The 144179-nt window shown below is 38.1% G+C and overlaps 1 protein-coding gene across 16 annotated transcripts; it reads left to right on the forward strand.

Moving 5' to 3' along the window:
• Positions 1-6434: 6434 nt before the first annotated feature.
• Positions 6435-109918, forward strand: MPDZ (multiple PDZ domain crumbs cell polarity complex component). 16 transcript variants are annotated; one of them, XM_058826113.1, is made up of 48 exons: positions 7180-7696; positions 7832-7956; positions 14658-14728; positions 15312-15478; positions 32875-33096; positions 34050-34189; positions 36165-36378; positions 38293-38421; positions 39361-39564; positions 42278-42392; positions 44733-44821; positions 46463-46658; positions 47900-47998; positions 49961-50040; positions 50746-50892; positions 52080-52247; positions 53242-53427; positions 56261-56470; positions 58973-59089; positions 61596-61754; positions 64583-64867; positions 65762-65885; positions 68343-68541; positions 71419-71460; positions 75630-75734; positions 76522-76614; positions 77088-77265; positions 79392-79502; positions 86855-87017; positions 87614-87810; positions 92876-92967; positions 93232-93322; positions 93666-93746; positions 94304-94396; positions 94488-94562; positions 95887-96064; positions 96826-96971; positions 97285-97368; positions 97474-97667; positions 97923-98070; positions 101334-101420; positions 102727-102823; positions 103469-103512; positions 104571-104693; positions 105479-105583; positions 105701-105813; positions 106795-106918; positions 107675-109918. In XM_058826113.1, exons 3-48 carry the CDS (start codon positions 14713-14715, stop codon positions 107819-107821), a joined length of 6177 nt encoding a protein of 2058 aa, XP_058682096.1. In that variant the 5' UTR covers positions 7180-7696; positions 7832-7956; positions 14658-14712; the 3' UTR covers positions 107822-109918. The 16 variants fall into 16 exon arrangements, with proteins under 16 accessions (XP_058682095.1, XP_058682094.1, XP_058682099.1 ...); XM_058826112.1 differs by lacking the exons at positions 7180-7696; positions 7832-7956 and adding an exon at positions 6435-6821; XM_058826111.1 differs by lacking the exons at positions 7180-7696; positions 7832-7956 and adding an exon at positions 6846-6977.
• Positions 109919-144179: the final 34261 nt, after the last annotated feature.

The raw sequence follows: 144179 nt of genomic DNA on the forward strand, positions 1-144179 counted from the left end.
ATTCATCTTATTACTGTTGGGAGGTTTGGATGGAGTATTGATTCTTATTTTTACTTGCCAATTTCTGGCACTCAATGACCAGATGTGGGCAAATTTGCTCATTTCATATCAAAATTTTCAAGAATTCCTTATGACAATATCACTATGAGAAGGATGCTTTATCTGTAAGAGAAGCAGATGACCTAAACCTAAATGGATTTTAACAGAAAAAAGGGCATTTTCTGAATTAGTTTCCTGCTCTAACAGAGATTTTTAATGTTGCAGCTGGACTAAATCTAAATTTGCTTCATCTGCTAAAATTATTTTAACTTAGTGCTAAATTCCCTTTTAAGAACAAACTAAAATGAAACTTCTATCTGTCAGATACTTGTATAAATGAGCTTATTTCAGAAATGCCAACTTTTTACATCTCCTGGTCTGCTGAAAGCTCTCTTCTCTGTGTTTTTTCATTGTTTTTGTAATAATTTCTGTGTGGCTTGTAGGAACGGTGAACTCCTTTACAGCACTTGGGTATGCACAGTGGAAGAATTTGTCAGAGCAAATTGTAAGGAATTTACATCATTGAACCTGACTTAAACTCCAAAAACTTGGCCTACAGACGGGCTCACTCATATCTGGGCCAATAGTCTGTGGCACAATGCATCAGAAGTTTTCTCCTTACATCCAGCTGGCTGATTAGGAGATATTTTTAATAATGGAAAGGTTCCCCCACTCACCTTATTTTACAGGTGCTAATCTTGCTAGACAAAATAGCTTTGGTATAGAAGGATAGGTATAACAGCTAATAAAGCCTTTTCCCTGGGGAGCTTCTTCAAAGGAGCAAAGTGGTCTTCTTTGAACATGTCACCTGCAATCCATAAATGACTGTGCTGATGAGAGTGAACAATATTTAGTTTTCAAGTGCATAGGCAGATGGATAGCTTCTTAGTGTGTTTGGATTTTGGACTCTCCATAGCTAGAGTCCAAAACATTAAAACACTGGTGTTTAACGCTGGTAATTCCTAGACTGTAATAATCACATTTCCAATGCAACTAACAGTATGAATAGTAGTTAATAATAGTGGTAAATACTAATATCTTTAGTCCTGATCCAAAATTCACCTACACCATAAACAAGATGAAAGGACACAGATGTACATTGCTGCCTCTTCTCTACATAGAAATTCAAACTAAGAACATGCAGAGCCATGTGGAATCAGCTCCCTCAGAAAAGCAATGGAGCAGGGTAGTTTACATAGTCTCTGTATGCACAATGTACAACTTGGCAAAGCTATCTGTAAAACTTTAGTGTCCTCTCAGACTAAAGTTCTTATACTGGTCCATATCTGGGATAGTGAAGCGAGTTCATACCACTTCAATGGTCTAACAGATAGGGAACTATTTATCCGAAATGAGTAACATCATGAATGTTTCTGGGAACAAAAGACCTAAGACTGCAAATTCAGAGATGTACTTTTTCCTAAGATTTTAGTTCTGAAAATTACTGAAAGCAAAACATTTTTCCAATTTCACATTTGGATCAGAAGCAGAAACTTGAAGATAACATGTACTCTTAAATGCAATCTGCATCATACACTGCACAGGGCAAGACATCAGATACTTCATTTGGCTAAATAGTGCATACAGAGATAAATACTATTTGGACAGTGATAAATTGCAGAGCCATACAGCAAATCACTCTGTACATATTGTTGTGCTTTACTTTAGTTTCACCAAATCATCTGTGCAAAAACTCCTGAACTAGTCAAGTCAGGTTCCTTCCATTCTGAAGTTTTTAGATCTAAAGGAAATGTCATGCAGGACCTCTCAATTTCTCTAGCACAAGAATCAGAGATCTTGCCTTGTCTTTTCAAATATTGGAACAACTGTTGCATTGACAAGTATACCAGATCACATATTGCTCTGGACAATGTCCCTTCAGAGATTTCTGAAAAACTAATTTTAAATTTAAAATTAAAACCTAATTTGAAAATTAGGTTGTCTGAGAGTAGGGTCTGTCAAATATGTGGCAATCTCTGGCAAAATACAACATTTTGGAAAAAAAACAAAAAAGCCATAATCTGACAAAAACAGACACTCCTTGTTGGCATTATGTGTCTGAAGAATTTTTGATAAAGTTAATATGTTTTGTCACTTATTTGGCTTCACTTCTCTGCTATGGGCAAGACCTGTAGCTTTAAACAATCCTGTTTGTGTATAAATAAATGCCCTTTTAATTTGTCATAATTGCAAGTATATTGTTTTGTAGTTATAAATAATTAACATACCTTTTATGATTTTTTTACTCTGTTTTACTTTACAGGGCATACTTTCCCTTCTATGCGTATGTGGCCTCCAACAGCAGTATTACGAGTAATGAAGTACGTCCCCAGGGAAGAAAATTTCCTGAAGAATCTTTAAAATGTAAATCTATGCACAATTCTTGCCAACATGCATGGTTCAGTAAGTGAAACTAATATTCGTTACTTGCCAGGATAATAATCCAAAAACTGTATAAATTTCAAACATAAAAGTGATGCCTTGAGAAGGCTGACCTAGAACAGATGCTGGAGACAGAGTTAAGAATAAAGTAGGTATTTATTGAAAAGCCTTGAAGGATACACCTTGGGCAGTACAAGAGCCTGGCCAGGGCTACACCCAAGATGGACCTAAAAATGGTCACAAAATGGACAACTGGTCACAATATCTCCCATTTTCATAAGTTTTGCTCCATCTGTGTATTTGGATTAAGTGTCCAATTACAGCTTCAGATTACGAAGTCACATCCTTCTTGTTTTCTCTCTTCAGCCCACCGTTGTTTATGCTTTTAGGCCTGAAACGATTGTCCTTATCAAGCTGGAAAAGGAATAGTTTTGTCTACCTACCCTGTGTAGAGAGCTCACTAACACTTAATATGAAACTCAGAACTACACACCTAGGCAGCACAGAATCTGGAACATATGAAAACTAAAACTTATTTCCAAGTTAAGAGAAAGTTCCCAATTTTAACTCTGTGTAACAACATACATGATGTTACTTCCAGTAACAGAAGTAACTGTGTAGCTATACCATCTGACTTTTGAAGTGTAATTTTTATGCTGAAATGAAGGAGGAGTGTTACATTTAATACCGTATGCTTAAACTAGTATAACTTATTCCACTCTAAAGAGCTCCATGAAAAAAGATGATGATCCATCCTTATTTGAGTAAGGACAACATGCATAACCACATACTTAATATACTTAGATTAGCAGCTATAGCAATTAGGATCATAGTTACCTTTGATCTCAGATTGGTTTTCTACAGCTTAATTCCACTTAATGCAATTAATTACTCTTGCTTTACACAGCCAGGAATAAAATTTGATCTATAATAAATTATTACCATTATATATATATAATATATATTGAATATATAAAATAAAGCCACCTTTTAATCAAGGTAGTACTTATGAGAAGTGTTAATTGGTCTCTTTTCATGTTTTATTCTAAGTTCAGGGATTAAATACTTCAAACATAAATATAAAATATATAAATATTCCTGAGTCCTTTCTCACAGGATATTTCTAGGTCCCTAAAATATACATTCTACCCATTCTGCAGTGGGCCATGCAATAACATTGCCCATACCAAATATGATACCCACAGTGATGAAACTAAACAATTACTGTTATGAACATATTTTGTTTTCTTAGGGGATAAATAGACCTGTGTCATAAATGTAATCAAATGTGTTTCGTAGGCAACATCTTCTCACAGGGAAGTCAGTACTTATGGGTCAGATAGAGCAGAATCAGACTCTCATTTCACTGGTTAGATCCTGTTCCCATTACTATTTTAAAAGGCTGCATCCCCAACAGCAGCCTGATGAATGATTTAATGGACACTTGTTTCTGGTGCCCCTGTTATTCCTGTAAAGACTTTTTTTCCTCAGTTTATTTCTCCTTCATATTTTCCAATAAATCTAAGCAGTAGATCATTAATACTAATATTTAATTTATTTAACTAAATCAGCAAGGCAGACATCTCATCCAATATTGATACATTGACCTTGAATATATTGTAAATTGACCTGAGAAATGTAATATATCAGAATGATAATACTGGAGAACTTAAAATGAGGCTTTCTTCAGATCCCCTTCATCTTCTCCTTAAGAGTCTTTTATGACAGAATATTTTTTATAGGTTTTGTAGTCATAGTAGTTATTTGAGGAAAGCTTATCATATAAAAAAACTGCTTGCAATTTTTATTTACAATCACTTGAATTAATATGTGGAGACAAATCACTATTTGTAATTTGTTAAAACATCTTGCCTTGAAATACAAAGTAGATTCTCTTTTCGCACATTTTAAGGATCTCTCAAGATTATACAACAGTAATGTATAATCCAGTACAATATATTTAATACCAATCCACCAACTCCTTACACTAACAAAGCCACACCATAACTTAAAACACTGTGTGTTACTGTACATGATGTAACCCACAGTAAGGAAATCTTTGATATGTTGTGACCCTCTTTTTCTAGGGAGGGGCTGGAGAGGTCCTATTTTATAACAAAAGGAAGAAATAAGTAAATACAAATTGCTGATGTCTTTTGACTTAACTTTCTAAAGCTAGTAGCAAACATACCTACAAGACAAATTTTGTACTCTGAACCCTAACAATTTGTTTTGCTATTCGCTAGAAGTGTGCCTGTATGGCTCTTCATCATCAGTGTCATCAGCTACTGTGCTCAAGAGCTCATTAGATTACTGTGATGCAAATTCCCATTACAGTTTTATGTTTACTGTATATACAGTTGTATGTTTACTGAGAGGGCTCAGTTTTCATGTACAGCTATGTTGGCATAATTATACTCATGCAAATATTTTTAATACAGGCATGGCCTAAGGTAGTACAATGTTCTGAACTTCAGTAACTACCATCTACTTTATATATTCTCCAAGGATTTGACAAAATCTGAATGGAATTTATAATGTATTTCTACTTTAGAATAGCAGTCTGTATGTTAAAAAAGCTTTCTGAAAGGTATATCTCACACGAAGACAAATTGCACTGGGAAGAATTATCACACAAAGGACAGACACTGTTGTACATTAGGACTGTTGCACCTAATTTTGACCATTTTTTTGTTCAAATATACTTAATAGAATCACTGCATTTTATTTCAGTCATATGTCATAGTTAAAGCCTGAGCAACAGGAAAAAATAATAATAAGTCTCATTTTGTACTTATCTAATCAACTCTGGCTTATTCATTGAACAAAGATACATGGAAAGAAACTAACTTATTTTTTAAATTTTATTCTGGATTTAATTAAGGCTCATGTAACACACAAAGTTGGTGGAACAGTTACAGAGCATTCAATATCCTAGCTACAGTAGAGCATCTGTGTTTGATTAAAAAAGCAATATGCTTATGAGGCCAGACTGAACAATGGAACCTGTGAATAAAATCTTGAAAATTACTTTTCTTAGTTAAAAAGTGGAAGAACTTAACAATTAAGTTCTTAAAAAGGTGTAATTATATACATATTTTAGTATTCAGCAAAGGAAAAGACAGCTAATAATTTGGAGTTTTTCAGTCCACCATTTGTAATAAAAGTAAGCAAGAAAAATATTGTTTAGTGATTCAACTTTTTTTTCAGAATTTAATCTTCCAAATATTTTTTTTTTTTAAAAACCCCAAACCATGCAACATACAAAGACCTGTGCTTCCTAAAGTTTACTCATTAAGTGTTCTGCTAAAGAAAGTGTTTGTACTGGGATTGCATTTATTGATACTCTTGGAAATAGATAGGGCAGTATTCCATTCTAGATTCAGAACACTAGATTTCTTTAAAATTTTTGTGTGTCAGAAAAAAAAAGCACCAAACACCCAAAGAAGCCCAGCAACCAAACAAACATTCTGTCCCACCCCCCAAAAAAAACTATTAGAACTTATGATGACACTTAAGGTTAAGATCTGTTTGTAAAAGGAACCAAACCAAGCCAGAAGGCAAGCAGATAAAAAGCTCACAGCCTCTGCAGAGCCGCAGCCAACATGCCTAGTGGAGCAGCTGGGGTCCATCTGCAGGGGGTTTACTCAGTTGAGCTGCCTGAGAGCATGCACACCAAAAAATTATCTTATGTAAAGGAAAAGAGGAAACTGTGACCCTGATAACATTTGCTAGGAGAAGCAGAGTTAACAAATAGCAAAATAATTCCACCTTTAGCTGAACTTATGTTTTCGGGTATTTTGTGGTCACTGCAAACTTTTCTGCATTATGTGCTTTATTCTTAGATATATATGTATGAAACACACAGCGTCTTCCCTACTTTTAGTTAACACACTAACCAGCTGCTGCATCGAGGGAAAAGTCATCTTTTCATTAACTCTACGATCTTATAAACCATTTTGTCTAACTTCAACACGTGTTGTTTGTTGATCTTGGCATTTTAATTTTTATTTTTAACATTTCCAAACATTTGCCATTTTCCTCTCTTCCAGGCCAGGCTCATCTTGTTGCACCAGGAGGGGTACGGCCGGTGGCTGGGCTACCAGCAAGCGGGGCCAGGCCCGGCCGCAGGCGGCACCGCATCACTGGAAGAGAGGCAGGGGCCAGCCTGCCGCCGCCTTCACTTCACGGGCGAAGCGGGAGGTAAACCGGAGCAGCCCGGCTCCCCGCTGTCATCCCGGCAAGGCGTGTGCTCCGGCAGCCGCGGGGAGACAAACTTCGCGGGAAGGGCCGCGACAACACGGGCCGCCAGGGACGGGGCCGGGCAGCAGCAGCGTGCCCCGCTATCCCCTGGATACCCCCGCCTACCGCCGCTGCGGGCGGCGGCCCAGCCCACCGCGGTGAGACCCGCGGGCGGGGGGTGCAGGATTAGTTTTCAGGCCGCCGGGGCGTGCCCGAGCGCGCTGCCCTCGCGGCGCGGCTCGCTCGGCGCCGCTACTCGGGGGCGGGAAGGGCGGAGAGCGGGGCCGGGCGGCGGGGCCCGCCGAGCCGCTGGGGTAAGCAGGGTGCTGGGCCGGGCGGCGGGGAGCGGGGCGAGCCCGCCCGAGTCGTCCTGCGGGGGTGCGGGCCGGGAAGGGCGGGGAGGGTCCGCCACATCACTGGAGTTTGAGCAACCTTTTAAAACGCATTTGACTCTCGAAGTTTTATTTATTGCTATTAATTTTATCCGAAGGGTTTTCCCGGCGGGGGCGGGGGGGCTGGAGGGGAGAGAGGCCGTGGCGCTGCGGGCTGAGCCTGTTGCTGTGTCCCGGCACATCCTCCCTTCCTCCCCCCGGCCGAGCGGAGCGACTGTGGGGCTGGGCCGGGGCTCCGGCCTGCGGCGGGCGGGCGGTCCACAGGCACGGGCGGCCTGGCGGGGCGTCGTCCTCGCGTAAACAAAAGCCGAACCTCCCCTGACATCTGCAGGGAGCCCTGCTGCCCGTTCACGCATTCCTTTTTTACCCCCTGCGGGCGTTTCGTGACGGGAGGACATCTCCTCTGCCGCCGCTACCATAGACCTTGCTGGCGGCCGCGGCCCTCGGCCGGTAGTTGTGGGCGGCGGCGTTGGCTCTCGCTCGGAGCCAGAGCCGGACAGGAGGCCCCGGCGACACTGGCGGTGTCCTCGGGCTCCAGGCGGGGCGGCGGCCGCGGCTCCTCTGGACCGGTACCTGTTGCCGTGCTGGTGTCAACGCTCCCCGCAGGTCCGACCCCGCTGTAGCGCTGCAGCAGCTCCCCGGTGCGCGTTTAAACGTAACGGGTTTGGCTGGGTGGAAGCGGAGGGCGAGGGGCCGCCCGCAGTTGTGCTCTTTGATGAGTCTGGGTGCGCGAAGAAGAAGGATGGTTCATTTCTCGTGTCCCCCCTGCCTGCCAGCACCTCCCTGTGTTACTGGAAAGAGCTTTAGGAGGAAAGAAAGAAAAAGAAGATCTCACGAAGCCGACCTTTTGAACTCCGTGTACAGCATTTAACAGATTTGATTTGCCGTTTGGCTGGAAAAGGTTGTGGTTTTAGGTTTTTTTTTTTCCTTTTCCTTGTATTTTGCTTTTATAAACACTGCGTCGTCCAGCTCTATTTTTGTGTCTTATTTTATATGACATATATATATGTCATATATGACATACTTTATAAATACAATTTTTTTTTTCTTTTTTTTTTTTTACTGTGAACCGTTTGTGGGAAACGTCCTTAGTGGTTTTGGTGCCAGAAAGGGTGTCAGGAGTCTGTCGTCATAGGAGAGTAGTGATGTACTGAAATCAAGTGGAAGTGTCCGAGTTTTGCAGCTGCGGAAGTTCTGTTGTATGATGCTCTGTGGTTTCCATATCACTACAGCGTTTCACAAGCAGCAACTCCTTGGTAGGAAAGAATCTAAACTGGAAAAGGGGAAAGTGGTCAAATAGTTTTTGGGAGTATTACTTGGGGATTCTGTGGAAATTGAAGTAATTGTAACACTAAGAGAAAAAAATGCAAGTGGAAAATACATACGGATATACCCACTTTAGCAAGCAGCATTTTTTAGACAGAGACCATAATTTTTTTTTTTTAAATTGTTACCAGTTTGTAGTTGCTTGTTTTTATCTCTCCTATCTTGTTAACAGTAAAATGCATGTAACATAACTGATTCACTCTGGTGTTTCAAATGGTTCCCTTAGTGCTTTGAAGCAGCTTTTCACTAGGAGCTGGATACATTCTCCCCGTCTTCTCGCAAAAGTGCGCTAGGAAAATTAGATCACTATCAGCACTAGGGAAAGAGAACTGCACTACTTACATACTAATGGATCTTTTTATTCCACCTGGCCCTGGTGGGGCTCTGGTCTGTGAATTCTTCAGAGGGGAATGCCTCCTGTCTTCTCAGTCATGCAGATAGCTGTAGATGGTTTTGTTTTAACAAGTAGCACTTTATTCAGTGCATTGAGAACCGTTTTAAAGACCTTTTAAATCTCCTCTCCATGTCTCACATAAAAAAAAATAAAATAAAAATTTGTGACATATGTTCAGTCCATTTTCTAATTGGCTTTATATTTGAGCATCCTGGTGAAGCAGTTTTGGCCAATACAATGCCATGCTGGCAGGATGCTACCTTATCATTGATAAGGACAGTTTTGTTTCACTGCTGGTATTCCAGACAAGTCAATACAAAAATGTGCTATTTTTGCCTAGGCAATAATAGCATATTTCTTATGTAGGCTTTTCTGACCCTGTCCTTACCTCTGAGACCCCAATGGTCTTGTTATACAGTGTTATGATTTTCTGTATAAGTCACTTGTTGTCGCAATACAAAGAGAAATTTGTTTTTTCAGTTTGTAAGGAAAATGATGACTCTTTGTTGATGTTTACTGGCAGCTGTTCGGAGAGGCTTTGTATTTATTCATTTATGTATGCTGTTGTCACCTCTGTGAAGAATCCAGTGTAGACTGAGGTGCAACTGCTGTAAAATCTTTGCTTCATCAGGTTTAATATATTGCTGTTTTTAGAATGCTCTTTTTAAATCAATTTGGAATACACTATGTCACACACAATTTATCAGTAGGTGAAATCATTATGATGGCTTAGATCCATTTTCCAGCTGTAATTATTAGCATGTCAGTTAACATGGATATTATATATTATGCTGACATGCTGACATAGGGCTACTTACAGTGTTACAGAACACTGTTAATTACATATAGTGAACAGATTTCCAGTCCATGGAAAAGCATTTTAAGTTTCCTTAATACATTAGTGTGATGTGTACAGAAGGTTAAAAGTAGTTGAAGGCTCAAAATTCTGTTTTCATAATTGATTCAAAGTACATGGTGCTATCAGTTCTATCACAGAACTTTTCTTCAACATACAGAACCACTACCTCTCTAAGTATTTTTGATGCATTCCGCATTTTGTTAGATTTCAAGAGGCTAGTAATGTCTTTTCAAAGTGCTTAGAGTCTTAATGTAGGATGTGCAACACTGCTTTTTTATTTTTGCTTTGAATGTTTCAGAACAATTTTCATTAGCATAACTTTTAAATGTAGATGTCAGGCACCTCTTGCTTGCTTGTTACATTCCAGGTAGTCAGTGGAAATCTATTTTGTTCCTTGTAGAACAGTGCACATTAATTTTGCTTTTTCTTTTTGTTTGTTCTCTTCTCCCTGATGGTCATTGCTGTTTATTTTCACATCCTTTATGTGCTTAAGAAAGTGCTGTATGCAGCAGCAAAATTGTATTTGTGACAGTGGAAAGGTAGCTAGGAAAATACACTTAGAAAAGCATGAGATCTTTCAATTTACTGTGAATAGTTTCCACTGCTTTAATTTTGACAAGGCTTGTAGGAGTCTGGGATCCACCTTAGTTCTCCTCCCGCGTTTAGTAGCCAGCTTTTGGGAGGTAACTGGGAAAAATGGAAGAGCTCTTAGAATCTTCAGGCAAAGCAGAAAGTTTAGCAATAATGAGTATCTCCCACTTTCTGCATGCTTTGGTTTCTGTTCCTGCACCACACGGTGCTAACACAATATGCCTGTATTTGAATGACAGCCAGAAAATTGGGGAAGAAGATGACATGGGATAAAAATCATGTACTAAAGGATATCTCTAGCCCAGAGAAATCCAGGCCAGTGTTAGATTAGAAGTTTCAAAATACTCTTTTTAGCAGCTATAAAATGCATGTTGTGGTTACCTTGCTGCTTAATTGAAATAGATTTAATTTTAATCTCATGCAACTCAAAGCCAAAGTTTGGGCCTAGAGATCACTCTGTGTCCTCAGAGCACTTCAAGTAATGCAGGAGCTATGAGACAAAGCCTATTACTATGTTTTCTATCTTTGGCGTTGCATGTTTCCTAATCCATGCTATGAGCATTAGTTTCCAAGGTATTATCTAAAATGGCTTTGTAAAATATTAGATGGAGTATCCATCAATGAAACAGAGTAGGTTTTCTTGTAGAAACTAAGTGATTGGGTGTGAAGGAATGATCAATGCTAATGGGTCATCTTTCTATTTTCATTAATCTTTTGTCTGTTTAGCTAAATGCCTTCTGCAATTGTAGTGGAAAGTGATCAAATAAATTTGGGATGTTAAAAAAATTCTGCCACCTGTGTATTTTAGTGTTTCAGAAGTGGACAGAAGAAATAGTTGCAACATGCCACATGTTTTCTGGCAGTGTTATCAAAGAAGGATAGCATAAGAGTAGCAGAATGTGTATATAACGGGGTTTTGTTCATTAGCATCAGAAGAATCAAATTTTGGTAGTGAAAACTTGAAAGGGATCATCTTGAACTTTCGTTTGTTCTTAGAGAGAATATTGCATGTTTGTCGCCATATATCTGTCTAAAATTCCTTGTGTTTTCTCTTCTAATGTTCTAAAACAGAAAGAAAAAGAGAGGATGATGAGGTTTGGGGTTTTTCCTTTTTTTTCTTTTTGGTTTGTTTGGCTGTTTGGTTTTTTTTTTGGTTCAAATCACAACTTTCAGCTGTGTCTTTGGAACTTGAAAATAGATTTAACTTGCTATTTGCTTAATAGTATTTCTTCAATTTGCCAATAAAGTCTTAAGTCATACAGTCTATGTTCTCATTACTGTGAAGAGATTAATGAACTTCAGCACTGAAATACAAAAATAGTTAAATCTGCTTTGAGCTAAGCTAGTAAGCTCTTTGAGGTGTGAAGATTGTTGTATCATATATAGAAGAGCTGGTTTTTGTCTTCAGAGTCCTATGACACAGACTGCCAGGAGATTGCAAAATGAGAAAATCAGAACTAAACTTCCCACAGAAGTTTTTTCCCCCCTCTAGAAATCTATGATGCCATTATAAAAATATTCACTATAGCAGAATTCGGCCTTTCAACAAGTAATCATGCATGCCACTCTACTTCTCACTAGCACATTATTTCTTAAATACCTGGAAGCAAGCTGATTTAAAGACCAGTGTGTTCTGTAGTGGGTGGTGGTGTTTATGATATGTCTCTGTAGTGCATTTTGGACAGATGTGTGGTGGCTTCTTCAGTACTTCCACTATGTTAATGTGCCACTAAGCTGGTGCTGACAGATCCCACTTGTTAGCATGGATGTGGCACAGCAGGAGCAGTCACGCGGCTTTTTGCTGTTCCAGAGTGCAGGCAGAGCGAACAGAGGTCATCTTGGCCTGCAACATGTAGAGGCAAACACTGGTGTGCCTCAGTGCGTTGTGTCTACCTCAGAGGGGGTGTCTGAGGGAAAATATTCTGACGACAGTTTTGGCCTTGCTCATGCTTATTGCTGCAGTCAACAAAAGTGTTAAGATGGCCAGCTGGAGAGGGACTTCTTGCTGCTATAAACCCAGATAAGGAGAATAAACTGAGAGTTCAGAATAGATTTGCTGATGCTAGCATGGCGCTAGAGCGGTATTCACTCCTCTCTCTAAAGCATGAGGTAAATAGAAAGTAGGTAATGAGTGTTTTAACAGAGCTAAGGACTTCTTTTCATTGCAAATTAAGTGGCATAATCTCAACCTATGGGTATGTTTAGGACTTGTGTCTGCTTTTAGAATCTCCTGCAGTAATTTATTAAGAGTTCATACCTTCAGGATTGCATTGATGACCTTGGGTGCTGTCACTTGTAAAATTTCCTTTCATTTGTCTTTCACAGCACAAGAAGAATGAGATTTTAGTCAAACTGAGTCATAAGATAAAGCAATATCCAGCTATTCCAAAAGACAGAGACATTTTTCAGTTGCATCTCTTGTTGAGGTTCTTGCAGAGCTAAAGCAGAACAGTAAGCCTCTATTTTTCCTGAGTAGTTTCATCTGTTGAACATACGGTGTTATGTGCTTGTGTGTGTAGTGCTGTGATAAATGAAATGACTGAAAAATGCTCAATTTCTAAGTTTTTGCACAGTTCGCTGGTTCCATCCATTACACAGCTCCAAGAATAAGTATTGAGAAGGAAAGAACTGCTTTCATTGCCTTTGCCACTAAGGAAAACATCTACGAGCATGACATAAATACCTATGTTTTTAAGTAGGAGCTCTGAATAGAAGTGATAGTAGTTTTAATCTAGAAAGAAAAGCTATGGGTGATTAAGGTTTGTGGAAGTCAGCTTCCTTCATACTGTTTAAATAACCTCATTCAGCCCTTCCTATGTAAAATAGACTTAATTTTGTCCTGTTTTGTGGAGTGACAGGGTGGAAATACAAGATATTTGGGTTGTTTTTCAGATATGGTAATTTCTCATGCTGGGATTTTCCTTGCTAAGTAAGGAAAAAAAATATAAATGCTTATTTTTATTTAAAGGCATAATTTGTATCATGGAGTAACATTACTTTGACGAAGTCATGTTTAAGGGGTCTGAAAATTGTACCTTGTCCTAAAAAGGGTTATCAGTGATTCTGTATCAATTATCAAATTGAAATGCAATCTTCAGAGAGGTTGTGGACTCCCCATTCTTTTAGTGTCCTGGATCGGGCTCTGAGTAACCAGGTCTAGTAGAAAGTTCTCCGCCCTTGGCAGTAGGGCTGGAACTAGATGATCTGTAAGCTCTCTTCCAACATAAACCATTCTGTGATTCTGTGAATAAAACTGATAGGAAGCTCCAGGTGCATTGAAACTAGGGAAGTCATATTTTTATGGAACTAGGGAAGTTCCATAAGATGGAACTTGAGACCATTTTAAACCCATTTGGTGTGCTTTTTCTGCACAAACTGCAAATAGTATAGGCTGGACAGAATGATCAGGTTCTATAACTAATGATCCTGTTTGGCTGTCTTATCCAGTGATCTGTCAACATCATTCCTTTTCCTCTTTTTATCTGAAGTCTCAAGAAAAAAAATCACTTGAGTGTTTAGAGATCACTGCTCTGCATATTTTTAAATTCTATAGATTCAGTTGGGGATGCTGTACTGGAATATTTTCCTACTACAAAGAAAACAAAGGCATCATTATGAAAGATAAGATCATATTCTTATGATAAGTTCATATACCTTCAATGATATTTGTAACTGCAAATTTTAGAGCAATTGCAAGGGTACATTTTTAATTGCAATTGTACCCTTGCAATTTTTAAAATTTAAAAATTTTACATTTTCAAAAAGCCTCAAACAACCCCAAAGCAGCAAAAAAGAATAAGCAAAGCAGTTTCAGATTTTTTTCCTCCCAGTCTAGGATTTCCTTCCTGGAAACCCACACTGATGAAAACTCAGCTATCATCCACATCTCAGTCTCAGTTCATTGGAATTGTTGTCAGTAGCAGAGGCTCTAATGTGAGAGTCCTGCAAGCCTGTAGCCTTGTGGTTTATATGACTTTTCTTTTAAAGGTGACTGTAAAAAATGTGCTGTGGCTCATGCACCTGAAATTGTCAACATAGAACTTGAAAACTGATCCCGCAGGGAATGTCTTTTGTGAATCACTGAAAAGGAAAGCAATGAAACACTGTAAAATATCATTGGCAGCTATGATTCATAGTGTCTGATTAAAGCAGTGCAGGACATGTTGTGCAACACTATGCAGACAGCTGCTTTGATATGGAAATACAAATATATTACAAAGTATATTTCTAAAGCAATATTCAGAAAGGTTGTGAGCACCAAAGGGAGTCAGAATATGGTCACTTTGAGGTTATTTTAATTATCTGTGGAGATATTTTTTTTGTGGATTGTTATTTTGCTGTTTATTGCTTTCAATAGTCAAGCTTCTTTCTTTCCCTTCAGAGCTTAGTATTTCTATAAATGTGACCTTTTTTTCTTTCTGTTACTTTTCAGGAAAATATTTACTGTCTCTTTCCAGTGTTGAAATTGAAGCTGAGAAGCAGAAAAGATGTTGGAAACAATTGGTAATTTTTTTTTTCATTTGAATCACAGTCTTTTTGTGGCCAAATAGAGTGAGTGTGATAGATTTGGGATATGGGTGTATACTGCTGAGAGAGGTTTTGAAAAAACATAGTCTACTGTGCTTAGAAATGCATATTGTGTTTGGGTTTTTGTATTTGAAAACGGAAGTTGTACAATTATATGTTTAATGTATTTAAATTTTAGCCTTCTTGTCTTGATTTCTTTGTTTTTATTTTTCTTGAATTAAAGGTTTGCATGGAAAAGACAAATGTTTTCTATTATGACTATTTATGCCACTATTTATTTACAGTGGACTGTAGCCATGGTTCATGTAACTGAATTTCAATGAAGGCTCTTTCATTTTTGTAACCCACTTCTTGATGGAGAAAAATATGATTTTCATTGGCTTCTGATTTATGCTTTGCCTCTGAGTTCGTGCTTCATTAGACAGGCTCTTTCTTTTTGTTCGAAATGGAGCCATTCAAGTTCTCCGTAGTTTGAACAACAAAAAAGCTTATATTTAAACTTGTTACCTTGTGTGGCTGTTTTTATTCTGATACTGACTAGGAATGATTATTGCTACAGATACACATCGGGCCCTCCAGGCCATGGAGCGCTTACAGGCAAAACTTCGGGATCGAGGTGACATTGCAAATGAGGAGAAACTGAGCCTATTAAAATCAGTGCTTCAGAGTCCTCTCTTTAATCAAATTCTGAGCCTTCAGACTTCTGTTCAACAACTGAGAGATCAGGTAGGAAAAGCAGTCTTGCAACTGCAAGGGGAAACTTGCGAAGGTAATCCAAAAAGATGTGTGTTTCTGCTTGTTGAATAGTGAAATAGCTTAAACTGAACATCTGATCCAAATGTTCGGGGACATATCCCATTAACTTTTTGGGGCTTTTTGAGGCTGTATTTTTTATATGTGATTTTTGTGTATATGTTTGTTGTTTAAAATGTGCAGGGTATGGAAATGGTGATATGGGTGGGGGTTAATATAAAGCTTTCTTTCTCTGCCCTTCAAAAGAAGGTTGTTTCCTATAAGGTCTAGGACCTTTTTCCCTGGAGCCTTTTATTGCTCTTTTGTGTCTTACCCTGCTAAAATGAGGATGTAGAGGGAAGCTGTGGAGTGGTTGACTTCAGAAAGATATGAAGAACTATTTCGTACTAGGAATAAAAGATCAAAGTGAAGCCAGAGCTCCTGCCTCCTTTTTGCTTGCTCAGGGTATTAAGTATTAATTTTCCACATATTTTCAATGAGCTTGAGAAAAGGGTCAGCAACTTGGCTGTATGACTTTATTTGTTGCTATAATTTTCTTGTCAGCAGAATAAGAATTTGAAAAATACAGAAATTCAGTTCAGTATCTGAATTAGGACTACACTATGTATCTGGCTTTACAAATCATTCTTCCTGTTGACTCCTGCAAGATGGCCAGCTCTGTCTGGTATGCAGAATTGCTGAAATGGGAGCCAGCAGACTCTGTACATGAACGTTATGGTCAGTGTGGAGCCCCATCTGGTCTCTGACCAGACTGTGATGAGGAGGATTCCTCACAATCCTCACAGCACTTCAGCTGTGTGGCAGAAGAATGCCTTGTGGCCCTTTATTGATTCTTGCGGTTTTGCACAGACAGGAAGTAAGTTAGGATTCTGTCTATGCTGTATTTATCACAATGTTTTTCAGATTTAGTCTGTTTAGTATTTAGAGACTTGATGACATTGGAGTAATTTAAAAATATCGCAGGGAAAAAAAAAACTGTCCTGAGGGTTTGTTTGCGCTGCTATTTGAAAATGAGGATTTATCAGTGACACCCAGAAATTGTATGAATTATATGGTGAAGACCCTGGGATCCTTTCTCACCCTGTAGTGAGAAATAAAAGCATGCCTGAAACATTAATAAAACTTTGGTAAAATGGCAAATTAAATTTTCACTTCTGGACATTAACTGTGAAGTTAAAGGATGGCTATCTTTTTAAATACACTTGTCTAAACTAGAGAATGAACTAGGAGATAATAGGATGGGTAATTTAAGGCATATATTTTTTGAAAAGCAAGCAGTAACTTCACTTCTTGTCCTGACTCTGCAGATTTATCTGTGAAGTAATTTTAGTGATCTGTACATGTTGCTTAGTAGGTACCCTGTGTAGTTGACAGGGGAGCTATTCGAATGTGAATTCCCATTTTTTTTTGTGTGTGCTTATATGAATACTTATGCATCTAAATATATGTTTCCAGCATTCTTGGATTTGTGTCAGTTCTTTATCCTGTTTTCTTTTCTGTAGAATTTCTTCCCTGCAATATAACATGAGGTTATTTGTTTTTATTTTGTGCTATTTAAATATTTACAAGGCATACTGGAACAGGACAAAGAATAAAAGCATGAAATAGGCAATTATGTTAAAAATACTTGTATTTTCTAAAGTTCACTTTTGAGGACACCATTCAGGGACACCCCCTTTTTACAACTGGTAGGGTACTGTGCTTTTGAAGCTCTTAAGCTATAGGCTGATGAAAACTGCAAGGCATGTGAGTAGTGACCAGGGTTTTTGGCCAAGCTGTGCCTGACTGAGGAGGCAAGTTGTGTCCTAACAGTTGCAATCAGAGCCATGTTCAAGACAGGATGACAAGTGGTGCTGAGTTCTGCAATGACGAGATGTTGCAGCCTCTACCCGCTGGAGACTAAGACGGTTACATTTTTTTATGTTTAATGATGAGCTGCAGTAACAGTTGAATAAGGATTTGATTCTTTTCAAGGTGAAGTGTGACAATCTGTTTAACTGCTCCTATGTTTTCTATAAGCTCTTAAAGTGCTACAAGACTACTGCAAAATTCTCGGGGAGGTCATCTTTTAGGACAGTGTAATTTGAAAGAGGGAGTGGGAGAAGAGAAGCCAGAATGGCAGATTACTTTACAAGTCAAACAGATTCCTTGCAAGTGTCCCACCAGAAGCAAGTCAGCCAGTGAGACTTCATCATGGGCCTCTAGGGTCATCAATCAGTTTAAAGGTAAGGATGTATTCCTGGCTTGAGGCACTGTGTCTGGAAGGCATAGAGATGATAGTGAAAGTCCTGCCCTCTATTTGTGCAGTGTGTGGACTGAGTGGTATGCTGCTTTATCTTGAGGCATGGTGCTAAAGTCAGCAAATCTGATGCCTTGGTTCCTATTGGTAGACTTTAAAGTTGTGGGGTATTTTTCTTTTCCTTAAATGAGCAAGCAGGATTTGTTTGTACTGCAAAACTGTCATATTGAAGTTAACCAAAGAGGAAAAGTCTAGGCACAACAAAGAGATGTTTTTTTGTGAATTACTGTCCTGACTTCGCAAGTCTTTTGAGCTGGGGAGCACTGAAGGAAGCAGTTTTTTTCCTGTCTCTTTCTGCCCTTGTTCTTCAGTTAATGCTTGTTTTCTCATGTTGAAGAGCAGTCTTGTTGTTTGAAGATAATGCAGAGACAGAGAAGAAAAACAGAGATTGTGATGTTTTAAATATTTAAATAGTATTTTTGTTTCTTTATGAAATATTTTAAAGAAAATATTGTCAGACCATGCTAACATTCCTGTCCTGCTTCCCTTCTATTCCTTTTGTCTCTCAGTTGTTCATCTCCTCCTCCCCACCTCCTCCTGCCTCCTTTCCACTCAGAGTCCTGCTAGAACAAAATATCTGGTGGTGGGCTCAGATGGGAGGGCTGCATTTCTCAGTTTTGAGGTTTTTTTGTTTGGTGGTTTGTTTTGTTTGTTTGGGGCTTTTTGGTGGGGTTGTTTTTGTTTGGTTTGTTTAGTTGTTTGCTTGTTTGGGTTTTTTTCTGTTCTGTTTTTTGGTTTTGTTGTTTGGTTTTCAGTTGTGAGTTTGACCATAGTTTTTCCTTTACAATGTAGTGGTGGGTAGTAGCTGGGTGTCAGTGCGAGAGAAGATTTAGGGAAGAAGTAGAAACTGGCTTTTCATATTGCTTATCAACAGTGTTAACTCTGTATTTTGCACAACTAGAGATGTTTAGTTCATGTTTTTGAATCCCTTTTGGCAACAATAATATTTGCTTTTTTAAGTGAAGTGATCACAAGAAATGCTAATTTGGGATGATCTTCATCTGCTCTGAGGATGGAGTCATAAAGGCGCAGCCAGCAGAGTGGTCCTGGTGCCAGTTCCTGTTCCTGGGAGCTCAGGGCCTTTCCCTGCTATTGTTGCATGTTCTCTGGCTTGTGCTTCCTCACTTCCAGTGTGATTGCTGTTGCAGCTAGCCTTTTTGCTACTCGGGAATCTTACAATCAGTCTTGTGCTTCTTGGTGTGTCCAGGGCTGATGCTCAGTGGCTGGAGTGCAGAAATACTGAAAATTTCTTTTTGTCTAATGTTGAGGACATTGCTTTAAGTGTTGTTTTTTTGTTAAAAAAGTGTTTTGAGCTACTTCATGTAAACACTTAAAATTTGATTGTATTTAGTGTCTATCTGTGTGACTAAAACGTAAATTTTGTCATACTAAGTGGTATTTATGAATTTTTCTTTTTATCATATACAAGTTATGTCTGCATTGGAGATATTGATGCCATAAGTAGAAAGCCAATTAAGGAAAAATAGCATAAGAAAGCTTATAAAACAAAGCAGTAATGTTTCATTCTGTAATTAAACAATCATAGTGCTATAAAGCTACATTTTAATGGAATTATGGTGATTGTATTACTGCAAAGTAGTGCAATTCATAAATTATGAAAAATATTTCATTTTAAGATTTCCACTTGTGGTTTATTGCTCCCCCTGGAATGACCTATACTTCTGTGGTTAGCAAGAATATATAGCAATTATTCTCTACTTTTTCATGCTCATGCTATAAGCCTGGATTTTGGGGGTCACATGGAAGAGAGTGGTCATCATATTTCTGTTTATAATTTGTCTCAGAATTCTGAACTTCTGCCTTAAGTACTACTGTAAATGTCACTATAAATGTTGTTATAGCTTTTAAGGTGTAACCGTGTCTGTTTCAGAAGAGATGTGGAATGTGAGGTTTTTGCACACACATACACAAAACTTTACTCTGTTAACAGTTTAACATTTTTAAATTTTTTTTCTAGGAATTTCAGATATCAGATGATATTTTATGTGAGGTTTGCTTCATGTGCTAATCACATCCTCCATTAAACATGAGCTGTGTTTTGTTGCAGTTGGGTCTGGGTGTCTGTCCGACCCCCAGCTCTGCCAGCAACAATCCCAGATAGACATCCCGGGAAGGAGCCGCTGTCTGGGGAGTTCCAGGCAGTTTCCAGCCAGGGGTAACCCTTAGGACCTTGGCCTGAGGCTTCAAGTGATCAGCTGTTTTAGAAGTGATTTCTGATCTTGCCATGATCAGCTCAGATCAGCCCAGCCAGCTCCATTCATGGGTTACACCAGCTACACATAGACAAGAGACAGGAGACCATGTGGTGTTCCACAGTGTCCTTTATTGCAGGTTTCAGTGAAGGGGCCAGTGATGATTTGGGCAAAAGCCGGGGTTTTTATCGGGAAGGGAAGAATTGGAAAAGGGGCCAGTGGTCTGAGACCAGGATAAGATGCCCAGTAGTTAACAGGGAGATAACATGGGGTCCTGAATCAGGAAAGGGTCCACAGCTGAGTCACTGTGACTAAGTGGTTTTGTCTTATCTTGGGGCAGATCTCCAGGGAGGGAGCCTGTCAGAGGGCTGTGCTTCCTCCACGACTCCTCTCTCTGTATTTAGTAAAAAGGCATCTCCTATAGCTCTTTTGAAGCAACAGAGAAAGCGTGAGAACATAGCTAATACAATAATAATCACAGTAAAAATCCACAAAATTCCCTTAACTAAAGATGACACCCATCCTGTTAGTCCCCATTGACTGAAAAGGTAATTTTCATCTTTGGACAAGGATGGGGCTTCTGAAAGGGAATATAAGCAAAATTTGTTGTCTTTATTGGGGGGAGGCTTAAGGTTTTCTCCCTCATCCCTTTCCCCCATTCCTTCTCCCCTTTTTCTATTTACTAAAAACTGAGGACGGGGAAGGTAGGTAGGTTCTGGAGGGGTTCTGGCAAGGGTTGAGGGAGAGGTTCTGGCAAGGGTTGAGGGAAGGAGACATGAGGGTTTTTAGGGAAAGAGGGGTAACAATATATAAACTAGGGAGCAATTTGTGGCCAGATTGCATCTGGCCTATGGCTTGGCTGATGCAGCAGCACCTTGTTCAGTTCTCGGTTTTGTCTGCTGTCGTGTGGTGGGATGGTCTTCTGTCTGGTTTGTGGACGCTTGGCGACGTCTTCTTCTCCAGGCTGAATTGGTCTGGTTTTGTGGAGGTCTTGTGTTTGACTCAGGAGAATTCTGGTTAGTGTCCATGGGGGCACTGTTTGCAGTGCCTAGATACGGCTTTATGTTTTTTCCTGGGAACCATATTGAGCTCCGGGGGTAATCTTCCCCAGGTAATCAGTTGGAATGGCCAAGAAACATGACATGTCTCTGGTCCTTTACTGGTGGCTTCTCAGTGAGCTTAGCTTGGGCTGAATTTGAGAAGTGACAAAGGATTGGAGGGTCAGGCTCAGATGCTGTACAATTTAGGAAGTTAATGACATAGAGAGCCTTACAAAGTCCTTTGACAGGGGATGTAATTTATGCTTCTTTCCTTTATTGATGGAGGACTCTTTTGAGGGTTTGATGAGTCCTTTCTTTGATGGATTGTCCTGTGGGATTTGCAGGTATGCCTTTATTGTGTTCTATTCGCCACTCACTGAAGAACTCTTTTAGCCTATGAGAGGCATAGGCAGGTCCGTTGTCTGTTTTGATGTTTTTTAAGACTCCTGGAGTGGTAAATGCAAGAAGAAAATACTTGATAGTGTGAGTGGCATTCTACGTGAGCTGATGCAAATACTGCTCCAGAAAATGTGTCAACGGACACATGCACATGTTTAGACCTTCCAAAAGGTGGGAAGTGAGTCACATCAGTCTGCCTCAACTGACAGCTGTTCAGGCCTCAGGGACTGACCCCATAGATGGTATCTGGTAATTCTGGCAGTTTGGGCATGTTGCTATAATAGCTTTTGCCTGGTCTTTTGAGAGCTTGAACATTCTGATGAGGGCAGGTACATTTTGATGATAAAATGCATGTGACAACTTTGCCTGAGCAAAGATGTCAGGGACATTAGCAGTTTCTACTGGCATGGCCAATGCATCTGCCTTCTTGTTCCCTTCTGTGATGGCACCTGGTAAATCAGTGTGTAACCTCACGTGCATAATATGGTAAGGTTGTTTTCTGTGGGATATTAAACTAGTTAATTTGGAGATCAATTGGTGTAATTTTGGATTGGAAACGTCTTTGAGAAAAATGTGTTCTGCCCTCATAGCTATACCAGCAACACAAGCTGAATCTGTGACCAAATTAAAGGATTTGTCTTTGAATTTCTCAAAGGCTCTGACAACAGCTCCTAACTCAGCTGTATGTGGAGATCCTTGCACTGTTTGGACATCAGATTCCCACTTTCGAGTCTTGGGGTCCTTCCAGGTTATTACAGACCTGTGGGACAACCCTGAACCATCTGTAAAAATGGTTAGAGCTTTGAGAGGTGTCCTGCTTTGGACTAATTTTGGGGTCAGATTAAAGGCCACATTAAAAAGTTAGTGTTTTAGTATGTGGATGGAAATTTGTCCTGTGTAGCTATCCAGGGCAAACTGGAGTTTTTCATTGGTATGGAGCAAATGCTCTAGGTCTCCAGTGGGAGGTATATGCATGTGAACTCACACCCTGCAAGACAGCGGAGGCGAGTCCTATTTTTTTAATTAGATGTGCCATGATTTCTTGAAAGGTGGTAGTTGTTTTTGTAGGCTGGTAGTTTGTAAAGATCCTTTCAAGTATCAATAGAGGGTCTCTGAGTTGAGGGTCCCATTGGAAAATCAATCCATGAAAATGGGGGGCCTTTCCCAAAATGACAAACTGGAAAGGCAGGCTGGGCTTGAACCGATGAGCTTGGCATGAAGACAGAGATTCTTGGATTTTGGTGATGGTATCTCAGGCTTCTGGTGTGAGGGCACATGGAGAGTCCAGGTCTCCACTGCCACGGAGAAATGGAACAGGGGGATGAGGTCCTCTGATGTAATTCCAGTTAGGAGACAGATCCTGTTGGTGGACCAACATAAACTGTGCAAGTCTCTCAGGGTCTTTGGGTCATCTTGGATGGTGAACTTCTGGGGTACGATGGTTTTTTCATGAATTTGGAGTCCGAGATAAGTCCGTGGGCTAGTGTACTGCACTTTGTCCTCATGAATCTCAAATCCCACTTTCTCTATGGTTTCAATGGTCTTTTTAACTGCTTTGTCCACGTAAGTCTTTTCTGATGCACAGACCAGGATATCATCCATATAGTGGTGGATAACTGCATCTGGGAATAGCTTCTGGACAGGGGTCAGAATGTGAGCAACGTACCACTGGCATAGTTGGACTGTTCTTGAGGCCTTGAGGTAGATAAAGCCAATGATATCTTTTGAGTGGAGCCTCTCTGTTAAGAGAGGAGATGGAGAAGGCAAAGCAAGGGGCATTTTGGAGGTGCAGCAGAATGCTGAAGAAACAGTCTTTGATGTCTATGATGGCAAGAGTCCAGTCTTGAGGCAGCATCGATTGTCAGGGCAGGCCAGGCTGAAGGGGACCCATGTCCTCAATGATCTCATTGATCTTGCAAAGATCGTGTAAAAGTCTCCATCTGTCCTTTCCAGGCTTTTTCAGCACAAAGACTGGGGAGTTCCAGGGGCTGGTGGTCTTGATGATGTCACCTTTGGCAAGCTGCTCTTCAACTAGGTCTTGTAATATGTGCAATTTTACCTTTAAGAGGGGCCATTGCTCGATGCAGATGGGGTCCTCATGTTTCCAGGTCAGCCCAGGGGTAGATGGTAGCATGCAGTCCTCAGTGCCCCCAATCAGAAATTCCAGCTGGGAAGGAAGCCCCACACTGGGATAGAAGGTCCCATAGGGTGATGGCAGCCCTTACCACGAATGGCCAGATGGTTGCCAGCTTGCCTTCAGGTCCTTTGATGATGACATTCTGCTTGCTGCGCATAGACACTGTGACTCCACCAATCCCTGAAATCATGGCTGCCACAGGCTGCAGTTCTCAGTTTGCTGGCCACTCTGAGCAGGCAGTGATGGTCACGTCTGCTGCAGTGTCAAGCATCCCTGGTTGGTAGATTTCTCTCCCTTGCAGAATAAGCCACACTCGATGGTAGGCGTATTTGAGCCCACAGTCTGTGCCCACATTATTGTGGGGTTGAGTCATTCCATGCAGTTCAGTGGGAATAGAAAGGCTTGTGCAATCGGGATTCCCTGTGAAAGGTAAAAGGGCATGTCCATGCAGCATAGCTGGACAGAGATTTCTTGTCCAGGGTACACTGTTCATACTTCTGGAAAAACAAAAATTTCATTTGGACCATGGAAAGTGGTCCTATAATTAGGATGTCCCAGGGACCATCTTTTGGTCCATGCTTTCCTGTGGGAACATGGTAAACACGTTCATCTGTAAAGTCAATGAACAGTGCAGTTACTAGCTGGCACCCGGTTCCCATCGGTATATTTCCGTGTGTTGGATCCTCCTCATGTGGCTTGGGATCTCCTGGGATGATGTGCTGTGCTGCTTCCCACCTTCCTGGTCCTGGCTGTCTGATGTAAATCTCACAGTTGGGACAGAACGAGATGGCTTTTGATTTGTTGTCTGCGCATGGGGCCTTTCCATGCTGCACTGGAAGTTTCCTGAGTGCTGCTGGTATTGCTGTGGTCTCTGGGGCCTTTAGAAGCCAGTGCAGAGGTCTTGGGTGGGTGACCTCTCTGGGCAGTCCTTTATAAAGTGTCCGAATTCCCCACAATTGAAACAGCAAACACTATCTTTGGAAGTTACCACTGCAAATGCTCCAAAACCCCTTCAGCGATGCCTTTAGCACCCACCTGTAACTTCGCTCTCTCTTTGCCTTCTTTGGGCTGAATTCTTTGTGGATATAACTTTTCTCTAGTCTCTCAGCCTCCTTTGGGCTGAATTCCCCTGGGATCCTCCCTCGTGGGGAGTCCCACTTATCTCAGTCCTTATTATTTGAGGAAAACTCCCGGGCTCATTAGATTCTGGTTTCTCGTGTTTATTGAAGGATCCTTAAAAAACTTGGCAGGTCCATCCAGACTAGCTGCACAAGCTTAAATCGCCACAGCCTGCCTCATCTCGTACTAATGATACAAAATGGCCCTGAACCACGCGGTCTTTTCACCTTTATACCAATTTTTACTCTATTAACTTCAGACATGTGTATTGTTATTATATCTCAACATATAAGTTTTCTATATCTACTCACGTAATTAAAAGTGCAACTAATTCTAAACCAATCATATTTTGTGCTTCTAAAAACTGCAGAAGCATGGAGAAGAAGGAAGAAGGATTAAAAGCTACACCTTTTTTCCTCCATCTTTACTCCACGTGTGAAACCCTCTTAAAATCTATATTTTCACCTCAGTGTTAAAAGAAACATTTTTCTACTTTCTGTTTAATTTCTTACAAATTCTGGCTTGCTCAGGGATATTTGGAAGCCTTTCTGTCAATATTATATATGATTGATGTATTTATTAGAGAATTGTATAGACAGAGAAATGTCCCTGCATTTCTAGACTCCTACACCCACCTGGACAACTATGTTTTCAGTGGACAAATGGTGTGTACAGCTTTCCACCAGTAGGTTCTGTGTCCAAGGGTAAAGTCCTCAGAATAGTTTCACATTGTTCATTAGCATTCTTTATAGCTAGTTTACTCAGATGTTCCTCTTTATTCTCTATGTGGTTTTCCAAGGCATCCTTTAATCTATCCACAAATTTAATAAAACTCTCACCCACCCCTTGTTTGATATTAGGAAAATGTAGGGTGGGAGTAGAGTCGTCTGGAGTGAGGAACAATGATGTTTTTGCTGCAATATGTCTTGCAGTGTTTCCTCAGGTAAAGTGTTAGCTTGTTCCGAGGGTTTTTATAGGTAATTTTCTCCGGCTAGCTGTTCAACAGTAAAATTTGCATATTTGCATCTTTAGAATATTTGTTAGATAATGTTTTTAAATGTTTTTTCTAATGCCTTTCCCATAGCACATATTCATCAGGGGAAAGAAGGCATTGCACAATATTTTTTACATAGTGTGGTACTAAGATGTGTGCAGAGAAGATGGCCTCTAGGCAATTACTAAAAAGATGTGTTCCTCGTCCATGTTCTTTGGCTGTTTCGCGAAGGTCTCTAAGTTCTTTCTTAGTAATGGGCTGCCTCACCGTTCTGTTTGTTGCACCATTCCTACTTTTTGTAAGTTACTGGGAACGCAGGTATCTTTTGAGCTAACTGCCATTCACCTGCCTGAGTGGCTTGAACGCAGTTTATTGCCCAAGGGTCAGTTTCATCTGAATCAGTCAGTTGCGTTGCTGTCGCCGTCGTCCTGAGTAGAGAATGCAGGGCGTGCATCTGTGCGATGCCTCATTGAGTGCACCAAGGGCGCCTGGAGCGGGGCGTTGTGGGGAAGCTGCGGTGGGGCTGGCAGGACGCAGCCTGGCCACAGGGAAGCTGTGGTGGGGTGGCAGTCCCGGTGCTGCCAGCTGTGTGTGGCAGCTGCAGGTCTCAGCAGTGCCGGGTGCCGGGTTTTGCAGCGGTATAGCGGCAGAAGCTGTGGTTGTGGCGGCAGAAGCCGCAGCAGGAGGAAAAGCCGTGTGGGGGGCGGGTGGAAGGAACTGTGGGTGGGGAGAAAGCAGCGGGAGGGGCAGGGGGAGCCACAGGAGGGACAGGGGTAGCCACGGGCGGCGCGAGTGTCGGCGGCAGAGCCAGACGCATGCTGGGCGCCATACGCTCACCGAGCGGGGGTGGTGTCCCACTCCACTCCCACTGTGCAGCTGCCGGGAGTGGTGGGATGGCTGCCTGTGGGGGCCCCGGGAGAGGCGGGGAACAGCCAGGGCTGTACGGCAGCGTGGGCTAGGGGTAGAGACAGGATGTGGTGGGGTGTTGGGGAGCGGGATGCACAGCGGGGCTGGGGGGAGGGAGCACGGTAGAGGGCAATAGGAATAGGCAGAAGTGGGAGGGGAGGGTGCAAAGAATCAGTGCAGCGCATGGTGGGTTGTGCCAGGGGAGGGAGGTTGGCTAGGGTTAGAGCAGGTCCCACACTCCCTGCCTCAGCAAGCGGGGAAGGAGAGGAGGGGACGTCTCTGTGCGGAAGCAGGGCGGATCCCCTGCTCCCTGGTCCAGCAAGCGGGGTGGGCGTTGCCCCCAGGGAGAGTGCCTGGAGGGGGAGGCGGGGGGGGGCGGGGCAGAGGCTGGCCCTGGAGGGAGTGGGGAGACAGACTGGAGGGGGTCGAGGTGGAAAAACTGGTTTTGCAGGTTGTAGGTCAGCGTCAGGGTCATTTGCAATTGTATGGGGGAAGAGAAGATACATGAGAGCAATGGGGGTTGGAAGAAGAGGTTTAAAAGTGAGAAGGGTTTTTATTCTACAGTTTTAGTTATAATGTGAAATAAGGGTATAAAACCCTTAAGTGTAACTGAAAGATCTCCGTTAGCTTGACAGACATAGATTTTGATCCCTACACTGTCCCAGGAAGAGTTGAGACAGACAGACTGTCTGTTAGAGTTAACAAAATGCTTAGAAATCCAGTAAATAAATGCTTTTAGGTTCGTTTTAGAGATTTCCTTTAGAGAAAGAGAAACTGTTAGCAGATATGATTTGTAGAATTTGGGAGTATAGGTCTCTCTCAGTTGGGATCACTGAAACTTCTGTAGTTTTAACACCATACTGGTAGTCCAGGTCCCAGCCCAGCAGAAAAAAGAGGAAAAGAAACCCAAAAAGGCCCAGGGAAATAAAGTAGTGTGCAGAAAAAGGCTGGGTTAACTTACAGCTCTCAGCTGGTTGGGTCAAAATAAAACTGCTGAGTGGGCGCTCGGCTTTTATTCCAGTCCTTGGGGTTTCTTCTCCCAGGTGGTGACTGCAAAGGTGTTGGAACTGCCTCGTCGGATACTCTATGACAGAGAAGGTGTCTTCAGAGGGGTGAGGATCTGAACGGTGCTTCAGTTCTGAGGCTGTGCTCTGCGGGATGATGCTCTGTCCCAGGACCCGGGTGGTTTCAAGGTTACAACGTGCCAAGAGTTCAGGCACCACTCTGTTGAGACTGGGTCTAAGGGTCTGTCCAACCCTCAGCTCTGCCAGCAACAATCCCAGATAGACATCCCGGGAAGGAGCCGCTGTCTGGGGAGTTCCAGGCAGTTTCCAGCCAGGGGTAACCCTTAGGACCTTGGCCTGAGGCTTCAAGTGATCAGCTGTTTTAGAAGTGATTTCTGATCTTGCCATGATCAGCTCAGATCAGCCCAGCCAGCTCCATTCATGGGTTACACCAGCTACACATAGACAAGAGACAGGAGACCATGTGGTGTTCCACAGGAGTTCTTTAATGCAGGCTTCAGGGAAGGGGGAGCAATGACGATCTACTCCTGATCTGGGCAAAAGCCGGGGTTTTTATCGGGAAGGGAAGAATTGAAAAAGGGGCCAGTGGTCTGAGACCAGGATAAGATGACCAATAGTTAACAGGGAGATAACATGGGGGGCAGAAGCAGGAAGGGGTCCACAGCTTAGTCACCATGACTAGTGTTAAAAACGAGATTCACTTAATAAATTATAAAAAGTTTAATATAAACAAAAAGACAATTAGGAGACAAAGGAAATAAAGCAAAGGGTTAAAACGTCCGGGTGCCCTGGCGGGTTGCCAGGCACACACCTGGTATCTTGGGAACATCCTTTTTATCAGCTCCTCCTGTGAGGATTTGATGCATATTCAAACTTTTTTCAAGAAGTATTTAACATGTCCCCACCCTGGTTCCGCCTATTTAGAACATGCTCTGTTTGATTTTTATTTCTGGTGTTCAGCACTATTTTTGCTGGTCATCATTATTCTTGCTGATGAGCATTATTTTGAGTTTGGTTTCCTTTCTTCTGCAAATGGTCAGTGTTGATAACAGTCTGGGCCCCTCATCCTTCCTTTGAGGGCAGCTGGGCTTCATATCTTTTCCTGATAACAGCTTGGGCTCTATTGTTCTTCTCTTGATAACAGCTTGGGCCCCACTGTCTTTGCCCTCTGGGGTTTCCTTGCTTTTTTCCTAGGAGATTCCTTTAAGCTTAAAACTTGTTAGCAAGAAAAAAAAGTACATACATAGCTAAAAAGTATTTAACATATAATATTCATCTTAATACTTGCGAAAGCCAATATCACAATACAGATTTATAACACTAGGCAGTTTTGTCTTATCTTGGGGCAGATCTCCAGGGAGGGAGCCTGTCAGAGGCTTCCTCCACAGTGTTTAAAAGAGTGTGATGAAAATGAGATGTTGCTGTCAGGTGCTCTTGATGTGACTGTGTTCAGTCCCGTGTTGTAGCTGTGCTGTTGTACAGCTACAAAAAATTTTGAAATTTTGAGGAGAAGCTTTTAAAGTTCTAGTTAATCTAGTGTGAATTGGACGGTTATTTTTTCCTTTTCCTGCAATATATGTAGTATGCAATATTTATTTTCAGTGGTATTTTAACCATCATGCAAATAAATACAGTGTTTTCAGAAGAGTGGAATAGTTACTATGTTATGTGTATTAGAAGAACATTAATATGAACATGAAAAAATTCCATCTTTTGCTCTGAAAGGCAGAAGAAATGAGAGAGGTCATGCCCCAGCTCACAAAAATATGGAGAAAGGATGAAGCAAACAGAGAAAGTGATCACTATATTGCCAGTTTGAACAGGACTTGGTCAGTGAAAACACAATGTGAAAACATGAGAATGTGCAAATTCTCTACCAGGGAGAAAACCATAATTCCCTAAGGACATTGCCTTATCTTTTTTGAAGAAGTCCTTCAAACTTGAGTACAGAAAAGCATGGTGACACTGGGCAGATGTTCAGGGGGAAGTTAAAGCAGCCATTATAACTTCTCTGCTCGTAGAACATTGCAAACAGTGCAATGACCTGCCTAAAGCAGTCAATCCACTGTTCAGTAGTACTAGGAGAACACACTTAAGTCATAGTACAAGATTGAGTGGTACAAGAAGTATTTTGGGTTCAGATTAGGCATGTAATACTATCCATAAGGGAAATGTGTCATACTTTTATTTTTGATGTGTAGTTCCATTTTTTCTTTGGTGATTACGTATACAGAAAGTCTTTTATTGTTATTAGAGAAAAAAAGTATCATAATGCAAACATACTGTGAACAGTAATATATATTCTACTATAATAGTAGAGTAACATTCATGCTATTCTAAAATTGCCATAATTTTAATAACTGTAGCTTGACATCAATTTTTGTGCACAACTTTTCTAGTACAACTTGCTCCCTACACATTTGTGTGTAAAGAAGTGTTACATGAAAGTTACATGAAAGACTCTCTGCTTTTTATGCAGAGAGAGTTTCCACAAACTGGGATTGTCTCTGTGTTAGCAGTCTGAAACACTGTGTGATGACATGGAATAAATTTAATGCAATGGATTACAGTCAGTTTCTGTAATATAAAATTCTGTTTCTCTCCTTTTTTGCCTGTATGGCTCATTCTTTGTAAATGAAAAGGTGTTCTAGCTTTCTGTACATGGTTTCAAATTTTGCTTTTAGCATTATTATAGAATTTTCCTTCTTTTGTCTTTTTTTTTTTTTTGTCTTAGAAAATGACTACTCAAAGTGGGGAATTCACACACAGTTGGGTTTTGTAAGACTATCAGTAATACCAATGACTCTCCCCTTCTGCCACCCTGAAACATGCAATGTCCAGAAACTCCTACCACAGTAAAAGACCCCCAGGGCAGAATAATACAGTTAGAATGGTGGTAAATGAAATTGGAGGCATTTAATGTATTTTTCTTGAGGTGTAATCATACTCATTGATGTCATTACCATGCTCAGCTGCTGAGCCCGTCTCGCTTAGTTTGAAGTTACCACTCCAAAAGCTCCATCAAAGTAGTTTAGTGAGTTCTCAGTGATTGACATTGGGTAGAATTGGTAGGTTTTATTTGTACTATTCTGCTCTTTGTTTAGGCTAACTTTGCCTGGCTTTGCCAGAGCAGGTGATTAATTCTCTAGGGACTGCTTTGACCAAGAGTGCTCTGAGGATAGTAACCTTCAGCAGAAAGAGTAGCTCAGTGCTGTTTTCTGCAGTGAGCGCTGCAATTTAGAAAATGAGCTTGAATTTATGACTTACTAACATTTGTGACATTGTACCTGTATACTGTGGTCTTTTGGTGCTCATGAAACCTAGTTCAGGTATGCATCTCATATTCTCAGGCTGCTTTATATTGCTTGTAGAAATGTAAAAATATTTTTAGTATAACCAGTTAAGAATGGTTAATTGCAGTAATGTTAGATACTCCTAGGGTTAATGATTTCACCAATGACCATTTTTTGTGAGAAGAAGCAGAACAGGCTCTATAAGAAGATTTGAAGGTGGAGGAGAATAAGAAATAAAACACATAATTGAGTAAATTCAGTTTTAGAGTTTTTAAATGGACAGTATTATGAAGGTGGAAGTGAATTAGCCTGTTATATTACCTTAGGTAGGTAGCATGTCACAGACCTTACTAGTTTCAAATCCATTCATATAATGTAAGGGGGAGTCTTAAATTCTCAGAAGGGCAGAATTCGATTATGTCTCTGGGTGTTGTTCTATGAAATGAACTGTGAAATAAAGCTTGTCTTCCTTTGCCTTACCAGCTTGCCAACACAAATGTATGTGGTTAAAGCAAGTGCATATGTGCGCATTTTAGGTGTTGCAATTTGTTTGAAACATAACCCAAATGATTCCTCACAAGTACAGATAAAGAACATTATCAGTGTGATATAAAAATCACTGAGTTCCAGACATCCATATTTTCTTCTTTACAGTTTTTTTATGTCAGAACAGGCTTGGAAATGCTGTTGAGAACTCTTTTTTTCTAATGCTGCCTTGTGGTATTTTTTCTTTAACTTGAGGACCTCCCAGCCACATAAGTTGTTCAACAAATTATGTTTGTTTTATTGCATTTTTCTAAAACACTCAGATGAGATGGAATTGTATGATGGAGTTGTATTGTATAACTGGACTGTTGGAGGACTGATATGATAAACCTAATAGATGTAACATGCTTGAACAATTGAGACTGGTGCAGTAGACATTTTAGGATATATCTACTGTTTTGAAATTTTTATTGGTACTTGAAGTTTAAAATATGACTTTAAGGAAGGGGAGCCTTAGGTTTCTGTATTGTGATGCAGAATGTTAGAAAGTGTGCATTGTAAAAAAGGGAAAAGTGTTTGAAATTGCAATATAATAGTGTACAAGGCAAGTGGGAAGCAAATTTGTCTGGAGTAAAGCGGTACCAATTAACAGTCAGCAGGCAAGTGGGACAGAAGATAAATTAAGGTTTCTGCTTTACCTGAGCTTTATATCACCAGCAGCCATTCGTTAGATTGGTTGGCACAGATCTGCTTGAAAAGAGGTGATCTATTGTGGCTGTGCAAAACAGAGGATTTTCTTACTTTCTTTTCTGTTCTAAGAAAAGTGGATTGTAAAGTCTGGCTGTGTAAACGTATTCAGATCAGCCTAGTGGTTTTAGACTTGTTCAGTAATCTTGTATTTAATCCTAGCTCATGCAGATAGTCACATTGCTTGCTGTAGTACACAGTTATGCAGAAACCATAACCAGTGAAATTCTCTGTGTAGCTGTGAGATTTACTTATTTTTTCATCAATATGTGCATACTTTTCTTTTTATTGTAAAATAACTGATAACATTTTTTTTCGTTTTGGTTGGTTTTTTTTGTTTCTTTGCTTTTTGTATTTGTTTTTTTTTCCTTAATTACTGGTCCTGTAGAAAAAAATTGTTCTTTTTTACCTCTAACATAGTGATGGAATACTTCAAGATGTTGTGGTGATAGGAAAAGTGAATTTTAGAGAGAGTATGGAAAATAATTTTAGGTTGTTTTAATCAATTTATTTAGTGTTTTATACTTGTAGTTCACAATTTTACATTGGGTATAAATATTGAAGGTTAATTTTCATCTTAAAATGTGTGTTTAAAATTGCAAATTGGAATTTCAGATACTTATAATGATCAGCTGGCATATGATAATGTTCTTACCTAATGAGAAGTTTTCTGCTGTATCTATAAATCCATGTTCCTTCAATCTTTTACAGGTAAATATTACACCTTCCATACATTCCAGTGGTGAATTCCCTCAGCTTCTCCATCATGGTGTGAACATGGGGTCCTTGCCACTTAATGAGTCATATTTGTTGGCTCAGCAGAATGGTAGCCCAGCTGATGTGTTAGAGGCATCAATGAGATCCATTACTCCTCAGATTAATGGGAAATTTTCTAGTGATGACTTTGAGCAGCTGATCAGAAACATGTCCCAGGTAACCCTGTCATACAATAACCACAAAATATGCATTACTGATTATATGAAGACTAAGATATATTTATATTTAAAAGCAATTGAGTTGCTACACAAACTACAATTCCACTTACTGTATAAAAGAAAAGCAACCTTTCATTTTGAGAAACAATTAGTAAATGAGAAGGCAGTTGAAAAACTAGCCCTGACATAGTCACTCATTAGCTGCTGTTCCTTAGCTGGCCATTGTCCGTGTATTATAGATCAGTATGCTGTTATTTTTCCATGCTCATTGTGCCTAGCTACTGCTCTATGCATGAGGGAGATACTTTGTTAGAGCATGCTTTTGTATGCATAATTAATGAAAGCTAGTTCTACAACTTTCTTGGAAAAAAAATGGAATGACCTTGCTGTGCACTGTTCTGTAATTTTACTGCTTTCCTGTAGTAGGCAGAAATGGTGCATGAGTCCCTTCAGTGGCTGTACCTGGGAATGCCCAGGCATATATTCTAGAATATGATCTATTTAATCTGTAATAGAGCAGGGTAGGAGAAGTCTAATGGTATTCAGGAGAGCCTTTTTGCATAATCCAACTTTTTTTCCATCTTTCTGAAATTCACCCTTTTTCTGGATTTGCTTGAAAGTTGTCCTGTACCCTCTAAAATAGATATACATCCTACTTCAGTCACTACTAAACCAAAATTCCGTATATTTAACTTTTGTTCCCTGATTTCCTCTTCTTGGCTGTAATAATATTTATTTCTTAATATTTTCTGTATGATAGCAAGAAATTGGAAATGAGCAACTATGTTTCAGTTAGTAGCTTATATAGTCTTGTCCAGCTATAGTTGTCATTACAGATTAATTTTCAAGTTGTTTGCCAAATTTATTATTACTGCTTTTCAACATTTTTAACCTTTGTTCATTTTAAACCTTTTAACATTTGTACCCTTTTTTTTAACTTCTGCTGAACAGGGTCGTCTTGTTGAGACAATTGACCTTATCAAACCTCTAAGTGGTGGTCTGGGCTTCAGTGTTGTGGGACTCAAGAGTGAAAACAGGGGAGAACTAGGAATATTTGTGCAAGAAATCCAGGAGGGAAGTGTGGCACACAGGTAATATTACTACTGAATATTTTACTATACCAAGTGTTAATGTGACTCAGTAACACAGTTATGTTGCTGCTGTTATTTTTGTGGTACAAGGGCATGTTTCTCTCTTCATATTCTGAGTGTCATTGCAGATGTAAAATTGCTTGCCACAACTTACATAATGTTAGAACAGGTATGGTATGAACTGTTCTTAATTCATAGAAACTACAAATGACATTTCCCTTGGGTTTTTAAATAGGAAAAAAGACAAAGCTACTGTTCTGTGTCATGTCTTTTAAAACTGAAATATTTTGTCATTGTTGAATGCTCTGAAGAACCATTTGCTGAAAAAAAGTCATCTGTATCTAGCAGTCTTATTTATTAGGTAGAGTTCTATTGAGCAGCTGTGAAAACAAGATTTGAAGTCAGGCAAGTCTTGATCTAAAGTCAGGGATATTCACAGAAATACTCAGCTGGTATTACATAAGTTTAGCAATAATAATGGCTTGCTGAAAGTATGCTTTAGACTTATACTTGGATTCCACAGGTAATGTTGAGAAAAGTGCCTGAGGAAGCACACAAACTCAGTGGTAAATGGCTGCAGCAGTGTTTCGCTGCAGGCTGGTAAGGTGTGTCGCTACTCAGGACCCTGGCCCAAACTGCTTTGTGAAGTACTCCGTATGTTGTATGGAGAGACTGAGTTGCACTGGTGCTGTTTCACACTGTGTTTTAGGGAGCTATTTTTGGATTGTTTGTGATCTGAACACTCTAAGTCTAATAAGAACATGGGCAAAAGAGACAAGAACGTGGTATACAGAGTAAATTGTAGTTAACCACTTAGAAAATGTGGCATGATTTATATCTCTACAGCATTTTTTAATTTGCCTAATTTCCACTTCTATTTTCGTTTGGGTTTGGTTTGGTTTAGGTGAGTTTTGTTTTGTTTCTTTTCTGTTTGTTTGTTTCCTTCCCATTTGACACTTACTGCTTGGAGATGAGACCTATCTACTGAATCAAGCCCTGCCTGATTTACTGTCAAGAAAAACAACGTTCAGCAACTGTTACAGGGCTTATAAATGAGAAAGGCTCTGGCAGTATTAAGTCTTTGAGAGCACTCTGAAAAACAGTTCAAATTCACAAATTAAATACAATAAGTTGAAGCAAAATAGATTTTTTCCTGAGTGTTCTACCTGGGTTTCTACAGTGTAGGTGCTTACAAAGGTTGCTGTAATAGAGATCCTTGCTGCTCTTTGTTATCGAAGCATTGTCACTTTGGGATGCAGAGAAATGGTGGAGAAAAGAGAGGGTAATTCAACTGTGTAGACTTCATACATTTGCTTTGGAGCAAATCTGAGGAAGGACTCAGTATGTAATTTTACAGTAACGTTTCCTTTGTCAGAAAGTGAAGAGGTTTTTTTAATTTGTTCAGAGCTTTTTTTCCCTCTTGTATAAAAGAGTCTGTTTTACCATTTTTGTTTGATTTCTTTATTTCTTTGTCCTCTTTTTTATTTATTATTTATATTTCAGCAAAACAAAGTTTGTTTCTGTAACATATTGGTGAAAGTGTGTTCCACCCCATGGTTTGATGAATATTCAGAATGATTGCATTGAACAAAGTGGAGCATTTAGTCTGTAAAGCAAGAGGCTCAAATTCAAGGATAAACATAAGTTCCCAGGCTGTGGTTGGGAGCAACTGAGATTAATATGCTTAGTCTCGCATGGGGGTTCAGGGAGAAAAACACTGGATAGGGGGTAGTAGCCAGGGGAAAATAGCAGTGGAATTAGCTTCAAAGGGAGCGATCACCAGGATTCCACATCAGCTCCTTTCAGCAAGACTGCAGGGGGGAATTAAAAAAGGAGGAGGGGGTGGGGAATAGAGGCCAGGTTATTAAAAATCCTGGAGAGTTGTCAAAATATTGCGCTTTCAGTGGCAATGTTTCCTTGATTTTTCTTATTTGTTTATTTTTTATCTCCCTTCCTGTTTACACCTATGTGACAGAGATGGAAAGCTGAAGGAAGCAGATCAAATCCTTGCTATTAACGGACAAGCCCTTGATCAGACAATTACACATCAACAGGCTATCAGCATTTTGCAGAAAGCAAAAGATAATGTCCAGCTAGTTGTGGCTAGAGGCACTTTTCCTCAGCTCATCAGTCCTGTGGTTTCCCGGTCTCCATCTGCTGCTAGCACTGTTTCAGCCCATTCCAACCCGGTGAGTACAGCCCAAACATCTGTGTATTCAGTTCTGGACATACATGTACTTACTGCATACACTCTTTTGAGTAATTTTTTTGTATGTACATTTTTTCACAGTTCTTGAGGTTTTTCTTCAATTTATCTTCATTGTACCTTTCCCCTACAAAGAGTAGAAGATATTCAGGCTTGCTGGGGAAAAAATCTTCATCTTGGATGCATTCCTTGCTCCCATCTGCCAAATTATCTGTATCCACAAGTGCAAATACAGCATGTTTACCTTACTTGATGAAGGTTTATTTTGAAGTTGCAGTAAACAGGATAGTTTTTTCTTTGCCTTTTGCTTCAGCAAGCAATTTCTTGAGGCATTGTAATCTGACCTGCATCACCAGCTGGATGAGTGTTTTTGTGTTTGTTTCTCTGTTGTCTGTTAGTGTGGGAGCTCCAGTAAAGTTAAAAGATGCACTTAAGGAGTCCCCAAAAAGCAGCTCTGCTACAATTCCTTTCTTATGAGAGCTTTTGCACATCTAGGTGTAGACAACACAGTTCATAAAGATGGTGATACTAACTGTAATTTCTCTTCCCCTTATCTTACTCATGTAATGACTGCGATGAAACTGTATATTTGGTTTCTGGAGGTTTTACTGTTGAGTCATCTATAGCCCTTCTTTAAGGGAATCAACCACCAGAAATATAGAGAGCAATCAGTCTCAAAAAAGGAACTGTTTTAGAGGTTTTTTAATCATTAGCATAAAACCTTTACTGAAGGAATGTCAGAATTATTCCTTTTATCTGTGTGCAGGAATGCAGCTGACTAACCTGACTTCTCCCGCCAGCACACAGGAGAAGCTTGCTCTCTTACACTATTGCTGTGACAAACTTATTTTTCTATGTGATTGCCTCTGTGTTAACTGAACAGCTTCCCTTGCTTGAAAAGATGGTCCTTACAAACATTCCATAGCGTCTTTTGTTTTTTTTAATGTTCCTTTCCCAATTCTCTTGTTCTCTCTGCTTTCAAATGCAACATACTAGGAGCCGTTCTTTTTCTTTCAGGCTTTTCTTTGTCATACTGATTTTATTTTAAAACTGGATTTCCAAACATGTACCACAGGGCTTTGAGTTTGCAATACCTTGATTATTTAAAAAAAAAAAAGTTTATTTCAAGATTATACCTGGTGTTTTAAATTTCGGATGAGTTTTCTGTGTGAGTTCTTTAGGAGAAAGAATACCATCGGCTTCCAGCTGTCCCTTCGAGTAGTGCTCCATGCGAGTGAGCTAGGATTTGTCTTTCTTTCAGAAAAGTTTTGGTCCTGTCAGAACACAAAGTGTGTCATAATGGTGACTTCATTCTAGTGCTGTTGCCATCAGAAAACTTTATTACAGGGGTAATTCTGCTACTACCTGCCTCACAGTATTTGGGTTTGCTTTCAGCCTTAAAAATACTGAATTGGGATTTTTCCTTCTACTGTGTTTTGTTATAATGGCTGATGCAAACGTGTACTTATCTGAAAATTTTAATTTCCAGTTCTGTGTGGTTTTCTAGCAGCAGTATTTACTGACTGGAAAGGGGCATGAAGGTGGGCAGCCCTAGGCTGCTGCCTAAATTCATTTGACAAGTCCTTGAAAAGTCTGACCCATTACCCCACTCTGGTTTGTACCAGAGAAGTACTTAGAATTAGTAATTTTCTGATTAAATATTATGTAATATCACACCTAATAGTAATTGTTAAAGAGGTACTATATGTCTGTCTTCCTCAAATTACATTATTAAAAACACACTCAACCACACTCAAGAAATAAGAGAAAATAACTTGAAAATTCTTATTCATATATTAGTAGTTTGACTTGATAATCTTAAAGGTCTTTTTACACCTGAACAGTTCTATGATTCTATGTTTTTCATAATTTGCAAGCTTATATTTATTCCTTTTAGGTTCACTGGCAGCATGTGGAGACCATAGAGCTGGTGAACGATGGCTCAGGTCTGGGATTTGGGATAGTGGGAGGAAAGTCAACTGGAGTGATTGTTAAAACCATCCTTCCAGGAGGAGTGGCTGATCAGGTAAATTCAACCTATTTCTCTGTTACTGTTCACTAAGGTGTGAAGTTACTCTTTACTTTTATTAGCAGACCAAATAGTGGTAGCTTTAATCGGAATAAATCTGAAAAATTAAATAGTGATTACTGAAATTTTTCCTCTCTGTGTTTAAACATGTGTTTAGTGCAGAAGTCTCTGCATTTGGATGGTCAAGATGGATTAGGCTCTAAATCACATTTTCAAATCTATAACATTTTATATGTTTTGTGCATTTAGAGTCTTAATTCTTTCACGAATGTACTGGTTGTAATCAGGGGTGATGGGGACTCCAAAGATTGACTTGCTGTGTCTAAAAGCTAAGAGCATCTGCTTTTCTCTGCTGAGCTTACTGAAGCTTGAAGCAAGTATGTGGCTTCACGTCTGCTTCAAGACACAAGCTCTGCTCTTGCCTGAAGGGCTCATGTGAATTGAATTTGGTTATCACAGCTCATTTCAAGCTTGTTCATTGGACAGGTACCTAGTGCTGCATTAATGATGGTCAAGGATTGAATAGACACAGAGACTGGTCAGTCTTCCAACAATAGCAGTAGTGGCCTGATAACAGGGCCTGGAGGTGAATGGACAGAATTTACTGCTGTCCTCTTTTCCCTGAACACGTAGATCCTTTTACAAACCTGTCTCTGTAACACTCATCATATAGCCTAAATTACCGTGAAGCTTTTATATTAATCAAAGGTAAATCAGTAAGAGATTAAACCAGTGTAAAGCAATTTAGATAGCTGGATCACAGGAAGAGAGAAATTAATTTCCTTCTTTTTTTCTCCATGTTATTAGGATATTGACTTGATATCCAAAAAATGCTACCTGATTCATATGTCTTAGAAGTGACTAAAGCTATGTGGTTTTTTTTCTAATTGTGTGGTACATGGGACAAATGCCATTTTTTCATTATTTTTCCATCAGCATGGAAGACTGTGTAGTGGAGATCACATCTTGAAAATTGGTGATACAGACCTAGCTGGAATGAGCAGTGAGCAGGTGGCACAAGTTCTAAGGCAGTGTGGAAATAGAGTGAAACTGGTAATTGCAAGAGGTCCTGTTGAGGAGTCACTTCTACCAGCAGTTCCTCCAGGTACACCAGTACCCACCTCTACACCAGAGAAACAGGTAAGCAACAGTGAACATATGTAACTCATTGCAAACTTCTTTTCTTTTTAACTGCTATTTGAATGTCTTCTGTATTTAGGTTCTCAAAAGCATGGGTTTTCTTTCCCAGTAGCACTATTCTCATCTGACAGTCTGGGAGAATTTGAATCTAATGAGTCCATGGTGCAAGGGACTGTGTTCTTGAAGACTTTTGGGATTAAGGTTTAGGACTTCCATAAATATAATCTGATTAACAACTTGTTCTGGGTTACTTATAGGGGTATGTTATTATATTGGGAAACCTGAAACAATGCAGTCTTTTCTTCAGGACAGAACTATTACTAATGACTCTTCAGCTTTTCTCTGTCTGCCTGCCCTTTTTCTTTCCGAATAATTTCATCTGCTCATCAGAACTTTTCTCCCTGCACCAGCACACAGATGCTAATCGTTTCTTACATCACCTGTCATTGCTCATTTGCTAGATGTTTTCTAAAAAAAGTAAGCCAACTGCTGCCCTTACTCCCCTGCTGATGATCGTACTTTGTATTGTTACTTCTCTATAACTGTCAGCCACTTAAAAAATGCTGTAAATATTATCATGACTTGTCAACTCAAAATCTCTATAAAACAGATAATTTGCATCTTTGTAACAGTCTGGTTTCATGTGAGTCAGAATCAATACTGTTTTGCCAGACGTGGCTATGGCTAGGTACATTTAAATGTTAATATATGAAGTAAATTAATGAGAGAAGAAAAGGAGAAGAAAAGGAGAAGAAAAGGTTGGGGCCTACCCCTGGATAGAATTTTTTGTTTTACTTTTCCCTGTTGTTTTTCTAGACATTTTCTTCATTTGCAATGTAGATTTGAGACAAGTCACATCAGAAGAGGTCTTTGCCGTTGATGTTATGTAACAATTTATGATGGTGATACCATCATTTTGTCTCTGTCCACTGTAGTGATATCTGTGAAAGCCTAACATATATTCATCCCTTGTTTAGTGGCTATAAAGCAAAGAAAGCTAATCTTGACACAGAGGCTTCTGAGCATTGAAGATGAGAGACAAACTGGTACATTTGTGTCTTTACAGCACTCAGAGATGTAAAACCTTTCTGCATTTTAGATAGAGAGATTGATGTTTAGCCCTAGTATTGCTTGTCTGAAATGCATCTCTCAAAATAAAAGCTGAATTTGATAATTTAATATGTGTATATTTCTGCAGTATTCACCTTTTTGAGGTTATGTGATGCAATGTTAAAAGATGTATCTGCAGCTACAGAATATATATGGTTTCTAGTACTTACAAAATAGCTCAAAGCAGCAAAGGGGTGCAATTTAAGGTTTTTGCCACCTTCCCAATTTCCATACTTCTCAATACCTCTTTCCCGGTGCTTCTTCCCTGGCAGGAGGCAGGCTATTTTTAAACTGCTCCTGTCTCCACAAAGTCACATTCTTGGAAAAAGCACCCTGTTAACAGTCATGTAAAACTCATTGATTTGGGTCTGAAGTGAAGATGATGATTCAAACAGTTTAATTTTTTTGTTTCTTCCTATCTGATACAGTGTGGATAAATGCTCTTAAACTTCATGATGCTTTTAAAACTAGACCAGAATGGCTTTGCAAAATGGCAGTTCTTGTCCTGTTACCTGCAGATGCCTATTCTGTAAAAATTCATGAGGCTATAGGAATTGGATCTTTTTTTAATGGCATTACCTGTAGCCAAAATAATCCTGTATTTTCAATCAGAGAGATGGTGAATGTATTAAACATTTATTTTTCTTGTGTTTAATTTGGTTTCTGGTGGAGTTGCTTGGATAAAGAGCTCAAGTCTGATTCTCTTCTGGCAAGTAGCATGATAACTCTCTTGAAGTCCTTTTTGGCACATACTTACCTATTTAAACTGGGTTTAGTTAGTATCTGCCTGGTTGCCATATTGGCTCTTAAAAAAAAAAAAATAGTCTCCATTGGCATGCAGAAGGGACAGAATAAAAACTTTTAATACAAACACTTTATTGTTAAAATAGGATTTTAATATGTGTTCCACTTTCATTAATAACAAGTAATTAAATAGCGCCAAAATCTGTTGTTACTGAAGTTCCCAGAGTTATAGCAGGTATTAATGAAGATTGTAATTATTTAGCTAGCTGGAAGTATAATTGCTATGTGCTAAAACAAAAATTTTAAGCATTTCAAGTGTAAGAAATATAATTACCTAAGTGATAGCTTTTAGCATATTTTAAACTTGCAAGTTTTAAAAGGATACCTGTAGTTAATGAGCCGAAATTTAGACTTAGAAATTTAGAAATAGAATGAAAAATACAATTTGGGGGTTCTTTTTCTTGTTTTTGATAACACACCAATCTAAAGTTAGTTCTGAAGAAGTTCCAGAAAGGCAGCAAGCTACATATTCATGTATATATATATGTATATATATATATGTATGTATATAACTTACTGTACACGAATTTCGTTGTTCAATTTGTACAACTTTCACCAGTCATTTTGGTCTTTAAATAATGATTTGATATGTTAGAGTAGTGGGGTGAGGACATGACCTGCCCTGCATTTGTTTACCGTGAGGAATGCTGTTTCTTGCTTCTCTGATGAACAGAACAGAAGCAAATTTCATGCTTCCTTTTTTGTGTTTGTATCTAATTTTATGTGTTACTGACATTAAAGAATGTTGTGAATCTTTAGAAAAGGAAAGCTTCATTTCTAATCCCCCTTTTCTTTTTAGGATAATGCTTCTGTTGATAGCTGTGAAGATGGGGAGAAATTCAATGTTGAACTCACTAAAAACAACCAGGGTTTAGGAATAACTATTGCAGGTTACATTGGAGACAAGACATCAGGTAATTGTTGATTCCTGCACTTTATTATGCAGTCTATTGCATACTATGGTATATATGCATCAAAGACTTAATCTTGGTATAGCTTCTCTTAAAAGAATCCTTAACCATATAAAATCTGTTTGAAATATGTAAAGAGAAAATAATTGGTTTCCTTTTGTAAGAAGGATTTTCAGAGTAAAATTGATATTATAAAATCCTACCTCAGTATTTTTAAATCAGTTTTTATCTTTGCTTTTGGCTAAACTTGTGTTTACGTGTTTTTGAAAATCAATGGCAAAATAGGTTGATCCCTTTTTCTTAGAAGTAGCCTTCTTACAAGGCAACACAGTAGCATTCTGAGTAGTCTTAAGAGATTGTTATTAATTTTTAAACAATGTGTATAATGCTGCTTTCATGACTTCTTTGATGACTTCTGGATATAATAAATGTTTCTTCACCTGTGGGCTGTGGCAGACAGTAAATGAGTTTATTTAAATAAATAAATCCAGAAATGTTAATGAACAGTTACTTATTTTTACTTTGTAATTTCCACTATATTTTTCACAAGAGTAATTCAGAACTCCTCTTTAGGGGAAATTTGGCAAATTGAATATTGCGAGGAAGGGATGTCTCTTGAATGTGTCATAAAGCTTCTCAAAGAGCTGTTTGTTTGACTTGTATCCATGTGTATGTTGTTCAAAAAAAGTACAGATAGATACTTTCCATGTTTTTTGGCAGTTTACAGCTATTAGTTTTTGGATGAGAAAAAACTGGACTTCCACAGGACCAGACAGGCACAGTTTGTGCAAGTCCACTTTTTAGCAGCTTCCAGTTGAATCTTCAAAACTAAGATGTAGAACATGTATAAATCTGAGAGCATATTTTAACTGATTTAGTGTTTGGGTATCACTAGTCTTCAGTTTGAAATTACTGTGCTTCCTGTAACTATGTTAGAGAATATTCTTGCCTCAGGAACTAATTAGGTAACTCAATTTTGTGACATAACAGTTATAGAACAACTTTCCTGTCAAAGAAGCAGCAATAAAACTACTTGGACAACAAATACCATGCTTTGAAGTTAGGAGGACCAGCTATTTAATTATGCACAAAACCTGGGCAAATAAAAAAAACCCAGTTCACCCTTCTCCCTACCCCCCGCCACCCCCAAAAAAATAATATATATATATATAGAGAGAGAGATATAGATAGATAGATAGATATAGATATAGGAAAAGAGGGAGTTTTTGATAAGGTGACTGGAATATATATGTAATCTTATTTTTCCTAAGCTGAATTGAGTCATTAACCCTCCTTCCTCACAATTTTTGTCATATTGAGGGCCAGTACAAAATTAGCTTGAAATCTTCAAAGACTGTGATAGCTTTCAAAATGCATTTTGTAGTGGATTACCTTCAATCAAACATATTCATTTAACAGAGTGAGAACATTTGTTGAGAGAAAGTAGATGTTGTTAAGATTTCTGACACCAGTGTTACAGGCCTGAGACCATCAGAGTTGTTTCATGCCAATTTATGCTATTATTTTTCCTGATTTCATGTAAGCTGTACAAAATGTGCATGTAGGAACTCCATATATTTTCACTTTATTGAGCTGTTGAATTTATTTCAAAGGCAAGTGTGTTTTTCCTGAAATGTTTTTTTAGTAAAATATCCTTCTGTAGGTGTTTCCTCTATATTTCCTTCTGATTCAAAGATAGTAACTAGTAACTAGTGAGTAACTAAAATGTTTGTTTGATGGGAGGTTATTTTGTTTAATTTAGTTTTTTTTGTTGGGGTTTTTAAAACTTTGTTACCTTTTTATCAAATACTGAATACTGCAGTTAAAAACTGGTTAAAACGTAAGTTGTAGTTTTTAAGTTTGCTTCTCATTTTCTCAATTTAGCAATCCAAACATGGATTTTCTTAAGTTGTTATTAAGTACATAGACAATTCAGAAATTACCAGATTAGTGTACTCAAGCTGAATTTTCTGTCCAGGTCTGGCAAAAGTCAGACCTATGTTTTTGTCTATGTTGGTTTCAACATTTAGATAAAAATAAGTTAGACTATTTCTTGTTTTTCATCAAGAATTGTGAATTTGGCATTTTAAGGTTTTGAATGAAATTGATCCAATGCAAGCAGACATTAATCTTGCTCATTCTTTAAGATGATAATAATAGATACATTTTTCTTACATTATTGCTTTCTTTATGATTATCTTTATTATTATCTTACTTAGAGATTGTGTTATTTTGGTTGTTTTTGGGGTTTTTTTTCCCTGCTTTGACTGGTGCCTTTAGTTGCATTGCAAATAGTTTCTTAAGAAATCAGTTAAATTAATTTTCCCCTTTTTTTCATCCCAGAACCTTCTGGTATCTTTGTGAAAAGCATTACAAAAGGCAGTGCTGTTGAACATGACGGCAGAATCCATGTGGGAGATCAAATTATAGTTGTAAGTAAACACAGGAAGAAGGGAGATTGCTTGTCTACAAGACTGCTTCTTATGTCGCGAAGAAATGCTCATGTAGTACTAGTTTAAAATACTTGGGATCAGTGTTGAAGTTCTGAGTCCTTTTCTGACAGAGTATCTCATCACATGCTTTTTGATTATGCTACCAGCATGTAACTTATTATTATATTTCTTAAAAAAAAACTATTGTATGTGAGAGTATATCATTATTTATCTGTAGGAGGTTAGTAAGTGTGAAATTTCAAAATTTGATTCAAATTGGGCAACTGTTTTCAAAATGATTTTAAAAATGTGTCAATAAAATTTTAGGTGTTCAGAGAAAGAAGACCATAGTTTCATCCATAAACTGTTGGTTTGTGGTGGAAATCAGATCCTGAATGCAGGGAGTGCATTTTTGTGTTGCTCACAGATCTGTCCTTGCATTTGTGTGAAGATAGCACTAAGAACAGGTTATGATCTCTCTCCAGAAGTGCCTGCACGTTTGTTTGTGGAAATACATATCTCGCTTTTAATGATTTACATTCTGAGTACAAACAGCTCAAACAGATTTTTCCAGTTTTCTTTTTCTACTGCAGATGCAGAAAGAGAAAATTATTTGAGTGATCTCAGACACAGAAGAAAAAAAAAAACATTTTTAAAATATGGTTTAAGTGTGGAGGAAAAATTAAATAGCCCTACCTGATTTTTAGTTATTTTACGTTTAGAATAATTTCATAGAAGGACAACAAATGACTGAGGATCCAGGGGATTCAGTCTTCATTTAGGAGGACTTAAAATAATGAAGTATGTGTTTTGTGTAGATAGGCAGAAACAAATACAGGAGTCAAAGAGCATAGTATTGTAAGAAGTATTTGAGAAATTTAAGGCACTGTGGGGTAGATGGAGAAATAATAGGATATTATGGAGTTTGCAGGGAGAACAAGAATAATATGTGGCGGGTGCTAGGGATAATGGGATAGAATTGAGAAATGCCAAAGTTTTGAATTTCAGAAAAAAAACTAAGTTAATTAGATAATCAAGTATTTTCGAACAGAAGAGACCAAAATTTTATAGTTTAAACTATTAAAATTATGAACCAGCAATAACATATGATTGGTTGCAAAAGTGTTCTGTTTGGAAATTGGACTTCACAGTGTTCATTAGTTGATTTCTCTGTATCTAAGTTTATTTGACCTCAGAATGACTGTAGGTCTTTCTGCCACAGTGGATTGATGTGCCTCTCCTTAACTCTACTCTCTCCAGAACTCCTAGCCATGGCTGTGTTGGTTTATTCACCCAGTATATTCTCCTCAGAGGTAGGAATGGCTGAAGTGGTTGAGCAGACAGGCTGCACAATATGGCCTTCACAGCACATGTTGTATCCTCTCCCACCTTGCAGAGCAAATCTGCCTGGCCGCACCATGATGGGCACTCCTCCCGTTTGCTGTGGTGTTGGTTGTCACCTAGCTCTGGAGTACTCCAGCGGGAGTGCCTAGCATATCCAATTACATAAAAGTTACACAGGTTTTGTTCTTGCTCCTCCACTTGCTTTTTGCTTAGGCTAACAGATGTGAGAACTCACTGCCTTGTTTTGCCCTGAGCTTTTTCTCCCTGAGTGAACTGAAAAGCTGCTTAATCCTGCAGGTGGATGGAACAAATCTTCAGGGTTTTACTAACCAGCAAGCAGTTGACGTTTTGCGGCACACGGGACAAACGGTTCGGCTCACTTTGATCAGAAGAGGTCTTAAGCAGGAAAATCGTATTCCACCCCAGGAGGACTTAAGTGCTCCTGTTGAAAAAGACTTACTATTCCAAACAATGGATGGTACCACAGCCAAAGGTAATTAAAACTGGCTTTACTGTAAAGTTGGCTTGAAACATTTTTCTTCTCAAATGCAAACTGGAAATAAAATGGGCCTGTTTCATTCTGGATAGCTGTTACAGATGGCAGAGCTGCTGCACATGAGGGTGGAATTTCCTCTGCTATGGTTTGATTAATCTTTTAGACACAGTGGTATTATTTGCTACATTTTCAAAGTGAGTGTTGAAAGTTCTTTTCTTCATTCTGGCTGAATTGCTTCAAGACTTTGATCCTGCAAGTCTTGAATGGTAAGAAGGTAGCAAATGTTTTATTCATGTTCGAGAGTTAGAGCTGTATTCAAAAGCAAGCTGAGAAAGACCCTCCTTGATGAGCATAATCAATCTCATCCCCTTTTACTCTTGCTTGTTACAAGCTACAGGTATGAGAGGAGTAGTCTGTATTTAGGGGCTGATAGGGTGTTGACAGTGCTTGTGTAAAATGCTCAGAAGCCAAAGACCAGTAGTAATTTTACTGCTGATGACATGAAATTAGTGCAGCTTTATCTTACATACTCTGCACATATTTAGGTATATGTGCCACGTCTTGAAAATCAGGTTGAATGCTGGAAGTGCAAAACAGCTACTGTGTTATAGTTTGATGTCAGTGACAGTATGTCATAAGTAATCAACGGAGGCCTAATCCCCATCTCACACAAGTGCCAGTAGCATGTTACTGTATGTTGTCCTCTTACTCCTGCCTTTAACAAGAAGCATAGACCAAGTGTTCAGAATGCTGTTTCTCCAGCCAATAGGTATTCAAGACATCTGACAGGAAGCAACATACATAGCAGAGCTTGGTGGTTGGAGAGGTTTTCTATGTATGAAGAGTGTGCCACGTATGCAGGTCTCCCAGGCTGAAGCATTTTTTGTTTTCAGCTTTCTGAATTGCATAAAGAGGGAAAAAAAAAATCACACAAGAATGTTAAAGAATGTTGAATTTAGATGTATTTTCATTCAGTCACAGAAATGCAAGTAGTGTGCTGGGTTTTTCATTGGTTTTTTTTCATTGGAAACTCATTGGAGAAGGCAAAGCATTAGCAGAAGACAACGTCTTTGAAATGTGGTGTTTCTTCACCCATGCCAGATTCCATATGCCAAATATGGGTACTCTGAAGTCCAGTGAAGGAGGGAGTTGGTGCCCCAGAGCATACCTGTGAATTTGATGAGTATTATGACATATAAAATAGCTAAACAGCTGAAAAGACTTCTTCTATTTTTCAGATAACAATGAAACAGAACAGGGATCCCCATCACTGCCATGCAGTGCCAGTGTGGTAAATATTGGAGATGACATGAAACAACAGGAAACAGGTTCTCAAGGTTTAATATTTTATTCTGTGAAAATGCACTTCTGTGTGCTTACGCAAAGATCAGGTGTTTTGTCTGTCTTTCCATCTTCTGCGAGCTCTGTAGCTGAGGTAGAACTAGAAAGTCAAAGTAATCATACGTTTAATCATGTATTCTTAATCATAAGTGTTGTAGGAATAGGACTGCTGTAAGTGTCTGAAAATAATTACATGCTGAAGATGTCATATGAAGCAATCTGCTTTGGCTACTTGCTCAGCTCTCTCCTAGTCTAGTTTTGCATATCTACTCTTTTCAGTCTAGTCTAGAAAAACAATTTTCCTTCCTATTGTCCATTAGCTTTTCAGTTGTCTGCAGCTGCCCAGCTATACTTCCAGGACTTCTGCATCTTCCTATTAATTTCCTTTTCACAAATTCTTGAGCTTACATTTATTTCATTCAGTATTCTCTAATAACTCTGAAATTCAGTAAATTCTGGTGCACTGATATTCTCCAAATTTTCCCATACTTTTTGCCAAAATTTCTTATTTCTATTTTTTTCCTACTTGATCTCCTAGAACACTGTTCAGCATTTCAGAAGTCCTGTGCGATGATATACTTTTCAGATTCAGACATAACTTGATGTGCCAAGTTGATGTGTAACATTTTTGTGCTCCCAGAGTAAAAGGGGAAATTGAAAAGTTCTGCAATATGTATGTTTTCATAACACATACTTTTTGATTTTCTTGGATAGATGAAAGGATTTCTTTTAATGTCTTTCCTTCAGATACTGCTGTGTCCTGGGTTTGGTGAAAGTATTGTCCTATTTGAATACCGTGCAGCATCTGACTTTATACTTAGTAATGTCTGTGAGCAATAATAGACTTACAATACTGTCCGAGGCTCTTAGTCATTTTCTATTCTTACTAAAATCAGTGGGATTTGAGAACTTTGTAATGAAGATTCTTGTCTTTGCCTGTGATGAGAATTCAAATCTGAAGAGTTTATTTTGATACTTACTGTAGATGCAGCCCAGACCATGAATATGTAGGATCCTAGTAAACCTGCTGTGTTTGCTGGCTGTTGTGTCTAAATGCTGCTTTTTACTGGTTTCTGCCATAGACACTAGACAATATGAATGAGGGAGGAATGAGCAGGAAGAAAGCATTTCTCTGATTTTCAAACCTGCAAATAAACTTTCAATCAAATTACGATATGCCCGTTTGCTACCTAGCCTGTCACTGTATCACTGTACTTCTCCCCTTCCTTCCTTTTCAAGTTCATTGCTGTTCTTTGGCTATTAAAATTGTATGTCATTGTATGTGGGCATATATGTGAGTCTAGGAGAAAAAAAAAAAGCAAAGAGCTTAGACTTCTTGCATTCTGTTACTGACCTCTAGGGCTTACAGTTTCAGAAAATTCTTTCACAGTTGTGCTCATGGTTTTAAAAATTAAAAAAAAAAAAATAATCTCCAGATTGTGTTTTTGAACATTCTCTGTGATATACAGGGTCTGTCCAAAAGGATCAGTGTGCAGTTTACATTTTTAAGTATTTTGGCCATCCCCCTGAATCACTCTGATCAGGGGGATCTGATCACGTGTAGTCTGATTTAACCACTACACATAGGGCTTGAATGCAACCTTTTGATTTCCTTCTTGCCTGTTACCTTGAAACACTGCCAAAAGTTGACTCAACTGTGAGGTTAGTATGTGTCTTTTCTTCCCAGACATATACACCAAACTATTTGACTGACCTTCATGTTTTTCAAAATACTCAGTTTTGCATGGTTGAAATGTTAGTACTGCTTTGTGAGTTTTTGCTCTGGTAAACCCAAGCTTGGTGAGACTAAACATGCTAAGTTTTTAGTCATATTTAAGAGAATTCTGACATCATGGGAATGATTATGTCATTGTGCATGTTCCATATACTTTATCAGTTATAGGAGCTGACTACATTTTTTAATTCTTTGTCACAGTAATCTTAAATATAAATTTTAGATTTCCAGCTAACTAGTACAGAAGAAGCAGCTGCAAAGATAAAATGGCAGAGGATTATGGGTTCGAATTATGAAATAGTGGTAGGTAAATTTTGTTTACTATGGTTAAATGTGCATCTATTTTATCTGTGCATCTATTATGTTGACAACATATAGAGAGAAATATGTTTGTGCTGGATTTGTTCCTTCATGTATGAAAATTACACATATGCTCCTTAGTGTGTTAAGATTATTTTAATTATAGACTTTGGATATAGATGTGTATTTTTCTTATGAAAACCATAACAGACTTGTAAGATTGTTCTGCCCATGACTACTGCTTCACCAGTTTTCTCGCTTCAGGAGGAAATGTGTAATAGAGAAAAAATAAAACTTAATATTAACTTCAAAGCTCCCTTCATTAGCTAGAACTTGAAACTTCATTCTTCTTTTGCATACTGAATAAATAATTTCATGTGTAGAAATGTGAAATTATTTATGTTTCATAGAACATATATGGTAGATACAGAAGAAAAGCAGTATCTCAGTTTAGAAGATACAGCAAAATCACATGTCATAGATCTACTGTCTGCAGATGTATTATTAAATATATAAGCAGTTCCCAGTTGAGAATTGGAAAGTGTAGTGTAATTAACAAGTCAGTTTTTACCTGTCCCTATTACACATGATACTACATCTGGTTTCTCACTTCTGGAATTTTGACCTCATTGCATGTAAATTGAAATGGAAAGTAACAGATCTGGCTGTAAATTTGACAAATGTAAAGATTTCTTCATCTTATTTTAGGTGGCTGTGGTTAACAAATTTAGTGAAAGCAGTGGGTTAGGGATAAGCCTTGAAGCTACAGTGGGTCATCATTTCATCAGATCTATCTTACCTGAAGGGCCAGTTGGACGAAGTGGCAAGCTATTCAGTGGAGATGAACTGCTGGAAGTAAGATGAAATACTACTTTATCTTAGTCTGCATTCAGTAAGGTTTTTGAGCAGTAAGTTTCTTCTCAGAGATTATGACCATGGGAGTGATATATACCTAACAGCATGCCAGTTAGTGGTGGAGTAGTCACTGTACATGTACTTACATATATTTATGTGAGTACATATGCTTACATACATTTCTCAGCTGGTAGCTGATTTTTTTATATAGTCCAAGGTCTCTGTTGTGATCAGCTGACAAGTAAGCACCATGCAGCCACTTGCTTACCCATCCCACTCACCCCCAGCCTGGTGGGGTGAGGAGGAGAGTCAGAAGTAAAACCTTATAAGTTGAGATAATGGCAGTTTAATAATTGTAACAAAGTAAATAATAACAATAATAATAATAATAAAAAGAGAAAGCAAACATCTATAGTGGTGCACAGTGCAAGTGTTCACCACCTGCTGACCAATGCCAGGCCCTGTCCCCAGGCCTTGATCAGAGCACCTTTCAGTTAACTCCCCAGTTTATATACTGGGGGCATGATGCTCTAGGGTATCCCTTCGGCTAATTTAAGCTGGGTTACTTAGCTCAGCCGTTCCCTCATGGTTTTTTTTTTCCTTTTTTGTACCTCCTTACTGGCATAGCATGTAAAACATCCTAGATTCAACTTAGCAGCAACCAAGACATTGGTGTGTTATCAAAATTACTCTCATACTGAACCCAAAACACAGTGCTGCACAGCTGCTGAGAATAAATTAAATCTATCCCAACTGAAACCAAGACAGTCACCAAAAAAGACTATGTAGTGAAAGCATTAAGATTGAATAGGATTATCCCTACTCAGTGAAGCGACTAAACACCTAATTACTTTTCTGAATTATTTTCTTAGAACTAAGATGCGAATTTGGTTTACATGAATGCAATAAACATGAAGCTACAGTGTATGTGGTGTTTGTAGGGTGGTGTCATGCAATTTAAGACTATACATTCAGTTCAATACATACCTTGGTGCTGAGCACCAAATTGAATAGAAATTAAGGGTTGAAAGTTTCTCTTAGCATGGGGATTTTTGTTGCTTTTATTTTTACTTTCTTTAATGAGGAAATTAATGAGTTGGGGTTTGCTTGGGGTTTCTTTTACTCATTTTTGTTGTGCTTATAAATACTCTGTAGTTCTAACTACTATGTATTCTTTATTTATTGAGGTGAACGAGATTTCTCTCCTTGGAGAAAACCACAAGGATGTGGTCAGTATCTTGAAAGAGCTGCCTATCAAGGTGACAATGGTGTGTTGTCGTCCAGTTGCTCCACCTGTCACTCAACCAGAAATACTAGAAAGTCTAAGCCTATCTGAAGTTGAGCTCACAGAAAAGGTATTTTTACTTTAAACAACTGCTGAAAAGGACAGTTCCCTTGAGAAAAAAAAAAAAAAAAGAGATAAAGTTCTTCTACATGATTAGAAATCTATTTTAATATTTTTGGAATTGGAGCCAGACAAATAGGAAACAGCAAATAATGTTTATTGGCTATTTTTTATGCCACCAGAAGATACGAATCCTGGCTGGTCATAGGCAAAAATATTCTAGGATGTGGAGGTATCTCTCCAAGTGCTGTTCTTCTTGTTCTGTAGGTGTGATATAGGAGTATAGCAAGTTGTACTGTGGATTCTTTAGAATCTGAATATATTTAATTGAGTTTTGGACTTTGCTTTTTGGGTTTGCTTTCCAGATAACTGTGTAAGCATTCCTTGACTGACATTTATGTTATTCATAAGTGCACAGCTCTGGGCAACCTGGTGAACTAAACATCTAGGAATGGCCTAGGGTGTAGTATACAAAACAATAGCATTTGTATGAAAAGAGAAATAGATAACTATTGAGTTCTGAGCAAGGGTCATATTTGGCTTATAGTTTCTAAACTTCTCTGTGAAACCAAGTGAAGAACAGACTGAAGAACAGTCTATGTACATAAGTGGTTTTTTTACTTTTATTAGATATTCTGGCTACTGTCAGTATGATTAAGTTTAATAAAGGCATATTTTAGACATACTATGTAATAATATATATTTCCCATATATTTGAATGCATATGCTAATAAAGTGTTTTGAAGATTTTCGTTTGGCACAAATTCTATTTTGTAAATATTTTCCTAGTGAGTAATTTAATATACTTGCAGCTTAGCTATAAAGGATATTTGAATGTTGTGCTAGGTTTATCAGAGTTTTCTAAATTTCCTGAGTGCTTGTTCTTCTTCTGTGTTTAGAGATATATCACTTAGGTTTTATTTTGTTTTTTGTAAGCAGATTTTTGTCTCTAAAGATTCTCAAGTGTTTACATTTTATTGGTGACTGTTTACTCTTTTTCTCAGGGCCACATAGAACTTGGATTCATTGGCTCCTCAGACACAGAGGGAACAATATTGGAAACAGCTGATGAGGGTCAGAATTTGGAAGAGATGCAAAGCTCATCTCTGGCAATGTGGGAAACAGAAGTACAGCACATTGAGCTGGAGAAAGGGAGTATGGGGCTTGGATTTAGCATATTGGACTATCAGGTAACTTCTTCGGATGAAGGACGAAATACTTCGTATTGCTTAGATCTTGCAGTTCTATATATTTTAATTATTTCATTAATTGAATCCAAGCAATAGAGTAGAATTAATCAGTGCTTGTAGGCATTCCAGTAATTACATATTCCTCTCATTGTGTTAAGACTACAGGTTCAAATGATGATGGTAATACTGGTTCAGAAAAACAGATAATCCGTTATATACCAGGGTTTTCACAAAGCTGTCTTCTAGTGACCCAGGGACAATGAATGATGTAGCTGGCATATTTAGGCATTTAGCCATGTATTTTGCACCTGCAGTGAGGTGTTTAGGGCAAGATCCAATAAAGGACTTAAATGCTTAAAGCAGGATTTACTAAAATCCAGAACTGTAATTCTGAAATCCCTTGCTTAGCTGCTGTCTGTCGGGGACATGCTTAAACGTCCTGATTCATTTTGTGTTTGACTTTAGAATTCATGGATATCTAAACTGTGTTTCATGGTGTGTGCCAATGAACAGTTCATTGACTGTCTCTTTGCTTCACTTGGTCAAGATGCCAGAAAAAATATTCCTCCTGTTCCCAGTTTTCCAGTGGATAATTTTTAGGTGAATGTCAAGTAATTTCTCCCTGAGGTCAGTGTAGGCTTTTGCTGAGCTATTTTGCAGTGCTGTGGGGATCAGGTCTCTTTCCAGGTTTCTGCTGGATCTTGTCCATAAGAGTGTATGCATTTACATCTGGAGATAATTTCCAGGTGGAAATTAGGGCCCCAGGTACCCTTAGAGTTAAGCTATGGCTTAGATTTTGCATTTGCACACTGATAAGGTGAAGAACAGTGTAGTGTAATAATGTGAAGGATAAAGGCAAGTGTCCTTTATGAAGGAACACTGACTACTCTTGAAAGTGTTGCTCATGATGTTCTGCAATGAGACATCACAGATGAGCCTGAGTGTTTGAAGTCCATGTCAATACACAGTAGAACTTTTTTTTGCTTCAGTCTCTTCTGAGCATTAACACAAATGGTGGGTGTGTATGTGGTTAGTGACTGAATTTTGTTTATGGATAATAGTACTAAAGGCTTTTGGGAAGTGCCTAAAGTTGTTTCAAATATTTTTCAAATATGAGTTCATGTTACAGCTTTAGGCAGCTTTCTGAAACTTAGCGCTTTTTTGATGTTATAATATTTGTGCATTGTCGTATATTCTCTCCTTTGATATGCAGTAAAAAAATTTCACTGTCACTGAAGTTTTGCTTTCTTATAAGACTGTGAACAGTAAGTTTACAGGGAGATTTATATTTGTATTTTGCTGTTTCCATCAAGTTTTCAATTCATTTTCAATGAACATTGACTAAACTTGAGGAGAATTATGTTTGTGCTAACACATTCCTCATGTTTTATAGAATGCAGGCCTGTAGAAAGGTCTACATAATTTCTAATCCTAAGGAAGGTTATCACACAGACTAGAGAGGCTTGTTTCTTTTTTTTCCCCAAAAAATATGTCACACAGTGCCATCTAAAGTGACAGAGTAAGTATTTGTTATTAAAATAGTGAGGAATGTGTCAATGCTCAGGGTCAAGCACTATTTGCAGCACTGCTAGTTTTGGACTTGGAAATGGCATTCTTTCTACTGCAGTAAGTGTCATCAAGTGTTAAGGGCCTTCTTGATGTCCCTCCCTCCCTCCCTCCCTCCCTCCCTCCCTCCCTCCCTCCCTCCCTCCCTCCCTCCCTCCCTCCCTCCCTCCCTCCCTCCCTCCCTCCCTCCCTCCCTCCCTCCCTCCCTCCCTCCCTCCCTCCCTCCCTCCCTCCCTCCCTCCCTCCCTCCCTCCCTCCCTCCCTCCCTCCTTCCCTCCCTCCCTCTTTGATGGTGTCCCTCCTTTCAGATGTACATCTTGACATGGAAACTTGTTACCATGCATGCTGATTTGTAGATCAAATGTAGTTTGATCTACAATCAATTGATCAGTCAATCAATTGTTGATGTAGTTTGCTTTTCGCTATATTTGCTGTCAATAAAGCTGTTACGAGATTACATTTTTGGGTTTTTTTCTCTTCATGCACTCAAGTGAACTGGGTGTTGGAAGTATTAACATGATGTTCCTTGTGAATGTAGTTCTGTAAGAATCATACAAATATTTTGCATGTATGATAGTTGTTACAGCAGAATTATATGTTCCTGTTACTAGTATTTGATGTAAGCTTTTATTTATAAAAATCAGTATGTTTGAGGATGGTCACTTAAAAGCAGTTTTCTTAAAAGCAAACATCACTTTGTTTGTCTTGTGTATTAGAGTACTATATTGGTATGTTCCTCTCTCATGTAAGTAATTAATTCGGCATACACAAGACCTTGCCTCTTGAAAACTGCTTTTTTAATTGAGCAAGATCATGAACTGTAAGACAGTTATTGAAAATAAGTAATTTGTTCCACTAGAGTGCATGTGTTACATTTCCCCAGTCTACACTGTCCACCTGTGTCCTCAAACCTCTGAATATAAGGGAGGATGGAGTTTGCAACACTGTTGTTGCAGTAGGAAGTATATGAATTTCTGATGTGTATGGACAACACTGAGCAATTTAGTAGTATTTAATATTGGAGATACATGATGGAACATCACCTAGAAAGGAGTAATAATTTCCACATTGAAAAATTAAAAATAAGTGGAGGTCTAAATGTATGGACAGTACAGACAGATAGTTTGCTGCTACTGAAGGTTCATCTAGAGGAGAGCAACACTTCTTCATAACTCAACACTGGTTAATAAAGCTCATAATTAAAAATTCTCAGGATATAAAAGAGTAAAAAAAAAGTTAAATCTTTTTCTTCCTTTTATTTAATTAGGATCCCGTTGATCCAGCAAACACTGTAATTGTGATTCGCTCATTAGTTCCTGGGGGTGTGGCTGAGCAAGATGGCAGGCTTCTTCCTGGAGATCGGCTTATGTTTGTCAATGATATCAACCTGGAAAATGGCAGCCTGGAGGAAGCAGTGCAAGCATTGAAAGGAGCCCCAACAGGAACAGTTAAAATAGGAGTTGCCAAACCATTGCCTGTAAGGATTTGTGAATTCAGTGTGTACTTTTCATATCATTGAAGTTGGTACATGCTGATCCTGACTTCTTCATACATTTTGTGTGTTTTGGAGTACAGCTGGGTGGCCCATCTATTGTCTTGTGTGTAGGGGTGGCCTGGGTAGTACATGACTGTTGCAGGACCTAGCACACCTGTTTTGCAGCTGAGAAAACAGCAAAACACCTTGCAAACAGCAGAGTCTTTCATGGCTGAAAGTTGACAGGCATAATATTGTACACTGTACACTTTACATGGTTCTCTGAATGTGTGAGATGGTGACATGAAGTTGTTTTTATTTTATTTGTGTGGAATTTACTGTTTCCTTTTCATGCTAGGTGTAGTATTATTAGGCCTGTTACTCTGCTTGGGGAGATTTGATTTATGCTGGGTGGTATGTGGGAGAAACAGCAAAACTTTCAAGAGGTTCACTAACAAATTTTTACTTGCAAACTTTAGAACATTAAGATAGAAGAATACTTGGCAAATCATAAAATGTAGGCATTTTTATATTATTGCATTTATAAATAATATATAAACATATATATGCTTATAAAATAGCAATAATATAAAAGCAATAAAAATAACACTTTAGAAAGTATACAGGAAGAGAAAGAGAATGGATAAGGGTAGAAAGGTATGTAGTCATCACCCATGGATCCAGTGACAAGACTTGGTTGTTGCAATTTCAGTGCCTCTTCAAAGTGCTGGTCACAGTCTTGATCCACCAGGCATGGGGGAAACCTGAGAAACACAAAGTTCAATGGGTTAATATACATTCAGGCTAGATGAGAATGTCCAAGTACTTCCCGTGTGGTTAAGAGTTTTACCCTGTCTGATGTAACACTATAGATGACAAAGCATTTTCTGTCTTTGATGGTTTATGACACCTAAGATGTTACAGCTTCCTCTCAGGTTAGCATAGTTGAGCCAATTATAGTCCATGAGAAGGAATGAATACCTTCAGGCTTTCTGCGAGTGTCCCGCTATGTCTCCAGAGCGGGGTTTTCACACCTGAGCCTCTTGTGTAAGGACATGGACAGGATAAAAAGCACTATCCCACCTCACAAGATTTGCTTTTTACCAGTCTCTTCCCTCGTCTGGCTCCAAACCCAGTTTGTGACCTCGGGTGGTGGGTGTGCACCCCCTCTGCAGCTTGGTGGTTACTTTGTGCCTGGTTAACAAAGCACCTGCTCCTTTTGCAAGTGTTTCACACATTTCCCATTACCATTCCAATCCCTCAAAAGTATATATGCAATCTTTGTATTTAAACAATGCACTTTATTTATGTAAAAGTGTGTAGTCTTCAGTTTGTCTACATCTAACTGGTTATTTCAGGCTCGGTTTTAGAAGGTAGTCTGGAACAACTCAAAAAAGGAGGTTTAAAGGACACCTATGGTCACTGAGACAGTGTAGCAGTAAGAATGCTAGTGAATGAGCATCCCTGCTGGGTTAAATTCAGATCAGTAGAATGGCATTAGTTCATACATGCAAGGAAGATAGTTTTCTCTATATTGGTAAGCCCAAGCACAGTTTTAGGGGTTCATTTTTGCTTTTCATGAATTGATAATCCTGCAACCCTTGTGGATGTAGATATCAAATTTTCATTCTTAGTACATCTTTGTGGAGAGAGTGGGAGGGAATGGCTGTTGTTTAAGTTCCCACAAACATTTTCTGTAATACTTTTCAAAGTATTTTCTGATGTTTTCATAGTAAGAGAGTATGTTTTAACTTGCTCTGTTAAATTAATTTTTTTATTGGAGTCTCCACACTAATTGCAATCAATAATTTCATACTCTAGAAGATGTCACTCTAAAAGCGCAAATCCATGTAGGTTTTGTTTATGTTCCCTAAAGTTGTAAACATAGGGCATTTGCACTTCAATATTTCATGTGTTATGCTTTAATTAAATATTACCAATAATCCCTGCTTTTTTTGCAGTACTGGACAAAAGCACCTGCTATAAAATTATGTTAGAAAAAGCTATTGGTTTATAGTCAGAATTATGTTTTGTCCTCTAGAGGCTGACAGATACAATTGTAAAACACAGAGAGTACATGAAATCTTCCTGCCTGAAAGCAAGATTGCTCTGTGGCTAGAAAGATTTTAAAGACCTCTGCTGTTAGGCTCTTTCTCTGTTGGCAGATGTGATGGCAGTTTTAGTATATCTTTATTAAGACCAGAAATTGAAAATGAGCCTAGACTAAGTTGTGGACTCTGTGGTATACCTGTACAGGCCTTTTTTATTATTTGGGGTTTCAGAATGAGGTGTGGAACTGAATCAATTGAGGTAATTTTGAAAAAAAAAAAAAAAAAAAAAGTCTCTTTACCAACTGAATTCTGTGACTGTGATTGAAATTATCTCTTTGCTGCATTTGGAATCCATTTGCCTTTCTAAACAGCCCCCTGCCCCCCTTGCAGAATGCACTCTGCACCTGCTGTGTCCAAACCACTCATCCGACTCAGAGCTTCGTTCTTTCTGCAGCTTTCACCTGAGGAGGGCTATGTCTCTGCTAAGGAAGATTGCTTTTTCTACACTGCCCAGCCACTTGAGGAGGAGGGGCCAGCTGATGCAGCCCTCTTCCATGCTGAGCTGGCTCTGGTTAGTGGCCCAACTTACCGCAGATTTCTTCAGTCTTTGCATTTTGTGTAGTGAAAGGAGTTGCCTTGTCACTGTCCATGCTTATTTTTTAGTGTTTGCAGACTCCACGTTACTCATCCACTGTAGGTGGGATGGATTCTGACTTCGTAGAAACTGGCATCTAGAGACTTTGGCTTTTTGCATGAGCTGTGGATCTGGCCTATGATATGTTAATTGCTGAGGGAAAGAAAAGTATTTTCTGATGTTTTCAAAAGTGCATGGCTATCCACTTGTCCTTGCATGCACTGAGCAGCCCTTTCAAAATCTCACCTTTTTAGAGAAATGTTCTTGTGTTTGTTTTTCTATGTATCATAATACATCATTTTTCTACTATGGAAAGTTTTTGGTATTCTCTATTTGCATGTAATCCAGCGTTACAAGGAACACAGTCTTCAAAAGCTGCAAATACTTCCTCCTAATAATATTCTTTAGCCTTCAACATCAATCAGTGATTATGAGATTTACAAGGTCAGAAGGTGTTCACTTGTACAAACAATGTGGCTTACCTGAGCAATCAGTGCCTTACATAGCCCAGAAGATATCAATAAGAGCTCAGATTAAAAAGACACAGGAAACAGCTACAAAAAAGCAAAAAATCCCCCAAACCCTCCTGCCACAAATTTAAAAAAACAAAAAAACAAAGAAAAAACCAACCCAGAATACACATGAATATGTATGTTTTCCAAGTGTGTAATCTCATGGTTGTTTGTTCTAGTCTGGGTCTGATGTTGAAATTATTAGACCCTCATTTTCTGAGGACTTGAGCAGGGAAGCAGCTTCTAAACACCAGAACTTTGTTCATTAGAGAAAAACTCAAAAATAAACAAAAACCTGAAATGGATCCTGTAAAGGTGAAAATCTCTGCATTACTGCTTCCAGCAGTTTTGCTGTTTTTTCACATTTGCAGATGACAAACTGGCTTAATAACTTGCCTTTAAGCAAGACTGCATGTTTTTAATTCTTCAGTTTGTTACCTTTAGCAGTTAGTTAACCATATTTGTCTTGCTCCATTCATTGAGAAGAAGCACAAGTTTTATATTCTAAATAACCTTTAATTAAAGATGTGTTGAAATGATCAGATTAAAACTATCTAAAAATTTTGACTTCCATCTGTGGTTCCTATCAAAAGAAACTTGTCGAAAAAGAGCAGTGAAGATACATGACACAATAAAATTGTCAATCAGATTTGTCAGTTGTCTAATTAAATGTGCAAAATAGGAAACTAAATGTGCAGTCTCCCAGCTGAAGATATGTTTTGAGAGTGCACATACAAGATAATGTTTTTCATAGGCAGATCTATACTCAGATTTCACAGATATGTCCTGAATTTTCACAATACATTTTTTAGGGCATAGCTTTGGTAAAACAAATATGCATTTTCAAGATGAACTGAGAGTAAGTTACAGCAAAGAAGCAGTTTGGATTAGCAGTTAAGTCTACAGGCTTGAAATAATAAAAAAAATAATACTTTTTACCCTGAAAAGGAGTCAGTGTGTTCAATTTATTGCAGATTGTTGCTACTTCTGTAATGGATTCATAGTACGATTAACCACAGGGGCTGAAAAACAAGTTAGATCCCATCTCTGTAGATGGGTACACTCATCTGCTTCATACAAGTTTATGATACAGTCATGGCTCTTAACCCAGTGATCATTTTTATTATTATTATTTATTATTATTATCTTGAGCTCTTCCGGGGAGATGAAATAGTAATCAAACTGTAGCACCATTAATTAGGGTTTCTAGGGCTTAATTTTATTCTAGTATTTAAAAGAATGTGAGTCTTGGAAAAAAATACATTTCATTTTTTAAAATGGCGAAAATACTACCCATGTAAATGTCTGAAACTCTTTAAAAATTTTTATTTCTCATTTAAGAGAAATAGAAATATAGGAATGCCCATTGTAATCTTGTTGTAAAAAGCAAAGCCATTTAAAATATATTTAAAAAAAACACATAATGATTTTTTCATATAGATGCACTGTAAAGCACTGCAGTTTCCAGATTTTAAAAGATCATAAAAATAAGTGAGCCTGAAAAGACAAGGGAACATTCCTGACATGTGCCACCATGTGAAGCTCCTTATTTTCTCCGTGCTAATTTTTGTAAAAGAAAATTGAAAAGAAAAAAGAAGCCCCAAAGAAATCAGAATATAGACACCAAGAAGTACAGTAGAATTCTCCCAATACTTTGTACTTCTATTAATAGGCATGAGTGTGCCTCAGCCCCACAGCTTACTGTGGTTCAGGCTCTTGCTTTACTTCAGATATTCTTTGCAACCTTTGAGGAAGTAGTAACACAGACTTACTGCAAGCAAAATTTTCCTGCTGTGCAAATGTAATTTCAAACTAAAATATGGAATAAAAAAGAAGAAAAGTATCAGTATGTAGTGGCTGGTGTGCATGTGCTTGGGGCTTATGTGGTGTGATGGCAACAGCCTGGCTGATTGAATTGCTTTTGTTGTTAGGTGGACTCTGGCGAGGCAGATCTAGCGGATGAGTCCACCTTTGAATCACAGTATTCTCTAGAGAGAGACGTCTTCCAGGATTCAGTGACAGCTCTGCATGACAGTGCCTGTAGCAGTGAGGTGAACAACAGCTTCTCTCTTCCATTATCATCTCCCAAGGTAAAATCGAGGATGGTTTTATTTATTACAGTGAGCAGGCTGTATTATCTGATATAAATGTTTTGTGTCATCCTGGTTCAAAATGCTGTGTGTGTCACCAGGGAAAATTTTGTTTAAAGTAGTGCTGATGTCTTGTAGATGTCTTTGTTGAAGAGAGAGGTAGACAGAAGGCACAAAGCTTGGATTTTTGCTAGATAAAGCATGAATTAGTCAGAGTATGGTGAGATGTTTGTAGTATTAAAGTGGTGAGCAGTCTGCTAGAAAAATATAATTGTCATTCAAAGCATAATAGAGAGTGGTAACTCTCTGTTGAGCCCTGTTGCTCTATATTTCAGTGTAAAAAGCAAGAGTAAATTTTTTTCCTGATTTTTACTTTTATGCTTCATAATTAATATGTTTCTGTGGTTTTAAATGAAAATTTTATAATGATGCTGTAGTTAAATCCATGAAACTCTGTAATTTAGAGTAAAAGTAAAGTAAAAAGTAAAGTAAATCAGAGAAAACCCTGCTGATAATTATTATGTAAAGCAATAAATTAAGATTTATTTAAGATTATTAAGAAGATCAGTGGCTTTTTTGGTTCTTGGTCAAATACCCATAATGACCTGATCATGTTTTCTTTCTTTCCATGGTTTTTCATATTCTTTCTTTCTTCTAAATATTTAGATTTATTTTACTAACTTAGACCTTTCCACTTCCGTTCTCCTAGCAGTCTTCATTGAAAACCACTGGGTTTGCAGTCTGTGGTCTTGAATAGAGAAGCTACTGCTTTTTCTGCAACGCCTGAGCTGCAGTAATTCCTGTTAACCTTTCTGGAATATTTTAGCCCTTATGTGGCACTGGCTAGAAAGCTAGATTCATCTCCTAATGGTTTCTCCTAATCCACAGAAGAGCACATCTCTTCTGTGCCAATGGGACAGCTTGCATTGTTTAACTCTGTAATTGTTACTTAAATGGATTATGCATTTTGCATGCTTAGGAGTATTTTGTGAGATAGAGACTGGACTTACATTATATATCGCATTGAGGCTCTAGAAAGTCTTTAGTTATTTTTGCCATTGGCTTAAACATAACTTTGGTTTACCTACTCTTTTAAAATACCAGAGTCCTGATTTTTCAGTGTTTGTCTCTGTACACCAGTATGAAGTGAGTATTAAGTTCTCAAGTAACTTATTCATGATTCAAAAAACAAACCTAGTGGGAAAATCTGTTCATTAATGAAATGCAGTAAAAATTAAAACAGCGCTATTTGATGCTGTGAGGGATGCACAAATATTTCAGCTGTTTCTGGCTGCAGGGCAGGTTCTGAGTGTGTCACATTTTGTTGTCACATTTAAAAAAAGGGTGTTGAAAAACATAAAACTTAAGGGCTTTTTTTAAAAAAAAACAATGCAGATGCTCTAGTGAGGCCACATGCTAGTATAGGTATGAATTCCTGGAACTGTGTTTGTCCTAGAAAATTATAGCATTGGCTTTTCTTTAAGTGAAACAAAAATAAAAATTAGTATATGGTGCAACTCTTAATATGTATCTATGGAATATGAAATAAATGTAGAGTATGATTTGATACATGTTTTCACTGATTTGGAAATGGGTAAAAAACGGACTTAAAAGTAGATGTCCTAGGTATATTTGAAACCTTATAAAATAATTTCAATAGATTATTGTATCGTGTTCTGTTCTCAAAAAGGTAGGAAATTATGTCCTTGATTATATCATGAAGATTAGTTGTATTTAGGCTCTGCTCAATTATCTTCTCAGCTGTTACTTAAACCACTTATTTACTGGTAAGCCTTTTTTGATTCTTGTCAGGGGACAGTACAAGCATGTATGCACTTCATGAAAGTTTACAAAAAATAATTCTAAGGCTCTTGAGACAAAATATTGCAAAATATCCACAATGTCTCCCCAGCTTTTTGGAGAAGCAATAGAACAATTAATAGGACCAGTGAGTAACAACTAACACAGATAGAGGTAGTTGATTTTGAGTTACTTTATTGCATTTCAGCAAAGAAATCCCTAATATTGATACAGAGCCTCTAACTTCTAAGTTCTTGATATATCTTTTTAAAATCTAATGGCCAACATGTTTTTAAAAGGTCAGCTACAGAATATTTGAAGTTTTTTTTCTTTCAGAATATTGTGATTATTGAAATCCCTTGAAACATTTCAAAAACAGGGCCTCAGAATCTTGGAAGTCTAAACAAATGTGTAGAGAACATATTTATGGTACTGCAGCCATAATTGGTATATTTGAAATAATTATTGACTGGTAAGCTTCTATAATTGCATTATTGTATTTCATTGTTCTCACACTTCAAATCCCCCATATTCACATTTTGCTGATGTCTGAACAAGTTCTTACTTCTTGTAGTTCTTACTCTTGCTGAGGAAGAGAAATCTTAATGTTTCTGCTCGGTTACATAGATGATAACATTGCATTCTTATTGTCTGATCTTCTTTAAATTCCTCTTTGCTTGCTAAGTGTGCTGAAAGTAAAGATATTGGTCTAGCAAAGTTCTTTCACCTGAGAAAAACAACAGGATGCTTGAATTTTAAAATCTTACTGGAGTTATTCAAGTTAGTTAGTAACTTATTTTACTGATTTCTGGTATTATAAAGCAGAAGAAATCATCTCAGAAATCAAGTTCATTTTATAGTAGAATGAATGCCTGTAGGGAACTACAGATGAGGTTGATCTTGCTGATCTTACAGCAGTATGTTTAAATTCTATGAGATTAGATTTTGTTTAAGGTTCTATCATGAACGTGGTTTTGAATTTTACTACAAATGAATGATGATTGTTCATTGTCTCCTGTGTTAAACAGTCTGTTGGAGAGGAATGCCCAAGTGCTGCAGCTGATTTCCATGTATCTGAGAAGAATCTGTACAACATGAATCTGAATCAGAGACTGAGAGATGAAAAGCCTGTAGTGGACAGTAGCCTGGAAACTGCAAGTGATTTTACTAAAACAGATCTGACTCTGGAGGTTTCAGATATCAACCAAAATGAAAGTGAAAATACAGCAACATGGACTGGATCTCAGACAGCATCAGAAATTGTACTAAATACAAGCCTTGCTAGTACCACACATCTTAATTCTAATGAAAAAGTAAAGTTATTTGCCTTATTTTTATTTTTTCTTTCTTTTTTTCTTTTTTCTTTTTTTTTTAATAATAATTAAAAAAACATACAGAAAGCCTGTAATTAGACCCAAAAATTTCCTGCAGAAATTGTTACAGGCCAATAGCCATGCATATTTCTTTGATTATTTGTTAGCTCACATCAAAACTTTGGGATATAGATCTTTCCAAAAAAGGACATAATTTATGCCATCAAGATTGTATTTTCTCAGAGGCTGTCGATGCAGGGGTACATACAAGTCTTCTCAGGCCTCACATGATAGATACTGCTGGACCACAGTGTAACCCCTGGGCAGTTTTTTCTTAGCCCTTGATAACCTTCACAGGGACATGAGTGCAAATGGGAGGCACACAGCTGCAGCTGGGCCTTTTGGAAACCAAGGGGGATGTGGTGTGAATGTCTTGGAATCATATTGTGCACTTCAGCTCACAAACTGACCTGTGATGCTACAGTGTCCAAACACAATTTTCCTTTATATGACAGTCACTGTGACATATTTCTTATGTTTTCCTTCAATGATTTATTAAGAAATGCTTAAAAGAGCTGAAATGTCTTACAAGATTTGTTACTTTAGTACCGGTAGATTGTCAGACATCTGTGAATGAATCTGAAGCCCTTGAATTCATTCTACTAATTTTGATGCCCTTAAATTAAAAGTGTGCATTGTGATAGCTTTGGTTTGTTGCCTGAATGAAAACAGAAATCATGATCTTCGGTGAACTGATTTTTCCAATATCTGTATAAGAAATCTCATGTAATTATGTGCATGGCTTTTGAGTAAGGCAAGAGTGGTTGAGATCAGTATGACCAATCATACTTTTATCTTGGTAATCTGAACTGGTGTTATTTTCCCTTATGTTAGGATCAATTGCTTTTAGTGGAAAAGAGATGCCCTGTATCTTTGGAGGGAAATTCCACACCCCCAAATTCAGTGAAAAACATGTATGAGAAGACTATAATTATTGCAAAAGGCAATTCAAGCCTAGGTAAGTTAGTGAATTTTGTAAATTCTTCAGGAATATAACATGGTTTCCCTTGTATGTTCCCTGTTTAATTAGTAAAAACTAAATATTTTCCAATTAGGGGGGACAGGATATCTTTCTTTGCTTGTCTTGCCCTGTTTGACTGTGATGGCACTGTATCCATTTGATGGTGCTGTGAACACAAAAGTGAAATGTGCAGTCTCACTGAGAAACTGTTTTCCCATAAAGGAGTTCAGTATTTCCTAAGTGTTAACAGAACAATTTTAATGCATTGTTTTTCAATGTATTAATATAATGGAAAACCAAGATATAGCCAAGGAATGCTGTAGAAAACACTGTGGTCAAAGACCTACAAATGAGACATTCAAATATTTTTAAACAAAAATCATGTCATTGATAAATTTAATAGGTAGTATTTTTGGCTTAATGATATTATTATTTTGTAGTGAAGTTCAAAGATTTTAGATACCTGCAAACTGCAACTTCCTGAGCATACTGGCTAGAAACACCTGTTGGAGTGAACGCACACAACTGATGATAATGTTTTTCATTGTCTTGTCCTGCTCTCAGGTGTGGCCCTGGGCAGTGTGAGGGGGAGAACAAGAATAGAACTCTCCCAGAGCCAGTGTCAGGAGGGCTTTGTGTTGAAGGGCAGTGATGCATCTCTACTGTTTGTGGCTTGTGTGTTTGTTTGGTTTGATTTAGGTTCCTGGTGCTGTTTCTTCCAGCCAACTGCATAAGACTCTCTGGGATTGGTAGGGCAGGGCTTTGTGTGGGTGCTGCTATTAGCAGTAATTCCTCAAATGCTTTAAAAGGAGCTGTCCACAGGATTGGATGTTTATAAAAAGTCTCAAGTCAGAACTTCCCTTGCTGTGCAGAGGTGGGTGTCAGGTTTTTTTTACAGCTGTGATGCTGTATTTCAGTGGACCTCAACCTGGAATAAACTGCTTTCTGATGGCTGGATGCTCAGTCTGCCACATCATCTTTATGAAACAGTCATCCTTCAAATCCATCTGGTTTAAAATCAGGGTCTCAAAAATAGAAAGATGTAGAAGAGGTTGATATGGGTATAAGGTTTATCTTTCATTGGTATGAGGGGCTTGGTTAACTGCTACATTTACTGGCCTCATTGCCAGTCTGTATAAAGTGTAGGTCACAATGCACTTCAAAGCATCTAGATTTTGTAAAAAAGTTTTCTTTGCAGTAAACCCTTCATTCAGTGGAGTAGGTTTTTATTTATATGTCTGAGTATTTAAGTGCAGTGAACATCAAAGCAAATTTCATGTCAAGTGTAATATGGCATGAAAATATAAACGTGGGTCAGGATCCATATTGTCAGACATTTTATGCATAAAAAATAAGACTGTACGTATGTACAAAATATAAATGTGAATATTGTTGTACGTGTGATGTTTTCCTAAAGTGCTATTACACTACGCTCAGTAATGTCTGTTACTATCTTAACCAAACAGCAAGGTTAGGTTCAGAATTTCAAACCACATTTCAGAAAAATAAAAAGTTTTTTTATTAAGCAGTATTAAGATAGTGGAAGTCCCTCAAGGAAGGACTTCAAGGGTTCCAGCCCTGCCTTTTCCACTACCTTAGTGAAGAACTGAGTTTTTCCTGAAACTGTTTCTAGGGTCTGTTTGATGAGCATCAGCTGCCCTGTAGATAAAAGTGACAGCTCATGTGTGTAAGAACAGTCACAGGGACATATGAAGACCATCATAAGTCAGTCCCTATAGGTTCCCCATGGGAGAGGAGAGGCCAAGAGCATATGTGTCTTATTTCCCATTTCTGGAAAGACGGTAGAGTTAAAGGGTATAAATATTGAGCAGCAGTATCCTTGTGTTCCACAGGTAGGATAATGTTTTAAGTAAAATACTGATCTGTATCAATTAGCAATATGCAGACTTCCACAAAAGTCAGGATACTCTTCTGGGCCTAAGCTACGGCTTAGGGAGAGTGGGAGAGTGGGAAGGCAGCCACCATCTCAGTGGGATCTAATTCATGTTTTCTGTTGAAAATAAGTGTGTATTTGTTTTCAGCTTGTTAAGTACCTGTTTATTCATTTCACCTTCTTTCCAAAGAGAGTTGTCATAAATGAAAGTGAAATGTGTATGTATATGAAATCAGTAAACCATTAGAAGAGTGGTGATTTTAAATGGTTTTTAAGCAATTTCATTGTCTTTCTTATTTTTTGCTTAAATATTCCACTGTCTTAATTTTTCATGCATTGAGCTGAGTATGTGAACTGACAACAAGGTAAAGTTACTGTGATTGTGATTTGTAGTTGCTGTCTTAAAGGGGGAAAGTATGAGCAATACTTATAGACTTGATGATACTGGCTGGTCAGCTGACTGACTTTTCCTTTCCCTGAACCCCAAGTTACATTTCTTTATCTTGGCACCCAGAGCTGTGGCTCAAAGACATTAACTGTTTCATGTGTGTTTACTATAGGGATGACAGTAAGTTCCAATAAAGATGGTTTGGGAATGATAGTTCGCAGTGTCATCCATGGAGGCTCAATAAGTCGTGATGGACGGATTGGTGTGGGGGACTGCATCCTGTCCATTAATGAAGAGTCAACCACTAACTTAACCAATGCACAAGCCCGGGCTATGCTGAGACGACATTCTCTCATTGGACCAGACATAAAGTAGGTAAAACTAGATGATGAGTTATAGTAGGAAAAAGCTGATTTTCAAAATTTGTTTATTTATGCAAGTATTTTAAATGAAAATTTTATTACACATCAATTTACCTTTAAATTGTAGCATCAGTTGGCTAATCACCTTCAGATTACATTTCTGTGGATTTCAATGATGAGATCACTTGTGTGAGAGGCTTCAGATGCTCTTAGAAATCACTGTTATGAGTATTATCATTATTACTGCCTTGGCTAGTTTTTTTTGAAAGAATAGGATTGGACAGAATTTTGTATTCATATTATGTATGAGTCTTCTAAAGAAAGTTAAAATTTTCTCAAGATGTTTGTGTTTCTTGAAGGTGGACTGTCCTGGCCATTGCACAAGTAATTTCATTTAGTTTTTTTAATGGGTTTTAGTTTTGGGTGCCAGACAGAAAGTATGAAATATCATGTTAATGCAGAAGATTAATGCTTAAAACATTTCAGTATGTCTGTGACAAACAGTAGAAACACTGTTTTTTGTAGTCACTTCCAATTTTTATTAGTACATATGAACGAGCTGTTGTTCTTGTGCATAACTGTCTGCCCTTGGTAGTAGTAGTTTTAAATTTCCAGTAAGTAATACAACTTTTAAGAAATCCACTTGAGGAGAAAGTTTCTTCTTTTCAAGTTCACACAATTTACAAAATTTTAACTGCCTTGAAGTACAATTCTTTCTAGTTGCTGTGGTTGTGGAATTAACTTTGCCTACAAGCACTGTCTGGAAATGAAGCTGGTCCTAAAGATGTGGGTGGAACTGTAGACACACCAGTGCTGAGTTTAGAGCTTCAAAATCTAGTGACTGTTTTCTCTGTTCAGCCTGTGGTGATATTGATTGGGTCAAATATGGAAATGGATTAATGGAGTTGTTGGTTATAGAAGCCTTTATTTACTCAAGAGGGTGGCCTTGAAAGAATCAGTCCAGTCCCATCGTGAGTACAAGTAACTGGTTAGAAGTGAGTTCAAAATGAACAGCAGCGCATTCCATACTCAACAAGAAGTATTCTAGCTTGGAAGAGACCTAGTGTTTTGGGAACAGGTGGGCAAAATACCTTCTCTGTGGGTACTAGGTTTACTTGCCTGCCCCATAGATGTTATGCATTTAAGATTATGATTTAATGTAAGCCTGTTTTAATAAAGGGATATGCTCATATAATGAATTACATTATTATTAATGGTGTCAGGAATATAAGCGAGTCAGTGTTGATAAAGTATGACATTGGTTATTATTGTAGGCTTCCAGATTACAACTCACAACTGTCATGACTGAAATCAGTTGTATGTGCACATGCATGTGTGTGTATATCTGCTTAGAAACACAAATGCTGCAGCACCATTCTTCTATGAGGAGTCTTTTCTTAGTGCTGCAGTTCATGATCAAATACAAGTGTGTTCATTATTTGTGCTTATCCTTTTATAGCTTCTGTGTTTTATGCTGTGTGGCTACAAGTTTTGTTTTGTAGTCTTACTCTTTTGCGGATATGTTGGAAATATTAAAATCCTGCCTTAGGTGTGGATATTCAGATTTTGCAGGGAAAAATGCATCCCAGTTCTGAAAGATACTGCAGAAAAGAGGCGGTTTGTACATATGTACAAAACAAAAGACAAAAAAATATTTTTGTCTTTTGTTTTGTATTTATATTCTTTGCTGCATTCCTATGACAAGTTTTAAAGTAAATCCAGCTTCTCAGCTGTAGAAACAGGAAGAGTAAATCCTTCGGTAGCTTCTAAAGGAGTCTTGCAAGAAAAACTACAGTATTTTTGGGACTACATAGTTTTACTATAAATCTATTCAGCATAATCAAACTTCTCTTTAATTTTTAACTTGAATGAAAAGTACAGGATCCCTGGAAAGTATTATGATACAAACATATGGGTAACATCCCAAATCAGAAATCTGGAGATGAGTGGCTTCATGTTAAGATAATTCTTCATGTTTGCTGAGAAGGATACACACCCCTCCTTTGTTCACCTCCCCTATTTGTCAATTCAGAGCTAATGTGGTGCATCACCTTGCAGCATTTTTTATTTAAGGGCCATCATTTCAAAGATTTAAGTTGGATCTCTTAGGTGTCTTCCTTGGAAAACAAGCGTCCGCTAGCACTCGGACATGAACATCTAGATATCATTCCTCTTAGTCCTTACTGCAAAATTTAACCCTTAACTTTTAGACTGAGCTTTTTGGGGGTAGCAGGGTGCCCCCAAAAAGTGATTAGGCAGAAGTATTTTGCTTCCAAAACTGTATTTCAAACAGTAGCAAATAGTATTTGCAGAGAAAACACAAAGCCATTCTTACTGGTCATGTAAAGGCATTCTTTAATTCTGTTAAAGAATATTTGATTTTGAATAGTTCAAGAACCAGCAGTCTGAGTTGTATATTTAATTTTTTTTCCCCTCGGTGTGTAGAAAACCAGATGTGTGGCTTCACTGAATGCATTCTGTTTCACTTCTCACTCTATCTTGCCAGGAGCTCTTATATTTCCATAATAATGCCAGTGTTTTGTGCTCAGCAGCAGCTGCTTGTAACATCTGTCAGATAATTATAAAGCTGAATTAGAATTCACCTGACTGAAAGGGGAGATGAATTCCTGATCAAGAAATAAAAGAGATTGCAATTCCATTGTCCATGCCTCTTAATAATCACTGCTATAGACAATAATAAAGAGCAGATGTTTTCTGGGTTAGATGTAGATGGAGGTAGAACAGGATTAAAAAAAAGGAAAGGAAAAAAAAAAAAAACAGCTCAATTTCTATATACATAAGTATGCCTCTTGCATTCAGCATGAGACATTGATATTAATTAACACTGTTGTAAAAAGATGCTGCATCGTATGCTTCACATTCTAGATCTTCTCCAGCACCTGCTGATGATCAGGCCCTCTGTTATGTGTGAGTATTGGCAATTCAGAAACTCATTATGGCTCTGTGTTGCAACTTGTCTGTAAAATCATTCCATGTTTTTATGACATCAATAGTAATGTCAGGGATATATCCAGATATAGGTACATACTCTCTTTCTTCTCATGTATGTTTGTGTGTGCATGCACATGTGGCTGCACAAGTGGATGTGTCTATATATTTTTTTAATTAAAAAAAATACAACCGTGTGTGTATAATTGTAATATATATTTATATATGGCTTTAAACTTGAAGATTGGAGCACACTTTCTAAGTCTGGAATGAAAATACATGTATTCTAAAAAAAAATATTGCTAATATTTTTAGATTTCATCTGACAGCCACCCGAGATGTGCTCAGAGCACGTGTGCATGTTGTGTGTATGTGTGTGAGGTTCACTTCTAGAATTGTCATGAGTACAATGTACTGATATCTGGATTAATCTCAGTGTCGTATTTTCTGTGGCACTTACATTTTACTTCCTTCATGTATGCAAAGGTTCAAACTGAACCTTAGATGTTAATTACAGTAATTTGTCCTAAGCATTTTCCATACTTTGTAATTTATTTGTTGGTGTTTCAAGATTTTGTGTGGCTATTCAGTCAAGCATGTGATCAATGTTCCTCTGTACTGCATGCAGTGTTGTGTCAACAAGATACTTTTATATGTACAACCACTGGTGTTTCCATTGTCACTGCTTTAGTTGCTAGTGCATATCTCTGGGGGTAGAAGTGGTGATAGCCCTCAAAAAAGAAAACCAGAACACTTTTCTTTCAAGCTACAAAAGAGAGGAAGATGATTAAACCATGCGTATACTTTGCTTTGAAACTGTTAAACTTTAATTTCTTTTGCAGCAAAGAAGTATGACGCAGGAGTGGAGCAGTTATTTATTTATTTTGTTTTCTCTGTCTTCATGTCTGTTTTCTGGCCCTTGTTTCTTTTACTGTCTTCCCTGTAGTTGTATTAAGACCATTACCAGTCTGTTTTGCAGATGAACTATTCAGATGCCTTGTTGGGGTTTTATTTCCACTTTACAGCACAAAGATCAACAGAGTTGGTCAGAGGAGGCAAAGCCACTTCTTGTTCTGTGCCCCTCATCATCCCAGCCGCAGGCTGAACTGTTCAGGATGATACTGAATGTCTTCAGATCTCAGTTTAACTTCCAAGTGAGCTCCAGCAGCAATCCAGCAAGTGATGGATTTGATAACTGTGAGGTGTCTGTCCATGAGCACTAAGCAGGGAAAATACTCTTTCCTTTCAATAATATGCAGAACAGAGAGAGTAGGGGGACAGTCGTGTCAGTAATACAGGTAATAGCAGCACTTAGCAAAACTTCTGTAGTTAACTGGACTTTGGAAATCATGAGCAAGATACAAAGGTGAACTCCATGCAGAATATAACATTTCAAGTATTCGATCCATGTAATTTGATTTTCTTTTGTAGGTTACTTTTTTTACAAAATGCAAGTGTTCTGGTCTATATATGTGAAACAGAAATGTTACAGTAACCTAGATGAGAATGAACATACAGATAAGAATGAACAGTTAAAAACACACTTTGAGTGCTTTAAATTAGGCTGTTAGAACTATGATTAAGGGCTAGAGTAGAAATAATGTATTTTTCCAAAAAGCTAAAATGTAACAGCTCTCAGTAACATTATCTAATTTTTTTTTCGGTCTGTGGAAATCAATTAGGTTATTCAGTTGCTCAATTTTAAATGCATTTTTTTAAATGGTAAAGCAGACCTCTTTTCTTCATAATTCTGGTGCTGTACACAGAAAGGAATGCTAGAGCAGCTTTTTGGAGACATTTCTAAGTAGCATTTAAAACTCTTGGAAAGCATCCTTTGAGTCATGCCTTTTTAATGATTCAGCACAATGTCAGTTATTTAATCATAGAACAACGCAACAGTGTATCCCAGAAGTTGGAGTGCATATGGAGTGCATACCTTGCCTCCCCCTTGAGATCAGCTGATCTCAAGTGCTCATGAATAAGGTAAGGACTACCACTATCCTTGGATCTTGCTGCTCTGCATAATTATTTGCCTTGTACTCGTTGCAGAAAAGAACTAGACAAGAGTTGATAGATACTAGAACCCTGTACTATCAGAGGTCACACTCTGCTGTGTACATTCAGGCTGAGTCTGAGATAACCTGTTTCCTTTGTAGGAGTGTGCTATTCTCCTTTCCACATTTTGAACCGTAGCTTCAGTTTAGCATAAAGGAGATCATCCAGGCCTTCAAGCCAGAAGTTCTGGTTTCTTTACTGTATATTTCTGTCAATGGAAAACTATGTTATTTCCTACTTGTTTTTATAAGTGATGGATATAACATTTTTTTACATTGAAATGTAACTAGCAGGTCTTGCAGGTTTTGTAGAGGCATGGTATTCTTATGGGCCTGTTGGGTGAAGCTGCTGCATCAGCATTTGACCCCTGAGAATTTTGTGAACATAATACTTAACCCAATACACTTGGAGTTGGAGATGGCTGAGAAACAGTAGTCATTATTCTCCAAAATTCTTTTCACTCTTGGTTTTTGCTGGTTTACTGCTGGATCTTCACAGAATAGCTGTTGCATGTCTTTAACATTTCCCAGTGCTAGGATGCTGTCAGGGAAGGCAGATAAGAGTTAGTGACATTATGCTGAGAGTTTGCTTCCAAGTGTATGTTAACTTCTTATCACTCCAAAAGGAAAATATGTTGTGTCAAGTGGAGTAACATTTATGTGTTTGAAAAAAGGCCAATGCAGAACAGGGAGATTTAAGGCAGAGGTAAAGTTGGTGATAATAAAGATTTTATAATGGATATGAATTTTGGTAATACAGTTTTAGACATTTCCATTAAAAGAGCTAGGAAGATTCTTCTGTTCTGCGTCCTAGACATGGTTCATACTGACCCTTTTTGCACTTTTCTAGACATGGTAGGCATGCAAGAAGGTAGGAAACATGCATAGACACATACACAGATGGACAAATTAAGGTGGTCATTACATTAACTTTTAGTGGAATGTTTTAGACTGATACTATTAGTTGTATAAAAGTTTATTTGCATTTCGTCTGATGCTTGATGTACTCAGCTGAAAAACTACTGAAAGGGGGATCAGTGGCAATCAGAACATGACTAAGAGGACATCAGTCAGGAATGATGGACATGAGACAGGTCCATGTGAAAGCCTCAGACTTCCCAGCAGCTTACATATCCTTGTGAAGTGGCTTTTCTTTAGCCCTGTCTCTTCCATGGGGAAATATGTTATTTTTTTCTTCTAACAATGTGATACATGGCAAGAGAGACTTTTTCTGCCTTTTTTCCATCAGCCTTACTACTTGGTATACTTGAGTCTGATAGCTAAGCTGTAGATTTTTAAGACAAAGCATCATTAAAGGAGCGCTATATATGAAACCCCTGTTTATATCATGGTATATACTGTGATATCCTTTTGTCTCCCAGATGGAAGCTTTTCAAGAAATAATCTTCAGGCCTTAATCTTTTTCCCCTCTTCGTTTAACTCTCCCCAGTCTATTGGACCATTTCTGTTTCTGGCATTCAAACATCAAATGGAGTCTCCACATCATTTGGCTGACAAAACACAACTGTCTGACTGTCCCAAATTGGTTGGAAGTGCATGAAGGCCTGGAGGAAAGAGTTGAGCAGGGGATTGGTCCCTGTGGCATAGATGTGTGCTGTAATACATTTTTATGTCCAAACCCATAAGGTATTCTTCACTAAAAGTGTAGAAATCTAAAATAAATACAAAACCACCCAAAAAACCACAAAACTTCCTACAGACCAACTTTCAGAAACCTTTTCAGCAGTCATTGAGGGTAATGGTGCTTCAAATCTCACAGATACTTCAATGTTTATCTTTGCATGAGGAATCTGTGTTTTGAATGAAGCTGGGTTGTCTCTTGTCGCTGTTCAAGCACCATTTATTTTAGTTACAAAAAATTATGTGCTGTTCAGCTACCTGATTTGACTATAAATGTGTACTTGTTGAAAAAGTTGCAAAGAATTCGTGTAAGTGCTTATTCCCAACATACCACTGTGGCCTTGCAGTCAACAAAGGAGTCTTGAGTGGCTTCCTCATATCCATACCTCAGACCCACTAAAAGAAAGACTGGCATTCTTTATGCTAGTTTAATCATGTCCCATTTTATTGCAGTATTACATATGTGCCAGCAGAAAATTTAGACGAGTACAGGGCCAGTTTGGGACAACAGACAGAGGGAGCTGTGCCACTTGAACTTTTTCCTTCACATATTGTCAGGTGAGTCAAAAGGCTTACAGTTTTCTCCCAAATAGGTCTCAAATGTAACTCTTTCCATACACCTTGCACATTTTGGGAATATAAGTTTTATTTTAGAAGAGATGAAACATGGATGATTTTCTTCAGACCAGCAGCCACTACAATAAAAAGCTGTTAAAAATACAGTTTTTGCTTTGACTAGCAATTTTTTAAGCATTTTTACAAGGCTGTTTGATCTGTCCAAAAAGGAGATTGAATTCTTGCACATCCTAAATTTCTCTTAAATACCATGCAATTGGATTTATGGATTGCCACAAATACTGAGTGCTTCCAACATAAGACTTTTGGTATTGATGGTCTTTCCAGAACATATCTGGAAAGAATAAATTATGCCATTCTTTTCCTTGAGTTTCAAAAATCCATGTCAGTTACCGTCCAGAATTTCAAAGTGATTAATAATTGGTTTTTTGCAACTCATTTCCAAAAGCAGTAAGTTTACTTGAGTGCTGCTGTTGTAATTTATTCTATTTTGAAACAGTAAGTTACCTTTGGTTTTGATTTGGTTCTAGTTCCAAATTGCAGTCTTTTATTCTGTCTTGTGGATACTTCATTACAGATAAAAAGTGGACAGGGAATCCCTGAAGACAATATGTATTATGAAGGACATCAGAAAACAAAGTTCCTTACGTGAATCTGGTGTACAAATTCTGAAACTGGCAGGGTTACTCAATATATAAATTTTTTCAGAAAAATCTAGTGATTATGTAGATTCTTTGGAAATAAATTGTATGTTCCTGTTTATCATCAGGGAACTTCCAGAGCTTCCAGAACGTGAAGAGGGGGAGGGAGAAGAAAGCGAACTTCAAAATGCAGCTTTCAGTAACTGGAACCAGCCCAGGAAGTAAGTGCAGATCTAATTGCACATTATAAATTACCATCTGAAATTCAAAAATTTTGAAACATAGTTTAAGAAGAGAAAAAAACAATGGAATTGCTGCACTTGCATATGTTGTGCATTGCAGGAGGCATTAATGGTTGACTTTCACTGCCGTTGCGCTAAATCCCCGCAGTCTAGGAGTGTCTTTATTGTTATAGTAATTTATTTTTACTTATTCCAAGCTGATTCTTATGGAGCGAGTCAAAAAAGATGAGAAGTATTCAAAGTTCTATTAGAACCTGAAACAAAGTGACCGATACTAGACTCTATTACAGAATTTCTGATCAATCCAGTAGATGATTTCTACTGAAAGATGAAACATTGCAAGGAGGAGTTATTTCAGAACTTTTTTTGAATAATTGTGCCAATTCAGATGTCTTCAGTGTGCAGCTTTGTTTCAATCACAACAGATTTTAATTTAGTTTTTGTCACAAAAGGGTCGAACTCTGGAGAGAGCCTAGCAAGTCACTGGGGATCAGCATTGTTGGAGGACGAGGGATGGGAAGTCGCCTGAGTAATGGAGAAGTGATGAGAGGGATCTTTATCAAGCACATCCTGGAAGACAGCCCAGCTGGCAAAAATGGAACACTGAAAACTGGAGATCGGATTGTAGAGGTACTACTTGAATGCCTTTTGTTGCAATTCCCCCAGCATCTCAGGAGTCACTGAGATGGATGTGTGGTGGGCTGACAGCTGTGCAATTGCTACAGCTGATACCAGTTGAGCCACACAGAGTATAGTACCATCTGCTGATATTTGTGTGTGGACAGCTGCCTGTTAAGTTATCCAACCTGAAACAGATGACTTGACTGGGTGAGCAGGGGTCTACAAAGCCAACTGTTTGATCTGCCTATTTGAAAACCAGAATGTGTAGGAAAAAGCTTAAGTTTGATTAAACAAGATTTTTCACCTTTGCATACTGGGTAGCAATAGAAACAGCCAGTGCAAACCATGCAAATTAATGCCAAGATTATTTCCATCTTAAATCTTAATTGATTCACATAATTCTTATGCATCTTGTGCAGGAGTTAAGGGAGGCACATTTTTTTTCGCATGAAGAATTATGTGTTTGATACTTGATACATCAAGAACATTTTGCCCATGCCTGATTGTAGTGTAGCCAGTGGTATTGCAGGGTGGGATGTATCATCATTTCTCTTCTGCTTAGCTAGTCCTGTCCTGTACTCATGCAGCCAGTTCTGCTTTCTCACTTAAAGATATTGAAGAATAAAGATACTGAAGTGAATAGATTTTTCCTGCTATCAGTGTCACACATTGCCCTGTCTCCACTGTCAGGCTAATAGGAACTGCCTTGATTTAACCCTGCTGGATGTCCTTAGCTGACTATCCATCAGTAAGAAGCAGAGTGATGGAGTTGGTGATTCTGGCTCAGACTGGGCTTGACTTATGTGGTGGTACTGAAACTGCAGTTTGATGTTTGCTACAAGATCAATATTGAGGATCTTGAAATAATATCTTATATATATAATATATATAGGTGTATATATATATATATATGTATAGGTAGCACTTTCTATAACAGGATGGAACAGGTTGCAGTGTATAAGTTGGGAGCTTGAATTTTGCTTGAAGGCCACAAAGTTAAAAACACTCATTTCACCGTAATGACTGGAGTTTTATGAGTGCAATTGTCTCTAACAGTGATGCTTGCAGCAGCTGGAATAGGTGAGTGAAATCAAAATGTTGTGTCAATATGACTGCTACTGAGTGGAGGGTTTCAGTTCCTCAAGTTGCGGCATATGTAAACTTCCATCTCTGTAGTGCATACAGTTTTTCAGACATGGAAAGTTGAAGGCTGTTATTGTTCTTGTCCAGTTCCTCATAGATTTAGAATTTCTCTCAGATTGTTTTTGTGTTCTCTTGTTTGCATTGGGTGATTAAGAGTTAGACAATTAAAAAGTTGAAGGGGTAATCCTCATCATATAAGTTTGTGTGCTAGAATTGCCACTAACAAATAACCTTTCTGTGTTAGCTTCTAGCTTTTATTGTGGTCATTGTGACAATACTTTACCAATACTAACCTTACCTTAACATTGTTCTTACCTGGATAACAGGACAAATTGTTTTATACATCCATACATATATAGACATGGTAAAAACCACCTAGCCACAAATTTGTCCTTAGGCATCCTGTGTAAAGGCATTCCTCCAGAAGATAGAAAAGTTTTCAGCTCTGACCTAAAAATTCAACTTCTGAAGAAAGTGTCTAGTAGCTAAAATTGATTTTACCTTGCTTTAAAAAAAAAAAACAAACAGAAAAAAAACCAAACAACCAAAAGAAAAAAATACACTTTACTGGCATAATACCCCATAATGAAAGACTCTTCAGTACCTAACAAGTTTCAGTTTGTAAATCTCATAAAGTCCTGGGTAATAGGTTTTTCTTAAGGTGGGATTTACAGGAAGCAGTATTTGGTAAATACTACTACTCTCTTTGTATTAACATATGTCTTCTGTTACACTGCTTATGGGAAAACTTATGGAGTCTGAAGTAAAATGTTGAAAAAACTGTTTTTAAAACAGAGGAAAAAGGGAATATTTATTTAATGTCCTATCAGTGCTCTTGGAAATATCAAACCTATGTTTGAGGCAGTAGAAAGATCCACTAGAAACAGAGGTTTGGGCTTAGATTTTAGTCAAAGTTTCCTAACCAAAACTCAGAACTGACTCATGACTTTTGTAGCTTCTTGCAATGTTAAGATGAGGCCTTCCAATTACAGGTGGATGGAATTGACCTCAGAGATGCCAGCCACGAACAAGCTGTGGAAGCCATACGGAAGGCAGGCAATCCTGTAGTCTTTATGGTACAGAGCATTATAAGCAGACCAAGGGTAAGCATAAAGAATGTAAAAACAGATGTAATATATAGTAATAGATGAAGCAAATGTTCAAGATGGTGGTATTTGGGAATGGGATATTTAATCCTGAAAGTGCCATCTCAACTATTTCAGGAGCAAAAATTTGATTTAAGTATTATTTCCATTTAGAATGAAATCGATTTGGATTTGGAGATACCCTCCAGCACGCCGTCCTCAAACTATTTTGAAAAGCCTCAAGAAAGATAATTTGTTGGGGGGCAGAGTAGGAGTCTAACTAAAACCATCTGTTAGAGATTGACAGCGTGTCTGAGGAGCGCATGCAGAAATACAGCACCTGTTAAAAAATTCTATGGACATTAATGAAAGGACTTAGAAGTACACGGAAGTTTTCTGACACTAAGCTGCATGGACATTGCAGACAAAAACTACTGAGCTTTAATATAAGTTGCTTGCATTACTAGAAACTAAACTTCCTCATTGTAGAGTCTGTGTAAGCTGCATGTTTATTTACTAGCTGTCTCATAACTCTTGTTCCCCAGCCAGAGTCTCTTTATAGCCCTTCTTCAGCTTCTGCTCCCTGTGGGCAGAAAACTACTAACCCATTTTATCGTCAGTCATCTAAGGTAAAGTTGCATGAATGTTGATTATTGACACTCAAACTACTAAAATAACACTTTTGCATTTGCTGTGATGTGAACAGAATTGCTGCTACTGAATGTTTAGCCCCATTTGAGATGGAAACGATGCTATTACTTTATCATTACTTTTATTTAGAGAATTTTCCTGTGCTATTTTTGATTGTAGTTCTTTATTCTCTATTTCAAATTAAGCTTGTTGGTTATTTCTTGACTGTACTAACAAAGTCTTGTTTCTCTGTAAGCAGAAACATTGCAAATGCTCTTCCTGTACCCATACATTATGTTGTCATCTCCATAAATGGCATTATGTTTATTATTTTCATCTTGAAACTTGCATTTGTACTTAATAATATCTTACAAGGTAATTTCCTGCTTTCATTTCAGTCACACAAGTAGCTAGCTGCCTGCACACACAAGCTATAAGTATTATGGTAGCACTATGATTTAACCAAGCAGTCAGTTTTAAGTGACATTTAGCTAATAAGTCCATTTCTTCCCTTTTATTTTTTCATGCAGATTTAGTAGTTAAAAGAGAGCCTATGTGTACTCCAGAGTAGCTTGAATAACACAAGTGGTCTGTGAAAAGATAGTGATAGTTTAGATAACAAGGGTTACCCATCAAGTCTGTTTCATACTAATACCCCTCTGTGTATTTCTGAGTAAGAACGTCTTTGTGTATTATACTGTCTGTTATATACTGTGATTATAGTCCCATAGTAGTGTTACAGCATTATGCTGTATGAAATGCTAGCGAGTTTCTGATAACTTAGCATCTTGGGCACTTTGATAAAATTCTGAATGGAAGTTAGTTAAAAAAAAGGAAAAAAACAGAAAAAAATCCTGTTACTTTAGGCTTCGATTCAAATTTTAAAAAACAGTTAAGGAAAGAATTCCCTTTATTTTTGCATTTGATCTTCTTGTCCTAGACTGCACAAAAAGTATGCTAAACTGAACTGTTCAGACAAATTCAAATGCTCCATATTTTATCGTGGTAGTCAGTCCATATTAATACAATACTGTTGCATGGATTAATATTGGGGCTAGTATTTTAGGAGCTATACAATCATGGCAAAATAAAAAAGGCAAGATTTTGAATGACTTTAGCTGAACTTTTGTTTCCTATTTTACTAGGATTTTACTGTTGACATATGAAGTGTTTGTCATGCTTATTTCAATTGCCTAAAATTTCTACAAGATTCATTTTAAAATTCTACGCAGATGACATGTAATTGTTAAACTGTAATAGGATGATTACAGTTAGTTACAATTTATTTTTTTACAAACCTTTCTTTGTAATATTCAAAATCAAATGTGAATCACGTCTGCAGAAGATCTTGTATTCTAGAGAAACAGCCTGTTGACTTTGAATGACTTGACAATGAGCAAACCTTGGTCATTAATAGCATTACTTTGTCACTGCTGAAGATACAGTAGAGCCAAGACATTTGTTGTCATTACCAAATGGAATTACTTTTTTGCAAATGGTATTTGAAAATAAATGTTGAGCGATGTGTTTGCTATTTTCAGGAGCATTTAAAAAACAAATACTTTAAGAATTTTTTTTATTAACACCATACCTTTGGATTAAATTACTCTTGATATAAATGATCCTGGGAGGTTTTCACATTCCTGTCCATGCTATTTTCTAGCAGTGTTAAACTTGCAGCCCTAAGACTTACAGGTAATTGCAAGATGTATACACCCAGTGTAGAAATCACTTTTAAGTATGCATAGTGTATATATATATAGTCTTCTAAGTATACACAGTATATTTCCAACATAGTCTTTGAAATCAGAGTTGTAATCTCCTTATTAAGCAGATTCTGATCTCAAAATAGAATATAGTAAAAAAAACTGCATAGTGAATATAAATGGTCAAATTATATCCTTTTGTTCAGTCTAGATGTGTAAACTCTTTTTCTGTTAAATGATAATGAGAAAGTATCTTACTCCGGGGGAAGACCAGAGTATTTAATAAACTATAAATTCAGGCAGTTACTCATGCATATGCACATATACAAAGTATTATGCAAAAGTTAGATATTAGATATTATTATATTAGATATGAAATCTGCTTAGAGATGCCTAATATTACTAAGCCCTCTCTTTTACAAATAAACAGTGAGTATATTGCAGCAGAAGTTAAATCAAATTATGAGGATCTCTGGTTTTCAAAATGAAACTAAACTTACTGTGTTGCTGCAGTTAATTGTGTTCATTCTAATCCAGAAGTACACAATTGCTTCAATTAATTAATGTGTAAGGGTGTCCCATATGCTTAGTTGTTTGGAAAAAATTGTTTGAATATTAAAGCAAATAAATGCTGTGTAATTCTGCACTTGATGTACTTCGTGGTCTAGAACAAGTGTGAGGATTGGTGCTTTTCCTCTCTGCTGAAAGAGCATCAGAAACACAGGGCTAATACAGTTTTATCCAATTTCACATATCTGTTGCAAGTGTAGAATGTGGAATGTAGAATGTTTGGTTAGCCCAAACAACTAAATGTGTATGTTTTGGTTCGTGAGTGAAGAGGGCTCATTTAAAACCTTTTTTTTGCTTAGTTTCTATTATGCTTTCCTTTTAGAACCCTTCCCTGCCTTTCCCGCAGAACAGTGTTTTCAGTAAGCCAGCTGTCTTCAGCAGCACTAACCCATTTGCTGATTCTTCTCAGTTCAACACTACTAAGGTTGGATGGTGACACAATTATCTTTTCACTCGGCAAACATCCTATATGTGCCTCCTTCCCATTGCTGTCTCTCTGTGTTTAAATTCTTCTATACCACTTTGGGTTATGTGCTATGCTGATGAGCTTGAGAACTCTATGTAGTGAATTTAAAAGACATAGACATGCTTATGCATAGAAAAGTTATGGAGAAGTTAAAAAAATGCCAGCTCCATTAATCATAACCACTAAATCTGATCTATTCAGAGCTACCAAAGGAGTAAGTTTTTAGTTACAAGATCAGTCCCTAAGGTATACGTTGAAATACCAACTAAGTGTTACTCTCTCATCAGTGTAAGGTGTTTTGCTGCTATATTCTTCTTTTTGGTTTTTTGGGGTTGACTTTCCAGATTTGATATCTCTCTTTTATTTTTGCATGAAAAAAAAAAAAAGCACCAAACTGACGGGGTTTTTTTGTATGATGCTTCATGAAAATATTTTTCCCTCTGCTTCTTGAAAATTCTTTTAATGCACCATGAATAGGATGCTGACATCTTTGGAAATACAAAAAAAGACTTTTTTTGCGGCTAGTGCTTACTTACTGCATGTTGTTCACAATGGGAACAGCGTTAACCTCTAACAAAAAAACCTTATCCTAATACGCATGCATTTTTGATTTAATAAAGTAATTTCTAGCTGGTTTTACATCTTGAAGTGATTGTGCCCTTTGTCTATTTTCCCATGTTGTTGAAAATACTGAATGTGCAACAAACACAATATGATATGTGGTGTATAATTGCATGTGTGTTTTGAAGTCTCTTTTTGTCTTTGTTGCAGTACTGAGGAAAGGGAGTAGACATGTAGCATAAATGATGAGTTATGTTTCCTATATTTTCAAAAGTATTTCTGAAAAAATTGCATGCATTTTAAAAGAAAACCTGATAGTCCTGTAGTTTATGCATAATTTCTTTTATAGCATTGATATAAGAGTGACCTTTTGTTATCTCTCTCCTTTTCTGAACTCAGGTTCATGTATACTGAGAAACTTTTGATGAATCAGGGTCCTTAGGAAGCCCTTAAATACTTTTTTCCACTTATGAATCAGGTTAATAAAGTTGCTGGAGTTAGTAAAATGAATCCGTAATTGAAAATTAGTTATTGGTTAATAGTACTGTCCATTGTCAAAGGTGCTATAACATGTGGATTGCTGTTTTTTGTTACTGTAGGAGGTATCGAATCCAATTAGGGTTACCTTCCGTTGTTCCCCAACTAACCCTTTTGCTCCCACACCATTCAAGGTTTGTCTTAATTCCTGTCAGTTGGTCCTACTGTATGTGTGCTGTACATTTGTACATGGCCTGTGATAACTTCTGGAGTACTGCTTCTTCTTCTTCTGCCTGTGCCTTCATTTTTTCAAGTTCCAGACTTGCTGCCATTTTCCGTATCTGCTTGGCTGTGATTGGAGTGACCCTCTGACAGTTCAGCAACTGTTGGATGCTTGGCATTTTAAATGAAATACTGTGGTGTGGCACACTGAAAGTATTTCATGAGTTAAAGCCTTTTAGGTTTTTTATGCGTTGCCCGATTCAGGGAGCAAAAGTCTTATGTGTGTGTAAGCTCTGGGGGCTGGCTTCTGCTTCTGGTTGTTCAAATGTGTCGGGCTGAGTTCTGCGGTCAGAACGTGTTCCCCTCCCATCAAACACAGTTTTTACCCTCCTACAAAGGAGCTTTGCTTTCACTTTCATTTCAGCATTTCCTTAAACTTCTGAAATGTTCAGATTATGTTATGTTGTTATGTGTTCACAATGGTACAAAAAGATGCAATTTTTTGTCAGTCATATTATGGTGGCTGCAGTTGTTATTAAGTACTAATCTGTCAGGATGTAGCCCTACATCCACACCTTACAAATCTTCCAGAGGTCTTTTACACCAATATTTTGTTCCTTTTTTTTGTCATGTTTTCGTTAAAATTTGCTGTTCTTGGACACTGTCACTTACAAACAGTACCTCTAAAGTTATATGTTAATTTTGGTTTTAAAACATAAAAACTAAGCTTTGCTGATCTGGTTTGATCTCACACTTGGATTGGATTTCTGTTGCAAGATAATGGTAGCTGGGGAGACTATGGGGTGACCTTTATTTCATATTTTTTCTTCCCTGTCCAGCTGAAGAAGGGTGTGATAGAGCAGCTTTGATAGGCACCTGGCTTCCAGCCAGGGTCAATCCACCATAACACTATATTTCCTCATTTTTCCAGGCTATTATTTAGCTTTAGTAAAAATCTAGGGAGTACCCTGGCAAAAGAGTGTTTCTAGAGCTTCTCTCCCTTTTGTCCCTCCTCAATGTGGAGGTGTATTACCAACTTCTCTGTGTCTTTTGCAGACACATGAATTTTCCATTGTGAAAAATAACTTTTAATATTACTAGGTAGTGTTTCTGCTTTTCTCTGATTCTCATAGGTGACAATGTCTTTGCTAGAATTTTGTTGCTTTAATTTAGGGATGTTAGGCATCATATTAGGAGGATGACATTGTCTTAGGTTTGAAGCATGGTGCAGTGTAACTAATGATACAAAAAATTACATAACACTTACATGCATTTTTTATAAAAATTATTGGCCTGGATGTCACTTCCCACCCCTTTGACATTTATTGACTTCTTAGTTAAATTCCTAGAACAAGTTCCTAAATTAAAGGAAAATCTTTTTCAAGCAGAAGCAGAATGAGAGAACTGAGATAGGGCATTTGCAGTATCTTTACACCTTTGGAGTAACAGAGGGAAGATAAGTAATTTTTGTTTAGACATGGGAATTCTTAATTCTTAATTCTTTCTTTAATTTCAAAATTACTAAACTGGTAACTTCCTAGGTTTCTCAACACCTTCAATTTGAAAGCTGATAAAGTCTTCTGAGGTGTATATTGTTATTCACTGTTGCCTCTGATGAAGACGTATTACGTGAATGATTTTGACACCAAAAGACACCATCTGATGTACTGTGTTCAAACTTTCTGATGGAGGTAGTGAGAGCTGAAATGATGAGAATAAGGTTATGAAACTAGGGCAACACACCTGAAAACTTGAGTGTTGTAAAAATATTTGGTTTTCATTTAAAATTCTTATTGTTTATATCAGTAGCTGATCTGCCAAGTATCTAGGTCTTTTGGGCATGCACTAGCTAAAGAATGATGATACTCAGAGAGAAGTCTCTGGCTTACATGTTCACTCTAAGCAAGGCAAAATTATACAAATTTCACATAGTGAAATTCCTTATCTGAGTCCATACTCCTCAAGGAAACTGTCGTGAATGGAAGCTTGCAAGGCTGTGGATTTGGGCATTTAACCATTATACTGCAGAAGTCATGCATTTATACCTCTTAACTTTTTGTGAATATGGATAGAACACATCAAGACCAAAAGTATTTGACTCTTGTGATTTAACCTGTATCCTCCTTTATTCGATCTTCTCTGTGCAGCTTATAGGAAACTAGTAAATGAGACTGAAACCAGTCATTATGGATTTCTTCAGTTATAATCTGTTTAATTTTGATTTTTAACTATACTTTCAGTTAATATGCCAGTTGTTTTGGTTTTTTTTTCCTGTGGGCATTTTTGAAACTTCCCAGTTTTTTGTTTACTTTCTCTTTCCTTGTATTTGGCTTCCTAAGCATATGATGGAAGGAAATTATATGTGATGACTTTTAAAAATAAAACTGGTTATAAGTCTTTCACAAATCTGGCCTTAAAATAAAAGCACCTGAGTCTTCATAGAAAGCTTTTTCTGAAACATAAAGTGGCACATAAAACTTTACTGAATTGGGCTTTTACTGTGAGTTGTTTGCTTCCAGATACATTTTGGAGTGATGTTTTTTCTTACCTTGCCTGGTGTTTGTTTCTGTCTTTGATCTCTCAGTCTTTCTGTGCACTGTTATTAATTTAGAGTTTCGGCTGCTTGGTATTGAAACTTTGAAGCTATAGTCATTGTCATTTTGACATTTTTGTATACTAGTTTGCCCTGCAGAGAGCCTGCATCTTCTTAGCCACTTGATTTTTCTTATTCTCTACAGGCATTTGGTCAGTCTGATACAGAACCAGAAAAGACTTCGCCTTGTAACTTGCCTCTGCCCCCTCCTTCAGCATTTTCAGGAGTGTGCTGTGATGTTGCACAGTCATCTTCTATCAGAGTCCCGGAAGATATGGAGAAGGAGGATGAGTTTGGTTACAGCTGGAGTAAGTTTTTCCTGTGATAATATTTGAAGTATTCAGTGTTAAAAACTGCACTATATAAGGTACAGGTGTGGGGGCAGCCAGTTTGAACTGCTTCTTTCTCATGTGTGTCATAGTTTGGAAGCTAAGGTTGTGCTTTAGTCAGACTTGGTCAGATGCACATAGTAAAATATAATACTAATTTCATTTTCTTCATTGCACTGCAATATTTTTTTTTTCTCCATGGTCCAAATTTAATGTGGAACTACTTAAAGAATTTCAGTGTACTCCAGGTAGCTGTTGGCAGTGATCGGTGTAATAGTATCTGCTACATGAAGGTGTTACTGGGGAGAAAGTTTCTTCTTTTGTGTATGAATTCTTTTTTAAGAAAAGTTATAAGGTTTTCTGAAGTTACAAGGAAAACAAGAAGCTAGAAATACTATTATAAATCACCTGAATCTTAGTTAAGAGAAGGTGTGGTTTACACTGAAAATTTAATCATCCATTTTGGGCTTCTTCTGTCAGATACTGCCCACTGAGCACTGATCTTGACTTTCTAGGTGACTTGTGAAACTTTCTAATGTAAATCCAACCTATGCTGCTCACACTTTTACATTTAGAAAAGATCATGCAACGCTATGGAAATCTGCCAGGGGAGCTACATATGATTGAGCTGGAAAAAGGAAAGACAGGTCTGGGACTTAGTCTTGCTGGTAACAAAGACCGATCCAGGATGAGTGTCTTTATAGTGGGAATTGATCCAAATGGAGCAGCTGGAAAGGATGGCAGATTACAGATTGCAGATGAGTTGCTAGAGGTGAGTTTTGGCAATTTATACTGAAGCCCAAATGTACTGACTTCAAATGCCAGATTCTTGCTGAAATATATTTGTTTTTCAGTGGACTTTGAAATCCCAGATTTATCCAAATTCATATCACTATGCTATCAGATTTTCCTTCTGATGTATGTCAAATAGGTGTAGCATTTTTTTTCATTGTTATAACAACACCAAGTTGTGGGTTAGATTCCTGTGTGCACTATTCACTTGAGAGTTGGACTCAATGATCCTTGTGGGTCCCTTCCAGCTCAGAAGATTTTGCAATTCTGAATGAAGGCATGTTGAATAGAAATGTGGGATTAGAGCAGTTTCTGGGTCACTGAGATGTATGGAATGGCAGTGAATTGCAGATTGTGAAAAACACTGAAGTCCTCCAGTCCATCCATCTGTGGAGTACTCCAGACTTTCTAATTACTTCTCTTATTACTTATTAAAAATGTTAAAATAGTGGAGTATTTTTATATTGTGTAAGAATGTGGAAATAAAGTTGGGGAAACAGGAGCAGATCTGTTCTTATTATGGACTTCTAATTCATAATGTGTTTGGGTGCTGTTTTCTAGTGGAATGGAGTGACTGAATCACTAAATATGCAACTAACATTTCAAGTACGTGTGAGCATAACTTAGGTTTCTATATTCCCACAGCCTAGTTGATGATACTTGGAGATGTATTCCCTACCATAGCTTTTCCCATTCTTTGTGATAGCAATCGGTAACATTACCCTCACAGAAACACTTTATTTAACTTCAAAGTTATATGTGGAGATGTTTGAGGATGTACTGGGGAAGTGGTGCGGAGCAGGAATGGTGAATCTGACCAAAGCTTAAGAGAGAGATTGAGTAAATTATATAGGCTAGAACTTTCAGACTAAGAAAGAAATTAAGGGATTTGTGGCACCGCTGTGGACCAAGTCTTGGGGGGAAACTGCGTTGCAGACTCCAGTATTGTGAGACAGTTCACTTGAAACATCTGTTTTAAAATCTTGATGTTGAATATTCTGAAAATATGATGAAACACATCTGTCTGAATCTATTGTCTTGTGATTTCTTGCTTACTGGCCACAATGTAAACTTGTCAGACTCATGCTAAGAAATTTCCTCAACATCTTCTGCAAAGAGACATTGGAGTTTGCTCCCTATATTCCCAAGTAGCTGTCCATCAGCTGTTGAGGGCCGTGTCCCGTCCCCCAGCTTGGCAGCCTGACCATGTATTTTTCACAAGGCTGTGGCAAACACCACAGGGAGTGCTGCATTTGGGTTGTCAACTCCAGTGTAAATTACACAGCTCAGTATCACTGTGACTATGCCTGGTGCACACATCCTGCATAGGAAGTTGGTGTTATGCTCAGCCCTCAGTACAGTGTCTTGCATCTGTTGCTTTGTTGTGTCTCTGCTTCTGTTAGTGCTACTTGTGTGCATTTTATTACTTGCCCTTCATGTAGGTCCAAATAGTCCTTTTTCAATCATTTCTCTTTTCTTGAGTTAACTTCAGCACCACGGTTTTCCATTTTCAAGAAAAAGTGTAACTAATAAAATGTGAGCAAATATTTGCCTTAATCTGAAAATTCACACTGAAAGCTCCTCTCCTATCTGAATCGTAGGTGCTTCAAGGTATTATAGTGACTAGTCTGCTCTGACAAATGGAAAAGAGATTGCCAGGTTACATCATCAAATAGTAAGTGTGGAGTCATAGACTGGCTTGAGTTGGAAGGGACCTTAAGATTGTCTACTTGCAAGTCCTCCTCAATGGCCTGGATTGCCAACCACCAGATCAAATTGCTCAGGTCCCATTCAGTCTGGCCTTGAATACTTCCAGGGGTGAAGCATCCACAGCTTCTCTGAGCAGCCTATTTCAGTGACTCACTATCCTCTGGGTAGAGACCTTTTTCCTGACATCTAATCTAAAACTTTCTTCTTTGAATTTAAAACCATTGCCCCTTATCATATCCCTAAAAAGTTATATCATATCACTCCACTAAAAAGTTACTCTTCTTTTTTGTAAGCCCCCTTTAAATTCTGGACAGCTGCAATGAGGCCTCCCCAGAGCTTTCTCCTCTCCAGGTCAAACAACCACAATTCTCTCATCCTGTGTTCACAGGAGAGGTGCTCCAGCCCTCTGATCATATTCATGGCCTTTCTGTGCAGCTGCTCTGACAGATACACATCTTTCTTGTGCTGAGAACTCAATAACTCGATGCAGTACTTGAGGTAGGGTGTCACATGAGCAGAGTAGAGGGGGAGAGTCCCCTCCCTTGATCTTGTGGTCACATCTCTTTGGATGCAGCCCAGGATGTTGTTGGCCTTCTGGACTGTAAGCCTAGAGTGTTGGCTCGTGTCCAGATTTTCATTCTCAAGAATCCCAAAGTCCTTCTCTATAGGGCTGCTCTCAATGACTTCTGTTCCCAGTCCATACTCTTGTCTTGGATTGCCCCAGCCAGGTGCAGGACCTTGTAGCTGGACTTGTTGCACCTCTTGAGATTCCCACAGGCCCACTTGCCAAGTTTTCTCAGGTTTCTCCAGATGGCTTCCCATCTTTATGTTGTGTCAACTACACCACTTATCTTTGTGTCATCTGCAAATCTGCTGAGGGTGTACTTGATTTCTTCATTTGTTTAATTCATAAAGATATTAAAGAGCCCTGATCCCAGGACAGAACGCTGACTGGACACAAAGTCATTGATCACAACTGTATGGCTGCCTCCATCCAGCCAGTTCCTTATCCACCACACAGTCCACTCTTCAAATCTGTCTCTCTCTAATTTGAAGATAAGGACATTGTGTGGAACTTTTTCAAAGGCCTTACAGAGGCTTAAGTAGATGTCATTGTGCTGGCTTGTGCTGGCTGTCTCAGATCACCTCCTTGTCTTTTATGTGCCTTAACATTACTTCCATGAAGATCTGCTTCATGATGTTCCCAGGCAGAGAGATGAGGCTCAATGGTCTGTGATTTCCTAGGTCTTCCTATCCCCACTTTCAATAAATGAGAGAGATGTTTTCTTTTTTCCAGTCACTGGGGACTTTATCTGACCTCTGTGACTTCTTAAGTAGGATGCAGAGTGCCTTGGCAACTGCATCAGCCAATTGCCTCAGGAACTTGGATTCCAGATCATCAAACCCCATTGACTTGTGCCTATTCACCAGTTTCATCAAGTGGTCTCAAACTTGGTATTTGCTTACAGTGGGAGAGACTGCTTCTCCCAGCCCTCACCTAGAGGTTCAGTAACTGGAGAGATTTGAGAAGCCAAACTCTTATTGAAGACTGAGGTGAAGGACTTTTGGAGTTACTCACCTTTCTCCATATCCATTGCCACCAGCTGTCCATTCTTGTTTGCCAGGGAGGTACACTCTCCTTGGCCTTTTTTTCTGACTCCTTATAGAACCCCTTCTGATAACTCTTTGTATCCCTTGCCAAAGACCCTTTCTTCTGTGCCTAAATATGTCTCTACACACAACTAAATCATATCTATGTACTTTTCCCAGATCATCTGTCCCTAGTTCCACTGGCTATGCATTTCTTTCTTATTCCTCAGTTTGAGGAGAGGATCCTTGTTTAGCCATGCTGGTTTCCAGCTTGCCTAACTTGATTTCTTACACATGGGATGGAGTATCCTCAAAAAGCTACCAGCACTGGTGAGGTCCTCTGTCCCTAAGGACAGTTTCTGAGAGAATCTACTAATCCACTAATTCTTTTCCATTATTCTATAGATCAGGGTCACTTCTAACTGCTCTTTTTCAAGCCCTTTTTTCTTGAGACCAGTGATTTAACTAGGGCATGGTCACTACACCTGAGGCTGCCTCCAGTCTCAGTCTTTCTAATAAGCTCATCTGCAGTGGTGAGCACCACGTCCAGTAATAACAGTGTTCTCTGGTTGGTTTGTTGAATACTGGGACCAGGAATTTGTCCTCAGTACACCCCAGGAGTCTTCTGGGAAGTGATACAGCTGACTGCAGGCAACCTAGAAGACATGCAAGTGGTTGAAATCCCCTATCGGGACGAGAGCCTGCGAGCACAATGATTTCTGTGTCTGAAGCAAGAAGTTTTGTCAACAGGCTCACCATGATCAGGCGAGCACCTGATGGTCCACCTGGTGGACCCCAGCCAGAAGGTGTCTGTCACTGATACTGTCCTTCATTTTTATCCACAAGCTGTTGAGCTGTTTGTGGCCATTTCTCAGAAGCAGTTCTTCACAATCTATCAATTCCTTAACACAGAGCACAGTACATCTGCCCCTTCTTCCCAGCTTCTGCCTTTTGGGAAGGTTGTGGCCCTTGATTAAAGTGTTCCAGTGGTGTGATTAATCCCACCAAGTTTCTATGGGAGAAGCTAGATTATTGGCTTTGAATTGCACCATTCTGGTGCAGTCAAGGAACTGGTTTCCAGTTCCTCTTGCTTGTTACCCATGTTGCCTGTGTAGGCGTAGAGGCACTTAAGATGGATTATCAACCTCTTCACCTTTTGAAAGGACGTCTCCTTAGCTCATTAGGGTCAATTTACAGTTGTCTCCCTGCTTCCTAAAGTGTTGGTGTTTCCCAATTCCTCTCTGACATGCAGAAGTACAGCCCCTTTCCCTCGTCCTCATCAAATCTAGTCTAAAACTCAGCTACACATGCCCGTGTTCAGACTTCTGTGTATAAAGTGCCTGGCTCAGGGATTTGAAGTGCCAGAGATTCAATAAATAATAGCAATCTCATTGCTGGATATAAGCAATTAATTTATTTGTTATGGTTAGAATTTCCCATGGCCCTGCTTGGTTGCCTCATCAGTCATGAAGTGATCAATGGCAAGTGAAAATAGATGATGTGCCAAGACAACCCAGTGCAACTCAGAGAATGACATTTTTAGCACCGAGACAGTGTTAGTCTGAAGTCAAACTATAGTGAACATTTTTACTGGAAGAAGAGAGTGAAATCAGGACATAACTCTCTTTTTATTTAACCAGTTGCTTTTTAGTCAGTCACGTGGATTTTTAGAAGGCTTAAAAAAATTATTTAAGTGTAAGGAATTAAAATATTTTGATAAATAATTGCTACCTTTCCTTATCTAGATAAATGGCCAAATCCTTTATGGAAGGACTCATCAGAATGCTTCTTCAATAATCAAATGTGCACCATCTAAAGTTAAAGTAATCTTTATCAGGTAAGTTGTAGTTAAAGGTTTGGCTGAAAAGGTTTAATTTTTAATGTGCTCAAGTTTTACACTGTGTTTGTTATTTTTAATTTAGGTAATATAGATGTGCTTTTGAACACATTCTTACTACTTGTTAAATATGTCTTGAAGTTTTCAGTTTTGATATTTGTATTGTGAGTGCCAGAAATTAAGTACCAGGCTTAAATTCATCCTAAGAAACATGGGGCGATACTATTCCCTTCTTACTGCATTATTTAACTGAATATATTGCAGAAACAAAGATGCAGTAAATCAGATGGCTGTTTGCCCTGCAAAGTCAGTAGAGGCTTCACAGTGTACTTCAGGGACACTTCAACACCAAGAGGTAAAGTAAATATTTGTTTTTTCTTATTTGACCAATATACTAACATTGTTCTGGATAGAGGAGGACCCTGTCTGCTCACAGTAATACAATAAAAATGATAATACAGTGAAAGAGAAAGAAACCCATAGAAAAGCAAGTGACATTTTAGTAAAGTTGCAAAATTTAATACAGTTGTGAGCAATTTTGTTTCATTTTATATTCTTCTATACTATGAAGTAAGTCTAATATTCCAATCAATAGCATTTAGAATTTTAAGTGAAATTAGAAAATGAGCAGATTCACTTTAAATGTGTGCAAAATGTTGGATATAGTCACTTACAGTTGCATTTTCTTTTTTCCTTAGATTGATATCAGTGTTGCAAACCTGAGTGCATTTTCTGACTTGAGTTTATGTAAAAACATTCAGTATGTGGAACTTCCTAAGGTATGTACTGAATTTTCATCACATTTTTATTCAGTATCCATTCAATTTTGTAATGCTGTCCCTCTTACAGCAAACGGTCTCTTAATTACTAGAAGTCAGAAAAGAGATTTGTAGAGATCTGATCTTCCTGTTTGGGACTGGACCCCAAAGATTTCCTCACAGGACAGGTTTTGATTTGCCAATTGCTGTGTGTTTCTGGAATAAGTATTATAGAAGTATATTCTCTTGTTCTATTTGCAAACTTTTTCATAACCATCTACTGATGGTTCCTCAGGTAGAATCAATGCCCTAATTGTTTGAAGTAAAAACTGAATCACACTTGTAAGTTTCAAAGAAGTGGGTTTGAATTTAGAGGTGTTTCGGGTTTATTTTGGTAGTCAGTATACTGTTTGTAAGGTTGGCAGAATTTATTCCAGAAATAGTTTAAAACAAAAATATTGATGCATTGTCAAATCCCAGACTTGATATGTCAGCAGGCTTCACTGTTTTTTAGGGATTGCATTGTAACATTTTAATGTCACAGTACTTAACCATTTGCATTTTTCTGTTTGCCCCAGGATCAAGGAGGCTTTGGAATTGCCATTAGTGAGGAAGACACAACTAATGGAGTAGTTATTAAAAGCTTAACAGATCATGGTGCGGCAGCAAAGGTGTGAGAACATTTAAACTGATTAGGGAATGAAGAATGCTTTTTGGAGTAGCATCAATAGTTCATATTTTTTTTATTTTATGTTTTTCCAGGATGGACGTATCAAAGTTGGAGATGTGATTCTGGCAGTGGATGATGAAATTGTTGTGGGATATCCTGTAGAAAAGGTGCTTCTGAAGTGTCAGGAATGTTGCAGAAAGCACACTGCTTAATGTAGGAGGTGATTGTGTCTTAAACTAGTGAGGTTCTCATGACTATACTTTACTTAATTTTCAAAGCTGGCTAAAAAAACAAAGATCTGCAGGCACTGTGAATGGGTAAGGAAACTATTGCAAAATAAGCTAAAGCCTAAATTTACAGCTCAGCTGTTATTTTACATTAATGCACTACATGAATCCTCCTATCTGCTTCAAATGTGATTTTATTTTCCCTGCGGTTAAGACCTGATGCTTGAGAGACACTTAGTAGTGGGATAAAAGCCGTGATCTATTGCTCAGTAGTGACTCTGCATAGCTAGTCCACTTTAAAAGTGTTAGAACCAGTAAAACTAATATGCGTAAATTTACACGAGTGAGTTCTATCAGTGGTAAATCAAGTAATAAACTGTGCTTATCCAAGGGAACTGACTGTAGTAACAGCCTCATTACATTCCAAGCATAGGATTTGAAACCTTTAGAGAAAAATATCTCCATTCCTAAATAACAAGATTTATTTCTAGCTTCTAGCTCTGCAAACTCAATTTGGGTTCAGTAGTAAATCAAGGAGGCCTTTCTTCTAGCACCTGCGCGCTACCAAAAAGAGTGATTCTTAAGCCATGAGTGGATTACTTTCTGTTTGTTAAAGGGCAATTAGAGGAGCATCAATCTTACTCTTTGATGTAGTGCTATCTCTGAGGCAGTAAATAAGTAAGAGATAGTGAAGTTGCCTGTAAAGGAGGTAAGTTTTGTAAGAACAGAGATTAAGTAATTTCTGAAAATATCTCTGCTGAAATGTTGAGTCTCAAGAGGATGTCTTTTCTGTAAGATAGCAATTGATTTTGAAGGGTTTTCAATATGTCTTTGAACTAGATTTTGCATTACACCTGGTGTCCTTCCCTTCCTTCCATAGTTCAGGTAGTATTTTCAGGTGGTTTTTTTCAGAATGATAGTTGCACATGTCTTTCGTTCACTAGATATTTTTGCATTGACTTCTGTAAGATCAGAATTGGTCTCCACCCAGCATTAAAAGGCAATGCTTCTGTTTCTCAAATCACTGCTATACAGTGTAATATTTTGTCTAGGGAAGCCATTAAAAGACTGCAGTATTTTTGTCTGGTACAGTTCGTGGAAAAAGATTTCTTAGAAACAATATTCATGTTTGTTCCTTATGAGAAAACCTGCAGGATAGTGCCTAGTACCCCCAGTTTGCAGAACTGTTAATTCCGCTTTATTTTTGGTTTGCAACTGAACAATCAAGTGACAATTTTCATAGGTTTTTCTCTCTATCATTCAGTTTATTAGTCTCCTGAAGACATCCAAATCTGTGGTGAGGCTTGCAATCAACCCAGCAGAGACAGATAACCTGACTACAGCACCAGCCCCTCCCAGTACTGTCCCAGCAGAGAAGAGGAATATGCAACCACTGGCAGCTGTCCCCACTTCCAGCTCACCAGAACCAGAAGCAGTGAAAAGTAATCTTACCCTTGTGTGTCTGTATTCTCTGGGGTCGTAACATAAAAACAAAGACCCAGCTTGTAAGTTTTCCATTTTTGTATGCACTGAGAAAATGCATCTTCTGCATTTTCTAACGTTTTCTGATTACATAGTTATATAAATAAAACATTGTGGCCCATATTGAGGACCTACCTCTTGCCTTCCTGTTTTAGAGGCAGGAGGATAAAAGGATTTTCTCTATCAGACCTACAGCAGGTGTCATGGTTGTCTAGAACTAAGTGAAATGCATTCCTTTAAATGAGAAAAGTCATGTCAGTTTTTGTGGAAAAAGAGGATGGTTGAGACTGTCTTGCCATTTATGAGTAGCTACATTTGTCTCTTCTCCTTCAGAGTGGAAAGTCAGGATGTTTCTGATGGGTGATTGTTATTGGTTAAGCAGCACACTTCTAAGTTAATAGTAACTCAAGTAATGCACATATCATATAGATGCTTAAATTAAATTCTATCCTAAATAGAATATGTTGTGTACAATATCTACTTTGGCTGTCAAGACTATAATCCATGTACTTGATGGCATAAAAACTACAGAAGGAATGGCAAATAAAACTACAAGATAGTACTTCTCTGAGGAGGAGGAATTGGCAGAATCATTATTTGTAGATCAGCTGTTCAGCTATTGCTGTACATCTGTCAGTAAACTCTGAAAAATGCGTTTTAAAGTCACTTTCATAATACTGAACTCTGTTACTGTAACCAGGATGTTTCATTGCTGTTTTAGACACAAGCAGGTCTTCAACTCCTGCCATGTTAACCTCCGACCCAGCTACTTGTCCCATCATTCCTGGATGTGAAACAACCATTGATATCTCCAAAGGGCGGACTGGTCTTGGTCTGAGCATTGTTGGAGGAGCAGACACTTTGCTGGTTGGTTGGAAAAATATGTGTCACTCAAGTGAAATAACAGTAATGAAATTAAAGTCTGATAGAAGAGATTTTTTTTGTCATTTGTTTCTATAGCATTTATAGAAAGATGAAAAAGAAACAAAAATAAGAATCCCTTTCTAAAATTGAAAGTATAAATGAGCTTCTTAAATGTTTCAGTAAGTTGTTCATCATGCATCTGACTTTCATTCCATTTGACTTGTCATTGATGAATTATAGCAGCAATTTTCAGTTGCTTTTGATTCAAAATGGTGCCTGTTCTTTCAACGTGCAATTTTTTTGCTTTTGTTGACAGGGAGCAATAATTATCCATGAAGTATATGAAGAAGGAGCAGCATCTAAAGATGGACGACTGTGGGCTGGCGATCAGATACTAGAAGTATGGTGATTTCTTTGGTTGCTTTTGTTTCATTGCTGGCTAAGCCTGTTGTATTTGTCTGCTGAAAGGTGCTGCATGATTTACCATTGTACGCTTTCATTTCAGGTGAATGGAATTGACCTCAGGAATGCCACACATGATGAAGCCATTAATGTCCTTCGACAGACACCCCAAAAAGTTCGTCTGACTGTATACAGAGATGAAGCCCAGTACAAGGAAGAAGACATGTATGATGTGCTGAATATAGAGCTCCAGAAGAAACCTGGTAAAGGCCTTGGGCTGAGTATTGTTGGGAAAAGGTATGTAATGTACCTATAGATTCAGTGTCTGGAACTTATTTACCATGTGTCTTTTGTGGTCTGGTGCTCAGATCCTGTGGGCTTGAAGGCCATACATCTCATTTTTGTGCTTAGGCTAACCAGTCTTCCCTAGAGGAACTAAGCCAGTGTCACTCAGCAGAAAAATGAGACAATGTTTATTGTGTTCCTCATAGCAAGCCGTAAACATGACCATCAAACAATACTGTAATGTAAAATTTATGTATGTATTTGCAGAAATGACACAGGTGTGTTTGTGTCAGACATCGTCAAAGGAGGAATAGCAGATACAGATGGCAGATTGATGCAAGGAGACCAGATTTTGACAGTGAATGGAGAAGATGTCCGAAATGCTAACCAGGAGGCCGTTGCAGCTTTGCTAAAGGTAGTGGGAAAAGAGAAGATGGATAAGAGTAAAAAATTGACATCCAGATTTTTTCAAAGCTTTAACTTTATTCAGACTGAAATCTGGCTGTTACTGGGATACTAATGAGACTACTTGAGGATCCAGATTTAAGCTTCCTGAAATCTAGAACATTCAGATACTTTGCCTGATAAAACTGGGAGTAGTGGTGGTGCAGAAAGCCATATGTTTACGAACATAGGGCTTATAGGAGACCTGTATATAATGTCGTTACCTAGAACAACCGGAAACTTAACGCTGTATTTTGTCGAACAAACTGATAGCCAGTTAACTGTCTCATATTTTCAGAAAGATATGCAGAACTGACTTAGAATGATGGAGAATTCAGCAGAGTAGTTGCGCAAAAAGTAACTATCCAAGTTGGTTTACAAGGGCCTGCAGTGATAGGACAAGAGGGAATGGTTTTAAACAAAAGAGTAAGTTTAGATTAGTTGCTAGGCAGAAATTCTTTAATATGAGGATGGTGAGGCACTGGAATAGGATGCCCAGAGAAGATGTGGATGCTCCCCATCCCTGGAAAAGTACAAGGCCAGGTTGGATGGGGCTCTGAGTAACCTGGTCTATTATGAGATGTTAATTTTTTTTTTTTTTTATTATATATGTCTCGTGCAACCTTACATCCATGTAATACTACAATGTATTTTTCAGTGACCAATCATTTGGTATAAGAGTGTGCTTTCTCAGAGTTTACCAAAGTAACTACACTACAGCTCTTGGAGCCAACCTATTTTTGATAAATTTTTTGTTTCTGATATCCTTCCCCTATTTCCAAATCAGAATGAAGTCAGATATACAATATTTCCTGTCGTCTGGCAGGAAGTTCAGCTGGTCAACCAGCTTGTCTGTTTTTCAGTCCAGAGTTTTGAGACATGCTTCATAGTAAGGATTCCACTGAGTCAGGATTTTCAAAGGAAAACTGTTTCACTGGAAAAAAATTTAACAGGATGCTAATTATAGCTGTCTCTTGAATACATAGGCACATTGCCATGCTTCTTAACACTCACATTCAAAGGTATATTTTTCCAGATCTTGAACAGGTCCTTAAGTTTTGGATTTATTGGGGAGCAGGGGTCCTGGGGGAGCACAATGGTCAGAAAGGGAGATAGGAGGACTTCTGTATTTTCAGCATGTCCCTATTAGTGAGAATGCCAGAGCAGTGTCCATGTTGTGACAGTAAACTTGTTAGTATACTCTTCTTCGGATATAGTACTTTTTTTTCCTTCTTACATGATAGTTTTTTAATTTTATTTAAGAACACAGCATTTCTTTATATGCTGTACCTCTCCTCTGAATAAAAATGCCTTTTCATTTTGAGAAGCATTTTGGAGTATCTAATTGAAGATGCTTAGTTTCCACCTATCATTCGTATATTCAACTTTTAAGTATCTCATCATTTCTCAGTAGTACTTGTAGTTAATTGTCATAGCCCTAAGAAATGGGCTTTTAAAATACCTTAGATTATTGTTAATAATTGTTTTGTTCACATAGGTAAATGGAACAAAACATGGTCACTCACATGTAGGCAGTCATTGTTTCCTATTCAGGTATCCATTCAGTTTCCATTCATGAGAGTAGGATCTAGAAGTGAATTGTCTTGAACTGTCTAAAATGTATTTTGCTAGAAAAATATTTTATAATCTTTGGAAAATTCTAGTGTATTTTAAGTAGAGTGAGATGAATAGAATGTGTCTTCAGTCTGAGAATTCTGCTTGTTCTTGCAGTGTTTTCAAATGAAATATCTCCTAAAGTTTGTGAAAAGACTATCAGCTTTTCCCCTCGCTAGTCTTAATGGATCTATCAAATGGAAGAATTTAGGAAGAGATAAAAAGGTGTAATAAAACTAAATGGGAATTGATTTATTCACTAGTTCCACTGGAAAGTATTACCTGCTGCTTTCACACATAATTTTAAAATCTCATTTGTGGGTTTTTGTATTTGTGAGGATGTGGTTATTTTAGGTACATAGCTCCTCAATTTTCCACTTTGAATAAGAGTTGTCCATATGGTTTAATATGACTAAATCCATACAAGCAAAGAAGAATGGTTTTGACTGAGCTTTGATCAAGTCTTTTCCAGAACATTGAGAAGTCAATATTATTTATAAAATAAAAAGTGATTTAGTAATAAATCTTTTTCAGCATCACCCTTAAGAAAATAGCAATAGGATATGAGGTATTGAAACCTTGTTTGAATGGTATGTCTGGTTGGTTTTGATATATTGGCCTATTACTGTGAATTTTTCTGACAAATGCATGAATCTCTTAGGATAATAAAGTTAAAACATGATAAAGGCAACCTCACGTATTATTAAATTCTTGAATGCAGAAGTTTACGCTTACAACTTCTTAGTGAAAGAAAAGAATCAAAATAGTAACAAACTGAAATTTCTGTATTAATACATTGCAGATCGGTGTCTTCTCTTGACACTGCTTGTTTTTGTTGAAAGTCTAATTTTCTTAGCCTTGTGATAATAACTTTTCTGTTATTTCAAGACAATAATGTCTTGATTTTTAAATATTTAATTGGAGGGTGAATTTTCTCCTGAGACACTCATTTTGTGAAGCATGTGAATGCTCAATAGTCTGGTTAAAATCTTAAAGGCTAGTGAAAGGACCTCCAATGTGCAGTCACTCCATATCACCCAGTTTATTGCTGGGAGTCAGATGCAGAAAGTTTACTTGAACTATAGATGTTTAGGAAATTTTCTGCCCAAAATTTCTTAGTTATATTGGTGTCTATCCAGAGTAACAGATAATTTCAAAAGTTTGAGAGAGAGATGAGTAACTAACTTCCAGTTTAAATACCATGTTCTCAATCATATCAAGAGAAATAATGATTAAGACTTCGGGGTGTTACACTGTTTTTAGTTTTCACTGTAAAAATTCTATGTTGACATTGCAGTTCAGAAGCTATTCCATATTAAGTCCAGTGTAATAGAATTAGTCTTCTTCTGTAATTTTCTTGTCTGCATTTTAATACTGATTAATCTAGCTTTGAAAAAATTATCCTGCTCAGTATTGAGTACCATGGTGTACTTTTTCTGTGTCACTGGTCCTGCCATGAACCCTCTCTGCAAAGTGCTTATATCAGGATTGGTAGTCCATCATTTTTCCCTCTGTCCGTGTTTTTTTTTTTTCTTCTTCCACCTTCTAGAAATTCACTTAAATATTGTAGGTTTTAGTGTTGTAGACAGAAGATATGTGTTACAAGTAACTGTTTTTTAGTGTTCCTTAGGTACAGTAAGACTAGAGGTTGGAAGAATAAAAGCTGGACCATTTCACTCTGAGAGGAGAACATCCCAGAGTAGCCAGGTATGTAACTATAAAACTGGTTAGCTTAGGAGAAATAATGCTAAATAATGAACGCAAATAAAAAGATCAGTTTATATAATGACAGTTATTTTTCACCTACCTGATCCAAGATGGAAAAATTTTGCAGCTTTTCAGTAATCACTTTATATGTTCAGTTTTGCAAATTGTATCTGTTTCAGACAGGATCCAGCCAGAAATATAATCTAGAAATTACTTTGCTCCAGGCTCCAGCCTGGAAACGTAGAGAGCTCCAATTCTTGTCAGTACCAGAAGCTGTTAAAAGCCAACTTTAAACCTCTTAGTTACTTTCAGAGTAGTTGCCATCCAGTTGAGTATTGCTTCAGTAAGCTTAGGGAATGTCTCCATTCCTTACTTACTGTAGCCTTGTCTACTAGAAACAGGAAACCTGTGCTCTTTCCATCAGACTTCTCTTATTTATATTATTGTGGGTCTGATGGTAGATTGTTACAACCTCACATCAATTTCTGCATTTGAAAGCATCTTCCATGGTGTAGCAGCTTGCATGGTGATTCTTTCCAGTAGGAGCTAGTTCTGAAAGCTCACAAATTACTTTAAGAACTTCCATTGGTTGTGAACTGGGGGTGAAAATTATCAAGTATTAAATACAAATAGTTTTAAGACATAATCAAAATTCAAGTGAGCAGGTTAAGACTAGATAATACTGACATTTTAGGCTCTCTTCAGAATTAGTATTGCTAAACAATATGAAAAAATTCAGACTCTGGCTGTTCTTATTCTGAGATGAAGTTCACAGTGTTGAATGTTTTGAAGAGTGTCACAGTCAGGAAACTGTTCTTACTATGTTGTTCCTTTACTTGCCCTTCAAGTATAGTGAAGATCTTTCTGGAAATTGTGCAGGTCAAGTTGAGTGGAGTGCCTCATCTTAGTTGTGGCTGATGCAGTAGGTGAACATTTGAAAGCCCACATGAGGATGTACTGAGATCTGTATTCTGTCCTTACTGTGGTACTTGTGGCTAACTTGCATTTGAAGACCTCTATAAGGTGATAGAAAGTTCAGATACCAGGGCCTTGTTGGGCCCTCAGAAGAAGCACTTCAAAGCTTTGCATAGGGTTGTAGAAATACAATCTCTGTTGGTCTAATGGTGCTTCAAAAAAGAGCCATCTACAGTGATCAAAAAGTTGTGGAGTTCTGACTCAGTTTTAACTGGGCACAGAAAAAATAAAATACTGCAGAAAATAAACTGAATACAGTGAGTTACAGTTTTACTTTAAGTAGCTGGGTCAGTGAAGCTCCTCTCTAATTCCACTCTAACACTGTGCATAGGTCAGTGAAGGAAGTGGCAGTCTCTCATCGTTCAGTTTCCCAGTTTCTGGGTCTGGTGCACCTGAGGTCTTTGAAAGTGGCATTAAGAAGAATACCAGTAAGTTGGAGAGTTTTTTGGTGCTTTCAGTATTTTGTACATGCCAGCTGCTAGCTGAGATCTTCCTATTTAAATGTTGTAACTATGTGACGTAGGCCTCTAAGTGATTCCTTAGTAAAACACTGTAGAAGCCATTACTGCTCAGTACATCATATATGTCTTGTAGTAGCTTTTTATAAAAGAAACTAGCAACTTCTTATGTCAGAAGTTTAGATATTGACAATCTTAAACTAAGCCATAATTTTGAATTTAATCTAAATACATCATATGACAAGCTGTCTCATTCACAGAAATCCAGATACATATGGAATTGCTGTCTCATGCTTAAATTTAAAGCAGTTCAGTGATTTCTAATCAAAGTATTTCTAGAAAATAATGTGGTTTTTCTATTCTATTTGAGCATGCTTAGCAGACTTATTCCAAAAATTATTTAAATTGAGAAAATGGTTGATTCTTTTACCTATTCTAGAAGTATTTCAATCTGATTATCGTAATGGCAGCCACTATCAAAGAGCAGATTAAAATGTGTAAAACAAGCAAGCAGAAAGTTAGAATGATCATCATGATTTGAATAGCTTTATTTAAAAAGTTTTCTAGGAATTCTAGTTTAACTTTTCTTTTAATTTATTTTAATTCATTTGACAGCAGCTTCTGAAATACAGGGACTAAGAACAGTTGAAATAAAAAAGGTAAGTTGTAGCATGCAGTGGCTATATATCAGGAATATGTTTTGTAGATGTTGTCAATAGGTGTCTTTACCGAATGAAACAAGTCTAGGTATATTCATTGTTTTAGGAAAGGAAAAGGAAATTAATTTGTCTATCCAGTTCAGGGCTGTGCGATCTCCACTGCCTATATTTTTATGTAAATAGTGGGACTTATGCTGTCATGTTTTGTGAGTTGTGTTGAAAGCAAAAGAAGGAAGAGATATTGGGACCTAATTTTATTGTTATTAGATAGAGTTAAATGCAGACTCTGTTTTGGTCAAGTCAGGGAAATTTTATCAAAGTTGGAAGGTTGTTTTTTGGTGTTTGATATTTTTCTTCACACCTGTTTTTAATGAGTAGGATCTTGCATGACAGCTGCCAGGTTTTCAAGTATGAAATTCAGTCACCTTCATTATGGATGTGAGCTTAGTCACAAACTACATCTTATTTTCCAAAATATTTATATTTATTTGTCTTTGCTTGGCATACAGTTCATTTGGTTAAATTCAGCCATTCTCTTTTTACAGTAGAATCTGCAAATACGAGTTTGCAATAGCAGTTTTTACAGTGAGGTATTTGGGTGTGATGCAGTGGTACACAGCTGATTTTGCTCTTCAATATTTGGGCACTAGGGGGAGCAAAAAGATTTATTCTAGTCTTCAGGACATTTGTAATAGGAGGTTCATATAGACAATACTATGGTCAGCAATTCCATCTCATTGGTTTTCCTTGCTCAGACTTCTGTGCTGACATTAAGAGTCAGGTGCTGAATTCTGTAATTATTTAATTTGGTTAACATAAAACACTCAACTAAATCAGCAACTTTTCACCTACCACTGAGAGGAAGAAATATCCATTCTGATCTCTCTGCTTTCTTGAAATGATTCAAAGAGGATAAGCTTAAAAACTGGCTTGATACAGGAATTCTAATTTTCATAAAATAGGGGGTTTCATAAAATAGTGATCTTCTGAGGTAAGCCTACAATTCTCTGTATTTTTCTTTCCAGAAAAATCTCATTTTTTTTTCATTACTGTAACAGAGCCCTGCAGATTCACTAGGAGTGAGCATTGCTGGAGGTGTAGGAAGTCCTCTTGGAGATGTTCCTATATTTATTGCCATGATGCACCCAAATGGAGTTGCAGCTCAGACTCAGAAATTAAGAGTAAGTTAATTGTTAAGAAGGCTGTAAAGAGTGCATGAGTAATGCACTGTAATTGCTCTAGATAGGCAGTAAACAAGCAGTTCAGTGATACAAGTGCTTCTGGCTATGGATTGCTGTTTGAATTGATGAAAAAGGAATTCAGATTGGTAACATGGGCAAGTGTAACTGCTGGCTTGTGCTAGCTTAAGAAAGGAGGTCCTAAAGCAGTCTTGGATCTTAGTCATCTTGTGAAAATTAAAAGCATGGAAAGTGGTTCAGAAGGATGCTTTCTATAAATGAGTGCCACTGCTGAGTGTAGTGGTCATTCCTGCAAATGAAGGTGTGCAGTCTGTTTTATCTCTCGTTTCCCATACTTAGGATAAAAAGAGTACATTTTAGGCTCTGCATTAGGGTACATTAGGGTGGGAGATTTTATCTGTACTTAAATGGGTACTGTATCCAATCTGCATCTAAGGTGGTTAAATTTGACTCAAGTTTCTCGGAAAATGTTACTTGAAGATGAAGTCAAACAGAATCTCTAATGATAATTTCTTACTTCAGTCTGTCTGCCTTCAGATGCCATGCAAAATGCATCTCTGTTTTTTAACGTGTATTTCTAGGGTTTTAGGATCAATTCTGTAAGGCATCAGTACTTTTTACACTTGTTACACTAAACTGGTGTAATTTGCTAATTCTGATGTTGAATTACCTGCCTCCCTACTGGGTCATTTTGTAGTTCTGCTACTGTTGAAAGTGACAAATAAATCTATGGAACTAAGTTAGGTTTTTTATATTTTCTTCTGTAGGTTGGGGACAGGATTGTTAGCATCTGTGGAACATCTACCGAAGGCATGACTCATTCCCAAGCTGTTAATATCTTAAAAAATGCTTCAGGCACTATTGAGTTGCAGGTAAAAAATCCTCAGTGACATTTTGAATAGTTTCTGAATACTGTTTTTCCAGCTGCTACATGGAACTATTTTAGTGTCAGCATTCTTATATCACTGATTTCCAACCTCTCTTCCTAGGTTGTAGCTGGAGGAGAAGTGAGTGTCATAACTGGTCAGCAGCAGGATCCGCCTGTGTCCAGTCTTTCATTTGCAGGACTAACTTCAACTGGCATTTTTCAGGATGATTTAGGGTCAGTAACTATAGAATGTACAGCCTCTGTAGCCTGTTACTTTAGATGATACTCAACCTCTAAACTTTACAAATTCTAGCAAATAATGGATGACATTTTTGGCTTGATCATGATTAACATATTCGGTATACATGGGACCTGTGGGCCATAGGTCCTCTTCTGTGTTTTTCATGATGCTGTGCTGCAAATTTTTTTGACTCTCTGTAGAGCTGTGATATGATCTGATTTCTTCTACAGCTTCTATTGTTTCACTGAGATTGGGTAGCTGGGATTAATTGACACACGCAGAAATTCTCTTTCTACTGTTGTACCTCTGTTTCCGTAGTGTGCAGTCTAGTGCTGGGCTACCAGGAATGTCAGATATACTGCTTCTAGTATTCTGCAAGGTGTAAACAAGTTTTGCATCAAGCTCTTTCATAAATCTGAGGTGTTGTTTTCTTTTAGGAATGGGGAAAGAGAAAAAGGATTCTTTAGCCACCCATACCTAGTAAAGTAGATTTCCAAAATCTCTTACTATCAAAGTATATATGGGAAAACATACATATAAATGATTTGTATAATAAACACATACATACAAATACACAATCATCTATTAGGAGAGAAGCAATTAAACCTAAATAGCATAAACTATTTGATATAATTTAAGACATTACAGGATTTTTAAAGTAGAGACTATGGAATCTGGAGATACTGGCAATGTCTCTGTACTTCACTAGTAAGCAATGTTGGTGGCACATAGCAGCCATAACTATGTCCTGAGCTGTGTGTTTGAAATAGATACTTTTATATAATAATATAGGCATTAAGTAGTTTATAATGTTTTACATGAACTGAAATAGCCAGTTCTTTATAAGAGAAGTATTTGTAGTTATAGTGGAAAGAGAAATGTATTGGTTAGCTTTAAAGTAGTAATGTTTTTTGTTGAGTGTTCTATGTGCTAAATCCAAAGTTCAGACAAAATACTCTTTTCCCTTTCCTCAGACCTCCTCAGTACAAGACCATTACTCTGGACAGAGGACCAGATGGCCTTGGCTTTAGTATTGTGGGTGGCTATGGCAGTCCCCATGGAGACTTACCCATTTATGTGAAGACAGTGTTTGCAAAGGTAGGTGGAAATTTGTTCAGTCAATCCATTTTTGAGTTCACTGCAGTTACTGTTCTAAATCATGGCCTGGGTTTGCAGTCAAAAGAATGTTACAGTTTCTTACAGCTTTTCCTTTTTAGTGCAAAGGCTGATCAAAATGTGCTTGCAGAATTTGAAGGTTGCAATCTTTAAAAGATTGAGAATTTCCAAATATATATGATTCACCTTATTAGCAGAATCTTGTCCACCTCTCGAGACTGGAACTGTGTAAATACTTAGAAAAAAAGCTCCCTTGCCTTATATTTAGATTGTTTACTTCAGGTAACAGAGGGAAGTGTTTTATTGAACTCAGACTGGACCTTCAGAGAAATTCAGATGCTGACCTAGATTTGATAATTTGGATGGCTCTAGGAAACAGCTGAGAGTCAAAGAAAACTGGAATCATGAATGCCAAATTTTTATGGTAAACCAAAGTATAAACCACATGGTGAAAAGTTCTCCACGTCTTGAAAATATATGATATATATAATACTAGGGTTTAAATTTTACACCAGCTGGAAAAACAGGGTTAAAGGAACCAAACAATCATGTAGATCAGATTTCTAGATGTGGAACTTAGACCAGGCAAGTCATACTGCAGAATTAGCAGTCTTCACAACAGTTGGCTCTGTTTGTATCCCTGAAAACCAAAAATGTTGCAAGGGGTCTACTTTTCAGAACTGTGTCAAGAAGAATAATAAATGAGTGAGTCCACAGTTACTTGTTTTATCGTTTCAGGGTGCAGCAGCAGAAGATGGACGCCTCAAGAGAGGGGATCAAATCATTGCTGTGAATGGACAGAGTTTAGAAGGGGTGACCCATGAGGAAGCTGTTGCTATTCTGAAAAGGACAAAAGGAACAGTCACTTTGACTGTATTGTCATGAACTGGCTGCCTGATGGGTTAGGGTCAATAAGACAATAATGTTTATTTTCCACATAGTAAAGAGAATGGAAATGTTCGTAGTCTTCTTGCTCTTTCAGCTTCACAGGAATGTGTAAAAACACTGAAGAAAAGTAACATTTAACCATATTTTTATATAGATTGGAAGTATTCTTCCTGTCAAACCACTGGGATGAAGTTATGTTAACTAAGGAAACACATGGACATTTTTCCTATTAGTAAGTCACTACAAAAATAATGTTTTCATTAATAACCACACGAGAAAACTGAAATGTTTTGGTAGGAGACTTTGGATATTTGAATAATGTTGGGAAAATGATAAATTTACCAAGTCAGCAAGGGGTTACATGGCTAGCAGTAGTCTGAAAACAGGAATAAAGTTGTTGAAGAAAGAAAGTATTACTAAAACAGAGATTTGGGAGATAAGGAGAAAAGTATGTAATCTGTAGGCAGATGGTTAGTAGGCTAGATGGTTTTTTGAAACTAGAGTATTTTTAAGGTTGCTTTCAACCTAAACTGTTCAATGGCCATATTATTTCATAATGCTCAAGTAGAAGGAACTAGGTTGGTGACTTGGGTGGATTATTTTGCTTGTCTTTTTGTGTGTTTAAATTTACTAAGTCATGGTGTATCTGAAAAAAAAAAAAAGAACACGGTGTTTCACTTGGCTTAGGTTTGAGGGTTTCATTATATTGTCAGCAGGGGAGGGAGAGGTGGTGGTAATGTTGGTTTTGGGTTTTGTTTGTTTTGTTTGTGGGTTTTGTTGGACTTGTGCTTAGGGCTCAAAAATCCATTAGTAATGGAAACTATTCCTGGTGGTTGAGAATGCCCAGCAATTACAGCATTAGAAGAACTAGACTTTTAAAATAGGGATATTTTATAGTCTAGATGGGTGAAAAAAACTTTCTTGATATGAAGTGTCTCAGCAAAGGTTGTCCTATTCCAACATGCTAGACTATGTACAGGTCAGTGCAGACAGTTCTGCAGGCTGCTTACATCAGAGCTGTGAACAAACCTCTCAGAGCAGCTCTGCTTAGCTGCAAGCAGATGTCTGGATATTGTCCGTGTCAAAGGAGTTGATATTAATGGTGTTGCTGCCAGTGTCATTAGGAGCAAAGGTAGAGTCCTCCTTGAATCAAGGAGGCATACAACCTGGAGTGATGGGTTGAGGATGGGTAAACACCTGAAAACGCCTCACAGTGGAGGAGAGTAGTAAGCAGTGAAGGCTTGCATCAGTAGTAAGCAGAAGAGGAGCTTTGACAGCTACAACTATTACTTTGGGGATATTAATTTTAGAGGCACCGATAAAAGTGTCCAGTAAGTACATAGCAACTGTGGAGCTATTCTTTGATCAGCAGCGTGGTCAATAAGCATCGCTTTCTCATCACTAAAAATACCTAAAAACTGCACTCAATGAAACATTTAGCTGATTGTAACCTGCCTGCCTTTGCCTGCCATGCTCTTAGGAATCTGGTAGATAAAACATGCTTTTCCCATTATTTATTTTCCTGCAGAAAAATTCAGCTGAGTCTTTTGAGAAATGAAGATACCAGTCAAACTAGTATGCTATTTAACAGCAGGACGCTTTGTGTTAATTAGCAGAAATGGAATTTTAGCAAGGCCACTATCTCAACTATCACTTAAGAGAAGTATGAACTGAAAATTCAGGCAATGGTCAGGCCATTTTTAGGGGATAATACAAAAGACTAGCATTCATTTTAGTGGGTCACTAAAGCAGTATTAGGAGTGTCTGTCAAATAGTATTAACAAACTGATAGGTATGTGTAAGTGAATTAACAAAAAAACCTCCACTCTCTTTGTCTTTATAACTATTCTAGAATTTACACTGTGGTAGGCTAAGATGCAGTAAACTAGTTAGTACCATTACTGGATGCTGCTGTTGCTGAATTGCTTTAGTACTCATTCCTTAGGTAGAGTGAGAATTGCCTACATTAGAGTATGTAAAGTCACTTTAAATAGTATCTATATTTGTAACAGAAGTAGTGTACAGCTATTTTGTTACTGCTCTTGTGTTACAATGGGGGATTTAAATTAATAAATTCCAAACTGTCATTATCAAGTTCTGGGTGTGTTACTGGTTGCTTTATAATGGTATGCTTGCATTATTCATTTTGTTGCAAAAGAATAATTCAAAACAGTTTAATATTTTAAAAAAATAAAAGGCATTACTACTGATGTGAACCTTAAAGTATCTGCTTCAAATTGATTTTTTTAAGATTTTATCTTCACTTTTAACTCTTAGCAAATTCATGAAACTATGAAGCTGGCTTGCTGGCTTGCTTTTTTGTAGCAGAGAGCATAAATAATTTTTAAAAGCATTCCTTCAGGCATGGGATGTGCAATGAGGGACAAAAATAGTGGGCCATAGAGCTTTGACTCAGATAACAGCCTCACCTCCAATCTCCATGCCAGGAAACTGTTGTATGACCACTGCCTAGTGGCTGCCATGCACTGGACCGCGTAGTAATAAATAAATAAGCTTATGATGTTTGATTTTCTTTATCATTTTGTATTCAACGCAACTTTCCAGTCACTGGGGTTGGTCCTGTAAGGTGCTAGGTACTGTGGCCCAGTTCTACCAAGTTTTATGATTTTGGTTACATTTTCTCAATGCTACTGTTCAGAAGAGCCTGGCATCTTAAGGGCTCCATCCCATTGTCTGTTCAGATATCCAGCCCTTTCTTTTAACTTTTCTTTTAACTTTGCTTAACTCTCAGCTATTCATTGCTGAGGGGTAATCAGAGTGGTATTAATGACAAGGTCTTTAATTTTAGAGTGGTATTAATGAAAGGGACTGTCACTTTTTGAAAGCATGGCTCTGGACAAAGGACAGCTGATTCATAGGAATACATATATTTTATTTCTTGACAGTGAGCAAGTATCATTGGCATGGCTGCTTTTCTGATCATTGCTCTGTTAGATTTATTTCTGGGTTAGCTTTATTGTAGCAGTAGTATTGTTAATTCTCAGCTGAGAGAAGGATTGGAATTTAATAGCTATTGCTGATCTCCTTTCCTTCACTCTATTCAATCTCTTTTTAGAAGAAAAATAAAAATAGAAGCTGTATATTCTATAGACCAAGATGAAGAAAAAAATGTCATCTTTGTTGTTAAGTGTCAAGAAGATTATTTTTTACTGACGGAAACTTCAAGTAATGTAGAAGTACTTAGTACTTTTAATAGTGTTTTGCAAATAAAGCCTTACCTCAAAATGGGAGTGACATTGGAAAGGGGCATTTGTTAATTTTCTACACACACTTTTTCTTGTTTTTTAAAAACAAATAGTTTGAAGCATGTAAAATATTCCTGTGTAAAGGGCACTTCTATTTTAATTATCCAGTTGAAGCTACTAAGAATAAATGTTTCACTTTCTTTACAAATGTTACTAAAATGGTAAATATTTTTAATAGTATACAGTATTGTCCTTTAGCATATTCAACACCTGCAGTGTGGATTTTTCTTTTGTAACTGGTCATCATATATGTTCCTTAACACACATGTGGATCTTTAATATAATGTATTTTACTCCATAGCCAGTGTTGCAGGGTGATGCATTAATTTGTGAAGTTTGGCCACCTGTATGGAAGTGGTAACAATGACAGGTAAGAAGGTCCAATTCAAACACTTGAGAAGAATACACCTAATGGAAAATGATGCCCAAGTTGATTGAGGTTCCTATGTTCTTATTCTCCTTTCTTCCTTATCCTTATGTTCTTATTCTTCCTTATGTTCTTATTCTCCTCCTTCCTTATCTTCCTAAGCTTTCTACTCCCAGTGAAAATGATTGTTTGAAATGGGTAGAAAAATTGTAGATGCTGCTTCTCTTATTTCAGTAGAAAGGAAATAAAATTCTGAAAATATATTAATTATTAAAGTTGCATATACCTGAGCTGAAAATAACAGATTTTTCCAAACTTAATTATTAGTTTTCAGCTGGAGATTTTTTTTTTTGTTTAGTTGCAGCAGCAAGTTGGTTTGTGGAAGTGAGCCAAAGCAGGTTTTCACTTACTATTTCTCTTCAGACTACTTTCTATTTGACCCATTGTTTTTGATCTTCACATAGGTAGCTTAAATACATAACTTTTTTTGTCACATCAGAGGAGTGTTTGAATCACATTGAAAAACAACTTACCTGTTTTTGTGACTGCCAAATTTTTTAAGTGCTTGCAATTGGATTTTTTAAGTTCTTGCAGTTATATTTCCAGTTTGTCCATAAGCAGACAAGAGAAATCTTTTTTGTGTAAGAGGGGAGGCTTTGCATTTGTTAACATGTGTTAGTATTTTCTAGTATTTCAGCCTTTGGTGTTTTATTAGTTAACATTGCACTTTATTAAATGAATTCAGTTTAATTAAAAGTATGCTTTGACTGACCAAGATAGACACTATACCTAAAAGAAAGTGAATGTTCTTGAGTATTTGTAGAATGTCAGCTGCCTGAGTTCTGTGCAGCACTGTTCAACAACAGAGCATCACTTTGGTGTGCTTTCATAACATTTTGTTTGTGCCCCTCACTGTCCACAGACACAGAAGGCATTATCTCAGAGAACTGAGGTCATGGGGTACATTTAAATGTGTTATCAGATTTCTACTACTGCACACCAGTTAGAGATGAAGAAGTTTGTTGTTTGGGCACCTCACACAAGCACTTAGGCTGAGGCACTTGAATGGTATTTTCAGGCTGTAACTTTCAAGTACTTTGTCATCACAGGGATGCCAAAGCCACTGTGTCCAACCCCTTAAGGTTTCACATTACTGGGAATTTTACAAAAAGCAATGGGAGCAGCACCTTGGGTAGGTAGTAGGTAGTAAGTTGTACTCTCTTTTTGGGGGAATATTTATAGCAAGCTGTCAAAAACATACACAGTTCATTTTGACTAAACTCATTGTTAAATGTGAATATGTCTATTGGAAGTAGAGAGATCAATAATGCAAATGAGTTTTAGATAGAGCTTAATACAGTCCTAATTGTTAAAGCAGCAGATGTTCACTGGAATTCCTGTTTGTGACAGAAACTGCTGAGAATAGGTGGTAATAAAAGATTGTCTTATGGGAATAGCATTAACCTTTGTTACTGTCACCAAGACCAGAAGATGGGTAAAAGTGCTAGTATTCTATTTTTTTTTCCCCATAAGTTCACATTTTTTTGCCAGAATTTATTTTTTCCAAAATGTAGAGCTCCTCTGAAGTTCTAGTAAGGTGTTACTCTTATGCTCTTGAAATTTAAAATAAAATAAAAAAATCAGTGTTTCAAATGCGTAATTTTTCTTGGGTTTGATAAATATATACATGTATAGGTAGCGCAAGAAAACGTTAATGTTAGAATTCTCTTGGGGGATCCAAGCAGCTTCAGACCTAGTGGCTGGGCTGGAGACTACAATTCTGCTGGCTGGGGAATTAAGTAGCACAAATGACACATTTAGTGTAGTAAATCAGTGCTGTTGTATGGTGATCTTAAACATCAGACAATACCTGCTGCATCTGCAGCTTCTTTTTACATGCACCTCGATGGTACGCTACTTGAATTGCCATGTCCTGGAAAAGTTAGTGTAAGAGAAGTTCTAGGCTTCACCATTTCTCTTTGGAAGTCATGCTTCAATTGAAAACTGAGGTCCAGCAGTGTTTTGGAAGAATAACTGTAGGCTTCTCTCTATATAAGAAGTTACAAGTTTTAAGCCTCAGGCAGACAAGCTCAAGTTGGCTGTTCTCAGCTGTGGTGGTTAGCAGCTCAGCTGTGGGTGCAGCAGGCTCCAGAGACACTCCTCAGCAGGACTGAGGCATACCAATACTTTTCAGTCCTGCATACTGGTGCGTACCACAAATTTCACTTGCAGTCCTGGAAATTAGGGCTTGGGTGGCTGGTTGACTGTGGGGGTTTTAAAAAAATCCATCCTTGAGCATCCTGGCTTAAATTTAAGGATCATGTAGAAGACCTGAATTTGTTTTGCCTTTATCCAGTTCTATCTCAGGTACCTCCTTTTTTAAGCATATACATAAGGAGTACTGCGCTCAGATTGATTGTTAATGTAGACCTAGAAGTTGTTGTAACTAAATATGTAAGTTGATTATTTCACAAAAATGTTTATGGACACACTTTCTTGGTAAGGCTTTTACAGCCTCTTTCACAACACAGAATGACAGCAGTGACTGCCTTTTTGTTAAATTAACAAAACCTTTGCAATAAGGAGAAATCTGGGCAGGAAGGAGAAGTGCTTGGGACAAGGTGGGAACTTTCTGGTCTGAGCTGATTTTCTTACTGTGACTGAGTATGCACGCTTCAATCTATGCCTTATCTTCCTAGGAACAACTGGGCTTTTTTTTTTGTTTCAAATGGAAGCTGAACATCATAATTCTGTGTTTATAGTCTCCCTCTGGAAGAAGCCTTTTTTTCTATTGTGCTTGCTAGAATTGGAAGAAAAAGAATACAACTGGACTTTTGCTTTAAGTGCAGATTTATGTAATATTAGCATTTAGTAGAAATAGCTCATTAACAGTTTATTGTTTGCTGTTATATATTCTCTTCTTCCCACTCTTAAGTTAGAGTCTCTTCAAAGCTACCTATTTTGCCAGCAGCTGAACCATTCTTGTCTGCACTTCTGCTCCCATTTCTTTTGATTGGAGTGTGTGCATTGGGCTGGGGGCAGAAGGAATTATGTGTGAGGGGATTTTGTCAAAGGCTCTGTGTGTGCTCATGCGCATGTGCATGTGTAGATCAGGGAATGGTACTGTGTAAGTGCTAACTATTGGCCTGCAGATATTTCCTGCCAGATCTGGGGTTTTTTCTTGCAGAAGAAATAAAAATAGGTACTCTAATCCTTTTTGATATGTATAGGTTCTCAAAGGATTTTTAAAAAGAGAATAAATATTTCATCTATTTTAATGTCAGGGAAAACTGCAGCAGAGACATTATCTGTTTTTTCTTTGTGATTCCCAATGAACCTTTTTCTAATGTGAATGTACATCTTTTCTATTAGTCTGGCAAGTTTAACAATGGAACACATTCCAGGTTCTGCTTTCAGGATAATGGTTCAGGATAATGTTTGAAGCTGAGAAATGTTTGGGTCTGGGATATTGGTGCTGTGTTTCTGGGGCTAGGATCACCTTATGAAGTATGAATACAATTTAGAGTTCCTCACTGATAGAAGCCCTTTATTTAGGCCCATGTAAAAGACCTCACATTCACAGGATTGTTCCGTTTATATACAGGAATTATACTTAGTTTTACTTTACTGATAGTTTGAACTCATGTACATAAATTTTTGACTCACACTTGACTATAAACCATGAATCTGTTGGCCAAGCTAAGAAATCTCTGATCAAGCCAAAAGTGGCAACCTGAATTGAGTTTCCTTCTAATTGTCAATCTAAGGGAAGAGGTGAAGCAAGCAGAGATGCTGGGCAACCAACAGCAAGGAGACAAAGGTATTTACTGACACCTGGCAGCCCGTGTGCTTTTCTCTGTTTTGAAGGATGGCTGCAACTGCTGTAGTATGAACTTCCAATTTAAAAGTGAATTGAATTTTAACAGGAGAGGGGTAAGCTAAATTAACCGGTAGCAGAACAGGAGAAGTGCTTACCTATTTAAGCACAAACGGGCATGGAGATGCATCCCTGAGTGTTTCTCTTGTATTTAAAAAAAAACAATAAAAAAATGTCTGTGCACTCAGCTGCTGGTTTCAGCTTGTGCATTTCGCCTGGGAGCTTCATGTGCTGAAGCTTTGTGGGAGAGGCTGTTTGGCTCTACTACACAGCCCAACATGCACACCTTGAAGTCAGACTAGCCCTGGAAGAAAGACCTAGATCAGTTGATAGAAGCCGACTTTTGTTTAGCTACATTTATACACATTAATAATTTTCACTAATAGCCACTAGATAGCACTAGAGAATCAAGGTAAATCTCAAAACAGCACAGGTTGCAGAGATTTAAATGAACACAAGCACTCCAAAGCAAACAACTACTGCAAGCCTCTTGTTGGTGTTCAGCTCATATCAGCAACCTAATGGAAATTATTCAGTCAGGAGAATGTTATTTTAACTTCTGGTGTATTTAAAATGTCTACGCTGATGTATTTCCAAGCAGAAAACCACATAGCAGTAGCTTGAACAGTTACCCTATTCTGACCCTTGTTTTAACGCTTTTGAACTTTATTGAAAACCACAAGCTTCAACAAAATATGCATTAAATAAAAAATGTTTAATACTGTCCATTACAAAGTGAATGCTTTAAAATAAAAACACACATCTAAAGTATCTCTAGGGTATTGTGCTTTCCAAATATATGCCTCAAAAAAATCCTTAACTTTTTTGCAGAATAAAAGGTTTGTCACTGTCTCTAAGATTATCCCTTGCAAAATTATTTGTCATTTTTATTTTTTGATATATAGTTTAAGATTTTGAAGAAATCTGTACTGATTACGAGAAGCCAGGAATTCCTTTCTGTCCTCTGCTATGAAAGCAATAAGGGCACTGTTTCTGCTTGCTTACTGGTAGCCTTTCAAGAGGCCCCATGTGAATTTTTTTCTAAAGGGTTAGGAAAGGCATAAAGGTTTTAGAAGAAAAACGTGGGTTTCTGCCTGCGTGCACAGTGCTTTTTCACAGGTTTTGCAGTCCTCTTGCAAACCATGTACTTCATGCACATAAGTAATTTTGTTTTGCACATTCAAAAGCAATTTTTTATGGCAGTCTTGAGGAATATAGACAGGTATGCATGGTGCTGTGGGTGCTGTGCAAGGTAAGAACTTGGTGTATCCTCTGAAAACTGCATTCTTCAATCCAGTTTTAAAGTAAGTTCAAAGTAATAATAAATTTTCTGTTACTTATTAACAGGAGTTTTATACCTAATGCCACGTCTTCCTTTGATAGTCTTAAGAGTTTTTCACAAGGGTCTAAAATCTGAAGTTTGATGGTCTTGAACTCCTAGGGTAATGTGTCCTAAATGCTTGTCTTGAAGGAGAGATTCACAATCAGCTCAGGGCATCTGGCTCATGAGGCTTGCTTCTAAAGTTAAACAGACTGATACCAAACTATGCATCTGTACTGGGTCTTATTTGCTATAAGCATGCTTCCTCTTAGGTAAGGGGACTTCAAAGACCTCAGTCTTGGCTGTCATTGATAGGAGCTCGCAGGAGTTCCCAGTGGACTGGGCTGATGCGTGTGTGAACTCACTCAGCCAGTGAACTGTTCCTTGCAGAAATGACAGCCTGTTATCAGGAGATGCATGGGCTGTCTTTGAGGCTTGCTTGCACTTTACAGTACACCCAGAATATCATTACCTACCAGTTTCTATAAATTCACCTTTTCCCGACAGTATGTGAGAGGCACATGTTCAAACAAGATAAGAGATTTAACGGAACTGAAGGTTGATCATCTGTTTCTCCACAATTTAAATGAAGATTTTGCAGCTCTCTTGCTTCCTCCCACGCCAGCCCCTCAACTGCAGCTTGGAGGACTGAGCTTCCTTAGTGATAAGAGACCATAATGTGAGCATGGAGCTGAGTAAGGTTTTCAGACACACTTTCAGGCTGCTTCAGGCATCCTTTAGCAGTTGACAGCTATTTGCAGTTGCCAGGCCAGTGAAGCAGTTTCCTACAGGTCTTGGAGATGAGCTAGAGTTACAATGCAGCTAAAGCAAGATTGGCAACTGACACTGTACTAGAAACCCTTCCAGCCTCTTTTTGGCCTTGTATTATTGCACATGTAGGACCATAAGCATGTTACTTCATTCTCAAACGAAGCAGATTTTGCAGCTTGTTTTGCTTCAAGTGCCAGTGGCAGGGAAGCTGTTTTTGTAAGTGCTGTGAAAACAAGTTCCAGCAAAACTGATCTTTATCGGATCCCATTGAAAAGGCTACACATACTGAATAGTGAAACAGGCCAGTTAAATTTTAATCTGGGTTACATAAAAGGTTGTTCTTAAAGTGGCACATATTGGCGTTGTTTTCACACCCATTAATTTACAGCCATAAAGTGAAAAGGCCAAGAGACATGTAAAACCTCAGTGTGAATCCATCCATGCATGTGTGTATAAGGAGCTTCTAGGTAAGGTAAGGTACAATCTCAGAAGCCTATCTGCAGCAGCCTGCTTATTGCCCAGTATTGTTTTTCCCATGTGGGGATGGTGCCTTGCAGGTTATGAGTTACGTAATTCACTAGCTCTTTTTTGGGGGAGAGTCCTTGTTTTGGAGACCTGCTTCAAAACACTATTTTTCATATTAGTTTAGAGGCTGTGCCCAGAAGCCTGTGTGTGGCCTGAGCCAGGAAGATTCCCCAAGTAAAGGCAAAGGCACGAAACACTTGGGCATGAGATAACCTGCATTTAGCATATTAGAGATGGTAGAATTTAATTGAATTGCCAACATAAAATTTTAGCCAGTTATTTTTGAAAGTATGGGCTCTTGGTTGCCATTCTTTTTGAAGGACCACAAGGAATTGGTAAGTGAAGGTGCACATGACTTGGTAAACCAGACTATGACTCGTGGAGATGTAGGATGGCATTAGTGCAAGGTAGGAAAAATGAGAACACAAACTGATGCTTTAGTTTATTGCGGGTTTTTCTGATAGTATTTCTAATCTGTAGTGAAGTAAGATTTTTCCCCAAGTTACCTCTGATCTTTAATATATAGTTTAAAGTATTTATTTTATTTATGAAAGGTTTCTTTTCTAATTAACTTAATTTTAAAATTACATGGAGTTTTTGTAGAGAATTAAGAACAGTTTTCTTGTGTTGTAAAGTTACTCTTTAGGGTATTTTAAGATCTAAGAGCAAGTAAGTTATAGCATGCCAAATTGAGACATCATTTACATACCTGTGATGCCTATTAATCTACATCAGAGGCCTTTCATATTTACTCTTGTGTACCTCAGATGATAAAATGGCCTGAGGCATTTGGTTACCCTTTGGTTTCAAATGATCTCTCATTAGCATTGGGTATGACTTAATTTAGATGCAGGACTACTTCTCAAATTACCGTGGGGAAATTTTTCCTTGTGTTACTTTTTGCATGGGAATTAAGTCATAATTGAAATCCCAGGAACACTGCTGTAGCTAAAAGTTAAGCAGATTGCAATGGCCAGGTGAGAAGGGTACATGCAGAAACCTCTGAACCAATAGAATACAAAACAGTCTCAAGAGTTGGAGGGCCAAACTTAATTTCCTTAATTTATTTGCTGCTGTCTTTGGAAAGACACAAAACCTCCTTGTTAACTGTATCTGGTCCTCAACACAGTGTTAGCTGCAATGCAGTGAAGTCTCAAAATGGTGGGTCATTCAGGACTCACCTGTCAGAAAAGATTGGAGCAGGAGGGAGAGAGATAGGGAAATAGTCCTCCATTTTGTCACAAAAGCTGTGCATTTTATTAAAGCTTGAGTTAGTCTCAATCCCTGGCCCAGAAAAGCTAACCACACAATAAACAGCATGGTTTGTTGAACAAAAACAATTGCTGAACCTTCACTTGACACATTTTAATGATTAAACCCGACTTCCTCTCCTCTGTTGCTGTGGTCTTACACTTGCTTGCACGAAATTTGTGTGGGTAATTGTTTGCTTGTAAACACTGCCAAGCATTTAATTTTTAAAAAATGTGCTTGGCAGGGAGAGTTGGAAGCTGGAAAAGACAGAATTTGTGACAACAATGCATGTGGTTCCCAAAAGAGCAGAGGGAACCTGCGTGCAAGTGAGATGGTGTGTGCAAGACATGAGCAGTGCTATGTGTGGTTCCTGACAATCCCAAAAGCAAGCATTACCAGAGGTATCTGACTGAAAACCTTAGAAGCCACACATCTCTCTGCTATCCAGTCTCAGGAGCGGTGCAGGCAAGCTTTGCCTTTCTGGTGCTCTGCAGACCCTGCTCTAGTGCTTACAGTGCATCTGAGTAAGGGCCAGCTCAAGAAAGGGTAAGAACACTCCTGCCGAGGTGTTTCTGTGAACAACAAGTAGCTTGGGAAAATTGTGCTCCACCACTTATGAATCAGTGGGGACATCTGCTAAACCGTTTCCATTTGGTTTTCATTAAAGAGTAGACTGTCTTTTACATGTCTACACCAGAGATTCAGACTGCTGTATTTTAATCCCTGAAGTCAAGGGACTTCAGGCACACCACCAAAAGTAACCAAAAGTCTTTTTCGAAGTGTAGCTACCCCCAAAAACCTGCTTTTGGATTATGTTGTGTTCAGAGGAGAGATGCAGTGGCCTGAAAGTAAGCAGCAGACAGTCCAGGAGATGTGTAATTTTTAAAGCTAAGCACAGCTCTAGAGAGAGAAGCAGTTATGTCTTGTATACTTTATTGATAGGCTCCTAAGTTAGGTGATGTGGGAAAATAAATCTGAATTTCAGCTGGAACATTTTCTCTCTCTATCCATGTAATCATTGTTTCCTTCCTTGCTTTTCCAAAGACCTATAATTACTGCTTGAGCAGACAAAACATGCAACTGGAATTAAGACAACTATAGTAAGCAGCTGCCTTTGTGTTAGTGATCAAGTCAAGCAGGCAGATCTGAATTAAATTTGCAAAGCATAAATTTTCCTTGTAGCCAAATCAGCTGAAATAACTTACCCCTTATCATCTGCTCAGTGAAAGTTTCCAGCAGTTGTAGTGTAAATATACCCTTAAACTACTGTTATGGAAAAATAATTGTTGAGCAGTCCAAATGCTTTAAGGGATGATCAGTCCAGTGGTGTCATCAGAGCTCCCTGGCCCTCAAGGGGCCAGAGCAAGTGCCCATTTTTCATCCAAATGTATATTTTTCAGCCAAAGTGTAGTTGCAATGACATTCCAGCTGCACAATTTGACCCATTAAAGGTAAAAATTCCTTTTCATTGCCATGGGTACATGTTTGCACATTATTAAAGCTATTCTCTATCTTGCCTTGATATGTAATTATTGTTTACTGCTTACAAATGTAGCATTTTGATGCACTATGAAATGTCAAAAATTATAATTGAAACCCTAGAATCTGTATTATAGATACTTTTTGCTTTAAGGAATGAAATGGACAAGATAATAGCTTCTGTGTGCCAGGGAAAGTGTGTAACACTTGTTTCTATTCAAAGGGAGTTACAGCTTGGACTGGAGAAACAGGACAGTCCTGGCCCCAAAAGCTGGTACACTTCTGTTGTCAGCAGGCATCCCCTTCTGTGGTGCTCCATATTGCATGGTGCAGCAGAGCAATAGTAGGTCAAATTCCAGCAAGTTCTGGAATCTGTGGGGCCGGATCTGGCGCACTTTGGAAAGATGAGGAGATGCATATACTTTGGGTTGTCACATAACAGCTCAGGACAGCTTGTTCAGAGAGGACTTGAGGGCAGAGGCTTTGGACTTGGAAGAACTCCACACAAAGACTGCTTGGAATTTGGGAAATGACCAGTTCACTGTAAGTCAAAAAGAAAGCTCAGCTTGGTTACAGATGATCTTAGTCCTCAGAGCCCGCTCCTCTTGTCCTCTCATATACTAGAGCAACAACCAAACACTTGTCATGGACAAGGGAGCACCTGCCACCTAACCACTTCTTGTAGTTGATCTGCAGAAAGATGTCCGTAGAAGCAGATCCTCTCCATGTGGCAGTAACTACCAGAGAATACATATAAAATCAGCTCAGTCAAAGGGAACAGAGAAGGTGCAAAATGCTTAGCTGTAGAAACTATCTCAAGGTAGTCTTCCCCTGAGAGGTATCTGGGAGATATATATAAAAAATCTTCTAAGGCAAAGATTTTTTTCAAAGTAGCACTTTATTAACTTAGAAGAGCCATGGCATGCAGAATTCTAAATGCTTTGTTGTCTGAACATCCAATGAGGTTACCAAATGTCTCTTTACAGAATAAATTCAAATACCCACATGTAGACTGTACAGACAGTTCTCAGATTCATTAGCCACCCACACTAATTAACTGAATTGCTTTCTTAAGTTTTACAGAGCACCTCAGCCTTCATTCAGTTAAGGCTGTGAACCTCAGTCTTTCCAGTGTCCAAAGTCTTGGACCTTTTCCTCAGGGTAGGCATGTAATACTTATGATCCAGGAAGATATTCCTTCCCAGCATAGTGAGGAAAGTGGCTGACATGCAGCTGTTTACCAGCAGCACCACTGGAGCACTTAGCAGGGGAGTTACCAGCTCACAGCTGCCTTAGTGACAAACCATATGAAGTTCTACTCTATGCAAAGGACTGGAAATTTCTTTAGACTTGCACCTGTACAGTGTGAGACCATTTATATTGCTGTCTAATTGCATTGCTTAATTTATAAATGGTAATTATGAAGATATAACAATTTTTAATGGATTTAAATTATTTAGGCTGTTGTAAGAGGCTCAGTGGAAGCAGCTTTCCATCCTTAATAGTAAGTTAATTGAGAATTAATAACAACTAGGGCTGGAGAGCACCAAAGTTATTCAGTAACAGTGTTCAAGTGGGAAAATGTAGAATTTTGTAACAAGATACTGGATCTGATACAGAGTTGACCAGGGAACTTGTATTTGGTCTTGAAACAACTATCACAAGAGAAATGTTAAAATGTTCAAGGAAACCTGAAGCATGGTTTTAAAATCGATGTTTATTTCTGAGATTCTCAAAGACTTTTGGTCAGCTGATGACAAACTGAGATAGGGTTTGGTTTTGATGGAGATGGTATAGAAAATGGATCACCTTTATAGGCTAAAAATTCCATTGTAGCTGTTCTCAAGCTTGAATCCTGTGGTATTATGCTTCATATAAACACACAAATTGGAGAGGTGAGGAGAACTGCATTTATTTGCCAATGTATTATATATTACTCCATCAGTATGGTCAAACTATCAGCCCAAGGCTCACCTCCAGTTTGTCAGAATCAGTGGCTGGGAGGGAGGTGGTAAGAAACAACTGCCAGGATATCATCCCAAATACATCAGCTAAACTTTGCTTCCTGTCGGCTCACAGTCCTAGGCTTAAACTGGGTTTACCTGTATAGCCTGCAGAGCTGCCCCCAAACATAGCCTTATGAAAGACTGAGAAATACTCCCTGTTCTCTGTCCTTCAGCTCCACCCTGTCACTCTGCACATACTTGGATGGGAAGTCCCAGGCACAGCAGAATAAATGCTGGCCACACTGAAACTGATGGCAACACTCTGGTTTTAAGGAGGAAGGTGTTTCACCAGGGCAGTCTATTGCTTAGTGTCAGAAATGGCAGAACCCTCAGCAAGAGGAAAATAAAACTTCTTTAACTGAGGCACTACAGAGAAATAGGAAGTTGTGCCAGAATTGTTCCCATACCAGCCCAGAAGACATAAGTAAGCAGCAGTCCTCAGCTAAGGTGCATTTACAATTGCCATGTGATGGTGACTCAGTTATGGTTGCTGAGAAGACTAATGACCTATTTCATGCAGTATCTGTGATGGGTTAATAATTGAAACCCTCAGCTCCTAATGCAAGGACATGGGGTTCAGCCCTTTATTCATATCAGAATTTTGGCTGGTAACTGTGCCTTAACCAACAGCGTAGATTAACTGTGCTCTGGGATCTCTTCTGTTGCAAGGGCAATAGTTACACATTCCAGGAAAAAGAGAAAAGTCAAGTCAGTGAAACAAGCTGGGGAAGGCACATGACTTTTTGTTTCTAGTAAAGAGCAAAAAGTAACAATTTTAATTTACTTCTGAAATAAAGAAAGATGGTTGGTCAACAGTATGGATACAGTATGGATTCGTGGATATGCCTGGAGCAGAGAAGTAGAATAACCAGTGGGACTGAATAATTAATTTCCCTAATAGGCTCAACATGAAGGAAAATTAATGGGTGCTAAAATAATAGGTCATTTGTGTCCAGCCCTGTGAAGATGATGAGCTTTTTCTATCCAAAAAGTTATTTCATGCAAGAGGAAAGCTTACAGATCATGGGTAAAAATATCTTGATCTTTGACCTAGTTTGTTGGAGGTTATATAACTTTTCCCAGATAATTATTTTTTTGCATTGATGAAAACCTATTGAGCTGTTATTTAATGCTTAGCTACTGCACTATGCTTTTGTAAAGGAGGTCACAAAAGGATTTCCTCTGTCTCTCACTGTTATAAAATGGTGTATAACTTTTTGTCCTGAGTCTGTTCTCCTTTTCTCAAGTGAAGTTTTTAGTACTTTGAACTAAAGAAGTTGCTCTCCTCTGAATCGTGGAGAAGTACACTTGCCTGTGGCAAATCAGTTATAAAAATATACAGGTAGAGCTAAGCTAATTCAACACAACTGTTTAGTCTCATTTTAGATACTTTATCTGAAATATCTCCATGGTGGTGGAAGAATAGATTCAACCAAATACAGTTAATTTTCTGTGTTTGCTTTTTCCAAGAATGTTTTGTTGTTCCTTCCACTTAAAAACCAGAAAGTCCTGTGAGAAAGAAACTAGAGGTGCTTCCTATTCTTTCTTAAGGCAGAAACAGTCCTAAATGATGTGAATGAATGTATCTGCTTCTAGCTACATTTCAGAGCAGCATTGCTGGCAGAAAAAGGAATCATGCCTCTGATTTCAGAGGCATGTGCACTAGATCTGATGGTTTTGGTGTGCAGGATTTGCACCTGTGTCTATGCAAATCTTAGTTAATTGTAAAGCAGCATACACACCACTAGCCAAAAGAGAGCAGGCCCTACCTGGGAGTGATGGGCACACTGTCAGTGCAACACTGGGTTTAGGTTGTTATTTATGCCCAGGCTACTTCCCCAGTATACATTTATTTAAAAAGAGAACATTTAATTAATAAATTTTACAGTCTGATTTCCCAGTAACTTCAAGGGCAATAAGATGTCTAAATAAAATCCTGTGATTCTGGAAATGTGACTGCAATTCATGGAATCACTTTTAGCTTTACCAAACTCTATTTACACGTTTACATTTAAATGGGTATGCCTTTTGGTGTTCATTCCTCTTAAATCTTAGCTGTAGCAGGTGATTGACACTGTAGCAGGTATTTGATTCTCTTCCCTTGACTTATTTAAGTTTCTTTTGAGTTTTTTATAAGAAAGAACCCAAAATGCTTGAAAAGGGGTAGTGTAGCCATTTAAAAAGTCAGGAATCAGGAAGTTGAGAGGGTCAAATGAGTCAGGAGGAAGAATTTACAGCCACTGCTATCTCTCATTTGACTGTATATTATTCCCACAGATTGGAATTCTCTAAAACATTTGAATTTCTAATACAGTCTTCATTGCCAGATAAGGTAAGTAATACCATTTTTTGTATTATGAAAAAACTTTTGCACTTTTGTCTGGGTTGTTAATTTTGCTATTTCTAAAACTTGAGTTCAAGCATTGGAATGATCCTCCTGTCTCAGCAAGAATATTTTGCAGTTCAGCCTGGTTTATGTCAATCTTACTCTCTGTGGCACCCAATACTTTGACTTCCCCTGAGATAGTGAAGAAAACTGTGGATAGGATTTCTGTAAGCAGCATCTAGATATGGTTCTGCTGACACTCATAAGAAAAAAGATCTGCATTCTGTGGGGAAGTGCCTGCTCCAAAGAGGAAGCCTTGTCTCAGAGTAACCCATGCTGTTTAGGTGGGATGCCCTAGCAGATAAGGATTCAGCTTGGATCCCACCCAGCTGCACAGCCCTGTCTCAAACAAGTGTGAATGCCAAGAGGGTAGAAAAGTGGTCAGAAATAAACTCTGCAGAGAAATAAGAATGAGAATATTACAAACAGAGGGAGGATGGTTGGCACTGCACCATCAGGTGTACAAAGATCCAGGAAGGAAAACAGCTACATGACAAATGCAAACTCAAAGGAAAGAAAGCAGAGAGCTTAATCTAAGGACTGCTTGATGTCACTAAGTCACCAGTGTAAGGATGTGGCTGGAGCTGGTGGCAGAGGGCAGAGCAGCAGCAAGGAGGTGGCCTGGGAAACTCCAGATGGTGGCTCTTCTTCCCCAGTTCACTGGTGTTTTCCTCATCAGCAAAGAATGCTTAAGTGCCTTATCAGGGTGGCAAGAATATTTGAATCTTCTTGTGTGTTAATGTGACCTAACATCTGTTTCATATTTTTTATTTGTGCTTGTCTTGTCACACTGTGCAGGGTCTTTTCATATGACCAAGGGAACCCAACTGGACTCACACAGAAGATGGTTATTTAAGAGGTGAATTTAAAATTGAATAAAGTGGGGGGTTGTGAGTTTGTTCTCTTATTTTAGTGATCATTTTTTATTTGCAAAATTTTCAGGATATGAATGCACTGAATGTCTGAACTGAGTGATTGCTGAAAACACATTGCTTGAGGCAAGCTGGCAGTACATGCCTCTGGGGTGGAAATGGAAATTACAGCAGCATACTGGGTCAGCAAAAATATTTTAGGAATCATTATCTCTGACTATGTTAATAGGCAAAGTTCTGTCATCAGTCAAATTAAAATAACTGCTCTTTTTACTTGAAAACTTCTCTATGAAAATAAGTGTCCTCCCTCTCTGCCTTTCCCCCTCTGCCTCCCCTTTCTTGTAATGTTTTTCCTCTTTGGTTATTTAGTTCTTCAGATTTGTCTTTTTCTTCTTGTTAGTACTTCATCAATCATTAACTAAGCCCTCCCCAGCTTCATGTATTTAAAACAGCTGGTGTGACTTTAGCCGTCCTTCATTATGCTTTGAAACCTGCTTATTTGCAGCTAAAAATAATAATTTTTAGTTTCTTTCCATGCTGTTTCTTTTTTTCCATCACTTAATTTGTAACAGTTTTCTAACGGTGCTTTTACACTATCTGTGACAAACATATTACATTCACAAGCTGGGGAGTTTGAACTGTTTTACCAAGAAAGGTTTCATGCTTGGATTTAATGAGTAGGAAGTCATAGGTTAATTCTGATACAGTTTCTTGAAACTCAGCACGGCCTATTCATGATGCTGTGTCTAACCTCTTCTTCATTCTTACAGACTGAGGAAGAAGAAAAGTCTTGGTCTCGCGTTTAGATTCTGGAAGTTAAAGAGCAACTCAGTGAGATAGCTTTTAATTTGGACCCATAGTCTGTTCATTTAAATGCTCAGCTCCAGAAATTGCAGTTTTAACTGGAATAGTCAGGCCATTCTGAGAAGCTGTGTCGCACTGCTCTGGGCAAACTCAGTGCTGCTGGACACAGTGTGTCCCTAAACACAGTTCAGTGACTGGGTGTATTGCCTTCAGAGGCGTGCTTACACTTGCAAAGCATGACCCCTGTAACTACTATGTGACATGTACTGCTCAGAAATTTCCCTTCCTCAATTTCTCACACAGAGAGACCTAAAACAGCCTTTCTTTCTCAGGGAACAGGGAGGTACTGGGTGTTAAAGCTCTGCTTTAATTCTCGAGGGTGAATTTCTGCTGAGCAACCGTTTCAATGACGCTGCTCCTCTTCAAGGCTCATGGCATTGTCCAACAGCCTGCTTCATGCAATGCTTGTTCATGTGGCTGTCATAGGTTAATTGCCATGGTGTCCGCTCATTCTGTGTAGGTTGTACACATTTTTAAAGCAATCAACATGGTTTGCATTCTTATGTTTGTATTAGTGAACTCTCTACCTAATCTGTTTCAAAATTCTATTGCACAAGTTTATTCTTCCTTTCCTGTAATCAATAGAAGTAATTTTTGGAATCAACAGTAAATTCTCCCAAATCTGCAATTCAATATCAGACTGCAGCTCAGCTCCACCCGATATTTCTGGGTAATCAAAAGCACATAAAATGCTGATTTGGGCCAGTTTTATAGAATTTCTATGTATGCCCATTTATACCTTTAACTTTGCCTCACTCTGAATTAAATATTTATATTATGCTTGATTCTTAAAGAAACATGATATCTGGGAGACATAACACGATTTTTCTTTTTTTTTAGGGTTCGGGTTTTTTTCCAAGAGTAAAAGGTTATCATTTGCCTTTAAATTTTTGGTAACTTGTACCTATTAAGAAATTACATCTTATTTTTTTTGGCTCAGTCACCTCTCACAGGTGAGAGCAAGAAGTTTTCTTCTTCTTCTCGTGAATTGAAACAATAATGTCAGTGCTAGGATCTACCAGTTCATAGGTATCAGAACTTGATGAAAGTAATTTTTCCATATTTAACTCCCAAATGCTGTGTGGCATGGTCACACTTGTGAATGTGCACATGTAATACAAGACGGTATTGCTCTAGGAATGGAATTTATTTCCTGCAGGTACTGCTCTTCATTGATTTTGAAAGAAAGCAAGTTCCAAAGACAACAAAGAAGAAAAGTAATTTTTCACATAGAACAATACATTTTTAGAGGATCAAACATGTTAGTGGTAACTGTTGTACTTCATCTTAAGGCCACCACATAAATTACATGTGAAAAGTTATGCACACCTATTTGTGTCAGTGCTATGAAATATTAATTTCAGTGTAGCTTCTGTTTAACTGAACATATTATTCCCTTCTCAAAGTTATTTTAGTGTATTCCTTGAGTCAGGCAGACTATTAATTCTTCCCTATCTTTGTTTACAACAGTTTGAGGCAAACATGTTTTGTTATCCCTCCCAATAAACCAATGTCAATGATCCCCATTTGGACTATCCGTTAAAAGTTTCAGAAAATTCAGGGGACATTGATTTGCTTTTCTACATGCATTACCTTTCATGATGAGGTTACAGACAGAACTCCATTGATTGACTTATTTAAAATGAAGTTGTGATGTGTAATGTATTCCTGATCACTTCATTTTTTTAATTTCCTTGGACGATTTTCAGTTGCATCCTATGCACTCAACTGCCTATTTCTTAAAAAAAAAAAAAAAAACAAACCTGCTAAAATATAAAAATGGCTGTGACCAAGTTTGAATCAAAATACAAAATTGGTGATAAAAAAGCTGGTAGGTTGTATTACCGTATAGGTATAAACAAATAAATCTTCCTTGCTATAAATTACTGTAGCTGCATTGACTAGTCCATCTGCTCCAGCATGTCCCAGAAACTTTACTATTTTTTTAAATGTACCTATGCTCTTAGAAGGAATGTTAAAACCTGGAGTTGTAAATATGCTAGTAAATTTGAATCAACAAAGATTTATTGTAAATACATAGTACAAAGATGTTACTGCAAATTATAGAGAACATGTATTTGAGCTGTGCCTCTTTAACCCTTTCTCTTTGCTGGACATTTCTCTTGTACACCCTATTGACCAAGAGGTGCTTTGAGATACCTGCATATTAAGGTAAGTCTTCCCACAGCTCTGCAGTCCCTCCCCTCCTCTCACTGTCCACCCCACCTCCAAAACCAAAAAGATATCATAGTGAAAATGTTTGGGTGGACAGTCTGGAGTCTGTGATTTACCACATTACCCTAAACCACGGTTTGGGTTGTGCTGATGAGAAGGCGACATTCAAGACACTGGATTCAGGGTGGTATTTCTTCTATTAGGTCAAATACAGTGGTGACTCCTTCCAGAACATGCACTATTTCTCTGAGGCTTTGCACAGTGTAAGAAAAATATGCCACAGATGCTCGGAATATCTTCTTGTAACACACTGTGTTTTGCAGCACAGTTTTGTTCTCCATGTGTTGCCCACAGCATTTGAGAGCCAGACTTAAATCTCAAGCCAAAAGAGGAAATTAGCTCAAATGGCTTTCTCTCCTGGCCTTGACAGCATCTTGTTGATAAATATTATTAGTGCTTGTCCACTGAGTGATGTGAAAACCAGCTGATGAGAGCTTATTTGTTATCTAATTTCACACAGATGACTTAAGTAAACCTGATACCAGAATTCAGGACTCAGATGAGAAGTGATCTTCTAAGGAAAGAAACTGTGGTTTGTTTTTTTTTTTTCCCCAATGCTGATACAGAGCATATTGCTTCTTTGCCCTTCCTTGCTGTTTGGCTTGCTACTTATCTTGTGCTTGAAGGATGTATTTATATTCCCTTTGCTAGGTATGAACTGAGGGGTATCTTTTTTGACCATTTTTTCCCTGGGAAAATGCCCAACTAAGATACATTGCAGTGTTGTCTTCCTGTGATCGTGCAGCAGGCCTGAAAAACAGATTTCAGAAAATAGTGTACATGTCTCTGCATTTTAGTGGTATGAGTTAAATGCTACAAATATTTCCCTTTCGAGCTGTTGGAATCCTTCTGGAGACTGGGGAAATCTTGAACCTCCTTGCCTTGAACTGGAATTGTATTTCACCAGAAATATATTAAGCCATTTTTCTCTTCAGTTTCCAAGTCATCAAAACTCATAATTTTTTGTTCATCAACTCACAATTAATTAATTAATGGAATTGCATAAGAATAACCAGACTGCAACATGGTACAGATCATGGCAGAGGTGATCATTTCACATGATATTGCAAACAAATATTCTTCTCCTGTATTGGATGCAATGATTGCATTTTTGTCAGTAGTGATGCTCTGTGATTTATCACTAGCCCCTGGTGACAGCCAAAGATTGCCTTCTGCAGAATCCATGCAATCAGCTCCAGGGCTCAGGAGATGTTTGCAGATGCTGTTTTTGGCAAGGAGGAAAATGGTAAGAAATAACAAGAACCTTGTGTATGCCCTATACTTGATAATTATGCCCTCCAAAAATTTGAAGGTTCCTGATAGAACGCTACTGTTCCTGATAGAACGCTACAATTTTGAAGCTCAACTACTTAGCTTCTATAAAAGTGTTTAAAAATAAAAGTATTTTGAACAACTTAATTCTTTTGGGAAAAAAATCTTGGCTCTCACTCTTCCCATAAATGGAATACAAAATAAAGCTTTCTTTGATGTGAGGGGAGAGACAAGATGTGGCACAAAGCTAATCAGAGGTGACCATGGTGCACATTTTATATTGGAACTTGTGAAAATTGCTCCATAGTGCATTTGGCATGCAATGACTGGCTTTATTTTGTGTTCTAACTGTTCAGTATGAATTCAGTATGTAGCTGGTTTAAGAAGGATGCTGAATATTTGCGAGATGGTTATGGTAGGTTATGAAATAGCTAGTATGAACATCTCACCCGCGCTACCTAATATGGAGTGTTGCTTTTGGTTTTTCTGTTTTGTTTCTTATCTTTGTGCCAGCTGTCTAGCTCTTCTTTCCTTGGTGTGTTATTCTGGGCAGATCCAGACTGGAGTTTCTATGGTATTGTCATGTAAGAACCTAATCCAGCACATTTTGCATGTGTGAGTAATACTCAACTGTATTAATGGTCCTGCTGGAAACACTGATGGTACTCACAGAAACAAATCTTGAAATGTCAGATCTAGACTTACTCTGGTGAAAGTGGAAATGTAGGTAAAAACTCACTGGGATACCTGATTTGCCACTGAATATAAACTGTGAGGTGGTGGAAGGAATGAGAAATGGTATGAGTCCCTTTTACTATCTGGTATTTTTCAACACTTGTTATGACCGTTCCTCTGCCATCCTGAAGATAAATTGGCATTTTCCTTAGACCATTTTACTGGAGGGGGCTCAGTGCATGCCACCAAATGCAAGTGACACCTCCATGATAAGAACAGTAATGTTGTACTGAATCCTCTTCAGAGGAACTCACTCTTTTGGTTATGCAAAAAAACTTTCTAGTTCATAGCCTAGCAGTATTTTTTTGTTGTTGTTTTTTTTAAATTCTGTTCAGCCAACATCCTACCACTTGGTATAGATGTGATGAATTCATCTGAAACATATGAAATAATTTCCCCTTTGTTAAATTTTAGAGGACTGGAGACCCAGCTTTTTTAGATTGCTAGTAATTTGGAAGATTTGCTCTATTTCCTGGAACATGGGATTTCTGGCTATGAAAAGGCATGCATGGAAGAGGCCCTTGATAAGGAACCTACTTGACTTGTTCTTGGCTGGAAGTCAGCCAGTCAGTGGCTCCTGGGAAGACACTCCCCACAGTCCCCCAGAAGAGTGGGAGGACAGCTTCCACACTTAGTACCAGGATCTCAGTCTCCCTGCAGGGATCTGGCTTTCTACAGATCAGCCTCCTGAGACCATGACACAGTCCCTGCGGCATCTGCTCTAAAGCATGGAAGAATGCAGACATCTCTGAGCCAAGAGGTGAGATCACAATGTGTATTTAAAATAACAACAGAAAATGGCCGTCTCCAGGGGCAATGGTGTCTTATATATACTCTTGAGCAGCATAGCGTTGGAGTCATCCTTTGGCTGCCAAATTTTAATGCTTGGACACTACTTTATTAATTGATTTTAATTGATTTTAGGCAGCTACTAGTTGGTAACATCCACACAGAGGAATAAAGTAGACATGTTATGATAGACCACAACACTTTGAAAGAGTATTTGCCAGAACTTCTACTGTTCTCTAGACATGTCTGCTAATAAAAACAAACAGGGGAGAGGGAGAGGGAGAGGGAGAGGGAGAGGGAGAGGGAGAGGGAGAGGGAGAGGGAGAGGGAGAGGGAGAGGGAGAGGGAGAGGGAGAGGGAGAGGGAGAGGGAGAGGGAGAGGGAGAGGGAGAGGGAGAGGGGAGAAAAGCTTCCATCTGGTCTTGTTGGTGGTGAGGGTCCCTTATCAAAAGGCATGGAATCCAATGGATTATTAATATACATTTATATACATTTATATACATTTATATATTACATTTATGGGCAGGTGGGAATACCCAGGTACCTCCCTGAGAAGGCAAGTTTGACACTTCAGGTCAGTTGCATCATTTTGCATCACAGGCAGTGTCCTGGCTCAGGGTCTGGGGACCCCGTGGTGGGGGGGGCCCTTTGATGGTCCATGACACCTCTCCTGCTGTCCCTCATCTGGATATCCTGTAAATGTGGCTTTCCCACTGTGAGGGGCCCCTGCAGCTGTGCTGGTCTACACAACAAAGTATGGGTGTTCATTGACTCTGAACAATGCATCCAAAATGGATGACTGTGCATCCAAAATCTTCCTCCTTCCCCCTGGGCTAGGGGAGTGTGCAAGCCTGGCAAAAAATAAGCATGGGACTATAGCTTCCATCCTGAAGCTGCAGATCTGAGCCCTGCCATGGATGCTCTTCCTGTCTTATCCATTACTTTCCAGATGCTTTGAACATAGTGTCACTTTTCTTATCTCTATCAACCTGCAGTCCAGGGCCTCAGTCAGGATGCCTATTCAGGATGCAGCGGTCTTCCATGCAGCTTTTGTTACAAAATTTTGCTATAATAAATAAAAGTCCTTCATAGAAATAGCCATAAACCATAACATTTCAGTCTCCAACACCAGTTTCTATTAATTTGTCCCTGCTGGGTCCTGCATGTGCATTGCAGCAACCTCAGGCAGAGCTACAGGCTTGGGTTAGAGTGACTTGGGAACTGCTCAACAGAAAGAGACTTGAGGGTGCTGGTTGACAGCAGCTGAACATCAGCCAGCTGTGCTCAGGTGGCCAAGGAGGCCAATGGCATCCTGGCCTGTAGCAGCAATAGTGTGGCCAGCACGGCCAGGACAGGGATTGTCCCACTGACCTTGGCATTTGTGAGGCCACACCTCAAATTTTGCATTCAATTTTGGGCTCCTCACTTTCCAGAAGAAAGACTTGGAAGTTCTGGAGCATGTCCAGAGTAGAACAATGGAGCTGGTTGAAGGCTCTGGAGCACAAGTTCTGTGAGAAGCAGCTGAGGGTGTTTAGCCTGGAGAAGAGGAGGCACAGCAGGACATTATTGATCTCTATATTGATCTCTACATACTTATTGATCTCTACAACTGCCTGAAAGAAGGTTATAGCAAGGAGGGGGCTGGGCTCTTCTGTCATGTCTCAAGCAAAAAGGTGAGAGGAAATGTCTTGAAGCTGTGCCAGGGTAAGCTAACTTAAAATAAGTTAAGTTATTAAGTTAAAATATTATATTTTTTTTTCTCTCTGGAAGAGTGGTTAGGCATTGAAATAAGTTACCCAAGGATGTGGTTAAGTCAGTGTCTCCCAGAGTTCAAGAGTCATCTGTATGTGGCACTTGGGGATATGGTTTAGGGGTGATTGTGATGGTGCTGGGTTGATGGTTGGACTTGATGATCTTGAAGGTCTCTTTCAACCTTGATAATTCTGTGATTCTGTGTTTATATGTTCCAACACGTTTTTCTTTAATTTAAACTTCCATTGAAGGTTCTGGTAATTTGCTTTGGAGAACAATAAAAACTTTTGTTTTGTGGGTACAAAAGAATATTAAAAAAATCAAGTCATGACATAAAGTATCACAGTCAAGATATAAGGAAAAAAGGGAAGTAAGTAAACAAATATGCTTTTCCTTCAGCTGGAGTGGTCATACTGGTTCTCATTATTCACAGCATAATCTTCTTTAGACATGGAAGTGAAATAGCAAAACAAACTTCCAAGTTAATATGATTTTTTTTCTCTCTCATATTTTTCAAAAGTTATTTCTTAGAAAGGAAGACTGATTGTCAATAAAGAAGTGTTTACATAAGGTATGAAAATCTGTTTCTTGCTACTGTGGCCCAATGGCTTTACTGAACAGATGATGGACTTATGCTTAAGGCAGTGGGACAACCCTCAAAGATACCTGATACATCTGATGTCATGCCTTTTATACTTTTGGTTTTTTGGATACACTGCTGTCGAGCTTCATACAACTTTTAGTTTCCATGTTAAACTGAAAGGTGTGTACCACATCTACGCTTTAGCACTATGAAGAGAGCACTGTCCATATCCATTCTCAGAAAATCTATCTTGGTGCTTCTTGTTCCTCTGCTCCTGAGTTCTGCTTTTTGTGACATGACCCCTTGTCCTTGCAAATGACAAAGTTAGCTGCTGTTACAGTAAGAACATCTCTAATCACAGAGAAAATTAAGATTAGCCTTGCAAAAAGACTTTGGATCAGATACTGTGATCTCAGAAATTATCTGAAATAATACTCTAAGTGCCTTGTCATTGTGGAAGTGGACATAGTCATGGTCTGCCTTAGTCTCCTCCCAAAATGGGTTGAAGAGGTTATGCTTGCTTTCCTAAATCAGGACATCTAACACCTTCACCTGTCAAGGTGCAACTCTCCATGTCCCCTGCTCGGGTAGTTATCTCCTCTCTGGGTGATTTGTGTACACACCTTTCAAAAACCTCATTGGATGTGGTGTATGAGGGAGAAATCTGTCATTTTCATTGCTCCTTTCAGAAGTACAAGATGTCTCGTGGTAAAGGCTGTGAAGGGGGGTTAATATCCATGTGAAGTGGGGCAGAACAGATTCTCCCACACTCAATGATCTACCCAAAATACAGAGACGGAGCACCTGCTAACTTTTGGTGTTTGCCAGGACATGCTAGCGGCAGCAAGTGACTCCAGTGGGAAAATGCACTGGAAGATGTGCACAGTATATCTGAAACACAACTTGTTTTGTTTCAGACCCTTTTGTTTCAGTATGAGCTAGCATAAATGTGAGAAAATCAAAGTTCTTAATGTGAGGAAAGAAAAGGGGAATCAAGCCCATAGATTTTTATCCTCAGACCAGATGCTAGGAATGTTTATGTGTGAAGAAGCCAAGTTGGACTATCAAGACTGCCGAAATACTAGGGCGAATGGAAGTTTTGAGTAGAAATCTCTTTTTTTTTCTTTTTTTTTTTTTTTTTTTTTTTCTTAATCCAGCTATTTCTGGAAACAGTCACAATTACCTAACAGTTTTGACTGGATTTTACTGGTCTGAGCTATTTCGCTCCACTGAATCTTTCCCTCCTTTTTATTCACATATAAATTCATGAAATTAATGAGTATAAATTCATAAAAATACTTGGAACTTAGTGAACCGAGTCTACTTAAGCATCATTATTTTAAAAATATCTTTTGGATAATCATCTGAAGGTATTCTTAAAGTGATATATATATATTTATATTTACATACATATCTATGTCTAGATATCTGTAGAAAGATAGATCATCTGCATCAGACAATGCAGTAATTTAAATACAACAAAACGTGTTTGTGATTTGAGATCATATCCAAAAGTTATTCCATGGAAATTGATGCAGAAAAATCCAGATTTCTGCTGGGATTAATAAAATGCAAGACCTTTTCCTGTATAAAATATTGCAGTAGCACTCCCCCGTAAAATTATTTGATAGTTATGTAACTTTTGATTAATTCTGACTTGATAATTTTATAAGAAAATTAAAAATCAAAACCAGTGAAAGTTGGTGAGAGATTAATAGTCCTTGGTAACAGAAATATGGCTTGGTGCAAAGAAGGAAGCATTTTCAGAATAAGTTGTGCTCAGGAAAAAACACAGTTGATATAAAAGAAAGAAGACCTATAGATTGGACTGGAAAAATAATAATCATATAAGAACAACAGTGCATGGGCTTGGTAAATAAATGAGATAAAGAAAAATACCTGGTTTTAATTTCTCACATGAGTTGTTTTGTTTTGTTTTTCTTTTTACATTTTGTATTTGACGTCAAACAACTTTTTCAGATTTACTGAAGTAAGCTGATACATATTTCAAAAAATGATTTGCTGTTAACCAGGTGGAAAACTTGACATGTAAACATTGACAAAGGAAACTTCTGTGGAAAGCATAGTGCTTAATACTGTGCTTTTATGACAGGCCTTACTAATTGTGCATTGATTGTATACTCTGACTTAGGTCACAGATTAGATGGTTTTCTTAGTGATATTTGGAGTCCCATCTCTGTCATCCCTGTTCCAATGAGCACTAAAGCAAACAAGAACCATGGTCTATTGCATAGACTGGACTTTAGGACAGCTGCTTTTAAGGATTTTCAATAGATCAACAATGAGGATATAATATTATATAAAAATAATGAACACGCTTGGGGCTTCAAGGGACAAAACCTCACTAATGTGTTTTGATCATGGAGTGTGGGAAGTGATGCTCTGGAGAAGAAGACACATGCATGGGTCAAAAGGATGAAGAGGCTGAAAGGCACTACATCTGCCCACAAGTGAAGAAAAGGGAGAGCAGGTGAGTGTGGCAAGGGACCCATGACAAGTCAAGCAGAACTGCAGTTTACATGCTGGCTTGTTGACATGCATTCTGCTAGCCCCTGACCAGCTCCACACACTGACAGGGCAGGTATTTTGTCTCCATGCTACTTGTTCTACCACCAGGTCAATGGCATGCCCCTCTCCATTGCTTCAGTTGTTTTCATTTGGGTTATTTTCTGCATCTGTGTGAATGCTTTAAACTTCTCCACCTCACTCATTTTGTTCTGTTTGGCCCCATAATCTGCTATGAGCTGAGTGACCAGAATGCTTGATTTTTTCCTATTTGTTTTCATACCTCATTTCTATCTCTCCATAATTTTTTTTAAGGTGTTTGATATAAAGTAGGCTTTTAAGTTTGCCTAGCCTGAATTCTAAAAATATTTGGAAAGGATTGAAGGACACTAAATGTCTCTATAACATAGAACATCCTAAAAATTTTATTTAAATTTATGAGGGTTTAAATTTTTGAAATGCTATCTCTTAGTAGTCCCCTTTCACATTATTGCTTAGAAACAGACAATTCAATGGCTGTGTTATTGAGAAGATCTGTTGCCTTGGTTTTTTAAAATACCAATTGAAAACAAAATATTAGAACAATATTACAGAGATGAAAAAAAGAAGAATGAGCACTTTCAGGTTTTTATAATGTAATTTTGGAAAAGTTCACATACACACCTACTTCATCAATACTTTTACATTTTATGTGCATTTTATGTGTGTTTTATGTGCATTTTTTTCACATTAATTGTGCAAAATATACTATACTGTGCGGTTTTTTCCTCAGGTTCTGATAATAGAAGAAGTCTCTTGAACTTTTAAAAAAATAAACAACCTATGTGAAAATATGAAGAACTGAAATGTCTTAATTACATTTTTTTGCTGAATGGAAGAACCTTGTTAGCATGCATGAATCCTGAACATTTTATGTTTATTAAATCAGAGACAAAGGTTTAACAAACAAATCCTACTTGTTAGACATCCTCACTATCATAAATTTTTTAGTTCCTTTAAGTATTGTTTTTTGAGCCATCATGATTTACATGGGTTTTTTTTTTCTGTTTAAATCAAACTTTCTTTGAAATAATATCAGATGTAACTAAAGCCTAGTGATTCTTAAAAGATTTTTAATCACATCTGTCCCAGAGTAAGGCAAGCATGTCATGACAATTCTTCTGAGAGTGAAAAACCAAATATAAAGAAATAAAAATAAACTAATTTTAAAATAGTTTGCATGCAATAAAATGACAACATTTAATTTTAGTATGATTTTACTGGACGAATTATAACAGACAGTATTTTTATGAAGCCATCAAGGTCAGCTTACTGACTGTGAAGTCCCAGGCAATCAGTCAGGTAGATAAGCTTACAATGAAAATTTAACTTGCACACTGTCTTTATCATAAGGTGCATTTGTTTCAAACTAGGCAAAATGTTATGTCTGAGAATTAAATTGTTAAAAAAAAAATTTAAAAATAATCAAATAAATAGAGACAACAGGGAGATTTCATTTCCCAGAGATATTTACACCAGATGAACCATTTTGATTGCAAGGCAATCTCATGCAGTACTCCATCTTAGCTTCCTTTTTCCTTGTTCTTACATGCCAAAATGCAAACTAATTCTCTGTTGTGCACAGATTTCATTCCCTGGGTACCTGCAGCTGTTGATTGTGACTGTAAGAATATGAGGCTGCTGGCTGCAGTAATTTGTTTGTTGTGTGGCCACGGTGAGTAGAGGCTGCTCAGGCTCCCATCCCACTCAGAGTGCCCCAGTGATAACACATCTGCCAAATAACCTCCTGTGTACTTTGGACAGAAAAAAATCTCAGCCTGAAAGTGTTTCTCCATGCCTAGTTTTTGTTTGTCTTGTCACTACAGCAACAGGGAGCTGTATTTTCATGGTTCTATTATATGTAATTCCTTTTCCTCCTAATGACCTTTAATTTGTAAATTTTTGATTGCAAACTGGTTTAATGGACACAACTCCCTGTTTCATTAAAAATAATTCAGAATTATCCTGACATTAAAACCCAATAATTTTACATGGGCTAAGGAAAAAAAAAAAAATAGAAGAAAGCCTGATGTGAGAGAGAAAAAGATAAATGTGTTTGGATTTGCATCTCAGGTCTGCTGACTTTAACTCTGAAACAACATTATTAGAGATATCTCTTGCCAGGAATGAAAAAATAATCAGTTTTTTAAAACATATTTAGGCAGAGCAAATAGCTAGTGTTCAAGATATCCCTTTTCCAAGGTTAGCAGGCTGTGTTTCCAGAAGTGATATTTTACTGTTAACAAGTTTAGAAGTTCCTCACTAGCCAGTGTAATGTGTGTCATTACACCGGGGGTTGTTGTGGTGGCATCACCCTTGCTGATTTACAAAAACTATATAGCTCCAGATTTGTGGAAATGAGAACCCTGCTTTGCTAGATGCCCTGCTTTGTGTGAAAGCCTTGGTAATGAAAAGCAATTCTGTTCAGTTACTGTAGTGAGAATATTTACATATAAAACACAAACGTGCAACTGAAATATGCTGACAGAAAAATGAACATTTAAATGCCAGGGTACAGGCTGTCGAACCAAAGAAGAAGGAGAATTGGGTAGATAAACTAAGCTAAATTAACAACATCAATGCTTTCTGTGGGCCGCATTCAAAAGCCTTGTGTGTGAAATAAACACTTGAAGTCAATACAAATATAATGCTGCAAGGGTGAAAGCACCATGGGGGCAGCTCAATTCTTCTGGCCTTCCCTGACAATTCTCTGCTGTGTGGGTGAAGAGCTATGAAGGAAAAGACCATGTGCTCCATCTGGAAGTGAGGGGGCTGCACAAAGGGCAAATGTCTTTCAGTCTGGTGCTTCAGTTGCACCATTGTACGAAGCACAATATCTCATTGCAAAGGGAAACATGGTGACAATCTCAAAAATTGCCCCTGCATTCGTCTGTATTGGGTTCCCTTCTAGTATATGCACACTGATTTTTGTAATTGACAACAGCAGCCCCTTATTTTTGTTTCTTTTTAGAGGCATGCAAATTGTATGGTATTGAGTGGGATATAATCAGGATATTTAGCATCACTTTTTAGTGTAGCAACACAGCAGCACTGAAATACATCTTCAATTTCCTAAGAAAACTATACAAATAAACAAGGCATAGTTAGTAGGCCTTGCTTGTGGAAGGCTTGGCTTTTATATTATAAGCAATTTCACTCCTGTTCAGCAGAGAGTGCATGTCATGAATTCAATAATTTATTCTATAATTTAATTCCTGTAACACTGCCAAGCTAATAAAGACATATTGCTGGCCTTGCAAATTATAAAGAAGCTATTCAAGTGACCAGTATCTGATGCTGATGCAGTGTTGCTGTGGGAAGACTTGATTTTGGTGATTTAAGTTAATGTATCTCTAATTCAAGTTTTTTTAAACAGGGTAACTACAGTTTTATTGCCAATGTGTAGTGGTTAAATATGGACCTATAGTTAGCTCTGTATTTCACACTTCATTGCAGCAGCTGTTCCACAAATAGAAAACTAGACTAAGGTTGAATATTTTGTTCGATGTGGTAGTCTATGGTAAGTGTTATACATTTTATGGAACTTAGATATAATCCCTTCAAGGACATTGTGGCTTCATAAATGACTCTTTAAAAAAAAAAAATCAGGGTTTTTGAGGTGGTTAACTAGAGGTCTACAGAGTGGGCTGTAGAGTACTGTTGTCCTTTCCAGCAAACCTCCTGGCACACGTGGATGAGCAGCACAACATCTGCTGATACCACTTTAACCACACCATAACAACACCATGAAAACATCTGCCCATCCTGCACAGCAGCAGGGTACAAAAGCAGCTCCACAGTCTGGAGTGGGTTAATGCTGTACATGCAATCGTGTGCTCTGCAAAGGGACAATGTAGGAATGCTCTGGTGAAACAGACTGAACCCATGGTGGCTGCTTCGATTCAGATTGAAGATGGTTCTCCAGGGAAAGTTTGGTTTAGGGCTTAGTTTACACTTGTGAGCACTGGCAATGTGTATGAAAATGGGTAAGAATCTTCCTATGAATGGGGTTAATTTTCATGTCAAATGAAGGCAGAATTATTAGCATGCGGTCTCGTCTCTCTTTTTAAATGCTAATGTTGATTTATTGGGAGAAGCAGAATGGCAGGAGAGTGTCTTTCCCCTTGCTTTCCCATAGATTTCCCCTGAGTAAAACCTGGTATTTAGTAAAAATTCAATGTATTTTCCAGGCTGTTTACTCTGTGTGATGGAGTAAAAGCTTTTTATTTTTTCAAATATTTATTCTTTATAACCTTTATCTCCCTTTCTGAGGGCATCAGGGACTACTTTCAAAATATAATAGAAATGAAGTTTGAAAATAATGATCTTCCACAGCTGTGTGGCATAACCTTTGAATGAAGTGGTGTGTTTGAGAAGAACTGGGGCTAGTATGCCGCACAGGCTGCAGAAGAAGTAGAAAATTTTGATAGGCCCAACGGATGGTTAAATTCTCCCTTAATAGCAGAAACATAATATAAAATTCTATCTATTTTTTGGCACTCTCAGCTGGATCAAGGAGTTATACTCAGGATAAATGGATGGATTATTGTGTTTCAGCTGTAAGCAGACTCCCTGTGTCCTGTTTTCTGTATGATGGACTGCAGAATGGGGGGTTATGAAGCACTCTCAGCTTTTTGGCATAATGAAATAGTAACTTTGGGACTTTGATCTTAATTTTTCAAATTTCCATCTTATTGCTTTGGGCTGACAGCCAGCGTGGTGACAGCATTTCTACATTGTGTATCTACATTGTGAAGTACTAAGTTACACCCTCTCTTTCCTTCTTTAATATCTCACAATCTCCAAGCAAGGTACAAACTGTTCCATAACAAATCTTAAACATTGGTCTTTGGGAAAGAAGGGAAACACACAGCATCTCTTTTCAATGACTGAAAAAAATATTGAGTCAAAGTGAATAATTCATTCCCTGCTGGGTACAAGGCAGGATAAATACCTGTACACTGCACATATCCAAAACAGCTTGATAAAAACCTCCCTTCTTCTGTGACTAGAGCAGGGCTATTACCAGCAATAATGCAGCAACAGGCTGTGGTAAAATATGCTCCAGTAACCTCTTCTCTTTCCAGCCTTCATTTCACATCCAAGTCATTACAAAGGACAGCAAACACAGGAATCCCCTCTGCTTCATTTGCTGTAAGAAGAGTAATCTTATTTCTTTGTCAGAGTTTAGACCACCTATTTAATCTTCAAGGATACTGTAGGATTTCTGAAGGTAGCTGTCTCCCTAATGGTGTGGTAAACTATCAGACAAGGATGGTTTTCAGTAAAGATGAAAATATTCTTTTAAACTATTGGCTATGATGTCTGTGTAACTGATGGACACACCAGCACCCATTACTGGCAGCACCAGCAGGAGTTAAGAAGGGTCTTGAATTCAGTGCAGGATCTAAAACAAGGGTTCTCTTCTCAGGTGCTTTTGCCATCAGTCCATGTGTGAGGATTTTTCATTTTCCAATCCTCCAGACATAAGGACACGACTGACATGAGTAAAGAAGGTGTTTTATTAGCAATAGAGATATTCTTTTGCCCCTTCATCAGCACTGTGTTACTATACCATTGCTTTGGAGGAATATTTCCCTTTGAGGTAAGAAATGACCAGCCATCAGAATTACTGCAAGAGTTACAATTGTTGTCTGAGAAACTGCACCGAAGTTATGCTTTGTCAAGAGTAGAGTTTTACATGGCAGAACTAGGTTTACCCAGAAAGAGATTTACCCTGTCAGTAGTCACAAAACCATTAGTATTATTACTTTAAACAACTAAAATTTAAAGTTGGTTTGTGTATTTCTAAATTGCAAAGGAATTTTCAATGGCCATCAAAATGTGTATTTGGATCCTGCCAACAGCACATCAGTACATATTCTTCAAAGATGGTAAGTCAGTGTGCTCCTGGAGAAGGAAGGAGAAAGGGGGGAAAATTAGGATGCAGGGGAACATGTAGCTACATGGTGCTGAGGATTGGGAAGGGTCAGTGATAATTTTGTGTGTTATGTGGTGTGAAGAGTTTAGGAGCTCTCCTGGGACAGGAAAACAGATGTGTGGCAGGTTGACCCTGACTAGATGCCACGTGACCATCAAAGTCACTCTATCAGATAAGCAGGGGAGAGAAGGTATTACAAAATGTTTATGGGTCAAGACAAGGAGACATCATTCCCACTTACTGTCACAGGCAAAACAGACTTGATTGGGGAAAATTAGTTGAATTTATTACCAAACAAATCAGAGCAGGATAATGAGAAATAAAAACTAAATTTTAAAACTCCTATTCCCCCATGTCTCCTCTCTTGCCAGGATTTACTCCTGAATTTCTAGCTCCTTCTCCTGAGAGGGGAGGACAGGGAATTGAGGCTGTGCTCAATGTTCCTTTGATCTCAGTGAGAGGCCACTCCTGCTGACAGGAGTTGTCTGAACAGGATAGGGTTGGCAGAAATTTTCTGGCAGAAATTTTTCTGATGGGATTGTCAGAAAAAGAAACCAAGTTCAGGCAGGATCATCAAGCTGTAGAAGACCCACACCACCCTCTAGACTTGCTGCTCCTGCCAGTGGTGGAGAGATGGAGATTTCTGTCACAGGAAGAGCCCCTCTGTCTTCCAGCCTTCTGCCAGCTTCTGTGGCAAATAGTCATGCTGGGTTGGAGAGGGTAAGATCAACTTCAGGTAGCTGGGGTTTAACAAATGGTGGCTTTCTCTCTCTGTCTGAGTACCTGTTTCTGTTCCATGACAGTCAATAACAGGGCTAGTGCCAGCTGCTCACTTCTCTCACCAACTTGCTGCCAAGATTAATCACCCAGCTTTTTAAAAGGTTGCAGCCATGACTGAGCAGCCTTTGTGCTTTTTCTTAATCTAGATGACTACTGTGCAACATCCAGTATGTAGGGGGATATTTGACTTCAGATACAGTCCTGTGGCCAACCAAGAGAGGTCAGTATGCAGTGTGCTCAGGGTAACCTGCTCTGCTGACAGCAAATCTCAAAGAGTCTACTAGGATTTGTGCTTGACCTGAAATTCTGAGTCTGCATTTGGTGTATGTGGCTTTCCATAGCAAGGTGAAGAAATTCTGCAAGGAACCAGGACTGTCCACGAGGCTCAGCTATGAGCACTCATCTCTAGTATATAGGATGAAGCTACCAAATTAAAATGCAGCCACAACCACAACACACTGCTCACATCTCTCCAGCAGCTTCTGGTACCGGTTCACTTGGAACAGTCTCACTGGAAGAGCAGTTCTATTGACTTCACAAGAATTTTAAGGAAAATGAAGGCTTGTGTTTAACCTCAGCTCACTTTTCAATCTGGTAGCAAATTAGGTTTAATTCATGTCTTCTGATATACAATTTAAAAGTCTGAGTTGCCTTCAAGTGATTGCTTTTAGCTACCTCTGAGCACCAACTTGAGTTTGCAGTTGTTCTAAAGTGTGCC

This window comes from Poecile atricapillus, chromosome Z (assembly GCF_030490865.1).
Source record: "Poecile atricapillus isolate bPoeAtr1 chromosome Z, bPoeAtr1.hap1, whole genome shotgun sequence".
Taxonomy (NCBI): Eukaryota; Metazoa; Chordata; class Aves; order Passeriformes; family Paridae; genus Poecile; species Poecile atricapillus.

What these genes read in the sequence shown, in the direction of transcription:
- MPDZ (XM_058826112.1), top strand. An exon ending in TGGGATATCCTGTAGAAAAG is followed by an intron (nt 94,563 to 95,886) that starts GTGCTTCTGAAG and finishes TCTATCATTCAG; the next exon opens with TTTATTAGTCTCCTGAAGAC. An exon ending in CAGGCACTATTGAGTTGCAG is followed by an intron (nt 105,584 to 105,700) that starts GTAAAAAATCCT and finishes CTCTCTTCCTAG; the next exon opens with GTTGTAGCTGGAGGAGAAGT.